Source organism: Poecilia mexicana, unplaced genomic scaffold (assembly GCF_051168715.1).
Source record: "Poecilia mexicana isolate PSO_F unplaced genomic scaffold, ASM5116871v1 scaffold_5, whole genome shotgun sequence".
NCBI classification, from domain to species: Eukaryota; Metazoa; Chordata; class Actinopteri; order Cyprinodontiformes; family Poeciliidae; genus Poecilia; species Poecilia mexicana.
In genome coordinates this window covers 1,641,811-1,785,989 of record NW_028263374.1, presented here as the reverse complement: position 1 = coordinate 1,785,989, position 144,179 = coordinate 1,641,811, and the positions used below count along the sequence as shown (strand labels likewise).

Genomic DNA, 144,179 nt, shown 5'->3' with positions numbered 1-144,179 from the left:
GTTAGGGATATGAGTATTCTTGCAAGAAAGCATTAGACCAGTGGTGCCCAAAGTCGGTCCTGGAGGGCCGGCATCCTGCATGTTTTAGTTCTCTCCCTGGTTTAACACACCTGGATCAATTGATGGCTCATTAGAGGCCTAAGAAGAACATTGACCTGCTGAACAGGTTGTTACTACCACCAGGGAGGGAACTAAAACATGCAGGATGCCGGCCCTCCAGGACCAACTTTGGGCACCCCTGCATTAAATTATAAAGTCTCTTGCTCATTGAATTTAATCCAGCAGCGTTTTCAAGATTCACCTACAAAATGAATTTTATTTTCCTTGTTATTGTTGGCTTTGTGAGCTTATAGACTGTGTTGCTGCTGTCAACAGATAATAAAAGAAATGAAGATAACTTTGTGAAGGTAATATTCACATTACCTTAGGGGATTAATATCAGATCTCTCACTCTGACATAAGACAGACCTCTGCTGACAGCTATAGCTAAAATATTCAAAGCAAGACCATAATGGGTATGAATTATAGTCCTCAGGCTCACCCTAAAGAAATGGGTATCAGACACCAGCATATGTGCAGCACATATGTAGATGGAAGGGGTGGGGGGAGGATGTGAAAGCACTGACTGGTTTTCAGTAGCTCAGCGTTAATTTGACAGAAGCTTCCTTGACAATGTATTTGTGGTCAGACGTGAGTGTGTGTGGGTTTGTGAATGTGTGTTAATGAAACTGTAATTCCAAGTCCTATATTTTATCCATAAAAAAAACAAACGCACACACACACACACACACACACACACACACACACACACACACACACACACACACACACCTCTCTGGAAATCTACTTACATGCAATTAAATCATAATTTTGGTCTGAGAGTAATGCAGAAATCACAGACATGGTCACACAGACACACAATCCCCTGTCGTACTCAATTTCATTTTATTATGCAATTGCCCTCAAAATCTGGCTTTACTGTTAAACACTGTGGTGTTTGTCTGTGTGCGTGTTTGTCAAAACCCAGAGATGGTTAAATGTAATTTCTTGTCGGTTTTAATCCAGAAGGTGTCAATCTTCATTCCTGGATAATTTTGACTGGAAACACATAAAGTCAGCACATTGCTTTTTCAGTAATCACCTTGGATTAGTGTATGTGTGTGTGAGAGAGAGAGCGAGAGAGAGAGAGAGAGAGATTGTAAATACCACAGTTTCTTAAAACAATCTAACATTTCAGTGATTTGGTGTCTGAAATAGATTTGGGGTTGACCAGCAGCATGACTTTCTGCCATGTGCAGTAAGATGTGACCATATTATATTTTCTAAACGTATTATTTTGCAACTTATTAAACTACTAAAGTGTGGTCTAATGTAATAAATAATGTATATATTAACCCAGTCAAGAACTAATAAAAAAATGGGCGCCAGCTAAGACTACCTGACGAATGAAATAATGATTTAGAAAGTAGATGTTAATATGACTATGCAATAAATAACATTTATAAAACACATTTTTTTTATATCTCTATATATGAAGATGCCCTGATCAAGTTTGTTTTGCTGTCGATCTCCAATGCCGATCACATGGATTGACTGTTAATTTATTTTGTTTAGGCATAAATGCTACTGGTTGCATGATCTGGCAAAACCATATCATCACCTTAAAAAGGCAAAAACATTTAGGAAACGTGCTGGCACAATGCAGCAAGTTTTCAGTCCGAAGGACAACTGAAAAACCTCCCATCAGAAGTCCAATATTTAACTGTAAGACTCTCAACAGCCTGCGTAAAACCTATCCTTTTACAAGTTTTTTTTTTTTTTTCGGGAACTGACAGTCTGATGGGACACCCCCATTGCTTTTGCGTTATTTGACCGTGACAGCAGCTTTACTAGAGCGTTGTGCTAAGACTGGGTAAGGTTAATTAGGTGTTCAATGGGAGTTCACTGTCTGGTGGACCTCATATGTTGCTATGTCTGAAATATTTATGTCTCAGTAACATGTAGCATCGTTCCAACAGCAAGAGTAGAACCCAGAGAAACGCGGCTTGTCTAGGTCAATGAATGACATTATCTTCCAGGTTATTTGCTTAGCCTTGAGTGTTGGAAATTGTGGCCTGCTTTACCTGCTGTCCGGCTGCTACATATGGCTTTTTTATCTACAGTGAGCCTCAAAACTCACCATAACCCGTCAAGTGCTTTTTCATTAACTGTCATAAATTCTTTGTGTTGATGCATATTGATGTGCTTCACCCTTGAGGTATTTTTCCGTCACAAGGTGCAAACTTCAAGCTTCTCTGAGCGCAAAAAGTTTCACGTGACATTGCTTGTTATTTTATGGTTGTTGATGCAAATGCCATTTTGCAAGCTTTTGTTTATTGGTTTACTGCAGCTAGGATTTGTATAACTTCTCTTCAAAACCCATCAAAACACGATTCTAACCCTCCATTTAAAGCAGTTTTATTTTCCACATCCAGTAAAATAGGCACAATATTTTCTCTAGAGGTCCTTAATGTAGGCATCATGAAGGAACTGAGTTTTATGCTAAATTTTTGAAGGTGCATCATCTTTGAATCCATGGATGAGTGTTTAGATTGCTAAGGCTTCATATTCAAAACACTAAAAGTCAGTCAACAGTTTTTGTTTTCCTTTCAAAATCTCTTTCTCCTTCTGACTGTTTATTCAATGTCACATGCTGTAAAGCACTTTGAAATGCTTTTCTGCTGAAATGTGCTATACAAATAAAATTTGATTTTGATTTTTTTTTTTTTTTTTGAACAGTTCCCATTAGGAAAATAAAGCTGGAGGCACAATATGGAAAAAGACAACATATATTTGTGCGTTCACTCTAGGGAACACAGGAACTTTGATTTATACCCTCACTTTATCATCTCAAACCTCATTACATTATGCATGGAGTGTTTTGTGTTTGTTACTTAGAGCACTTCTTGTCTCCAACTTATATATAGAGAAGCTCTTAATAGAACAAAGTAAGCCTGTGAGGTGATTTATTGATGTGTGTGTTCAGTCTGGCTCTCTTTTTTCCTGTGCCTCACTAAGACAAACAACATGATGTCACTCTGAAACTCCTGGAAGATCTGCTTTCCGATGAATGGAAACACTGATAGATATTTGTTTTTATGGGCTTTTCCGAATAATCCCTGTTTTGCAGCACACATTGTCCTGTATGTTAGTGAAACGCGAGTTTGTCCAACAATAAGACCCAAAACATCCATGCAGAATTACAAGGGAATGTTTCCAGACAGGTGAGAGACATCCAGGGCGGTGCATGTTTTTGATGATTTTCTGCTTTGATGAATGACATGAAGTGGTCATTACCAGTCTCCTGTAGCATTGATGACACCAAGGTGTGTTGGAGCTAGCTGTCGATGACCAGGAGTCCAGACCTAAAGCAAATCATATTTTATGTAAATTTTTACTAAGAAAAATTGCTAAAAACCTCAGTTTCTTGATCTGTAAAACTGATGGACGTTTACCATAAAAGAAAATTACAAACTTTTTATGCAAACAATATCGAATCATTTTCATCTATTTTTTTTTACAAACAAGTAAACATGAAGTCTTAAAAACTGAGTAGCATTGACACTCTAAAGTGACTTAATAGTGAATCAAACATGAACCGATTAGCAAGCTAAATATTTAGCTAGTAATCTAATTATTTAGTCAGCAAACTAAATATTTATGTCCAAGCTTAATATGCAGTTTGGAAAGTAAATATTAATGCAGCTAAATATTTAATATGCTTATTTAATTTGGAGCTAAATATTTGTAAACTATACATTTAGTTTGCCAACTAAATATGTAGCTCAGATTTCACTAAACACTTAACTGAGGATTTAGTTGGAAGCTAAATTTTTAGTTTGGAAATTCAACTATATATATTCTAATTCTGAATTAAATATTTAGCTTGTAACTCTGAAAAATATGTGAATAACATGGTGAAAACATAACTTTGAGAAATGACAACCATTTTTCCCTATGACAGGATAAGTAATAAAATATTGCTGTTTATTTCCTACCGTGTAACTCTACAAACTGCATTATATTCATGAGTGCAGCATTTTTGCTTAATCCTGTGGTTGTGGAGTGGAAGTCAATGGGGACAAGGCAGGCTGCAGTCTGAACAGGTCACCAGTCACAGGTCCAACTCAAGAGACATATGAGACAATAAAATCATTGATGGATGACCTTAGACAAATTAGAAGCTTCTAACATTGAGTCCTTTGGGAGGAAACACTCAGAGTGAAAGAGAGAAAGGTCCAGGCTCATTGCAGGGCTTTCTTGCAATGATGCAACACTGTTAAAGACTTTTCCTCACTCTTAAGATAAAGTTGCCATCTTAAAAAAAAAAATATATATATATATATATATATATATATATATATATATATATATATATCAAGTCAAAGGTCTAAAATGGCCTTGTACTTGAACATGTTACACAGAGTTCACCCAAGAGAAGAACATGAATTTCTCCGTCATGGAGCTGAAGGGATGGAGTCTGAAGGTCTAGGTGGAATGTTTTGCTAAACACGAGGGGCGGTGTGATGGAATCCCATTCCCACCGATTAGCGTAAATACCTCAGCATACCACGGTTGACCAAGGCTGTTTGTTTGCCAGTGTGCACATGTCTTTGTGTGTGTGTGTGCGTTGTGTTTGTTGAAATTCTTGAAGCTTTATGGAAATTTTGCGGTTATCACATGTCAAGCTTCATATCAGGTATACCAGATACAGATCATTTTGATATGAAGGCAACATTTCTGGTTGTGCACAGGAAATGAATTCAGTGGAAAATTCTCTCAAAGATGACACACACATACTCACAGCCACACACACACTGACTTAAGATGAGTGCTTCATTCATGAGGAAGACCTTATAAAGGGGCATCTATAGAGGGGGCCTTCAGTCTGTCCAACACTGATTTGCACAACATGTCATATATATATATATATATATATATATATATATATATATATATATATATATATATATGCAATCTTGTGTAAGCGCTGCTCAATTTCCTAATGGCGGAAGACCAACTAACCATTACAGGAAAACCATTTGTTCAACATGAATCTGTTATGAATGCTAACTAGCTAGTTAGCTGTCAGGAGGAAGCTGACTAGCGTAGCAAAAAGCAGGTGTGAGCAGTGTGTACACAAGTTTGATTAACAGCGCTAAGACCTTCCTCCAGGCTGTGATTGGTTGTTTCTGACTGAGTTCCTGTCGTTAGCTTGTTTATTTTTTTGTTTGTTTTTTTCACAGATTGTCTGTCTCAGGTTTTACTGTCAGCAGATAGCGACAGTTTGATCAAATGTGTGGAGATGCAATATCTTTTTTTAACTTAAAAACAAAACAGAAGTTATTATCTTTGGACCAAAAGAGAAACGATGTAACATTAGCACACATTTATCCGATGTTATCTTTTAGTGACGTCGGATAAATATTTGACTTTATTTTCCGAAAAAAACGAAGCAAAAACATTTTTTTAGAAGTCACACCCAAGCTTTAAGTAATGCAGATAAAAAATGAAGGACACTTTCTGAGTCGGGACCCACACTTCGTGTTCCACGAGCAGACAAATGAGTGACATCATGGGCCTTATGCTTTTATATGCAGTGGTCTGTTTATAAACTATTATGAGTATCAGCACAATTCATATCTGTGCAGAGTGGACTCATAAATCCTGACTTTTGAGTGTGAGTGGGAATGAAAGAGAGCTCCATTTGCCAGGGACGTTAACTAAAGCAGTGCTAAAAGTTTTTAAACTGTTTTCGGTAAAGTGCATCAGGCTGAGTACTTTGCACTCATACAATGAGGTCCTGTCTAGCCAGTGAGCAATGCCGACCATGACTGGAAGTTTTGCAGAGCGGAGGCCAATTCCTTGTTTGTTTGATTGCATTGCCAACAACTTGGCAGCAAAATGTTGCACAACAACTTTCTGAAGTGTAATGGAGAGTAGGCTGCTGCACTTCTATCAAAATTCCTCATTTGGACCAATTCCTTGACAACATTTTATACATTTTAAATATAGGCCATCAACTAATTGAAATTGACAAATTAACATCCCAGCCCTAGTAATTACATAATTTTTGCAAGGGAATGTGTGAAAAGAAATCCTCTGTATTCCCATTGGGACTTTGTGTTTTCCTGATATGCATTACCTTTTAAAATGCAGTGTATGAAAGTAGATGGGATTCATACGGATTAGGATTAGGGGCACGGAAAAAAATTTAATCTGAAAAATTCAGATTAAATTATATGAAATAAATGAAATTAAATTCAGAATTCTGAACTTTGATCTTAGAAGACTAAAGTTAGACTACAAGTTAGAATTAGGTTTAAGGCCACTGAAAAGAAAAGATGACTTTTGATCTCAGAAGATTGAAGTTAGAATTATGAGAAAAAAGTAAATTCTCAGATAAAAGTCAGAATTCTGACCTTAAACCTTAATTCTGAGTCACAGGGGGGAAAAAAAGGACTTTAATCTCTGAATTCAGACTTTAATCTTATGAGATCAACAGTCAGAATTCTGACATCAAAAGTCAAAAGATTTTTTTAGTGGCCCTAAACCTAATTGTAGCTTTTGTCTGACTTTATTCTCAGAATTCAGACTTTAATATTCTGAGATTCAAATCAGAATTCTATTTTTTTTTCCAGTGGCCCAGTCCTTGTCCATAGATTCAGTTTATCCATTCTTCCTGAATGTGTGTATACTGACTGCAGGAAAACACTGAACTCTAAATGTTGTGGTTTTTTTGGGTGTGTGGCTCTACACCAAGAAATGAGCCTATTCTCCACCAGCGGGTCGCTGCAGCCTGTCGTCATTGGCAGCAGACTTATCAAAGTCACTCTGACTCATTCCAGCAAGCGGAGACATGATGACTGATCTGCACCTATTTGTGTCTGCATCAGTGTGTTTGGTGGTCAGGTGAAAGAGGCTGCTGTGACTGAGACGGTCTCATTATGGAGCCACCTGAAGCTCCGTCTGTATGGGTGCATGAGATACAGGGTCACAGGGTCATGTCTGAGTTCTGTCCTTACAACACAGCATCTGTGTCCCCCACCCTCAATAAATAGAGACAGTCATTCATTCACACCACCCATCCATCAGGGCTCTCAGCGTATCGCCACAGGGAAAAAAAAACCTGCAGAGAGAGCCTCATTGAATGAGACTGAAACACCTTAAGATTAAGTTTCTGGGAATAGAAATGACTTTAAATCGTAAAATGATCAAAATGTGCTGATTTGCTTTAAAAAGCCCACTTTATGGTACTCTTCATTAATTTTTATTAACTTTTCCCCTCTGTTCAAATATAGCATATTAAAATATATAGTTCAATAGCTTCTGGGATTCCAATCTAAAATACTGTAATGCTTATTTTGCGTTAGAACAGTCGATGCTAACAACAGAACTTAAAGTTCTGCATGAGGACTGTGAGTGTCAGGTCAGGGAGGAGCTGCTGTTTGAGAAGAATTAGAACTGTCTGTGCTTTCTTGTTAGTCTCTAAATTTAACACCAAATTAAACTGACTCATGTCTAGTTAGCTAATTTGGTAAAAACGTTGTTAAAGGGTTAATGGATATGTTGTGATGACTTCCTGAAGGCAGAGTTTCAGAAAGAAAAGGAGTTTTTAAAGAGATAGAGGCCTAATTTCAAGGCATTAAATGTTATATTTGATACATTTGGCATGTTTATAACAACTGAAGTTAACATAGTTTCTTGATTGTGCTATCAAAAGGTACTAAGTGGCTGGAACACACATAATCCTGCCCCTTTGAATAATGTGACTCCATCAGGATAGTTTTTTTTTAAACTTAAAAATCTGGAAGGCAAAATAACATACAACCTTTTATGTTGTGGCACAACAGTCTGATCAAAACATTTACTTCAGAATGGAAACTTTCAGTTTTTAGAAAGCATTCCTGCTGCTAGGTACAAATCAGCATCAGGTGGTTTAATATTAACTGATAGGTTATGAAAATGGGTCTCATTACCAAAGTCTTAAAGCACATAAAGTAATGACTGGCAAGAGCAAAGGAGCTATTACAAAAACGTATTTCAATGAGTGCCATTGGAGCTGTAATCTTGAAGTGGAAAAGAGCCATTAACCAACTAAGGCCAGATGCACCTCATAAAACTCCTGACAGAGGAGTCAAAAGAATATTTAAGAGTCGTCCAGGAGCCAAGGAGAACTAGCAGAGCGCTTCAGAAAGACTTACCAATAGGCAAGTACAGTTCTTCTCATGATAGAAAGTCCATGGGCTGTCTTACAGTTCTGACAGTTTCTATAACTGAAGGAGGCATGAATGGAGGAATGCACTGCTGAATTTCTTGTTAAAAATCTGAGGACGAAAGAAGTGTGAATTTCCTAGCAAAATCATGTTGCATGCAACTAATTTCTCCACACAGGAGGGAATGATGATGTTAGTCCACAGAGGTCAAATTTGGCAAATCCTCCAACTTTCCCACCTGAATGTTTAATTTTAGAATGCAGGACACAATGACATCAAGCAACAGTGTGTAATTCCTTTTGTTAGCCTCTGTCTGATTTGCCCTAAAGAGGGCGTCCCCTAGTGTGTCAATTCCTTTAGCTTCAGTTTTGCACCTAGCTAAAAAAGATACAGCAAAACAGAATTATTTATTCTCAACACTGTACAGTGTGACATTAAAAATACAACGATGTGTGTATCTTGTACATGACGCATATTGAGCACCACTTTCATAATATTACCAACAAAGGGGGGTTATTTATGGAAAGTGAAGATTATAACTCTACATTTAAATCTGTTCCTTTAAGTATGTCAACAGGTTATTTTCTTCACAGTAAAAGTCCTATCTCTGACTACCAAAGAATAAAGCAGTCATCTGTTTACCGCCATCCATTTTCCTGCAGTGAAGTCATGTCTGTATGTGGTGTAATTTATGCTTCTGCTGAATAGACCTACGTCTGTTAGAACCTCCCCGCTGTCTCAAGAATGTACATACTTCATTTACCTCACTTTGAGGTTTTTCATGCTGGTATGTACAGGGGTGATTATGTATCCGAGTCAAGTCAAATGAAGATGTCATCAAATGGGACGGTGCTTCTTTCTTTCTTTCACTCTCAAGTCTATATTAACTTAATTTTCTGTAGCAGGAAGCATTTCATTTAACCTGAAGCATTTTATTTGCATCACTGGCCTCGTGGAGATAAAAGTGTGGACATAAAACAGTTTTCTCTCAGATTTTGCCCTCTTCTACCCTCAGTACATTAATAACTTTTCTCAAAACTTTCATTTCTTCTGGAAAGACTTAAAATTTTCCCCATTGTCAGATTACATACGATTTTACTCCCTTACAGCTGAAAAGACTTTTTAAGGCTGTTATCAGTTACCGTTGGCTTATGCCTGAAGGAGAAAACTGGAATTCTGGAATACAATACAATACATAAATTTAATTTCTAGCAACTGGAAGTAAAACATTACTCACTGTTTCAACTGTGTTTCTTACATGTTTTAGCATTTTGCCTTAAGTGGAATTTAATTGTTGAAAAATGTGAATCACCAGAAGAACTGGAAAACCAGAATTCCAGCAAACTATTGTGAAGAAGCTTGTGGAGGGAATCCCAAAAAAGTTTGACCCAAGTCATACAGTTCAAAGGCATCACTACCAAATACTGGGGGAATTATTGAAAATGTATGATTTTGAAAATATTAATGGCAAAAATATCACGGGCCTGGTAAAAACCAGTCCCGTGTTCTACACTTCATTCAGAGGGTCTCACAGGTATTGAGAAGCTCCGCTTCTTGGAGGTGTGGACTCTGTTGAAGTTTGAAATTGTGCCAAGCTGAACAAGGTGGGTGTTAATGTTAATTACTTATTTGGAAGTGTGGTCAACATGGACTGAATTATTTCTGTGGTTGAGATAAACTTTTTGTCAAAAAACAGACAGCTAGCATGTGGAGGCCTAGCTCTGCCTCAGGTTTGAACTTGGCCCGAATGAAAGTTTAACAAGTGATAATGAGGTTAGTTTTCAGCAGGATTGAATGTTTTAGAAGCTGCATAGCAAGACATTAAACCAATGCTTTGAAAGGTATTTGTATGTTATTGTCATATAAAAAAAATATTTTTTTTCTGCTCACTGCTAAAGTACCGAATGAGGGCTAAGCACATCTGCAGCAGGACAGGTGTTTAACTGTTTTACTTAGTCTGGATGTTTTTGTCATTTGAATATCGGGTTTTATAGAAAAGGCACAAGAATTGTCAGATAATAATAAATCAAAAGTTTTTTGTTTTTTTTTACTGATTTGGTGGCTTATGAAGGCAAATGGCAGCACATGGGAGGCTAAAGTCAAATACAAACCACATTTTCCAGTAATTTTTAAAATCTTTTGACAACAATGTATTATTTTACTTCCATATTACTGTTTTTAACTGCTTTATGCTGCTCTGTCTCATAAAATCAAAATAAAAAATATATATATTTGGCAGTAATCATTTCAATTGGTATGAATACTTTTGCAAGCACTCATTGATACTTATATGTGAGAACAGAGAAGACTTTAAAATTCTGCATCAGGTGAATATTGTAAAGACTGAAATCATATTTCACTGGCCTAATGTTTGTAGTGGCTGCCTTAGCTAAGACATGGAGACCTGATCTCCTGGCCAGTAGTATGAACTGGAACCTGCTCACTACTTAGCAGAGATGGCAAAAGGTCGGCGTGCAACTCGAGACAAATAATTTCAAATGGTCCTCGTAAATAGTTTCCCCCTTTCAACACACACACACGCACACACACCTTGACAATGTGAACTGCCATGAAAGAGATGGAGAGCAAGAAAGAGAGAAGTCCAATTAGAAGTGAATTAGTAGGTATGTGAATGCAGCTTCTCCAGAGATTCCACCACTTGTCAGGTCTTGTTAAAATCACTTTATTTCATTCATGTTGAACCAATGGCAAAACCCACAGGTGATCTCTGGAGATTTTGGTTCTGATTTAGTTCTGGACTTTGGGTAGGGCATTCCAAAAATGTCCTTTTTTGTTTCTTGAAGAAGCCATTCTTTTGATTTTGACATATGCTTGGACTCTGAAATATAATATCCCTCTTCATCCTCAGCGTTGTAGCAGGTACCTGAAGGTTTGGGGTGAAAACTGGTATCTGGAACTGGTGAAAATATCTTTAATCCGAAGAAAGATAGCTGTTGTGTTTTTTTTTTATTTATTAAAATTTTTTTTGTGTGTGTGATGTAAGATGAGCTGTCCCAAACTAGCAGCATTCACCCAGGAGATGAATGTAAGTCAAATCGGATTTGTTTTTGCCCACCATTTTGTTCATTTTGTTTAAGCTGTCTTTAGCCAAAGAATGCACACGAGCAAGTCAGGAATTATTGCTGCGTTTTGATTTCCTTCCCTCAGCCTGCAGTTCTTCTCCCTTTCCCAGCTGTTTCTCATTTCCTCATTTACCTCTGCCTGTTCCCGTCCCCAGCTGCCTCTACTCACCTGTGATTAGCTCCTCTGGTGTCTTTGTCATTTTCACCTCTTTCCCAGTTTTTAAACTTTGCCAGTGATAGAAAAGTTTCTGCCACTGACAGTTTAGATCAGGGGTGGGCAATCCTGGTCCTCGAGGACCAGTGTTCTGCAACTCTTAGATGTCTCCCTGGTCCAACCCACTTGAATCCAACAGCTGAATCACCTCCTAAGTGCAGTCAGGTTCTCCAGAGTCCTGCTGAACCTCATTATTTGACTCAGGTGTGTTGAAGTAGAGACACATCTAAAAGTTGCAGGAGACCGGCCCTCGAGGCCTGGAGTTGCCCACCCCTGGTTTAGATCTTTATACATTAAGAACTACTAAAACAGAGCTAGTCTAGTTGCCACTAAGTTCAATAGGGGCACTTGCCCCTGTTGGCCCTTGTGTAGAAACGCCCATGCTAATGTGTGACAAGAATGTTGCGTAATCTCACAGTTTAGCAGAGTCTCTTTGCAATTGGTTTGATAAAAAAAAATTGGTAGAGAACGTCTCCATGTGTTAATGTGACTGAATGGATTTCAAACTTATGTCGGGTAAAATTACTCTGCAAATCTGACACAAAAAAACAAGTAGAGACTGCTGGAAGGTGTTACTGTTTAGACCTGAAGATCCTTTACCATGTTTACTATAAAAGGGTAAAGTAAAGTTGCTGGCGGGTTCTTGCAGTTCGGACCGGACTGCATTTTGCTGGAATATATCGTCACATTCCCCCCGTCTCCAGCCAAGAGAATCTGTGGTCTGCCACACATACGGTTTTATGGTGGGAGAGAGCATGTCAAACGGCACGACTGCCAAAGAAGTGATTGATTTAATCTATCCTGAGGACTGGGCTGTGTGTGTGTGTGTGTGTGTGTGTGTGTGTGCGTGTCTGCGTGTGCGTGGGTGTGTGTTTGGTGTCATGTTCTTTGCTGTGCTTTGTGTTGAAGACACATGTTTGATACATTACTTGATTTGGACCCTTCACTCTTGCGTGTGGCAGACACTGATCAGAACTCTGTCAAATAACATCACCATGGTGTTAGCCAGCAGGACATTTCTAGCTGTGTGTGTGTGTGTGTGTGGGGGTGTGTGTGTGTGTGTGTGCGTGTGTGTGTGTGTGTGTGTGTGTGTGTGTGTGTGTGTGTGTGTGGAGTGGATGTAATAGGACAAAAAAGGCCAATGGAGGACAGATAAATAGAAAGCTATGAGACATTTGTTATCATGAACTTTTCTGTGTTTGTGTGTGTGTGTGTGTGAGCATTCTTTGAGAATTTCATCACTCAGCAGAAAGACAACGTCGCTGTAACAAATCTGTCCTTCTCGTGATGCGTTCAGATCTGATTAGCTTGAAAATACTGGAGAGCAGCTCCAGTATTTTCAACACTGGAGCTGAAAATAGATCTGAGAGTTTTCACTGACACAAATGTAAAAATGTGAATATTCAACAAGCAAACATAAGGACAGCTGCAGAATCCTAATCACATTCCAGCTTTTCGAAAGTTAAGAAAACCGAGGCCATAAAGTATTTCCAAACTTTTTGTGTTTCTAACGGGAGATTGGGTCATGTTGTGTGGAGAATGGAGCATCCAAAGCACAGAGATGCAGCAGAGAAAGACTTATGGAGCTTTAGCAGAAGTTCAAGCTGGAAGACTCCGCCCCCTCCGTTCACCCATCGACGTCATGCTCATCCCCGTTCTCAGCCTGGACCTCACCCTGCACGTTCAATGAGCAATCAGGCTCTGCATAAAAGGATCCACACCTAAACCGTCAGACGCTTCCCAGCTGCGTTCAACCCACCACCTCCCCATCTCCACCCTCATCCTTTGGTTCTCCAGGATGGAACCCTTCCTGACCACCACCACCAGTGTCGGGCCCCGGGGGAGAGCATCCCTAATCAGTTATCGGGATGTTCATCGAGTTCACATCAAATCTCAGCTCAAATCAGCTGCCGGGGCCCGAGCGCCAAAGAACTGTTATTCATTGCTGTCATTAAATCTTTTAATTGTTCCTTGTTCTCCGTCTGAGTCTTTCCAGATTGAACTGTAATTAGTGACAAAAAACGAAAACAAAGAGCAGTAAACACACATGGTAAAACCCAGGAAGGCTCCAAGTTTGAGGTCAGGGAGTTAGGATAGTCCATTGGTTTGTGTCACACCTATAATGTTCCCTACTGAACAATACAATATCATTTATCTTATCAAAAACTCCAAAGGTCATACTGACACAAATCTAATCACACTGACAATTGAATGTACAACACTTTATATTTTAGACAGGTGTACAGAATAGGAAAAGCGCGCTACATTTTCAGTATGCCTAGCCCATTTTAGATCATATACAGTCATATTCAATAAATTAAACGCCCTGATGACCCTCATTGGCCAGATTCAAAGTACTTTTTGAAAAATAATCTTCAAGAGCTAAGAAAACATAGTTTTTATTGAGACCACCTTTCTGTTTTTAAATATATATGTTTTTGTATTGGTCTGATGCAATATTTTAAATGTGCTTTTATTGCTGTAAGTGGGAAATCATAAATAACAAAAGTAAAGGCTTTCAGGTCCTGGATTGCTTGGGGGTTTGATTCTAGTTCCACTGTTCTGTGTTCCTTAGTCTCTTTGATTTAGTTCTGTTCCTTCTTAGTAATTGTAGTTTATTGTGTTTATTTCTTATTTCCTGTGTCTAGTTATTCTTTGTAGCTCTAATTTAATTATGTTCCATATGTCTACTCATCCTTTAGTATTAGATTTATTTCCTGGTCCCCTGTGCCACTTTCTCTCTCTCTCCTCACACCTGCAGCCAGTCAGCCAGGTCCATTGCTCCACATTAAACTCTTCTGTTCCCCTCTTTTTGCTGGTTCCTTCCGTTGTTTTCCCATCAGTGCCTTGCTGCCCTTTTTCTTTGGATTCATGGTTTGTGTTCTGCTCTGTCTCTCTTGGTTCCCTGTGATTTTTGTAAGTATTTTGATCATCTTTTTTTATTATTTTTTTTTTTTTATTGCAATGCAACTCGATATCCCAGGCTGCAGCATTTGGGTCCACCAACAAACACATATCATAACAACCTGTGTGTAGTTAGTCTATTTTTTTTTTACTTAAAATAAATAGAGTTCCTAAAATAAATAGGCTTTTCAATAATATTTAGATTTATTGAATGGGTGTGAAGAAGTATAGTTTAAGCCACAAGTGTACCCACATGAATCTACTGGTATACACAGAGCATATCATGCATGACTAATTACATACATAACTATTCACCTAGACGGTAATGTATATCATTCATAATTCACACATACTTGAGCAGAGGAAAAGTTGAAGCTTTTTTTGGTGATTTGACAGAAAGGCTGCAGGTCAAGGTGAGGATGGGAGGTCAGTTTGTCTGGAGGATGCTGAGCTAATTCCTGGATTCAGCAGTTCCTCTGGGTCTGGTAGCCCAGGGTTTGTTATGGATGGAGGTTTAGGTTATGAAGCAATATTGCAAGCTTTGCTGAGATCTGGTGTGTTCTCCACATAAACTGTTGGGCTGAGTGAGACACACCTTAACCAAAGAATCAGCTAAGAGGCCTGTAAAAGAGTTTAAAACTGTGCTTAATTAAAGAGGCAGTATTACTTGCACATAGTATCATTTTGTAGCACAAGTAACTAGCAAGTAAGTTTGAAGTAACTATGTCAACTCCAGTTGTTAAAAAAAAATATATATATATATATATATATATATGTATATATATATATATATATATATATATATATATATATATATATATATATATATATATATATATATATATATATATATATATATATAGGACTTAAAAAATGTACTTTGTAGTCTAATGCCTTGAAGTTGGGCCTCTGTCTCTTTAAAACTCCTGCTCTTTGTGAAAGTCTGACTTCAGGAAGTCATCATAACATGGGTCCTCTATTAACCCTTTAACATTTTTACCAGCATTGCTCGGAGAAGTAGCTCCTATTATGAGCTCAGCAGCTGTGCATTTCCACCAGGTGTTTGCAAATTGCTGCTGGCTAGTTTGAAGGAGCTGAGTGCACACTTTTCCTTCCAGTTGAATAGTCTATAATCATGCACCATGCTGTGATTTTCTATCACATAAAGTCCCAACTTTCAGAAAAACATTGTGCAGTATAAAACATTTAGCCAGAACCGTATTATATATTATGGCTCACTCTCCAGATTGTTTAGTCTTTAGATGGAAGCATGTTTCAGCTGACATTTACCAATATAAGTCACTCCTCACCTTTCAAGAAAGTCTAATGCCAGTTTTTGTTTTTTCCACCTTAAACTCATGTTACTGGCATGTTTGTAAATTACTTACAAGAAAGTAATTTGAGGGAATTTGAACTTTTCTTGGAGATGAAACAAGAAAATCTTGATTTGTTGCGAAATAAGACACACTGATTTCCAGAGCAATCACACGACAAAACAGTTTTGTTTTCCTTGGGAGTCCGTGCATGATCGCGCCGTGCATGTGTGTGGTATCAGTGATCATCAGTGACTCAGTACTGGCCCGAACTCGCTGGCTGTAGATGGAAAATGGTGCCTTGCAATAATGAGAAAAATATGTCATGTGAACGTGAGAAAGATCTTGTAAAAAAAAAAATGGGAATTTTCTCTTGGCAGCTATTTGAGGACGTTTTGTTGTTGTCATAGCTGTAGAAAAATTCTACACGATATTATCTGTAAATTTGATCCTTGTAAATATCTAGAATCAGTGAGCCAGCACGTTTAGGAGGATGTGTTTCCTATGACCAGCCTCATCCCTTCCCAACCAAACACATATACATCCATATGTTTGCCCCAGCAAGTTCAGGCAGCTGGGCTATCTGCAGAGGTTCTTCTGGCCGCTGGCCTGTCCTGGTTTCCCACAGTTTGGTGATTTTATGAGCGACTGGAAGCCATTATAGAGAGGAGGGTTGCTGCGGAGGGCTGAGCGGTCCTCTCTTAGCGATGACAGGCCTCTCAGACTGGGTCCCCTTCCCACACAGCGCAAATTGAACACAAATGGCTCCAGTACTGTCACACTCATATTTGATATGTACACAGTTTTAGTCATCCAACACCACAGTACATGTACGTTCTATCCATGTGTACTAAAGGTAAATATGCACATCATCCAACATTGTTCAGTCCCATTTTGAACCCTCTATCCATTTTTCTTTCCTTGTCTGAGATCAGGTTGCCAAGGTTACAAGTTTGAGAGGGGAATCCTCTTCCAGAGCCCTCAACGTACTAGAGGTGGAATCTAAGCGGACGTCTGCTGAACATGTCAGTGCAAAAATCAGTTTTTTAGCATCATATATGCATACTCTGTGTCGCACAGTAAACTGCTTGAAAGAAAACTGTTCACACTAAACTGTTACCCATGTGATGCCGAGCTAATAGGGTTAAGAGTAAGCATACCCGTTTAAACTATACATCACACACAGACTGCCTTCCAAGGTGGGTCAGGTTCAAAGTATTGGGATTTCAATGAGATTTTAGTCCAACTTTGACTAGATCCCTCCAGATTTTTTAGCCATTCAGAGCTTGGTTTCAATGTGTGGTTCTGATCATTCTAACTCAAGTGAGCTTGAACTTAAGGCAGGCTGTTCTCCTTCAGGATCATCTTCTAGACAGCAGAATCCTGGTTCCACCAATTCTGAGCAGTGAGACATCTCAACTCTAAAACGATAAAATGGAAGCAGAGGAAAGAAAGAATGCTAAGTTTGAACCTTGAGGAGTTAACTGGAAAGAAAAGAAAGGATCCACAGATCATTAACAAAGCAAAGGAACTTGGTAAAAAAATATATATACAGGGGGCACCATACCAGAGCACATAGGACAGGAAAAACAAAAGTGCAAAATAAGGAGGAAGTATGGATGTAGAAAAGAAGACAAGTTATGTTAGAAGAGAAATTGATGAAGAGAGGAGATAAGAAAAAAGAAGGTAGATAAGAGAATGGAAGGAGGATCTAAGAAGTAAGAAAATGAGCGTTGATAAGAGACTTGGAATGGGCAGGACAGCAAAGAAAAAACCAATCAGAGAAAAAATGAAAAGAAAAAAGAGAAGGAAAGAAAATTATCAGCCCAGAGCTCTTGATTTAAAATAAACCCTGTCTCATCTGTTGTCCTTGCTTGTCTTACTATGTTAACACACAGTGAGGTGTTCCAGACCTCTCTGATATCCCGTCCTGAGAGGTACTGCGCACACACACACAGTTCTCACTGCTGACACACAGGGTTCAGCATGGTTTTATTAGCGTCTTGTCAAGAAGATAAGGAGGCTGAAGAAGTGAGCCAGCGGGCGGAAGGTGAAATCAAAACGAGGCTGACAGAGATGAGAATGAGTGGTAATTTTTTATGTTTTAATTAAATGAGCAAGAACAATGGACTATGGTTCTATACTGGTCATGCAAATTATTATGACCACCTGTTTACAGTTATTGGTTCTTTTGTCATTAAAACTTACCAATCCATGAAGGTCATATTTCACCACAGTATCAGTAGCAGATCATGTAAGTCATTAGTGTCAAACTCAATTTCATATTGGGCCATTTCAAGATTATGAATGTTCTGAAGGGCCGGTTCTGCTCCAATGTGTTGATAAAATCCATTAACAGACTGTTAAAATATAAAGAAATAGCTGACTCTGCATTCAGTAAGTTCTTACAATTTTAATTAATTTTAAAATCTTGATGTGTGAACCAGGCATAACAAATGTGATTAGAAAAGAACCATGAATTCGAGAATTTTGGCAATAAATTCACCCACTAAGCCTTGTGTGTGCAACTTTAGAGTGAGTGTGTGATCCGGCCACAAAGTGACCTAAACAGAGACTACACTCAGACTTCAGAGACTAAGCTTCTGCTTATTTGGCTCCATGTGAGTGTTTCTCTCCACAGTTTGACCTGTGGTCATCTTCGAAGGAACCAAAACCAGGTGGTTCTTTAAAAAGTCATTAGCTCTGTGAAGTTGATAAAACCGTTTTAAATACTTTGGGGTGAGATGAGTGAAACCTCACTGGAAAGTTTCTTCACATTCTCACGAGTATTTCCACTTAGTCTTCATGATGTGTTATTCATCTGGTGTCTTTGCTGCTGTAGCTGATGACAGGAGAAGCCACAGTAAGCATAAATAGTCCAAGCAGGCAAGAAACATATACGAACCAGCACATGGAGAGCCACAGTATATATATACACAGACATGAGCAAAGGCTTCACATAAATCATTCATCACTCTTTTGCATCAATATCTTATACAACAGCAACATAGAGTGAATTTATTGCTTTGTTTTTGAAAGAAGGTATTCTTGTGTTTCTGAAATCAAGTGACTGATAAATTAGTTTCATAGTTGTACCGTTAACAGAATATAAAAGGTTTATAATTCAGAGTAACAATGTGAATGGAACACACTTTACCTTGCACTTAAAGGTGAAAAATAGTAGAGAAGGACGTTTTTTTCCCCCCAAGAAATACATTTTAGTCACTAAAGACAAAATTAAAGCTAATTGGGGTGTTGCAGTGATTAGCGCGTACAGAGGCGTATTAGGGCCATCATAGATAGAAAGAAGTAAATTTCCACTGAAAACCACAGAAATTTTCTAAAAAATAAAAATAAAAAATCAAGTACATTTCTGAACTCCAAAAGTTAAAAATGTACTCAAAGCAACTCCAAAATTTTCAGATTAATCTCAGAAATTTTTTAGAAAAAAAAAAAAATAATAATATTTCGACTTTTGAAAAAGAAAAACTGAGATAAATCACATTACTTACACCTAAAATGGAGCTAATATGCCGTCGTGTGCAACCGACCTGGTCCGGGTTTCACTCCCGTCCTCGGTTCCTTTGCTGCATCATTCCCCCTCCCTCCCCTCTTCCCGACACATTACAGTTGAATGAAGGCCTCTAACGGCGAAAAAGAAATCTTAAAAAGAAATCAAACTAAAGCCATTGGTAACGGTATTACACAGACCTGGAAAGAGCAGACAGAGCAGAGGCCGGAACAGCAGACCCATCACAGTACCCACAGAGCTCCTGCCTGCTGGCTGCCGAGGACTCTTCATGATGGTGGTCCAGCTGTGCAGGTGAGATGTTTTATAAACTAATAATCCTCTTATCTGGTTCATCTGCTGTGCTGCTCTGCTCTCTTCACGCTACACTACATGTGAGATACACACTCTCCTCACCTGTGCATAACCACACACGGTCCAGCACCTTCGTTATCTGATGCTGCCGCCAGTTTTCTCTGCCTGCAGCGTGAACGTCAGCTGGAGACACACAGGTGCTCACACGAAGAGATCTGACAAAAAACAAAACTACCATTTTTTTTAAACAAACCTGCAAAACGAAAAGCAATCAACTCAGACTGGTAGAGGAAAAATGCTTTGATCGTATTTATTTATTTGTTTGTTTTCAAGCTCTTTAACTCTTTATTTATGCCCCCGATAGACCAAAATAAAAGTTCATATTTTAAAGCAGCACAACACTTGTTGTAATTTACAATATCAAAATTGTCAGATTAATAAGTACCACCTTACATACTGCCACCTTCCTAAACTAATAACCTAAGTATTTTTTTGGCTAAAAGTGATTTTTTTTTCACTTAAATTAGGTCATTATTTTTGGAAGCTGAAAATATGACCTTCATCCATTATTGCTATGAAATACTTTAAGAGAGAATCTATCCTTTTAGTGTTTATAAATGTCATAATAATACCACTACATTTCTGCTAGTGATCATCTTTGCAGTATGAAAATAATAATGTAGAATTTCAAGTATACAGTATATCTACATAAGTTTTACCTACATGTAGATTATCAGTGGCCATAAAAAGTTACAATAAAACTAAATGAATAATCATGAGATCTTTTGTTTGTTATGCAAAGTTAAAGGTTCTATATTTGTATATCTGTAGCCATTTTTTCCATGCCCATTCATCTCTTCAATTTTCATGTTTCTTAATACAAATGTCAAGAAGCACAAGAGTGGTAAAGTTTTGATTAATGAATTACAGTTTTGATTCTCTTAACCTTTTTTGTGCTGCATGTTGTATGTTCTGCTCAGAGTTGCTTCTTGCAAAGAGGTGTTTGGTTTTTCTCCAGAGTTTTGAGCACAACAACATCAAACATGTTTGTGGTCCCATTTATCCTCAAACCGCAAATGATCACAAGATTTCCAGTAACACAAACACCTGCAGACAACACAATCAGAATGAAAATTATGTCACAAATTAACCTAAAACATGCATGTCTAGACAGTGGGAAGAAACCCGAGAAAGAAAAGAGAAAGAAAATCCAAACGAAAACAAACATGGGAATCATCCAGACTTCCTGACATTTTTTAGCCCAAGAGCTTCGCTAAAATAATCCATCCATCCATTTTCTATACACCCTTGTCCCTTAATGGGGTCAGCAGGGTTGCTGGTGCCATTATAGTAGTATCATTATAATTATAGATTTTATTTATAATATCCGTTGAGATCTCTAAGGGCTAAAAAAATTCACAAAACTAAATCTTCATTCATACTTGTGGAATGACCTTATGATGACAGAGAAACACTGCATCTTGGATACGTATTCATAAATGTAACCTTTGAATGACGTCTATGTGCTATATTTGCTTAGCATATGTAGTTTACATTACTATCAGTTACATCTCTGTCCCTCACCGTCGCCTTGGAAACAGCCAGGGCTGCCGTAGATTAAAAGAAAGGACTGCACTAGATGTTTGGTGGTTTGTGTGCTCACTGGTGTGTGAATGTAGTATAGGGGTAACAACTGCATGTATAAACAAAAAAAAACCCACTGTACATGTGGAAAGGTGCTATATACTAAAGCACCTTAAGTGGTTCACCAGATAAGAAAACTATCAAATATAAAAGGTTTCTTGTCTTACAGAGGCATGTGTTTTATGTGTTTTCCAGCCACGTAGTGCCATTTTATGGCACAATCAAGTAAGTATGTTACTGTCATTTGTCATAAAAATGCAAAATACATCAAATATGAGTTTAAAAACTTATTTTGTAATTTATTGACTTTTTTTTTAGATTAGTATATTATGTTATTCCCTCATCAAAAACATACCTGCAGTTTTCAAGTTTCTGAGCTTCCGCCTCACAGAGCAGCCCTCCCCTGCTACTCCTCTACTCTGCTCCTTCAGACTAGCCAGCTTGCTAATTGCTGCTCAACAGCTGAGCTCCTTATAGGAGCTACTTCTCAGTTCAACACTGGTAAAAACGTTGTTAAAGGGTTAATAGAATAACTATGTTGTGATGACTTCCTGAAGGCAGAGTTTCAGAAAAAGCAGTATAGTTTCTTAAAGAGACAGAGGCCCAATTTCAAAGTGTTAAATTACAAATTCAAATTTCTTTTAAGTCATATTTGATATGTACTGTATGCATTTAGCATTTTAATGACAACTCTGTCATGTCGGGTGTAATTCGAGTAACCCACATGCAAGAACACAGACAGGAGAACCAATAAAGTTTAACAGGTTTATTATGAGCAGGAGGGAAACTGGTTCAAGCGGCAGGCAGCAACACCAACAGCACACTAAAAAAAAAAGGGAGATGAGTTTGAGGTTGTAGGAAATTAGCGTTGTATCAGAGAGGAAAAGAGGAACTTACGGGTGTAGTAGCATATTTGACCTTTGGAGGGAGCCAGAGGTTCTGGGTTTCCGTTTCTTTGGTTACGGAGGCGTTTGCCAGGAAACGTCGAGTCCTTGGGTGCGTTCACACTGCAGCCTGAAGTGACTCAATCCGATTTTTTTGGCAATTCCGATTTTTTTGACGGGGCCGTTCACACTGCCAGTAAATGCGACCTGTATGCGTTCTGCAGTGTAAACGGGCAAACGACCTGAAAGTGTCCCGCAGTAGAGGGCGCAATAGCGTCAGCGTTCTAAGTGTTCTGCCAACAGACCCTTTTCACATGACGGGGCTAACGGGGAATGGAGGTCCAGATACGGATACTCGGGTAGGTTCATCACTAGTCAACAATCTGGTGTCGAAGTGTTGGCAAACCGCTTCTCTTAAGCCGCAGGTAAGGACGTGATTGCCGACCGGTGTGTAGGTGACGTCAAAGGTCCGTCCTCCGTGCAGCGGCCTCCAGGACTCCATCTAGTGGAGAAAAACCAATCCCAACCTCCATCCAGAACCTAACAAACTCAAGATAACACAGTTACTTGATTGTGCTATAGAATTACATTATGTGCTTGGAAAGTACATAATACTGTCCCTTTAAATATCAAGTCAGAACATTTTCAATTCAGGAGCACTGAAAATGTCCTAGACCTTATATAATAGATAACATTTCCAGATTTTGCCATATCTTACCTTGTTGGAGACCAAATGCCTATTGATATTGCTATTTATCTAAACATGTTCCAGCATAAGAAATGTATCACCTATCAGACAGTGACTGTGTTCAGTGCCCTCTACTGGTTGCTGTTAAAATCAAACATTTTGGAACAAATAATTTGTATTTTTGCAATAAAATATTCAGCACCTTTCAAAAGTTTTCACACCCCTTAAATTATTACTGTGTTCCATCATAACCACAGTAGTAACTGTGTTTTATTGCTATTTAAACCAACACAAAGTTGTGAAAAATTGTCAAGTGGAATGAAAACGATAATGTGGTTTTAAACTTTTTAGTTTTTTACAATTAAACATCTGGTCCACAGATTCACAGGGCGTTTGGCGTTTGTCTCTATTTGTCTTTACATCTACAGACTGATGTTTTTGCCTGTTCTTTTTAATTGAATTGTGACCATTTTTGTGTAGCCTGTTACAATGACCACTGGTTTAATCAATACATTTATATTCACTTCAGTGTATTGTAAAGCAGTAATTCACAGCAAATATCATCCCCAGGCAGTTTGCTAAACAAATTTAATCTCAGCCTGGAAATGCAGACGGAGGTCGTTGCATACATTCTAGATTTGATTAGAATGTTGTCAAATACAGTTTATTATTTCAGTTAAGTTTTATATCTATGGAAACGCATCTGATTGCATGTCAGTATTTAATGCAATTTTGCATTTTTATCTACGAATCCAGACTGTACAGAACTTTGACAGAATTTCTGTGAGGATTTGTTTTTTGCTGTGTTAATTTAGGTTCCTGTTTTCAGTTGAGTCTCTGTGATGTCCTGTCTACCCCTTGATTGTTCCCAGCTCTGTCTTGTGTCCCCTGATTACCTGCTTCTGTTTCACGTCTAACCAGTCCTCAACGTTTTTGTCTCTAGTTGTATTCCAGTTGCTACCAGTTCTGAGCTCCTAGCCTTCTGCTGATCTGTGCTGCCTAGATTTTGTGCATTATCTTCATTAAACCATCATTTCATTCTACAAACCTGAGTCCACTGTGTCTGCCTCACCACCTTCACCACCCAAAAACATGATCATTTCTGTGAATTGCAGATTCAAACTTGGGTATAATAATAAAATAATAATATCATAAACTAATTCAGGGCAATTGATTTTATTTACATAACTCCAGTTCACAACAAATGTCGTTTTGAGGCACTTTACAAAAAAAAAAAATCAAAAAACCCTCTCAATTCAATCACACATACTTTACAACTGATCCTAGTTATCAAACTGTACAGTATGATCAATTAATTATTCAGAGTAGTCTGAAAAGTTATCTAAGTAAAGTAATTTTCTTGAATAGGACTGGAGGATTGTGGGTTTACACTGATCACCAAAGAAACACATCAACCCATCAACCGACAGTCTGTGAGGTGAGTGAAGCCGCTCTGTTGCCGTCACCCTCGGCTGTTAGAGATCTGAGAGTTTTTATCTGCTCTGCAGCTGGAGCGTGACGCTGCGGGCTCTGGGCTCAGATTCGTGCCAGCAGCCTCCTCTCCGAGCCTGTATGCCTCGTTCTGTTTGTGTTTATTAATAAGCTGACACTGAATTGAGTGCCATGCTTATTTCACATGAAAGTTTTACACTAAACCCCATTCTATCATCGGTTCACCTTGTCAATTTGCGTAATGGACCTCTCCAACCTTTCATGTTGAGCAATTTATCTCGGTGTTCCCCGGCCAACTCTGTTCTCCCATGGCCTGAAGGAACAATATGTCGTGAGAAGACTTAACAGCCAGAAGAAAAGCGTCTGGAACGCCTCCAAATACAAGGGGTTTTCTTTTCTACTTATTATTTCTTGCCCACTACCTTCTGAAAATCAACTTATGCAATCAACCTTGCATGTTATTGTTTACATCCGGAAATGTCGCACATGGGCACAGAGCTGAAGGGCAAAGAGATTATTAATTTACATGCCGTCGATAGCCGCATCACTGCAGCAGTAGAATAATTCTGTTAACAAAATGAACCCTGGAGATTTTGGCGTTATTAGTTTGGTGCGGTGCAGCACAGCGAAGGGAAAAATAAAGCAGAAAAAATGTTGAAGAACAACTCAATTCCACTGGTATTCTTCTTTTTTCTGGCTCTGTCGACTACGCTACACACAGACCCGGTCTCACAGACACTCACTAACGACAGCTCTACTAATGTATCAGAAAATAACACCAAGAAACACGCAAACATTTCCCACACAAAGAGCAGAACATTCAATTCATTACAGTATCATGTCTTCAGGCTTTTATGTTCATTTTTTATTTATGTAAAAAAGGTCTTTAAAAACCAAGAAACAATCAGTAGGATAGAGATCATGTGCATATATAACCAAGAACAAAATAATTAGTTTATTACTACTTTTCTATTTGAAAAAAAGTCGGAAGAAGCGAACACTTGTTAATTCTACCCCTTACCTCAATTTTGTGATTAAGTGATCATCTGAATACTGTGGTGATTGATTAGCTAATTTAAACACCTGCTCTACTGATGATCTGTCAGACTTGTTGTGCGGGTCGGCTCCTTTATTTTTTTTATTTTTTTTACTGAACCGAAACATCAAATTCCGTGGCACATCTACATGTTAAGATTGTCAGAGTCAAGCTAACATAAATGGCCTACTTCCATCTCCCTTACTATCATTTACAAACGTTCTGGTTCTGACTGCATGTTCTACTTTATATCTGTCTGGCTGCATCTAATCAGGCGGCTGGATCCAGACTGAAGCTGGGCCAAGAGTAACTGTCTCTGGCTGCTGTGAGGAAGGCCGGCCGTGACTAACACGAACCACCGTCATCATCGCTGCCAGCCAGGAAATAAATACAGCTGGACAAGTGTGCTGACCAAACATACCTTCCATTTACGCTTGGTCCCAGGTGAGCTTCCACAGACAAGGAGCGAACAGGCCAACACTCAAACCACACATCATGTCTGTCACTGGCTTCATAAAAATCCATGACTGCAGGCGTAGCAGATGCAATTAAATTTTTAACCGGAGCAGAATTATGATCACTAAAACACCCAGATAAAAATCAGAGGCCATTAGAAATGCCAGTGATTTTACTCATCGTGGACAGCACAACTCCCCATGTGAAAACAATCAGAGGAGATGTTTCACGGCTCCAGCGGAGCCCTGATGTCTGAGAAAATAACCCTGATGGTGTCACAGAGGTGACCTCAGCTTGGAAATGAGGAGTAACGGGCTATTGACAAGGGGTGTGGAGTTCAGAGGCAGCAGCAGTACACTCATCTGGCATGGAGAGCCGAAGCCATGAATGTTAGCTGGTTTCTCAATAGAGTGAATCCATATTTTGACTCAATTTCTTGGTTATAATGAGGGGAAAAAATGTAAAAGCACAATAGCTGGAATTCTATTCAGTGACAATGCTCTGTCTAGTTTCTAGTGGAAATATCTTGGTACACTTGGTACAAAACTAACTTTATTTGTGTTGAAGCAATATCAATATTACATTTCGTCAAACACTATCATCAAAATCATCAATCAACTACAAATAAAACATATTGATATTGTTCCAGTTACTCCTAAACAGGTGAGGTTTTAACCTTGATTTAAAGGAACTCAGTGATTCAGTAGCGTTTTAGTTTTCTGGAAGTTTCCTCCAGATTTGTGGTACATAGAAGCTGAATGCTGCTTCTATTAAGTAATTATTGACTTAAAACAAGCTCCTGTTTCCTGCTGAAAAGCTACTTGTAAGTTAGTTTTATATTAGTTAAACATGTAATTAAAAAAATAATAAAATTCAAATAAAACAATGTTTTCCCTATATTATGCTGTTTCCATGGTTATTTCAGAGATGCACGTGTTATTGAATTATGGTACTTCAGAATCTAAATCCGTCTAGGGTATGAATAATTTTGGGCATACCAGTAAAATACTGTCTGTAAAAGTTAGGGACAGATGTAAATGTTCTGCAGGACATTTATTTCATTCAGTCCATGGCAGCGTCTGTAGTCAGTTTGGAAAGAGCTCTGATCCACAGACCATTTGAGCTCCCCGCTGGAACCGCGCTGCCCAGGCCTGTACCGTTGTAGTGTTGGTGTGACCCGTGTCCCGTTCTCTGTGGAAAGAGGTATTCCAGCAGCTGTCATGCTCAAATCCTAAAGTAAACCCTGCTGGCGCAATCCTACCAGTGCTGCGTCCAGAGGAGCAGCTAAAACACTGGAATCACGCACTCGCTTTACAGCACCCGCATTGGAAGGAGCTGGAGAAGTGAGGCGGTCCGGTGCAGATATGCAACACCTGCAGCACCTGTCCCGTTTTACCCACTGTTCACGTCATGTGGGAGGAGCAGAACGTCTGAGGAGGTTCGCGACAGAATTCAGCCAAGAAATCTAACGCTTTGTAAACAGTTTTGTTTTGCTAACTGTAGCAAATTGGCTTTGGCAAAAGGCCCAGACCACTATGATTCTTCAAACACGGACAAGTCTCAATAAATACCTGAGAGAACATTGGACCAGAGTCAAATTTTTTTGTGTGTCATTTATTTATTTATCTTTGTCTATTTTGAATTTAGATTTGGTGTACCCTAGGAGATACCGTTCAACTTTTATGATCTTACTTTGAAGGGTTCAAAAAAAGTCAGACTTTACAAACTTATTGCAGTAGAAAATAATGCAGGACGAGCTAACTGGTGTTATAATGAAGTGCTACGTAAACACTGTTACACTGGTAATCAGATCATCTCTTGGGAATATAAAATCAAGAAAATACTTTTCTGCTTTAACTATGAGAAAATATGTGATTTGTGCTCTGCATTCCATTCTCCCTCGGCTGTGAAACACCTGCTTCACATCAAATACACAGAGCAACACTGAGTCTCACTCTGGTGTTTCCACTAAAGATGGCAGTAATGGCTCTGTGAAGAGTCACATTCTTCAGGAGCCGTTCATTTTAAAGAGCCATTCAAATGATCTAGTTTTTGAAAATTTACATTTTATCCATAATCTAAATTTAGTTTCCTGGTTTTTGTGGGTTAAGTTCACAAAAAAGTTAAATAATCTGTATCGAGTCAATACCCACATTATGTTATTGCAGAAGAAACTATGTATATATGTTCATAAAATATAAAATTTTAAAATATAAAATTCAAATACACAAAAAATAAGTGTTAATGACATTTGAGGGCTATTTGTAATATAGAAACAAAATAAAAGGAAAATGTAACAAACAGTAGAGCAAAGAAGTGGACTTGAGTTGCTTTGGCAGAAACAAAAATCCTCTTCTACTCAATTAGATACAACAATTAACAAAGGCAACAAATTAATGGTAACACTTAACTACTAACTTGAAGCAAAGAGCAACAATGTAGCATCAGTGTACCGAGACTCGAGTCCTATCGTCCAGGGTAAAGAGCCGTTCAAAAGAATTGGATCGCTTGTGAACTTGGTATCATACCCGACAGTCCGGTAGACTAGGTTCAATTCAAGATAAACAAAAAGGATAGTTAGCCCTCAATAATTCTGATCGTGTTCTGGCAGAAAACCTTATTCGATTTTATGCTAGGTTTAATTCAGGTGACTTCACAGATAACTTGGCAGAATACAGGTTTGCTTCAACAAGTAGCCAGATGTGCGTTTAGCAATCAGTAGCTTGGAAGACATTTGAAAGGAAAAGTCAAGGCCTTGATCAGAATACTGGACACTTACTTAAACACTGTGCTCTCTACTTGTGTGGTATTTTTACATTCATCTCTGACTGTTCTGTGGAAAACATCCCTACAATGTGGATCAGCCAGTGCATTAGCATCCTTAGTGATGAAATTTGAATTGAAGAAGGAATTATTGCAGATGTTGTTTCTGTGCTACTGGTGCATTGTATAAGTTTGATTGACCAATGAGAAGAATGAAAACCTTGATATTCTCCTGCTTCAGTTCAGATGAAGACCTGCATGGATGAAACAGAATTGGACAAAGTCTGGTTTTTAAATGGGCACAGTAAGTTAGTATAAGCTTCCAAAAGGGTCACCGATCTGTGCACCATGTTTAAAACAAATCGATTTAAACAGTTGCATGGATTTCACAGAAAAAAGGAGATTGCTTTTCTGTGAAATCCATGCAACTGTTTATCCAGTAAGATTTATTTACACAGTGTATAAATTGTCTACTAAAAGTTTGGCGTTAAGCTACAGCTTGTTGAGGGACTTTATATAGGCTCATATTAGTGAAAATAGCACCATTTCAAACAAAATCATCATCTAAAAATCAATCAAAAAAAGTTCTGAGAACCAGCCCTTCATTTTTTTTGACCAGCATAGTGTCAAAAAGTTAGCTTTAGACGCCACAGACACAGCTACCCTGGCTTGTTCACCGAAGCAATTCTGCTGTTCTAAAGTCAGTCCGTAGCTTTTTGTCCAACTCACACATTCTCATTTTCTGTCCAACACACGCACACAGAGGAGGGCCTGTGGGCGTCCTCCTCAATTAGATGTGTTTAGCTTTGACATTGTGCCGCCGTTGGCTAAGCCACGACTCCCTCGGGACCGAGCCGCCAATCTCCCTGAGTCAACACATTCATACATACAGTGGCCCTGACCGCCCCACAAAACAAGTCTCTCTTACACACATCATTTTACACACAATTTGCTGACAACTTCAATAGGTGCACCAAGTTATTTGGTACTTCAGCACAGACAGCCGGTCCCTTGAGGGCCCGCCAGTGTACACAATACACCACTGATCCGCAGAACCAATGCAAAACAAATTAATGTGCAGAAGTGATACACTACTCTCATTCATACAGAGACACCTGGTTGTTTTGGCACGTGTTTGTGTGTGTTTTAATGTGTATTTGTGTGTGTTGGTGTGTACATATTTTGACAGCTGTCTTCAACCAAGCAGCACAATGTCCTCAGCTGTCCCAAAGAAATGTCTTAATCTTTTGACCTGCCACCTCAGAGTATTGTTGGTTCTTTGCACACATGGAACAGATACAGTGGATATAAAAAGTCTACCAACCCAAGCAGCCCCAAGCACATTTTACCTGACATAAAATATTGAAACCATAAAAAATTATCTAAGGAATGTTTGCACCTTTAGTACCACAAACATGGACTCCTCCAGCTCTCCCCTTTGTCACCAACCTGGTGTGTGGTTTATGCGGACAGGATGTTAAAGTGTAGTCTGGTTTGTGGACATCAGGATCTTCTCTTTGCGTTTTGCAGATGATGTAGTTCTGTTGGCTTCTTCAGGCCACATCCTCCAGCGAAAAGTAAGACGAATCCCTATAAGTTGTGGGTCAGTTTCTGCCTCAAGTGAAGGAATTTAAGGATACATTCACAGCCCTGTTTAGTCTGCTTTAATTGAACACAGTCAACAACATTACAATTTGCCATCATAATGCATCAGATTATTGTTTGAAGTTTCATGATTATGTATCAATAGCATACATAATCCTATTGATACACAATCAATAGGATTATGTATCAATAATCGGTTTTTAGTCTAGATTGAATGGAACTCGGTGTTTCAACTGTTCTGCAGTTTTCTGGACGTTTGTTCCAGATTTGTGGTGCATAGAAGCTGAATGCTGCTTCTCCATGTTTGGTTCTAGTTCTGGGGATGCAGAGCAGAACCAGAAGATCTGAGAAATTTGGAAAGTTGATACAACAACAGCAGATCTTTAATTTATTGTGGTGATAAACTGTTCAGTGATTTATAAACTAGCAACAGTAATTTATAGTCTGTTCTCTGAGCTACAGGGAGCCAGTATAGGGACTTTAGAACTGAGTAAAGTCTATCTTCCTGGTTTTAGTCAGAACACCAGCAGCAGCATTTTGGATCAGCTGAATTTGGAGGATTGATTTTTTTAGGCAGACCTGTGAGGACACTGTGGCAATAATCGATGCAACTAAAGACAAACACATGGATGAGTTTCTCTAGAGCTTCCTGAGACATTAGTCCTCTAATCCTGGAGATGTTCTCGGGTGATAGAAGGCCGACTTTGTGACTGTCTTAATGTGGCTCTGAAGGTTCAGGTCAGAGTCCATCACTACTCCCAGATTTCAGGCTGATCGGTTTTTAGCTGTAATAACTGAAGCTGTGCATTGATTCTAGATCGTTCATCTTTAGGTCCAAAAATAATAACTTCAGTTTTGTTTCTAAAGTTTTGGATTTTGGATCCACACAATTATCTGTTCTAAGAATCTATTCAGTGCTTGGATAGGTTCAGAGTCTCATAGTGATATCATAATGTAGAGCTGTGTATCATCCGCATAGTTATAGTAACTAATCTTATTTCCTGTTATAACCTGAGCGAATGGGAGCTTACAGATATTGAATAAGAGGGGTTGAGCTTTGGGATACCCCACATGTGACTTCTGTCTGCTTTGATGACAAGTTTTTTTATTGAAACAAAGAAATTCCTGTTCCTTATGTAAGATATGAACCAGTTGAGGACTGGACTCGAGAGTCTAGTACCAGATCCAGTGTGACCTCGATTGTGTGTGTTGAATTAGGCCAAAATTATCAAGAAGCTTTTTTGCCCCTCTGTCTTGGGATAGAGATCAAAATTGAAAGAAAGAAATCGTGTATATATAAATGTTGTATATATCAAATATGACTTCAAGCAAATTTGATTTTGAAATTTAATGCATTGAAATTGGGCCTGTGTCTCTTTAAAAAAAAGTTATCTTTCTGAAACTCTGTGTTCAGGAGGTCATGGCTCCTCTATTAACCCTTTAGCAACATTTTTACCAGCGTTGAACAGAAGGAGCTGAGAGGGGTGTTGTGGGGGAGGGCTGCTCTGCTTTGGGAAGCAGAAGCTTAGAAACTGAGGAGCTTCATCTTTGAAGGCGGGCCTCGGTGTTTTGCACAGCTGAATGATTACCATGGGAGACTAAAGGATTTCTCAAACATGCATGAAAAAAAATCAAAGCAACACTCCAGGTATGTTTTTTTTATGAGGACATAACATTATGACATGATGTAAACGTTGAACAAGTAAATTTTTTCATAATACTGCCACTTTAAAGAGATAATAACTAATCTATACAGAAAAGCTGATATTGTTAGATAATACATCCTAACATAATTCATGGTATTTAGTCACCTGACTTGTATTATTGCCTTGTTACCAACAGTGTATCAAATTCAAGTTGCACAAGGATTCCCCAATGTTCCAAAGAAAAGAGAGGTTGTTGGTTGTAATCCACCGTTGTTGAGCAATATTTCTGACCACAGGGTTGCAGTGTGCCTGGCCCCATGGTGGAAAACACTTCTCACTGAATGGAGTGTGTGTTCACAGTCCAGCTATCTGTATATGTAAGTGAGAGAGACTATTGAACCTGTATACAATAGTCATATAACTACCAGGGGCCCAGTCCACACAGCCACTGTCTGGATGTGGGTGCATATAGATGCATGTGCCAAAAATACGAGTGAGATCCTGAGAATGATGGTATTGTTTACTGTCCTCCTGCTGGGTGAACAGGGAAACCTAAACCTAACCGGGTTTTAAGCTTCTGCAGTCTGTTCCAGACAGAAAATTGGGAGGGTTGGGGTCCAAATTACACTTGGGGAGAGAACGCGCCTTTGTTTCCTGCCACATGTACAGTGCGTTGTAGTAGAGTTTAATGGCTGTATGCTTTTCCCTGGTTTAGCCAGCTGTAGGAGAGCAGTGTGACTGCAATGGACTCTTACTCTATGAAAACAAAAGTGGTGTAAGAGACACAGGCTGAAACAGGATGTTGACTGAAACAGATCAGTCAATATGTTTTTAAGTTCCATAATTTAAATGATGTCTTATGTGCTGTCTGAATTCATTATTATTTTATTAACATTTCCTGAGCTTTTTACACACCTGTCACCTTAAAAACACAACCCATTTGTTTTGTTTTTTACTATTTCATATGATTGACCATTTAATCAATTATTTATTTAGCGCCAATTCACAACAAAGATTGTCTCGAGGCATTTTACACAAAATCATTTCAGTTTAATCACACATACATTCTAATTGAGCCTAGTCAAGCAGCGCATTATGCTCGATCAGTTATTTAAATTAGATTAAAAACTTTCTATGGAAACTCAGCAGGTTGTGTCAAGTCATTGAGTTGGATTTGTTTTGTGTCTTCTCCGACCTGACATCCATAAATAAAAACAAGCACTTTACACTCATTGCACATAATAGTTGGAGTCCCAGTTGAAATCCTCCTATTTAGTAAACATAGGCCAAAGTGTGTGTTTAAATTAATCCTATTAAGTCTGAAGGCCACAGAGGTCAGTCAGAGAACCTCCATAGACAAGTGTCATCAGGAGTACACAGAGAGCAGGTCAGTGGTGAAGGTGAGGAGAAGTTTAAAGACTGAAGTTGTAAAATATTTTTCTGAGCTTTGAACATCACACACAGGGCTGTTCAGTCCATCATGTCAAAGTGAAAAGACTGAACAAAAAGATGAAGTAATGCAGCATTGCTGAGGCATGGTCACCCACATCAGCTGAAAGCCAGGCAAGGAGAACATAAATCAGAAATTAATTGTTGAATAGAAACACAAGAGCGTTTTTAATTATGCTTTGGCCAAAATTAATGTATGTTTTGTGGATCACAGCTTTGCTCTCCTTTATCTCTATCACATAACATCATCCTCAAATAGATTGAAGTAATGTATTTTATTTGGATTAATACTTCACAATTTAAGCTAACATCATGATCTTCTCTATCTACACTCTAGTTCTATAGCCAATCAGCACCAAGGAAAACAAAGTTTGCTCCTAGATTGGCTGCTTTACAAACAGCAGCCAATCCCGTGTCAAGTAGCATTGGTCTTCAGTGTTTCAGTTTCCCATGTCTTGTTTTCCTCAGAAGATTTTAGATATGGGTGCGGTGGTTGTGCAGTGTTGGAGGTGCCACACATTTACAGCAGCTACAGTCATTGATGTGGTCATTCTAATGGCCTTGCCACATGTCAAGGTCATTAGAACAGAAATCCTAAAAAAAGAAGCATTTAAATATGCACTAAAAAAATATGTGAAAAAGGAGATTTTCTGGGAATAATAAAAAGTTCCACTGAAAAATCCTCAAAAAATTCACATAAACAGACCTGCAAGCAGGTCCAACAAACACAGAGGTTCAGAGGTTCCTGGATACTGAAAATGGAGCTCCTGCTGAAAAAATTTAGAAAAGTTTTTACAGGTAAAGGAATTAAATAAATAAAGTTTGTCAAACTTTATTTATGTTTGCTGAACATGACAACTTAATAAACCGAGTATATTTACTTGGAGAGGCTCAAGTTGGTTCACCTGCTTTCTTTTCTCAATGAAGGCAAATGCTTTTATTTAATGCTGAATCCTTGAAAGAGGCCAGAATTGTTTTCTGTTTAGATTTTTATGAAACAGCCATGCATCTTTTTTTCGTCCATCTTCACAAGTTGTTGTTATAAGACATAATGTGAAAAAGTTTAAATTTTGGAGTTGAAACATATGGTTATGTTCTAATTATGCCGACGTGTTTTTTCAAAGAACATCAGTTGATTACTCATGCAAAAAAAAAAAAAAAAATCTCACATTATAGCTTGAGGGTTACCATTAAACTCCTGTGATTTAGAAAGACATTTTGCATTCATTTTTAAGCTGGTCCTCCATGTTTACAGCCCTGTCTCTGCATGTTTATGTGTGTGTGTATGAATGAGTCCAAGCTTGGCGAAAGTAAACACCGTGGTGTGTTTGGCGGATCGTTGGCGTTTAGAGGTCTGCTAAGTGGCACCTTGTCGCGGCCAAAACAAACAAAAACTGCGTGTACGTGTGTGCGTGGGACGCGAGGCGCGTCGGAGCGCGCTCGTGACAGCAAGCGTGTTGCTGCTAAGTGCCAGCGTGAGTCGGCCAAAGCAAATAGGCTTAATGAGAAGCAGCTCCTGGGACAGAGAGGGAGAAGTGAGAGTGAGAGGCAGAGACGGGTGAAAGCCGGCCAGGCCAAACACACTGACCCCGCTGTCTCCTAGGGCGGACTTAAAGGACCCTCTGTTCCCCTTCTGTCCTCCTCCTGTGCAGCACCACCATCACCCTCATCAGCCTCACCCCACGCTCCTCCTCGCTCCTTTTCCTGTGCCCGACTCTCGCTGATGCCGAGGCGTAAGACGGAGTTGTGTAGGAGGTGAGTGATGGCAATTAGAGGAACATTTCTGGCTGTGTGTGGGGAAACACAGGTCGGTTATGCCGAACAAGTATGTCCACACAGATGCGCAAGCAGCTGCGTATTTCAGCTGAAACGCAGCCTTGACCCCTTGTGGCACAAAAGCATCGACTTATCCTGACGCAAGACAGATTTTACCAGCAACAACTGATTTGAGGAAGTAAAAAACGTGTTAGCAAGTTAGAATTTTCTGAAAAGGCAAATTTTCTGTCCTGAGTTTCCTGAATATAAATATGTTCAGGAGGCATTCAATTAGAGAGATATGAAATAGACTTTAGAGTTCCTGAGAGTTGTGGGATCTATGACGTGTTTTATGTATAAATTTAAGGATCTCTGCTTTCAACAGTTCACACCAGAAACATCACAATAAAATCATGCTTTTACAAAGATTACAAAAAAGACATAATTTAAATACCTTAAGACACAAACAAAATCAAAACACAAAATTCAAATCAACTGCCCCAATAATTTTAACATTTTACAAACATTACAAAAGGACATCACAAAATAACATCAAACACACAAGCAAAATTAAAACAGGACATTTCAGCAATTTCAAAGACAGAAATATTTAGAGACGTTACTGAATACAAAACTTATGTTTGGTAGAATGTGTGGATTCTACCAAACACTGCTGATTAGTCAGCAGGTGGTTGACTGGGAACTGGGTGCAGCTGGGAGGGGAGACCAGTGAGGCAGGCTGAGGGAAGGAGAACAGTGAGCCTGACAGGAGTTGAGGAAATCCTGGTTTTGCCATTACCAAACCCTTTAAAATCGGTTTTAGGTGCTGTGAACACATCTGGAGCTCTTGAGATTTTGCCATTTGACATTGACTAGACTACAAGGAAAATTTACCAGGTCTACAGATTTACACCTTAACTTCATTGTTTGGACTTTGTTCATACTTACGGTTTTGACATTATTGGAACATTTATGGATAATATTTATGGATTATCAACTTGCATTGATGATAAAATGTGACTAGAATTTGGTTTTAGGAAATTTTCATGAATTTCTCAAGGCTTTGAGGACTATTGGATCTTGATATTTACTAACAGACTTTAAAATAATTCCTGCCATAAAATTTGGATTTGACCTTATTTCCTGGACTTTTATTTGGTGAACATGAGACTTGAGCTACATTTTTTCTGACCTCCTTCCTTTATGTCTCTGAAGACACAGGTGAGATGCTTTGCAGCAACTTGTTGCCCCTGCAACAAGTTGCTGCAACAACTTGTTGCAGCAACAACAAGCAGCAACTTGTTGCTGCAACAACAAGTTGCACTGAACTGTTGTTGCAGTTCAGTGCAACAACAGTTCACTGAACTGCTCAGTGAACTGTTCAGTTCACTGAACTGTTGAACTGTTCTTCAACAGTTCAACAGTTGAAGAACAGTTGAACTGTTCTTCAACTGTTGCAACTGTTGAAGAACAGTTGCAACAGTTTAGAGGGAGGTTGATTAGGGTTAAGAAGGCATAAGATCAGAAAACTGAAACCTCTAAAAACTAACATGCGATCAGTGTGTATGTGTGTGTGCTGTGGGGTCTAGTGTAGTATATGCATGTATATGCGAACTGACCTCTTCTTGTTAGGTCACATCCTGTTCGTATCGTTCTTTTTTTTTCTTTTTCTTTTTTTTCTGGTTGCTGTGTGATGTTTGCTTTGGCGGCTCCGGGTCTTTTGGGGTTTATGTTTGAAAAAAAAAAAAGTCAGACCGTGTGCATGTCTTGGCTTTACATACTGTATGTGTGTACAGTAAGTGTGTGTTTGTATGTGCCACCAGTTATTTTAGGCACATTTGCCATGATCATTTATTTTTATTCCTGAAAGACTTGGTGTGTATGGATATGTACTGGTCTACAGGGATTTGTACAAAGTGTGCTTTGGTCTGTGTGTGTGTGTGTGTGTGTGTGTGTGTGTGTGTGTGTGTGGGTGTGTGTGTGTGTGTGTGTGTGGGTGTGTGTGTGTGTGTGTGTGTGTGTGTGTGTGTGTGTGCGTGCGTGCATGCGTGTGTGTGCGTGCGCATGCGTGTGTGTGTGTGTGTGTGTGTGTGTGTGTGTGTGTGTTTTGGCAGGGGGCTGCTGAATGGGGGTAGGAGGTTGTAGTCAGTTTGTATGTTCAGGTCTGCTGGTGTGAAGGAGCAGTCAGAACTGGACTCACCCTGTAGAGAGAGCTTAATTTAAAGAACAAGGCTCCTAACACACACACACACACGGGCACACACACACCCACACACACACACACACATTGTATGTCAGTGGCGTTTAGCTGTTGATCATCACATTGAGCTTTCACTCTCTAGTCCTCTCTGTCAGTTTATAGACCTTTAACCCTGAATATTACCTTTGCTTCCCTTCCAACCATCACTTCAGCCCCTCTATTAGCCCCTCACTATAATTTGGCGTCAAACAATAACAGGTCAGTACAGAAAAGTAAAATCTATTTTAGTAATCTTAATCATTTTGAACATTTCTCAAATCTTTCTTTGTCAATACAGATTGTAGATGTTTATCCTGCATCACATTACTCATTTAGGCATTAATAGACAAGTTTTCTGTTTTGTGCATACAACATCTTTCAACCTTTCACATTTGAAACACATTTTGACACCAGTCATCTGTATGAGGAAGTATTTTCTAAATTGTGAATAGCACTGGAACGCAAGGTAGAAAAGAAGGTAAGTATGCAAGGGAAGAAGAGACGGAGTAGAAGCAGGAGACAAGGAAGGAAAAGAAAGAGATGCACTTCAAATAGGGAACAGGACAAAAACAGAATCTGTATGGCTCAGTCAGGAATTGAGGGAGGAATCAAGAAACAAAGTGAAAAAGAAAGCAAGAAAGAGAACAGGTACTTTATGCAGGCAGGGACAAATCACATAAATAATATAAACCAAGAGTTTCCTTGTTTTGCTGCAGTTATAGATATTTGAACATAAAACCTTCTTAATGCAAGAGTTGAGACTCACATTACCAAGATGCACCAATAGAAGTTGCCAGGCCTGCAGCCCCAACCAATGATCAGTACTGCAGTTGAGGTCACCATGATGATGGGGACACTTCCTGCCAGTGAGGTCTGCTGTGGTATGACTTTCTATGGGCTCTTCATGGGTCTACATGCAGGGGTGACACCCTGTACATAAAGTGCTATAAAATGTTTCTATATGCCCAGGACATAATAAGCAACACTTCATTTTCTCACAAAGTTGTTGCCACAGCGACGATCTGTGTTCAGCCAAGATGCCATCTTGTTTTTTGGAATAATGTTTTCCATCTCACTGGCAGTAAGTTATACCCCTAATTGGACAAATGATACTTTGTCTATAATGATGAAGCAACACAAACAGACCAGAGCTGTTTTCAAAAGAGCCTCTCAACACGACAACACATGGACTTAATGAGTGGAAACACATGAACTACAGCACAAACCCTGTGACATGAAGACAGCACATTTATTGAAGCCTCCAGGTTATCCCTGTAGCTGCTGCTCGGCCAGCTGACGGCGTGCGTGGTCCCTTAGCTTCAGCTGCAGGTCAACAGGAAGCTGGAAGCTTTCTGGCAATTCTGGCTTAGATACTTTACTTCCACATCTCATGAAGACACATTTTAAATCACTGCACAAAAACTCAGACATTTTGTGCTTCTTGAAAATGGATAACCCATTTTCAATTTGATTTTCCCACTAATTATTTGGAAAAAGACCACTGAAAAAGGTATGTAGAAAAAGCTAAAGAAACTAAAACAAAACATTTCTGGGAAGATGTTGCAAATAACTGACAAGTAAAGAGGCTCAGCATAAAATAATACTATGCTTCACCCGTCTTCCAAATGTTATTAAATTAATTGCTTTTACAATGGATGGGGGGCTGCACAGTGGCGTAGTTGGTAGAGCTGTCACCTTGCAGCAAGAAGGCTCTGGGTTCAATTCCCAGCCCCGGTCCCTCTGCATGGAGTTTGCATGTTCTCCCTGTGCATGCATGGGTTTTCTCCAGGTTCTCCAGTTTCCTCCCACAGTCCAAAAACATGACTGTCAGGTTAATTGGCCTTTCCAAATTGCCCCTAGGTGTGAGTGTGTGTGTGCATGGTTGTTTGTCCTGTGTGTCTCTGTGTTGCCCTGCAACAGACTGGCGACCTGTCCAGGGTGTACCCCGCCTCTCGCCCGGAACGTGAGTTAGAGATAGGCACCAGCACCCCTCCCGACCCCACCGAGGGACAAGGGTGAAGGAAAGTGGGTAGGTGGATGTGACTTATTCATAGCTGTGTTTTTCCTGCTAAATAATCATTTTAAGAAATCATTTTCGAAAGTGAAATGTAACATATGAGCTACACAACCTGAACAGGTTGGTTATGTTGCCTCATTGCTGCCAGTTGAATATTCATCCTGTCTTTTGCTGCTCTCATTCAGTCATCACTGTGGCTGTTTGTGCTTTTTTTTAATCCCCAGAAACGGCTTGTCAGTCAAAACGACGTGGTTAGCACCGTGACGTCTTTCAGCTGGGTTTTCTCTGGGTGGCGACGGCCATGATGACTTTTCTGACTTCCCAGTTTGTTCACTCGCTGCCACTCAAGTGAACTGAGAAGTTGATTTTATGTAGAAGCTACACATCATTTCCAGGTTTCTGTGGACTGCTTGTCCAATTTGTTTAAATGGAAGTTAGGGGATTTTATGAAACTGCATGAACTGCAGAATATGAAAAGTAAATAAAAATAGGTTTTGCAATAACAAAATAAAGTGTAAATAAAGCATGTTTGACTCCTTCCATTTATCCTGTAGTGTATTTTGGGGCAGCATGGCCAGCTGTTGTCTACTGAGTTCGGCACCAGTTCTTGGGAAAATATTGTTCCAAAATGGAGCCACTGGGCGAGAAATCCAGGTAAACCATTTGGTGTGCCGTTTGATTATTCTCTGTGGTGTGGAGAGAAGAGAAGCTCATTTCAAACCTCCATCTTCGCAGCAGATGCTGTAAGGTTGTTTGGCACGAGAGGACGATTTGCTCACTTCATATGTGAAGGTGTTTAGTTATTCTGTGTTGTCATTGATGGCTGTTTTGGTTTCAGCAGTGATGAATGTTTCTCGGACCACCATCACACTCACTCACCACCCAGCTGATGTATGCGCTGAGAAGGCTTCATGAGGGAGGTCTGCACATCATGCACCCCGGTCTGATTCACGCTTATCAGCTGACTCTTCTGATTCAAAACTGAATTCAAGAGCTGAATTTCAGTTAATTTCACTAGACACCTTTGTCCGTATTTTCTTTTTATTATGTGTCATGTCACATACAAGTATTAGACTGGGATTCAAAGACGATTTATAATACAAGGGCGACATCTGGTGGCCAGACCTATTGGTAGGTGGTTTTACCTGAGATGTACATCTGGAAATTAAATTTTGGAACTTGGTGGCAAAAAGCCTCCTTGACAAATATTAATAAAATTTGTTGTAACACTTCAGTTTACCAGTTTGCTAATTAAGAGACTGATTTCAGCCGTGACGTGATTTTCAGACGTCTAAATATTTATTTTCTACGTTTTGATGCCAAAGTACTTTATATTTGCTGTATAAAAAATAAATAAGTTAATTTTCATAGCAAAAAAAAATTAGCTTTCCAAAGTTAGAAAAACAAAATATTTAGAAATTAAACCTAAAAAAGAAGAAGGTAAAGAAAATTCCTTACCGGAACTATTGAGCTTTATTCAGCTGAACACGGGTTTGTTTATTTGTGGCACACAGAGAATAGCTGGTCTGTCTGCTAGTATCCTCCTACAACCAGTTTTTATTCTCAAAGCTAATGAAAGCCTCCTTGTATTGTTTCATTTGACTTCCGCTCATTTCACAGGTGAGTTCACCATTATCAGAAGGTTAATGTTGCTACTTTTTGAGACGTCAGCGTGTAAAACCAAACCGATAGCAGGCTAATGTTAGCTGAACTGACTAAGACGCTAACTTTAACGACTAAGACTATTTAGGCGCAGAGGAACCTGTCCCGTTAAATATTCTCACTTAACATTAACATTGGTAGCTGGTTTGAATTCAGAGTAACGTGTTGCTATGGGAACGTGTCGTTTTCACGTACGTCTGTTTATTAGCTTCGAATTAATTAGTTATGCTCCAAAAGCACCTGAACTTTGTCAACGGCGGTTTTCAGTCTATGTAAACGTTGCGTTGATGCTCGGGTGCAATGCCTTCAAAAGTATCCACACCCCTTGAAGTTCTTTGTCCAATTAGATCTGCTACTTTAAGTGTATTTTAAAGTAGTGCATAAATTAACCCCTGTGAGATTTTATTTTGTAGAAGCACCTTTAGCTGGAGCTACATCTTTGTCTTTATCTGCTTTTTTTTTTTTTTTGACTGGGCCATTGAATTTGGAACAAACTTCCAGAAAACTGTAAAAGAGCTGAAACAATGACTTCCTTTAAATCTCGACTAAAAACCCATCTGTTTAGAGTTGTATTTGAAACATAATCAATTATGAATTTAATGATGGCACTTGACTTAATGTAATGTTTTGATTGTTGATTCTATGTTGCATGACTGTGTTTTTTTGCTTGTTATGATGTAAATCACTTTGAAAAGCCTTGCTATACAAATAAAATTTGATTATTGACAAGCCTCAGCCACAGTTTCAAGTTCAATTGGTTGTTCTTAAATTAAAGGAAATGGAGGTGAACATATGTGCACGTCACACTTTTTAGAATTTATTATAAACAAAAGAACATTTGAAATATTAGTGTTTGTAATGCAGTGCAATTTGGAAAAACTTTTGGAGGCACAGTAGAACCTTCTCTGGACTACATTTATCAATCTGTCCCACATCACGATTTTTCAGGATAAAAGTTTCTCTCTTGGACTTTCTCAGGTGGAGTTAAAGCGACGCCATGGAGCCGGCCTGCCGCAAGGACAAACCAAAGCTGAACTCAACCCCAACCAGAGGAGACAGAGCCAAGCAGAAGTCTGCACAGCAGGAGGCCAAACAGCGACAGAGAGCAGAGGTATCCCATCCTCACTGCAAATCTAAACTGTAGATACTCAAATGGTGTTTTGGTTGGTCTTCTGGGCTTTTTGCTTTTTTTTTTACTCCTGCTTATTTCTGCTTCTCTTATTTTCAGATATATGCATTGAACAAAGTGATGACAGAGTTGGAGCAGCAGCAGTTTGAGGCCTTCTGTAAACAGATGCAGTCCCAAGGAGAATAACAGCAACAGCTACGCTTCCGCCTTCCACGTGGATCAGTTTCTGTTATTCTACCCAAAAAGACACAACCTTTGCACTTCCTTGAACTGTTACAGATAAAATCACTGCTGGAGCTTATTCCTGATACACATCTTAAAGGTGCAGAATCTTTATTGCTGATGTTTTATAAACAGTTTTATAAATGGTTCTGGTTTTCTTCATCCTGTTCCTTCATTTTCATTAATGTGCTGCTGTTTCATTCTTAACTTCTTCACATTATGTGGAGAAACAAGTACATTTCCATGTACACAACTATTGCATAGCAGCTTATTTGAATTTTAATTAAATTATAAAAGTAATTGGAAGCATATATTCTATTCACATTAGATTCCAGCCGTTGTCTAAACCTGTATATCTGTTCGAGTCATGGGTGGGCAGGTTGTGTTAACTCTATCAGAAGTTTCAACAGTAATGTAAAAGTAATTTTCTGTTTCATTTTGTTATCAAAGAAGGTAGTTTTTATTTCTGACTGTATTAAAGCCTGTCGATGCAAACGTGCAGCTTAAAGCCACAGAGTATTTTTTGCAGAATTTAGATTTTCTTTTAAATAGTTATCAAATTATTTAAGATCAGGTTAATAATTTGATGTGACATTACTTAAAGCAGAAAGACCTTTACCTCTCTGAGTTTCTACTTTTGATGCTCTATGAAACCAGACTGATGCTTCCAGGTTACATTTCAGTTTTAGTTTGGAATCAGAAAGTGATGTCGTCAGATTCCTGAGAATATGAACTACTGTCTGCAAAGTTCTAACAGCCAAAGGCTGTAAAACCTTAAATGTTTCAAAAACATTTTCACTATTTGATTGACATGTGTTGTTATAAACTTTGTACTATAAAGATTAATATTTGCTGTTGTACCTATGTTGTGTTATAAAAAATTGATTTAATGAAAAACTAAAGTTTGTTCTAATTTGTGATATTTTATTAACTTTGTTTCTTGATAACATTTTAGATGATTTGATAGGAGTATTTTGGAAATGAAAACATGTTTTCAGAATTTTTTTTGCAAAGTATAATTAAAATCCAAATACTAACTATAACATAAAACATGCTCAAAAATGTTCTCTGTATTGTAATGAAAGGTCCAGTTAAAAGCATAATCCCTAGATTATGCCTTTAACTGGGAAAATTTTTCAGCAATTTTTCAATTGCTGAAAAATTGTCAGCAATTTTTTTGTTCTCAAAAAATTGCTGACACCTTTCTTGGTGTAAACTCCAGGTTTTTTCAAAATCTGCGAAGTAGTGTGTTCCCAGCTTCACTAATTACAACCGTATAACTGGTTATATCACATGTTCTCTGAAGTTTATTCAAGTTGAAAATGCACTAAGTAATACAGGGCTACATTAATCTGAATATTTCAAAATGTAAAAAAAAAAAAGAAAGTAAAATTCCTCTCAAATCAACTTGTCTGTGATCATTTTTATAGGGCCTATTTCAAGAAGTTGACATTTTTTAATAAAATATATTGCAATTAAACTCCAGTTATTTACATAAATGCAAATTTTGATGTCTAATATAGAAAAATGAATATATTCAGATTAAAGTAATTTCCAAACCCACTAACAACCGCACACAAAATAAAGAATGTTTGAAAACGCTCAACGTGAGTTACAAAAATTACAGTCAGCACAATCTGAATCTAATCTTCATTTCACAAATTCAGTTTATATTTTAAATTGTATCCTTTTCATTTAATGAGGGAGCAGAACAGAAATATTGTCAATTAGAATTCTGACTATATATCCTATTACATTATTACTATTGGGTAAATTTGGCTCGTTAAACTACCTTTGGGTGTGATGTGTGTGAGCTCAGATTCCCATCTGTTCGGTTGTTTATTTCTCCACTCCACCATGTAAACATAAGAAAATAAAAAGAAAAGTTGCCACAGTTGATGCTCTTTTTCTCATTAGCTGTTAGCAACATGCCGCTACATGCGCTTTCAGTGCTGCGGGAGTCTTCATTTCATGTTAACGTCATTTGTCTTCTTTCTCACAGTTGAGCTCTATTTTGTGTTGGTCCAACACATAAAATCCTACTGAAGTCCATGTGGCTGGAAGTAGTTCAATGCCATGAAAAATAAACCACCAGTACACGTCAACACATTCTGGATTGCACACAATAGTTTATTTTATTACTGTGATTAATATTTGAAGGATTGCTGATTAGTGTAAAGAGTAGCTAGAGGCTAATTTAAAGTTAGTCCAGCAAGCTGTGGGTCGAATATATAAAGGTTAATAAAGTGAAGGTGCCTATTTGTGTGAACGTTCGTTTCTTGAACCAAAAGCAGCACCAGGTTAAACCTCAAGATTTCAAACAGCTGCTTTGGAAATACTGCAATGGCTACGGTATTTAAAATAAACTAAGATGAATAATTTAATATTTTATTCTTGGCTATTCTTGTTTCCATTCTCCTCTTCTTGTTTCTCCTCTGGTTCAGACTTCAACCGTCACAGAGCTCCCAGTGACCCGAACTCCAAACCAACCTTCCCAGTAGCTGGTGTCACGTCCTCCATGTTCGAATGAGATGAAACGCATTCCAGGGCCGTAGTCAGAAAACGTATGAGTGACCTGGAGATGAACAAGGGAAGGGAAAGCGGACTGCTGGTTGGATAATGTCTTCTCTGCAGGATGTGTTAGTGTTATTTTTCTATTAGAGACCAAAGCATCTGAAAACCTGTCTCCATGAGCAGTCTGCCTCGGGGTCCAGAGTCTCCGGATCATGAATATATTCCTGCAGAACCTCTTGATTCTCATCCAGCAGACAGGATGTCATCTGATAGGTGCAGCCGCAGTCGGTCCTGCCACAGAACCTGCAGGATGACATCACAAGCTGTGTTTCCACTGATGATAAAATTATGTGAATTAGAATTACAAAAATATATTTGCTTAATGAGCACTTAACAACTTGGGGGGCGGGGGGGAATCATGCTTTTTAACCATATTGACGTGCATATTTTTCAAAATTGAAATGGAAACACTTTTTTCCAGTTTGTATGCAGCAGCAAAGTGTTTATCTGTGGTCTCTGGCCTCATTGGACAATGTGCAGCTGAATCTAGCAGGGCTCTCAAAGCCATCTCACCAGCCTCTTGAACAACGCGCTGGTGAGATGTTTAGGGAACATCCCACCAGAAGGAGATCCAGAAGAAGTCCAGACTACGACTCTGTTTCTGGGATGAACTGGGAATGCCTTGGGATTCCCCAGGAAGAGCTGACCAAGTGGCTGGGGAGAGGAAAGTCCATGTCTCTCAGTTTAGGCTGCTGCCTCCACGACCCGACTCCAGATAGATGAAGATCCATCGGTATTCAACTGGATTTCTTATTTCGCAGTAAGTTTCACAAGTGCGTTTTGAGTATATTTCTAATGAAAACACAGCTACTGTAACCAGCAGCTCACCTCACCAAGTGTGTTTCCACACCTGACAGTCCGGTAGACTCGTTTTGATTTGGGACTAAAATAGTAATATTTGCTTCATTTTCAGCTGGTATGGCTCACTTTCATATTGGACTCTGTCAATTGATCCAGATTAATTGAAAAACCTCCTCTCCTGTGGTGGCGCTGTACCAAGATCTACTGAGGGAAACAACACAAAAACCTCATAAAAAAACCAGCACAACTTCCTTCTTCACAAAAGTTAATCAAAATTAAGATTTTAACAGTTGTAGGATTTTTCTAGCCTTTGGTATAAAGCTGATGCTGGACAGTTGCATTTATTCCAGACCCAGAATGCCCTGCGCTATAGTTTGCTTCCTGCTTTTGGATCCGTCACTAGTCCACTTGCATCCACATATGCATTCAAAATCCAGACCGAGGTTTTTAGGCGGAGCAGAGTTTGTTTTATTTTTGGTCTGCATCAGAGTTGGATTGAGCATTCACACCTCGCCAAGCAAACCAGACTTTATTGACAAATTAATTAGAATTTGATTAAAGCAGACTAAACAGCTGGTGTGAATGCATCCTGATGCAAAGCGTCAGTCTTACCTGTATGTTCAAGCCTTACCAGTCTTTCACTGTGACAGGAGGCTGAGCATCCAGCTGCTCTGGGCTGTAACCCTCCTCTATCAGGTCGATCACCTGCCGTTTTAGGCAAAGTCTAGGATAATGCATGAGGACGATTGTTAGCAGTTAGCTAAATCAGATTCAGTGGTGTGCACTGCTAACTCAAGCGTTAGTTGCTCTAACCTTAATGAAGTAATCATAAACATGAGTTCTGCTGACACTAAAGCATAACACCAACACAGAAGCCCATGTTAAAGCACTAACTTTCATTCAAATTATAGCTGCCATTGAAAGACTACAACTCTTGAGTACTAATTTAATTTTGACATTATAATTTACATGTTCTATATTACTCATTGGTATTGTATTCATGTTTATGTCTTGGATTCTGCTGCCTGTGTTTTATTTTGTTCCTGTTTGTTTCTTCTTTGAAATAAAGTTATTGGACAAAATAAAACTTGAGGAAAAAAATGGAAGTGCTGCACAAACTGTTGTCACCCACTTCAAAGGAAGAGTATGTGAATTAACTTCTAACTACTTAAAAAATAGTCGACAATCAAAACTTCAACACAGATTTCAAACTTTCAACTGAAAGTTTAGAAAACGGCTAAGTAAATTTTCTTATCCAGAAAAATGAATTCAAGGGAAGCTAAGAACGCTAAACATTTTCAAAGTTAGTAAAAGTGCTAAAACACTTAGCGAAAAAAATAGCTCTGCTATGAGTGCATTTGCAGATTAGTGAAAGTGTGTCCCCCGCTGACGAGAATTATAGAAACAGAGTTCAGGTGGTGCATGAGACATTAGTGGTATGAAAGCTGGTGCTAAAGACAGGCAGGTCTGAATGGTAGCATAACAGGCTTATTTACATGTGATTTAATTGTCTTATACTATGACACAAATGGTAACAACCACTCACTCAAAGGAAGTCACAAAATATTTGGTCACTTCTTCATTGCAGAAGTCATGGCCACAGTCTCCTGGCATGTCCTCCACTTTCCACTGGTTCCCACCGTTTTCTGTCAGCTCCCAGGATTCCAGCTGCTCTAGGAGGGAAATTCAGTCTCAGATGGCTAATTGTAGCACTATGTAGCTTATCTCTAAATACAGAATTAATTTTTCAATCTCAAAACACCAGAGCTCACTCGTTCACTTTCAGTCAAAATACAATTGGCTGTCATGTAAGGAGGTTATTTAAAACATGTATGTTTTGGAGGTTTGACCACACATTAGGCACAACCAGCACGTCACATTCCTCAGAGTAAATTTCACTCACTAATTCAAATTGCTTTGTGGGTTAATTGGTCAGCTGTTGATGACTAAGACAAAAACTTAAAATATATATATTTTTAATTATTAGTTCTTTAGCTCAAAGCTAAAGACATACAATATGTACAATACTAAATCTGTACATCTGTATGCATACTGATCATGCATACTGCTTCCTTTGAGTTTGCAGTGGCAGATGATTCAGCATTTTTTCTGTCCTTGTTTTGAACTGTAAAAAGACAAACAAACTTACTGTATAGTGGACACTGATCTTTAATACAACCTTGATTTTTGACAGGGTATCATTTACTTCTAAATGATAAATCTTGTACAGTGCTCATGATGTTGATGCTATATGATGTTTAACTCTCATTAAACACATTGACTGATGATAATTGATAGTATGCTTCATCTTTAGACTATCCTGATATCTGGGGGAATTTTGTGACATTGTGTCACTCTGGAAGTGAAAATTGAAACTTCTGCTAAAACTGCAAAGTATCAGATTTGTATATTTACTTTTAAAGAAATATACATCACATGTAGTGAAAACTCTTTAAAACTCGACACACCAAAAGGTTCACCCTGTCAACCATGACACTGTGTTGTATAAAGCTTATAAACTGTAGTTCCTAAAGGCTCTGTTCTTGGGTCTTTTCCATGTAGGGACTACAGTACAATATATCTTACTATGCTTATGCTAATGATACATAACTCTAAATGTCTGTGTCACCACAACCCTTTATAGTCTAGTGTTGTCTCCTATATACATTATTGATTCAGTTTGGAACTGCATAAGAGAAGAAACAAAAAGACATCTCACCATTTCCACTGGGATTCTTTAGCAGGTTTCTAGCCATGGTTACTGGATAAATGTGGGTTTTCTGGGCCTGCAAAGAAAAACACATTAGATCACTAGCTAAACATGTCTTCAGATGTCTTCTGGTTTGTTGTTTATGAGGAGTCTGCCGCATAGACAGATTTCAAAAACTAATATCTGATTCAGCGCACAGCAGACAAAAAGCAAAAGGGCAAAAGCCGAGGTATTTGGTTTCTGAATAGGAGGCATCAAATAGGATCACCCAGGGTTTAAACAGATCAATCTCTGCAGGACAAACAACTGGGGGTTGGAATCTCGTATAACCACACCCCCAAAATACCAAATCAGTCCCACACTTTGAAGAACCAGTCATAAAAATTTACTAAATATAATTTATCTACTACCCTGTCAAAAATCAAGGTTGTATTAAAGATCAGTGTCCACTATACAGTAAGTTTGTTTGTCTTTTTACAGTTCAAAACAAGGACAGAAAAAATGCTGAATCATCTGCCACTGCAAACTCAAAGGAAGCAGCATGCATGTTCAGTATGCATAAATATTAAGCTCTACTTTATCTAACTGTATAAACTATGACGTGTGTTACTCACAGCTAGAAAATGACAAACGCTTCTCTGGTTCCTCTGGATCCTTTAGTTTTCCTCTGCAGAGCAGCAACCTCAGCACAGAGGCTTTTATACACTGCAGGTCTGCACACAGGGAGAGAGAGGAGCAGGAGAGCAAAAACAGAAACACTAGAGTTGCAGGAAGTGACAGTCAGCAGCATTCAGCTGACCGCCACATGTATACACTCAGCAGTAATGTAAGAGCCACCATATGAGCTGCAGCAGGATGGTCCAAGACCTGGATTAATATTATAGCAGAAGTTCTGCGAACCTGAAAACATATTAGAGATTTATCGATATTCATTCATGATTGATGTTCTGCATCATGAAGCGATCTCCACCGTCTCTTCTTCAGATCCAGACAGAAGTGAGGTCAGAAACAGGAAGTAGCTCTCATCTTCCTCCCTATTAATCCAGTGTTGTCTGATGCAAAGCTGAAAATAGCAATTTGTCTTTCAACATTACACTGTAAAACATTGCAGGTGTGATTAGAAGTTTATACGCACTCAAACTTACCATGAATGTCACAATAATTATTGGCTTTTAATATATTTTTTGGAACTAATGCTTTGTTGGGTGGACTTATATAACACATAGGGAATTTGCTTAAAAATGTGTTTGAATTTTTTTCTATTTTCTAATTTGTTATTTTGCTTTGTAAAAGTTTGAGTCATCATTGTATCTACTTAAATAAAATGGACCAGTACCATTAGCAACAAAACATTGCACTTCTACCAACATACTTCTGGACGTTTGTCATTGTGGCCAAAAGGCATTTGGCTCATTCATGTTGAACAAGCTTCATATATTAGTAAAGATTAAAAATGGGTCAACTAAAGTTGCTGATTGTTTCCTTTCTCATTAACATTTCAGTCCACAAATATGTAAAACTCATTTTACTATCTCAGTGGTTCTTAAAGTATTTTTAAAAAGTCACATATTTGTACCTCAGTGTATGTCAACTCCTTAGTGTTGATCTATTTAACTTAGGGTAGTGCAAAGCACCAACTATAAACTACAGGAAAACTGACCTAATTAGTACCATGAAGATCAGTACCTTAGATGATTGCTTGGTGCTGACTCTAAAATATTGACTTTTATTCACTGTTAAGTCAATAGTGCTTTTCCCATAGGATGGTTCTTCCTGGATACATTCGATATGAGGCATTTGGGAGGCGACTGCTGACCTGACAGCTTCCTGCAGACAGTTCTCGTAATCCTATGCAAGGAGGTAAAGCTACAAAAGACCACTGCTCTACAAAAACTGCATGTTTAGGCAATGCTGTATGTGCAGCCAGCCAAAATTCAGTTTCTCAGAAAATTTGAATGATAAATGTTTAAGATGAGCAATTAAAGCTGCAGTATGTAACTTTTATAAATATTTTTTTTATTATTTTACATATTTGTTAAAACTGTTTCTTCGTATTATGAGACAGATAATCTGTGAAAAGATTGTCGTCCACCTCCTCCCTGAGCTACGATTGTCATCCGAAGAAAAGCACCACTCCCAACCAAAAACAGCCAATCAGAGCCAGGAGGAGGGGTTTAGCACAATCAATCAATGCTGCTAAATGTAGTAATGGTGGCAAAACAGAAAAGACAGTTTATTTGCAGTCATCATTGGCTATGCTAACTAGCATTAGCATTCACAACAGGGTGTTCTAGCTGTAGTGTAACAGAGATCAAGCGTGGGAAGGAGAGGGAAGATGAGCAGTGCCACAAGATATTGTGATTGACAGCACTAAGACCCGCCTCCTGGCTCTGATTGGTCATTTTTAGTTAGCACTGGAAAAGGTGGAGGAGCTCAATTTTTTGTCTGATTATCTGTTTCAGACTATACTGTCATGATAGTGACAGTTTCAACAAACATAAAATGTTACATACCGCAGCTGTAAGAAAATTATATGTTAAATATCCACCTCTGCTCATTTTTTCCTTAAGACCTTCTGGTCTACAGACCAGCATTCTCACTGTTAGCAAGAGTCTGCTCCAATTCAAAATCCGGATCACTCACTGAAATCATCACATCATCTGCAAAGAAGCGGAGCAGCATCATATTGGACACCCTGCAGTCATCCAGCCTAGAGTTTCTCCACCACCCCTTTGAGCAGCTTGTACTCCTCTGTTTCCTCACAGCTGAAAATCATGAGACCCATTTTAGATGATTATACAAAATTAAGCTTTATTCGGAGCCACAACACCAATAAGGTCAACACAGTGAATGAATACATACATACAGACATAAAACCTCCCAATATGGGAGAGGAAAGATTCAAGTCAGACGTTGCAGTTTGATCAGGTGTTCCCTGCAGACAGTACAGAGTAACATTCAACAAAAATCACTGTGCCATAAATAACAAGTGGTGATCAGATCAATAAAAAGCAGGAATTTCAACAGATATCAAACACGAGGGCCAAGCTTGGCTTAAAAAGTCAACATTTTTGGAAAGAAGCAAAGCTGGAACTTTAGTGCTGTTTGTTGGAGATGCATTTGTTTTATTTGGTTTGCATAAGATTAGCCTTTTCGTCAAGCCTGAGTGTCCGATTAGGACATGACCGTCCAAACTGGTGTCCAAAACAGCAATGCTTCTTTAGCTGCGCGGCCCCAGTCATCTCCTCTTCTTTGGTATTTTAGTGCAGCACCAGGTTAACATTATTCCAGTGATACAGCACCCATAAATGACCCTGCATGAATGGGGTGCTAGCTTACGATCAGTGAGTTCCTTCCCTCGCTTGAGAAGGCAGCGATCTTTTCCAGTTCTTTGGAATAAGAAGGAGAAACCCCTTCTTCAATCTAAGCTTCAGAGGACGCTTGGGGTTTGAGGTGGGCCTTCTCCATGGTTGTTCCGTAGGGATCTGACCTTTTGAAGAAGCCCATCTGGAAGGAAAGGTGAAGAGGTCACATAAGCAATGAACTAACTTCAGAATATCTCTGAATGTTTGGGTTGCCAGAGGTTTGAATAAATATTGTGTCCCAAATTAGAATGACTAAATTACATGTACTATATGAAAATATGGTTTGGTCAACCCTACATACAAGGAATGTTGGTACGTGTTGAAAATGCATCAAGTGACATTAGTGGGATGCAGTCCACTTTGGCACCATTAAGATCGGAAGTGGTTGGAGTTGAGTTTGTAATAATAGCCTTCAAGAAATTAAAGGTATTATTAGGCAATGAACTGAAGTCATAAACACCTTATTTATGTTATTTTTGTTTTTTGCAGTGTCTGAAATTTCCCCAAACCTAGAGAAGGTGCTGTTCTGCATAGTAAACACAGAACAACTCAGTAAATACTCAAAGTTCATTATTTATAGTTTACTAAGAGGTAATAAAGTTTCTGGAAGAAAACTTTTATGGTTCTGTGACACAACCAGCACTCATGCAGTTATTAATATTAGTTAATATACACTGATGACATATTCAAAAAAGTACCATCTAAATCAGCAGTCTCCAACCCTTCTCCTTGAGCTCTACAGTCCTGCAGGTTTAAGATGCATTTCTGTCCCAACCAGAGCTGACCCTGCATTATAGACAAATTGTAAGGGCACTGTGCATTCACCTGTCAGTTCCAGTATGCCTATTGGTCCCCTGTAAAACCCGAGCATTTTCATGGGTCAGTGAAAGCCTCCCAGAAGCCCCAGGCAGAACATGAAAAGAAGACATTTCAGAAGTCGATGCCAAGGCTTGGCCACGCCCACATGATTTGATGTGAAGTTAAAAGCATTGTTCCCCAACCCCTTAAGACTACACTAGCTGATTTTGAAGTCTAAGACCAAATCTGTAGGAGGACTTCGATCAGATACAACAATGGTAAAAGGTACAAAATGGTGGCTTTGGACCAAAATGGCCAACTTCCTGTGGGGTTTGTATCATGCCTCCATGGGATGTTTTAGTGGGTTCTGAGAAGTTACGGATGTGTAAACATCTGTAACAGCAAACAAACAAACAAATATTATCCCCAAACATCGCTTGGGGATAATATTTTTTGTTTCTAAGGAGCACTGTGGCCACACCCACTAAATATTTCCTTACATATCTTTTAGGAGTTGAATTAATATTCATCATTTTCAATTTGGTGCAGCTCAGAAGATATATGTGTGCACATGTACGGCCGTGGTCTGGGAATAGACTACACCAAGATGGCACTGCCCCGCAGCTTTTGAAACCTCTCAGTACTGTACTTGTCTTCTTTCGATGAGCACAGTTAAATGTTTTTAGGTGAAGGGGGTCAACTACGAACCTTTTAAAGTAAAACATTACACTTCCTGTTTTCAGGCGTTGGAACTTAAATGATGTCAGCATTTGACTGTTAAGTCTTGTTTCACATCAACTTTTTGCCTCTGTGTCTTTCCTCTCAGGAGTTATAGTTTGTCCTCCTGTCTGGTTTCTATGCTCACCACAGAGCCAAGGCCGCTCTTGTCAAAGTGTTCAATGACATCCATATAAATACAGACTGTGGAAGAACCACAGTGCTGGTGCTGTTGGACCTCAGTGCAGCATTGGACACTGTTGACATATTACTGAAATGACCTTAAAAGTTGGGTAGGATCTGGTTCAGTATTCAATTGGTTCAAGTCTGTCATAAAGAATATGTCATTACATAACTGTGTCAATACATAACTTCTCTTGAAGTGGACTAAAGTCATATATGTGGTACCCCAAGGTTCAATCTTGGGACCCCTCTTATTCAATATCTAAATGCTCTGTAACACTATTTGAAGGGGTGTGCATAAGACTGACATAACACCTGCCATGAACATGAACGAGTCCTTATGAATGTCTATGTCAGCTGTTTCATTCGGTAAATAATGACACTTTTAATGCAAAGTTGCATTAAAAGTCCATTAAAAGTGCCAACGATGCATGATTTTGTAAATAATGACAATTTAATGCAACATCAATGTATTGATGTACCAACCAGGAACTGTAAACTAAAGCTGGCATGCCTTCCCTGAATGTAAAGCTCTTATTGTATATATATATATATATATATATATATATATATATATATATATATATATATATATATATATATATATATATATATATATATATATATATATATATATATATATGTTCCTCATGTGTGAAGGAAAAAGGGGAAGACGATTTCAGTTTCTTTGCCTTCTTTGATTAGAATCATTGCAATCTGAACAGAAACCGATAGAACTTGCTCCACTGAACGCTTCCCGCTCTATTTTAAGAAATCAACAATGGAAATTCTTTTAACAGTGCTCAATTTTAAATCTTAAGTTTTCACTGCTTTAATTACTTTTGTTATTCTAATGGCTACTACACCTTACTGTCAAATGCACTTAAATATTCTAAATGTTTATTTTTGTTGTCCATTTGTCTTGTCCACTATGTCGTGTGCTGCTGCCTCTCTTGGCCAAGTCAGCCTTATGAAAGAGTTGTTGATCTCAGTGGGTTTTTATGTGGTTAAGTTAAAATGCAAGTAATAAGTGGAGGATGTTGGGTTGTGTCTGGGTTGTGTCTCCATCAGCCCATTCTACCTTGTACAGTAGATATATGAGCACCGCCAGCAGCAGCAGCCCAGCTAAAACAGCCAGGATGATGATCCACACTGGAACTGAGAACTGATTGTCCGGCTTGCTCCACGTCACAGACGCCACCACCTGGCCAACAGCAACACCGTCACACCGTCACACTGACATCCACATGTACAGTAGAATAACACTCAGAATGACACAAACTTCAGGAAGTTACCTTCTTTGACCCAGATGACTTGAATTTGAGAGGAATAGAGTATGGCATCTTGTTCACTTCATACTGGACTGAACACTCCAGGATGTGCTGCTTGTATGGGTGCTGGGGACGAGCAAACAGACGGGATAACATGCAGCACCAAGACAGGGTTCATGGCTCTTACATAAAAAAAATAAAATAAAATATGAATATCTAGTGTGACTTCATAAATATACTTCACAGACTGCTGATATTTGAGCTGCTGTGTGAAATTATTACAAAATTCTTCATATTCTGTAATCACAAACCTCCACAAGGGGGAGATATGAGCAAATGGTTGGCTTCAAGCAGAGTTCTGCACTTTTACTGAACTTTATGTACACGAGCATCAGGGCTCCACCCTCTGAGCACTACTGCTCAGTTACATTTACTTGAGTATCTTTTTTGGAAAAATAAATATACTTTCAGGAGTATTTTTACTATGCTGTACTCTTACTTAAGTAAAAATTCTGGATTCTCTACTCACTGAATGAAAAACAGACATGTTTTAACCAGAAATTCAGTCTGTCAGCCTGTCAGCCTCACCTCCATGAAGGTCTCAGCCCAGAGTCTGGAGCGTACAGTCAGGATGACACTGCTGCCTTTTTCCAGTCGTTTCACATCACAGTGCAGCTTCCAGCATTCCACTGAGCCGCATGTCTGCAGGAGGTCAGAGGTCAACATTACATGTTTTCTTCTTCTACTTAACCTCTAAAACAGACACAATGGACTTGAAAATTCACACCAGCATGTTTAAATATACAAAAACTGTCCTATATATTCTTCATTCACCACTTCACAGAGTTTTACCCAAAAGTGAAGTCTTGCTGTTTTTTTTTTCTTTTACAAAATAAAAAAACAACTCTAAAGAGGTAGTATTATGTATTTTCTTACGTTTTGTTGCAAAATCAAGTGCTACCTTAAGTTTATATAACTTAAGGTAGCACTTATAACTTACTATGTAATTTAACTCCTTGAAATTGGGCATCTGTCTCTTTAAGAAACTCCTGCTCTTTCTGAATCTCAGCCTTCAGGAAGTCTTTACAACATGGCTCCTCTATTAACACTTTCACAACGTTTCACCAGCGTTTCACTGAGAAGTAGCTCCTATAAGGAGCTCATTATAGGAGCTGATGTGCAGTTCCACCAACTGTTTGCTAATTGCTGCTCACTAGTCTGAAGGAGCTGAGTGAAACTCAGAGACTGCAGCTTTGTCCTCAAAGGCAGGGCTAGGTCCATCCAGGCATTTTTGCACAGCTGCCATGGAGATTAAAATATTTCTCAAACATGCATGAAAGAATCAAGGCAACACCCCAGGTATGTTTTTGATGAGGGAATAGCATGATAACATGATGTGAAGCTCAAAATGTCAGTTTTACATAACACTACCACTTAAAGTGTATGGCTGTAATGTAACAAAACACAAAAATATTTTAGGGGTGTGAATAATTTTGGAAGCAGAGCTGTAAACTCCTGGCTGAAAAGTGACTGAAAGTACAGTGTTCAAATAGTGAGAGAGCGTCTTCATGTGGCCGGATTCTCTCTTTTCAAAAGGCCTCTTGTGAATAACAGGGATGAGCTGTCAAACATTCCGGTCACTGACGCAAGTCGCATAAATCACTGAGCTAAATAAGGTCGTTTCATAAACAATTACAGCTGGCAGGGGGAGACGTTAGCCTGGACTCATCATATCTGCTCCCACTTCCTCTCTCAAGAGAGATAACCTCATTAAGGTTTAAACATATGAGTGGAGGGAGGAACCTCCAGCACCATGTTGTTGGGTTATTTGGGTGGACCGACTGCTGTCAGCAGAACCACCATGTAATAAACAACAGCAACATGACAAACTGGGACTGAACACCCAGTGGAGTGACTTTATGAGAGGGCCTTTGTGACGAGTAAAGTTTACTCTAACATCAAAACTCACTATCTCTGATTTGTTTATTTTGTTGAATTTTTTTCTGTTATACCATTAATTGTATTCAATTTTATTGATATCTGCCTTTTTATGAAATTGTGCAGAAAAGTCTTAATGTACTTTGATTAATAAACAGTGATAAACTTTATTTACAAAGGGACCATGTATAGCTTGATCATAAATGACACCATTGGATGTGCTGCACCGGATTATAGCATAAGATGATTCACCTCTGCAGTCCTTTAACATTTTAAAACAGAATATGTAACTCAACATTTTGCTTTACACAATACACAAACACACACATACAAACTTAATTACTGGCACGCACACACACGCACGCACACACACACACCCCCCCACACACACACACACACACACACGCACGCACGCACACATACACAGTCATACAGTTAGTGTATCACACTTATCTAAGCAGTTAGTAATTATATCAAGTCAGATTTGAAAACAACACAATGGAACATCCTGTACTGTTTGATCATTAAATCAATTTTGATGAATGTGTCACTGAACTGAAATTCAATTCGAATATATTTTTGTAAAGCGCCTTGACACAACATTTGCTATGATTGGCGCTAAATAAATAAACTGAATTAAATTATTGTTTTATATTTTATCTTTTGCTGTTCTGTATTTCTTGTTTGTGACCTTGAGTGACTTGAAAGGAACCTTCAAATAAAATGTATGATTATTATTATTGTTATAAATTTAATTTGCAAACCCATCCTTCATTCCTGGATTGTCTCACCAGGTTTCCGTGTTCAGCCAGAGGATCCCTGATCTCCCTCCTCCAGATGTAATGCTCAGTGCTGGACTTTAACAATGCAGAACTTTCTGACGCTGGAGCCTGAAGCTGCATAGATGGGCAGACTTGTTAGCAAATGTGATGTCATGTTCATTAGCCACAACAACTCTTGCCTCTATAGAGACTTTGCAATGTGATCCCACACACACAAAATCCTGAAAAAGGCTCAAAAAACTGACTGCTATTGGTTTTAAGCTGTCATTTTGTCAACATGATGCGCTAAATCGTAAATATACGGCGGGTATATAAATGGAAAAGGGACGCAGTGCTTTGTTACTAATTGTCAACACTACAACAACTAGGTAACAAGGTCAGGGAAAAGTTTTAATTAAACAAAAATAATGAGGGGGGTAAATAGGTCAGTTATGCTAGCTTGACTTTGAAAACTTTAACATGTAGATGTGGCGTGGAATTTGGTGTGTTTTGATTCCATTAAAAAAAACAGGCAATCCACACACCAACTCTCTGACAGATCATCAGTAGAGCAGGTGCTTAAACTAGCTGATCAACCACCGCTGGGTTCAGACGATCACTTATTAATAATCACAGAATAAACATCAAACCTGAAAAAATACTGTAATGGCCTCTTTGTGTGGAAAATATTTGTGTGGCTTTTGGTGTTGAAATCTGTTACACTAGAGGAGCTGTTGTCAGTCAGTTGCTATGGCGACAGGTGTGTGTGTGTGTGTGTGTGTGTGTGTGTGTGTGTGTGTGTGTGTGTGTGTGTGTGTGCGTGTGTGTGTGTGTGTGTGTATAGCCGACACAGACAGTGAGAAAAATAAAAAATATCAGTGGTTTGGAATTGTTGTTAAACAGTTTTTTTTTTTTTTGCATTATTTTGTGGCGCACTGTACTAAATTATTAATACCTACATCTCCCAGTTTCAACAGGTCAGTCATTTTGCCCTCCATGCATGAAACAACAATATAGAAACATTAACATGCAACGTGCCTATAGGCAGATGTGTGTGTCCTAACCTTGAGTTTCAGAGCATTGAAGGTTGTTTTGGAGGAGCAGCTGAGTGGGCCCACAGTGATCACCTCCATGGGGTAGAGCAGAGCGTGGCCCTGGGCCCTCAGGGGACATCTCACCTCTAACGTCGTGCGGCTCACCACACTGGGGCCATTGTTCACCAACTGTGAGAGGACAAGTTTCGACATCCGAATTTCTAAACATCTTCTTCCTTGAAATCACAACACAGCTGGCGGACTCAGAAGAGCTAAGAATAAGAGCCATAAATCACGTCAAACCTCATAAACCTGCTGGAGCTCGGGGCCGACGTCCTGCTCCTCCCCCAGGCTCTGACGGGCGCTCCAGTTGGGAGGAGGGAAGATGACTTTGTCTGGCCGAGAAACACTGCAAGAGCCACAGTCACGTCTCAGCTGCAGGCCCAATCATTACCATTTGAAACATAGTGAAAGGTTATGCTGTAAGGCTGGTGATGAAGCTTTACCCCTGCAGGATCACCTCAGCCTTGGCAGCAACCTGCACCTCCAGCAGAACCTCGTTACTGTCAGAGTTATTGAAGTTTTTACTGCAACAAAGACAGAAAAACTTCATGATTAGCATGTTCTTAATCAACTCCAACTTCGGAGAGAAAATTAAATGAACTTAACTTTGAAAGCATGACTCCCGAGGCTCCTTATATGACTGCTTCCAATATGATACTGGTATTGCAGATTTGAGTATTGGCCGATACGAATATTGACCCGATACGATATCAGCACGAATCATACATATTTTTATTACTTTTTTTGAAGTGTGCAATGTTAGAAAAGGCTTGATCATGTGATATTACTCAAAGAGAACAATAGTTAACAACAAGAGGTATGAGAAGAACTGACCCATTTATTAACAACCAATGGGTCTGTATGGACACACAAAAAATACTGGGACGGACTAAATACTGGAGCGGACTAAACACTGGCACTGACTAAATAAGCCTTAGAAAACACTCTTGCCTTTTGCTATCGGATGGAATGATGAAAATGAACCCCATCAGACAGTATCAACCTACCTTCGTATTTGGAGCTGAAACTGGACAACATCATTAGCGTCTGTCAGTCTCGGCACAGTGAATCGAAGGCCGGCCCATAACTACAGAGAAATAGATGAAGCACTCATTTCTACGGCGCTCGGACTCTTAGTGGTCAGCAGGGTAAACACAGATAGACTGTGCTCACAGCATACAACTTACATTTATGATTGCATCGTTTATCAGGTTATCTAACAACGTTGGACAAACTTGATGAGTTTTCATGTATGTTAGTTATTAAAGGCACGGTATTGCACTATTCTCCAGTCACATATTGTCACTTTATAGCACAATCAAATAACTATGTTACCATCACTTGTTAAAAAGGGTTGTATATACCAAAAATGACTTCAAAGAAATTTTACATTGTAAATTAACACCTTGAAATTGGGCCTCTGTCTCTTTAAGAAACTCCTGGTTTTTCTGAAACTCTGCCTTCAGGAGCTCATCACAACATGGCTCCTCTGTAAACCCTTGAACAATGTTTTTACAACCGTTGCTCTGAGAAGAAGTCAGCATAATGAGCAAAGTTCCATCAGGTGTTTGCTAATTGCTGCTGGCTAGTCTGAAGGAGCTAGTAGGGTAGTTGCAGTGGGGAAGTCATTTGGGAGGGCTGCTCCGTGAAGCTCAGAAGGTTGGAATCTGCAGCTCTGAGGAGGAGCTTTGTCTCGGAGGCGGGACTAGGTCCACCCAGGCATTTTGCACAGCTGAATCGTTTCCATGGAGTTTAAAGGCTTTCTCAAACATGCATAAAAGAATCAAGGCAATATTCCAAGTATGTTTTTTGTGAGGGACTAACATTAAACATGATGTGAAGCTCAAAAAAGTTGATTTTACATAGTACTGCCATTTTAAAGTTGACTAAATGTGTACAGAGAATGAAAACAGAATAAAGCAGGAAGCGGTTCTTACGCTGCTGCCAGACTTCATGGGGTTTCCCAGGTCGCACACAATATGGCGGGTCTGGTTATCAGCCTCGTAGCTGCAGGTCAGCTGAGTCAGACTCTGGGAAAGACATCACATACCAAAACAAGTGATGATCCTTCATATCAGAGAACTTCATAAAGAACTTTGCTGTTGCACTTTCTTGATAATAATAAAATTTCAGAGATGAAATACAGATAAAAAAAAAAACACCCCTTGTTTCATTTGCAGTTTCCAGCAGTAAAACAGCTATGACCATCACGTTTATTTATTGTGATAAGTGTTCGCCTCACCCCGTTGCTGCGTGCGATCCCGCTGTAGTCGGCCTCTGGGGGCAGCACCACGTACAGCTCCGCCTCATAAGCCCCTCCCTCTCCTTCATTCCTGGCATTAAAGATCAAGCTCAAGGTGTTTTCGTCGCCCAGGTAGACCTCTGATTTATCACTGGAAAAAAGAGAAGACCAACATCACCGCCATGCTTCTTCTACACGAAGCAAAACTAATTATAATGTTGTAAAGTAACTGTTTGGGAGTTGAAATAAACCACCAGGAGAAAATTATATCACGTTGCATTATATTTTTTTGCACAAAGTCATTCTCAGGTAATGAGATTTTAGTTCTGCCTAGTTTGAGCTCCTTTCAGAATCCTGTCACTTTAAATGCAAATAAACTGCTGCTGGCCACGCCAACCCAAAACCCTGAGTCAATAAGTTTATTACACCTTCACTTTGTTATATTAAAAGCATCAAAATCAAAGCAGCATAATCTTTCCTGTACATTTTTCTAAAACATATCCTGGAATTCCAGCTAAGTCTGTAGACAAACTCAGAAAGGAAAACATAATCAAACCTCATTTGTTTAGCAAATTGATTTTTAGAGATGTTTTTATTTAAAGAGTGAAAAACACAATTTTAACTCCTCACAAAATGATCCCAGATCTAAACCCCTCCAACTGAAGTACAATTGTTTTTGATATTCATCCTGACAGCAAAGCACAGGAACTCATCTGAAGGCAATGACTTAGATAAGATAACACAAAGATAATTCGTCTTTTCTCTCTTTCTACTTAAAACTGGATGATAAAAGTCTTCAGTCTGGTGTTTTAGTCTCCACTAGAACTTCTTCTCGAAGGACCATTTTGTTTAAGAGACTTTATCATCAATTTTATTTGTTGTTTTGTTTATGTATTTTGGATATTTAAAATGTCTTCCAGGTCCAGTTTTAAATGTTCATTATAATTTAAAGTTTATTGAACTTTGAGAATGTGTTCTTGCATTATTATTATGCCGTTTCCCTCATGTTACTTGAAAATAACTTCAAAACAACAATATGATCGTTTATCACAATATCTCCTGAGACAATGTATCGCCCAGCAACATTTGTCACGGTGACAGACTCGTAAACAGTGCGCCTTTCTTTCAACTGCTGCCGGTCGGGAACCCGAGCCGAACCCGACCGCTGTGATTTGTCTCAGGAAATCGACCCCCCATGCAGTAACAAGCGCCAGCACAATTTAACTGTCGTGATAAATTCTCTCCACACCCTCCCGGCCGTGGCTCCGCCCAGTCTGCCGCCGCGCCGTAAATCTATGTTTCTATTGAGCAGGAGAAGGAGCTATGAGGTCCGTGGAGGATTAGGACTGGGGGTCTTCTTTCATTCCTCCTCCAGCCCCCCGGTCTGGACACAGTGACCCTTCTCTAGGTGGAATAACCAGATGATTTTAATTAGGCCAGGAAGCAACACTGATGGAATAACACCAACTCTCAACAGATGCTGAGAGTGAAAAGGGAAAGGCGGCCCACCGCTGAGATGCAACACAGTCAATTCATTTAAGAAAAAAGCCCAGGGTGAATGGAGGACGCTCAGTCAGAGCATAACAAACACAGTGATAAACCTCGGGGTTCATCCTGGATGTTAAATGGCCCATCATGAAGGAATGTTGGCCCAGGAAAGCAAACTGCTGATGTTTTACAGCGAGGAGGAATTCTTCTCATGCGTGTGCTGAATCACTTGGCCTTGAAGCGGATCCTCAGGCAGAACTTTGGGCCTCCGTGGGAAACTTGTAGCGTTGATTGGATTTCTGCTGCGAAGAGGAATCACATGGCCGCATAATTCAAAACACTCCTCATAACAGAGCCGGCTGTGTGGGAGGAGGAGGAGTGAGAGCCTGTGTGTGTCCGTGTGTGTGTGTGTGTGTGTGTGTGTGTGTGTGTTTGCTCCATGAACGGGAGGGGAGACACACTGACTCATATCTCTCTGGTGTTCATTCATAAACAAAGAACGATTAAGCATCCACCCTACCAGACTGAGCCAAGAGTGGGAAATCATTCTGGGACTTACACAACCTGCTGCAGAAAATCTCAGTTCAGATGTAAACATGGCACTCCTGACCTTGGCAGCATTCAGATCGACTAATGCTCTCCTGAAGACGATCTCTTCTGTTACAGAGCTTAGAATGACATTTCAATACAACAACAACTCTGGGTCAGTCTGTCATCTGTGTGCTGAGCTCAGATGCTACTAGAATTTATGTGGCTCAATTCGGGTAATGTCTCGTTAATTTTTGTGTCTTGGAGCTGCAGCAGTGGTCGGCCCAGTAACACCAGTAAAACCAGTAACACAGAATCAGAATATACTTTATGAATCCCATAGGAGAAGCAGGTTATTTGTTGACCAGTTACTTCATCCAAAGAAAAAGTATGTAAGAATAAGTATGTACACAGAAATGTATGAATCTCTAAATAAATCTAGAAATTAGACTAGAGTATTTTTAAACTTAGAGAAACTAAAAAAAAGCCAGTAGAGCGGCCACTAACCTGCTCTAGTCTGTCATCCATGAGATGATGCAGAAAATCATCTCATCTCAGATAATATTTTGTTCAGAAAGCATTCTGTGGTGTCTGCCTGTACATGTTGAAAGGTTTAATATTTCCACACTGGTTGTGAACTTTCTGGAGTTCCTCCCTGCACCATCTGTGCTGCTGGAGGATTCAGCGACCGGAGCAGTTAGCACCGATGATAAGCACGGCGGGTTGTTATGACTTTGGTTTATATTGGACTCTTACTGAACTTTACATGTTTATTTATGTAAAAACTAACTTTTTACAAAAATACATGCCTCTGGTGTATATTTCTAATTTCACTTATGAGCTCCAGACAGTATCAGAAGTAGATATGGTGATGTCGTATGAACATGGTGGAAGAGGCCTATTGAGCAGCAATAAGACGATGTGTTCAGGGTCTGTTCCAACTATTCTGATCACAAATCAAACTGGGTTTGAAATATTCTGCTTTTAATGTAGAAAATCTAGTTTGGGGAGTCTGCATGTTTGAGTTTTTTAACTAGAGCAGATTAAAGATGCTCAAGTTAGTGAAAAATTTGGAAGATTTTTCAAAAATCTTCCAAATTTTTCACTAACTTGAGCATCTTTAATCTGCTTTAGTTGATGTGTAGGCCATATTGTGTATGGCCTACACAATATTCTCACCCAATAACAGCCAGTTTGAGGTCAGGGACACAAATGTTGTCCTCTCCGCAGTCCAGCTGAATCTGGGCCTGATGGGAAAACACAGAGAGAAACGGCTTCAGGTAAAACAGGAAGTTCATCAGTTCTTTCACTTCATAGTTTTCTAATATTTCTTTTGACATACAATTCACAGCAGATGTTTAAAACAATCAAAGAATTCACAGCAAATTAGTCCAAAAATGGAGTTATGGGAACAAAAATGAAATAATAAATGAAGTACGTATACCTACAGAAATATATAAGATATTATATGGGAAAGCCTTTTCTGGTAATATCGACTTTAAGATGCCTGCTGCATGAAGAGACTGTTAAATCTGAAATACTCTGGGATCCTTCATATCTTCTGTTCTTTAGTTTTTTCCCGTACATTTTCCTTGGTAAACTTTAAACAAGTTTCATATTTTTTTTCTCTTCAGCAGTGGAATCTTGTGCATTGACTGTGCATAGAGGTCATTGAAGTAGAATGGAGTACTTCTTTTTCTTAATGAAAAAAAAACTGTACTTGTTTTTCTCTCTGGTTTTGAGTATTAAAAGTTTTTTGAGAACAAAGGTCATGAAATCCTGCTTCCAGACTGGAAATGTGTCCTCTCAAACTATGACAGAAAAAAGTCCCCACAGCAAAACTTTTTATTGTCCATCAGATATTATTAAGTTAGACGCATAACAGGAATACTTTCTAAATACTAACAAATTTTATCTGGTTTCTTGGTTTTCTATCCACATCATTCAGTACTTATTCCACGAACAACATCACTTCATTACACACAATCTACTGACTCATCGAGTTTCTTTGTGTGCTCGCATTACTTTGGTTGTTACAGACATCTGATGTGAATCTGATGTCAGTAAAAATACTGAAAACATATTTACTGAGGTAAACATTTCCGAAATGCATGGAAGGCAAAAAGAAGAAACCTCTAGAGGAAGCTACAATCTATTCACAGACTCTCTATCTGAACTCAACTAGCAAACATTGCCACAAAGCTCAGAGTGAACGACCATTCATCGCTGCGAGATAAAAGAAAATTTTGCTTCATACGTGGAAAGAAAGCAAAGGAATAAGATGAAGGAGAGTCAGAAGATGAATTCCATCAAAACAATGACATTTCTGCGGAGAGCCTCCATCAAAAAGAGTTGGAACCTCAAAAACACAACTGGGACTAATTTCCCTTTTAGTTTTCTGCAACAGCTGAGTTTGTAGAAACCAAAAGGAAAACATGAATGAGAATTGATTTGGCAAGACTGACGTTCCCATTTGAGCCCTTGATCTTTTCACGTCCTTCGGTCCTCTCTGCTCTTTGGTCTCATCAGTCTGCAGCGCCGCGCTGTCAGCCACGCCGCGGCCTTGTCTGCTCTACATGTGGGAAGCATTAGACTCCAAAATGAATGTCAGATAGAGCGAGGGACAAGGTTGGTGGAGGTTAGCACCAAACTCTCCGTGAAGAATCCTCGTCCAACTTACTGCTTTTACATTTATTTACAGATTATGTGAGTGAATCTTTCACTTCCAGCCATCTTTACTTCAAGCCCACTTTCTTCTCTATATTTAAGCAGACTGTCATGTTTTTCAACCTCAGTGAAGAAAATGAAACATGAGGAGAAAGAAAGATTTGAACCTAAGATGTTTCATGACTTTGTTGTCAACTTAAATGCTTTTTTGAGCCTCACTGCTGCAGCCCTGAAACTGTAAGATGCTGTAAGATGTGACGTAAGATGAACTGGTACTCAGCATACTGCCTTGACGTTTGTTAGGACTTATTGTGTCCTGTTCTTCCACTTAGTGCTTATTTAAGCCTGCTGTGGTAAAAGTTGTCACTGGAGTTTCTCTCGGTTCCCCACTCATGCTGAACAGTGACTAATGTTCCTTTGGTGCTCGGAAAGAATGTCTAATTTAGAAGTGAACTAAAACACCTTGTAAAGTCAGAACTCAGAGTAGAAAAGTCTGAAGTTCTCCACCGACTCCGACCTCTGAGTCCAAAACGAGGAGCGGAGATGAAGTTTAACTTCTGATGATTTGTGTCTCAATAAATCCCTCAGACATGTAGTCCTGATCAGCTTTTGTCTTTTAGCAAACTCTGGTGGCTCCATGCATGTGTTTAAATAAGTTGAGGAGATTTGAAGTGGGGTTCTGTAAGGAGGGTATGAGCAGCCAACATCTTTCCTTGGAGTAGTAGATGATTCTCTTTGCTTTCTATTGTTTGGTTGTTGACCTGCAGTATGTGGTTATTACTCTGATATCCCCTGGTGAAATGTGTGAGTAAGAGCAGATTTCACACTCACTTGAACCAGTGAAATTATTTTACACAACTTAACTTTAATAACAGTTTGTGTTTTAAAAAGTGTTTCTTTTTTCCCCAACCTTACTGCTTGGTTAAGGTCCTAGTTAATATCTGTTGTCACCTCATGCTACGCTGCCAGTGCTGCTCCTTTGATGTCCTCACTTCCCCTTCACTAACCATCTCTCCACGTTTCCACTCACCTGTCTTCAATCACCTAATTGTTCCCCCAGGCATTTCCCACTTCCTGTTCATTCCTGTGTTCAGTCAGCTCAATCCAGCCACATTTTTTTAGCTTCAGTCAGACAAGATAAGACTTTATTGATTCCACCACAGAGAAATTCTGATGTTTAAAACCGCCGATGAAAGCAAAACAAAGAACCAGGAGTTAGGATAGACTATGGAGTATTTTTTTTTATGTAAATAAAAAGAACACAAATTCATTGCTAATATACAAACAAAAATAGAATTATATTATCATTTGTAATCACTATGATTTTGTGTTTGATTATTTGTTTTCCATGACAGAAGCTTCAATCAGCCGTCTGTATCTGAGTGTCTGTTACAAATGTGCACAAAACATTGTCTATATTCCACTAATGTCGACAGAACACAATTTAGCAGTTGCAGTGTTTCCACTAAATAAGAAAATGCTATTAAAATCAGACATGAATACATTTGTTCATGTGATAAGTCCTTAAAAAACATACTGTGCCATCATCCATCAGTACTTCCTGCTGTCTTCTTTGTGGTTTTTGCCAGCAGTAACATCCAGTTGTTGGCCATGTGATTCATGTGATTCAAAAAAAAAAAAAAAAAGTTTCTATTGCAGTTTTGTGACATAAACTAATTGCAATAAGGCCTAAAACCACCTCATCCTGGGACAGAAACTTTATAAAAAAAAAAACATTTTTTTAAATTGCAACATTTAAGTAAATTTACTTTCATAATCCAATTGGCACAATTATATTGTCATTATGGTTTTGATGAGACGTCATGTGAAAAAGTTCAAGGGTCAGTGGTAGCATGCATCTAAGGAAGATCAGACCTTTTCGTTTAGTTGGGAAACATTTCTGCCTGAGTTTACATGCAGTGACTAATGTGTTTTGAAACTTCTCAGTCCTCCAGCTTCTTGATTATTTCCCACATCACATAACAGATTTTCCATGTGGCCTCTGACCACATAACACTGGGATCATCTGATCTTACATTTAAACTGAGAGAAGAGGGTGAAATTTCTCGTACATCACGAGAAAATGACAGATGCGGTGTTTAAAAACCAATCGCGTTCTCGCTTTGCCTTGAATGGCTCTCATAACGTTGCAGGTTTTGAAACTGGGCCTATCACCTCGCGCAGGACAGGAGCATGCGCAACAAACCAGGAGCAGATGTGTGAGCAGCGAGCAGCGCTCCACCCAGACTGGCTGTCAGAGCTTCCTTTGTGTTTGTGCAGAGCCGTGACCCATGTGGCTCCACAGACCTTCCACTTCTGCGTATATGAAACACAAACAGGAGCAACGAGACAGCGCTTCAGGTTTGGGATGCACCAATCCACTATTCTTACTTCAGGTACCAAAATAGGTTTGGTATCGGCCAATAACGAGCCAATACTGAAAAACAGCTGAAACGACTTAAAACGTTTGTTTTTAAAATCACAGACATGAAAGTAGTGAATTACATTTATCTGATAACTCTGCACCAGTAGGACACTTGAATATACCATTAGCTTCACATGGTTAGTCAAACACACAAAAACACCTTTAGTTTGTTCAGTAAGTGTAATTAAGAACAAAACATCCAATGTAAAATAAAAAATGAAGGAACTGAAAATGACAAAAACAACAAATTGACTACGTTGGTCAAATGTAAAAAATAAACTGCATCAAATCTTCTGTCAAATGGTTCAGAAAGTGTGATTAGGAATTCTAAATATAATGTAAAATAATTAATAAAGAATGATGTCGCTCACAGCACAAAGCATAGAATTAGACTGAATAGATCTGCCCTCATGGATGAGGAACAGTGTCACCGATATCCAACCTAGAATTTTGTTCAATATCAGGATTGATACAGATATTAATATTGGATCAGTGCATCGCTACTACAGGTATTAGCATCAATAAAAAAATATATTTTAACTTACTATGCTTTGAAGCATCAATCTCCATTTTCATTTTAATAAATTTTTCTGCATTAACAGGAACACAGGGCGTTCTGCTGGGGTGAGCAGAGGAAGTCACAGTGTGTGCGGGGTGGGCGGCTCTATTTTTGCACATCATGTTTATGACATCATCCACTATGCTCTTGTGGTGACCATCAGTTTGGTTCCTAAAAGTCAAGCTGTGTGGCCTTGTAAGTGGTGTGGTCTCTGGTTTCACTGTGGTCAGTTAACGTTCAGGCGTAACTCCTCACAGAGCTAGACTCTCTAACCTCAGAGGTCTGAGGAAAGGCTGGACCAAACAGATCATTCTAGACAGACCATCTCCTTTTTCACTCCTCCTAAATCAGAAATCACTTTTATTCACCAGGTTTGTGCAATAGTTTGATCTTCATGGAGAAATGAAAAGGATCTGGCAAATCAATGTTTGAGTAACTGATGCCTGTAGCTTAATATTAAGTAAAGGTTTATTAAGAAATAGAGGTAAAACCTCTCTGCAGAGCAAAAGTTTTTTTCAACATGATGTGCTGCTCCTCTCTTTGGTTATGTTCTAATTGCATAATTCTGTTTTTCTGTATTTTCCAGGCACAAAGAACCACAATACCTATTTTAACTTCAGTTGTTCTAAAAATGTTGTAGCTACATAACAAATATGACTTAAAAGAAATTTGACTTTGTAATTTAACACTTTGAAATTAGGTCTCTGTCTCTTTAAAATCTCCTGCTCTTTCTTAAGCTCCGCCTTCGGGAAGTCATCACAACATGGCTCCTCTATTAACCTCTTAGCAACCTCTTAGAAACATTTTTGCCAATGTTTCACTGAGAATGAACTCAGCAGATGTTTGCTAATTCCTGCTGGCTAGTCTGAAGGAGCGGAGTGGGGCAGTGAGGCAGCTTACACACTTAGAAACTGCAGTTCAGAGGAGGAGCTGCATTTCCAAGGCAGAGCTATGTCCACCCTCGCATTTATCACAGCTGAATGGTTGCCATGGAGATTAATGGATTTCTCACACAAGCATGAAAGAATCAAGGCAAAACTTCAGGTGTGTTTATAATGAGAGAACATCATTATGACATGATGTAACACTCAGAAAAGCTGATTTTACATAAGACTGCCCGTTTAAAACAAAAACCTTCTAATCGTGTGAGTCTCTTGCCTGCAGTCTCTGCGTTTATGTGCGTGCGTGCGTGTGTGTGTCTGGGAGCTCGATCAGCTGAGTTCAGCTCCACTAATCTGTTGGCTTTACCTGAACTAGAGTCAGAAGACAAACAGGGTGAATGAATGTGGTTACGGCCAAATGAAGCTGGTTCTGAACGTGTTTCATTGGTCTGCTTCGACTTCACCAATGATAAATGGAGGCTTAGAGACTTGGACGGGTTTTTTTCACTCTGAACTGTAGAATCACAAAGAGCCAAACGTGATGAGCAGCTGAACAGAGAGTGAGCCAGAAAAAACACAGCTATGCTAAATGATTCTAAAGCTCCTGAATTCACAGAGGTTTGATTCATTATCTTTGTTCCACAGAGTGTCAATGTGCAGACACTGTGCAGAAGTGGGCAAACCCAGGATAAATAAATAGCATTGTGCTGTGCAGAGGATGTTCTTGAGCAGGAGCAAAGATCATATCCATGCGTTTTCAATGATCCAGTTAATGTCCAGACCTAGAAGCAATTTCAAATCTGTGGTGAAATAAAGACACTGGCCATCCAATCTGATACAAATTAAGATATTTGACAAAAAAGAATGAGCAATAATTTCATTCTGTAGATAAACAGAGCAGGTAGAGACCTAAAAGACTGCAGCTCTAACTTCAGGAAAAGGTGGCACTGACTCCCGGAGGCTAAATATAAATGATTTCCAGACTTTTCAGATTTTTATTTATCGTGTCATTCTCCCTCTATTTCATAAAGCACAGTATGTTCTCACAATCACTGAAAATTCCACCTAAAATATGAAGGATAAGGGTTGATGTTCTGCTTTAAAGCCCAGCAATAGTATAACACAGAGTGTGTATTCACAACGGTCCTGTTTATTTAGTTTTAATGGAACTCTGGTCCGTTTGCCGGGAAAATCCGGTCCATTTGGGGTGCGTTCACACTGCAGCCTGAAGTGGCCCAATTCCGATTTTTTTGACGTAATGCGACCTGCATCCGATCTTTTCATGGCAGTGTGAACAGAACAAGTCGGATTCTTTTTCGAATGTGACCCATATCCGACACGTACCCAATTCAAATGCGACTGAACGTTCAGGTCGCCTTCATCCGAACTGAAAGTCATTGAGACATTGATTCTCAATGACATTGATGCAGTATTATGAGTCTGGATACCCGCAAGCGGGAAGAAAAACAACAACCATGATGGACTATATGAGGGCTCCGGTTGGACAACAATATGTAAGCTAAGCTCCACCGTTAGTCTCCATATTTACTTCCGCAAACACTGAGCACTTCTTCTTTTTATGGCGGTTGGCAGAAAACTGAGAACGCTGACACTATTGCGCCCTCTACTGCGCATGTGGGACATTTTCAGGTCGTTTGCCCGTTCAAACTGCAGAACGCATACAGGTCGCATTTACTGGCAGTGTAAACGGCCCCGGCAAAAAAATCGGAATTGCCAAAAAATTGGAATTGGGTCACTTAAGGCTGCAGTGTGAACGCACCCTTGGTGAGAAGCAAACCCTGATGAGAACCAAAAAAGTGAACTCTGGTCCACCTACAAACCTCAGTCCATGGCTTTTAAAACATTTACAAATCATGGAATCGATATACGGAACAGAAGATCTGAGAGCAGCGCAGCAGGCTGAGCTCTTCAAGTCCTCTGAATGAGAGACAACTTGCGTTTATTTCTGCTTTAAATCCCATTTCCACACCAGGCGAAAATGTAACAAATGTAGAAATTTTGATCTGCCATGGAACCAAATGTAGCAAATGTAACAACACAAAGCTTTTACAATATTCACAGAATCTCTGCACTGTGAATCTTGTGACTCAGTCACCTGATGGCTATGGAGGAAAATCACTCGCAAACAGCAAATTTTGCAATTTTATCAAACTTAAAACATTTAGAAACGACGGAGTCAATATATGTAACAGAAGACCTGAGAGCAACGCAGCAGACTGAGCACTTCAAGTCCTCTGAATGTCAAAGAAACTGCTTTGACCTGTGCCACCATTCTACCATCAGTGAGAACAGATAATCCATTCATTATGTAGGAACAGTAATGTTTATGGTGGGCCGCCAGCAGGACATAATGATCCTACCTTCTGCTCTACACGTTGCTCTGTCTGGTAGTTGAGGATGGGACTCAGGCCATGTTGATCCGCCGCCACCCGACCATCCAGACTGAAGTTCAGGCTGATGTTGATGGGAGACAGTTTATCCCGAAACTCGTCCTCAGCCTGTGGCAGAGACAGAGACGCAGTGAAAAACCCAGCAGCTACAAGCTGGAGAAAGAGACGGAACACAAACACGCAGAAGAAAAGAGATTGCAAAGTGTAGTTGAAGTCAAAACACTGATAGGTTCACACCTGGGATTTTCCACTTTCAGGGCTCAGAGATGTAAAGACAGATTTCCAAAGTTTATATCAATTGATTTGAGGCTGTGGGCTCAACAAGGGCTGTCACGATTCCTCCAATGATTGAAATACTTCAATAGTTAAAATTCAAAGCAAATTATCTGCCTAATTTAAGCTTTGTTAAATTATATTATGAGCTGTTGACCAACTAGCAGCATAATGTCCAATTTTCAAGTTTGATCCAGGGGGATTTCACTGATTGATGATAATGCTCAGGTTTTTATCGTTTATGGAGGACCAATAGGAATCCTTAAAACGTATAGAATACGGAGCTGCTGTCTAGTGGCGGGTTCAGAACAAACAGCGTGAAACAGTAGACAGCAGAGAGTAATTTTCTAAACTACAGAAATGTAATTGTTAGGGGTGTACAAATATGAAAATTTGGACCAATTTTGGCAGTATTAATATCAGATATATTAATGCTCCTATGGTACATGTACTGACATGTTTACATGCATCACAGGCAAATATTAGTGACTGAGTAACATTTAAAACCTCAACAGAGTCCACACCTCCAGGAAACCATCATTAACAGCAGAGAGCTCTGAGCCTCTGTACGAAGCGAAGCGTGGAACACGATGCTGCTCCTTACCAAGCTACTCATGTTCTTAACTTGGAAGAACTTTATGTCACATTACATGATTTCTCATTTTTTTCATGCTATTCAGACAACTTTAAAGTAATGATATGCAGAAAAGTCAGAAACTGAGGACTGAAGATGTCTGACGCAGACTGAGACAGTCTTCATGGTTAACATTAGCATCTGCAAAACGTTTCATATGTTTGGCAGCTTGCCGTTAGCTTTTGCTAATTTCTTTGTGTTTAGCGGTTTGGCATTAGCATAGCTAAGGTTCTTGTTTAGCCCATTGATACTTAGTGAACTTGACTTTTTGGTTAGCTGTGTCCACCATTGGCAATAACTATTGCCAATTTTAGTGCAGAAATTAATTTTCCATGACAACCATGGACAATTATTAGTAAATATGATTTATATGGGTTCAGTTATGTGTGATTTGATACTAACAGTATTCACCTGTGATAAATATTGGCAACTTTAGTGCAGAAGTGAATTTTGCTTCATGACCATGAAGGCCATGATGAAAAATAGTCGCCATCTTTAATTTTTCAATGATATTTTTTTCTAAAAAAGCAACGTCCTGGGAACATTTGTGCCAAGTTAAGTGCTTGTAACCACGTGTGAAACTTTTTATGTAATATTCAATTATCTGCTGCACTATTTGTATGTCGCCAGCTCGGCTTCTTTCACAATGACCAACGTTCAGATCCGAGCTCTGTGTGCTCAGATCAGCTGTGTCGACCTGTCCTGCTTTGGACTCCAAACACGCTCAGTCACTGTGGTGAGTTTTTAAAAATGAGGGGACTGAACTAGTGACTCGTGACTCCAACCTTTAGCCAGTCAGGGACACACAGTCTTCTGATGTTGCATTTTCAGCCTGACTCCACAAAGTAGGTTCTAAATAAAGCGCTGGTACCAGGTAACCATTATTAGTGTAAAACTATTATACCTGAGTTCAGCTTCACTGAGTAGGTACTAGAGGAAAAGGGTCATTGGCTCACTAAACAAATCCTTTTTTATTGTTATTACTGTTTTTGGAGGGGAACACACAGTTTAAAGACTCACCCGCAGGTAGATTTTGGTTTCATGGCAGAACCTATCACCATTTGTAAGGTCTAGGGTCTTCAGCAGGGTGGGCTGCTGGCTCTCCAGGAACAGTGCCCTCCTCACAGACTCCTTCTGGTTCTGTTTCGCTCTGTCAAGCTGCACTTCCACCAGGAAGCCTTCAAAGTCAACACAGTGGTGGAAACAAGCATAGAAAAAAAAAGTCCATCATCTCATTGCTTTTGGAATGTCAATGTATGCATAGCCAAAGATAAACACTATGACTGAATGCAAACACACATGCACAGAGAAATCCTCTTTTCTCTTCTGTGCTTCTACTGAGAATCGCATAGAACATCATCACACACCACATTAAAAACGCAGCAGACACCAAAGACAATACAGAACGCCATACTTTAAATAAACACACACACACTTCTCTAAACCGTACCCTGTATTTACACAATTGCTCTTTCATCTTGATCCTAACTGCCAAATTGACCGCAGAGAGGTCCAGCATACTTGTGGCTGCACAACAAAAGCAAGGTAATGGGGACCATGTGTGTGTGTGTGTGTGTGTCTGTGTGTGTGGGTGTGTGTGCCACTGTGTATGTGTGAGCATGTCTTACCTAAATGAGAGGGGAGGTGCTTCCCATAGGCCTCCAGACAGAACCTGGTGCTCACGCTGCAGGTAGAACACAGAGCAAGAAGAAATGCTACTGCTGCTCATTCATTATCCATTATTTAGTCGTTGTTCAAGCACAGAGTTACAGTAATCTACAGTAACTGTTCAGGCTGATGTTCCTCCTTGACATGGATTTGTGGGTAATGTAGTTGGACGTGGTTTTGGGGAGATGAAACTGAGCTGAGAAATATATTTACAGGGGTGTGAAAAAGTATTTCTTCCATCCTGATTTATTTTTTTTTATGTCTATCAGATTTCAGTGTTTATGAACATCACTCTAAATATTAGTCAAAGACAACACAAGTAAACAGAAAATACATTTACTGACTCCAGTCTCAGGCCTGAGTACTGCCACACCTGCTTTTAATCAACACATCAACAGGGCCTGCCTGTGACTCGATGGGCAGAGCCGTCTTACAACCAGAAGGTTGCAGGTTTGATTCCAGTTTTCAAAAAAAAAACATTCAACCTCAATCTGTAACCAACAGTGATCCAAAACACACCATCTCTGAATATGTGAAGAAAATCTAAATGCAGACTTTGGAGTGGCCTAGTCAAAGTCCTGACCTGAATCCTATTGATTCTGTGGCATGAACTTAAGAAATGCCATTCCCTTGTGGCTAGATTAGAACAATTCTGCAAAGATGTGAGGCCAAACTTGCAGTTGATGCTGCTGGAGGCCCGGCCTGTTGTCCGCTTCGAGGGGGAATCAGGTTTTTCCTCCCTTAATAATAAATAACTGGATTTAAAAACTGCATTTTGTATTTTTTTGTTTGTCTTTGACTAATATTTAAATTGGTTTGATGTTGTGAAACACTGATGTGTGGCAAACATGCAAAAAACAACAACAAAAAAAAAGGAAATCAGGAACGAGGCAAACATTATGTTCCACCCCAGTTCACAGAAGTTTTTAATTCAACTGTGATCTGGATTTATTTTTATCTAGACGGACCAAAGCTTCAGAAAAACTCTTATCTTAATGTTGTTCATGTGTGTCAGAAGTGGAAAATAGTCCAAACTGATGCTAATTCATGAGATGGTTTCTGTGGTTCTGACTGACAGCAGCAGGTTGGAACAAGAACTAATGGAGCTGCAGAGGAAACAGCCAGCGAGTGTCAGGAAAACAACCCGTCTGTTCTTATCTTCCTTTCTTTCTTTTCATCTTCAAATCTGTGAAAAGGCATTTACCCCCCCTTGCAGATTTCTTCGTATTTTACTTTCCTATCACACTTAAATATTTCAGATAACCAAACAAATGTTTGTATGACACACAAAGACAACCTGACTAAATGATGATTTCATTCGTTTATGGAGGAAAACCTCTGCAGCCCAGCCTGACCCTACAGTGACCCTAACGACTGGTTGTTCCTCTCTTGCCATCAGGTGGAATTTTGGCCGACTCAGCTCTGCAGAATTATTTTCATTAAGCCACATTGGAGAGTTTACCAGCATGAATGGCCCTTCGCATCATCTCAAACATGTTTGTGTTCGTACTTCGACTAGGCCACTTCAAAACCTTCATTTTGTTTTGAATAAAGTTATTCCAAAATCGATTTGCTTTTGTGCTTTAGGTCATTATTCTGGCAGCTCTAGACTGGTGTTAGGTTCACGGCAGACGTAACAGGATGAACACCTTCCAAAAAGTTCCACTTTGACTCATCAGTTCCCAGAACAAGTTTTAAAAAGTCCTAAAACATGAATCTTTGATGTACTCTTGGGTCACTCGTGGTTTTGGTTTTCCCTTATGGAAGCCATTTTTGCCCAGTCTCTTTCTTATTGTAGAGTCATGAACTTTGACCCTAAATGAGGCAAACATATATAGTTTGAGTTTTGGTCATACAGTACCGTTTGAAAGTAGCCTCCTAAGAGCTGGTGGAAAACATATTTTTTTATTAAACCCACGTTTCTGTTTTACAAATGCATTTTTTTTTCATTAGTCTGATGCAATATCCCAATTTAGTATTTTTTTTCATTAGCTGTAAATGGAAAATCAGCATAATTAAAAGACATGAAAACCTTCAAACATCTGTCTGTGTTTAGTTCATCTATGTGATGTGTTTCACTCAGCGTTAAGGTTCCTGGAGTAAACAGACTTGTCCAGAATATTCTGATGTACTGAACGGCTCTGTGAGGAAAGTTTAATAGTCTTCCAAGTTTTGTCCATTTTTGATCTGGGCAATTTGTTTATGTAGATTTCTTTCTGTCAAAACAACGAAATGATGGATGTTGATGCATTTACTCTGCTTACCTTTGGTATGAATGTTTGTTTCATGATCTGAAACAGCTTAGTGAGAAAAAGCAAAAACAGAGCAAATCTGTGAGGGAGTGAATACTTTTTCACAACTCTGAATGGATAAATAAAGTAGAGGAGTAGAAGAGTGAAGTCATATTGTTGACCAGTAAGGGTTTCAAAAGTCAATGTGTTAAGCTCCTAACTGCACAACTATTTTCTGCTCTTTTTCCATCTTTCTTCCAGCTGCTCTGCCTTTTTTTCTTTCTTACATCCTTCTTGTTGCCAAGGCAACAAAAATAACAAGAAGAACTAAAACAGTACTTGCTTGTATTCGCTTAAAGAGATCAAGACGCCTGCCAATTTGGCTGATGCCACACACCAAATCTAAAACTGTTCCATACTTATGTTTTTTAAGTGGAAACTGTGGAAAGAGACTGAAAGCAGAATAACTTCTCCCACTCTGAACCAAAAAAAAACATCATTATGTTGGACAAAAACTAGATAAAATGGAAATAGGTAGAGTCCATACCAGGAAACGGAGATGTTTCTCTCTCCTCTGATGAGCGAACAGGTCTTCTCCTCCTGGTTGAACATGGCCGGCTGCACGGTGAGAGAAGCACTGGCTGTCACTATCGGCCGCGCTCTGATGGGAAACACACAACACAACTAAATGGCAAAGAAAATGTATGTAAACATCTGAGTCTGAATACGAACAAAATATAAAAAATACATTAAAAAGCAAATCCTGTTGGGATGTTCTACATCTCAACATATGAGAATCTCTCTTGTAATCCTATTTTTGTTTTGTAATTTATTAAATATCACAGTACAAAATACATTGTACGCTACATTAGCAAAAAAAAGCATAAAGTACATGTGTGTTTGAAGTTTTTCAGTCAGTAAACATATGGAAGATGAATCACCATCGAGCGTACTTCAGCACTTTGTCACAAAACAATAAAGGGAAAGTTCAGTCTCATTTTGCATCTGCATGTCACAAACAGCCACTGCTTTGTGTTGGGTCATTACATGAAATCCTAAAATTCACTTAAGTCCATTAAAATGTGACGAAATGTGAAACAGTTCACAGGGTGTCAGACACTCACTGTAAATATGCAAAGTGAGGAATCATACCTGTAAAGGACGGCCTTATCAAGGCCAAAAGCACCAACAATCAGATCTGCAAAAAGCAAAATGAAGACATCAAAGAAGAGGCTTCATAGGTAAAAGTTGCATAAATGACGAATCCCGCTCTCTCATACCTGGGTAGCCGTTCTGATCGATGTCCATGTCGCCTTGCAGAGCGAAGCCGAAGCTGGCAGGGAAAGAGCTGGAAGCCCATTGGCCAGAAAGAACCTGAGTGGGCGTGTCCTTCAGTCCTCCAGCATGACCGTTGTGGATGAAGACCATGCCCTGCTGGTGGTCTCCGCCGTACGGACAGCCGACGGCCATGTCTGATTTCAGACAACAACAGAGCAGCATTAAAGCTCTCCATTAATGTGTTTCTACTGGAACGTTGCCAGGCAACATGATGTGGCTGTAAATGTGAACAAGCAGCAAAAACTAGCAGATTCTCAGATGATATCAGGGATACTGACTTTTTCCTAATGGGATCTACTGCTTTTGACCTTTCACCCTTTCTGGGTCACACTCATTCAGGCAAAACATTCTGATTTCTCATCTTTACTAACTTCAAGTTTGATTGAGGAATATAGATTTATATCTCTCTTCTTCTATATCTTGAACTTCCACATATTTTGGGGGATTTTTTGTGAAAGACACAAGGTGAATACTCATCAGCGGTGGTCACACTAATAGCATAGCTAAAAATGGCCCAAGTCTTTTCTAAGGAAGTAGGTTTATGTCAAAGTGGCAAGATAAACAACTTATGACCAAAAACCCACAAATTTGCATACAGTTGGGGCGAGAAGCCGCAGGCATATATTTAGATATCGTATTGTATCTAGGGAGTCAGAACTTCATTAGGTAAAAGGTGCAGGTGTACCGTTGAAGCCGTCCTGGTTGAGGTCACCCAGAGGAGCCAGAGAGGTGCCAAACCGACCGAAGACCTGTGAGCCCAGCAGATGGGTCTGAGCCGGCTCCAGACGCAGCGGGCCCCTCTGGAGGTAAACGTACACCTTCCCCAGCTCCTCCAGACGCCCATTGAACCCTGGGTGCATGAATGTCGGAGCGCCAACAACCAGATCATCCAATCTGTCAACCGAGTGGAAAAGACAGGATTCTTAATAATGAAGACAGAGAGATGGAGGCATTAGAAAAGAGAGAGTATAAAAGCACTTTGAACCGTGTATCAAGGAAACAAAGGAGCACAAGGATTCCTGAAGAACAAAACTGAAACATTGACTCTTTTCATGTGACGTCTCACTTCAGAAAGGGGCCCGATGTGCCATGGCGGACATCAGAAAAACATATGAGTGTTTATTCCTGTAAAGCTGGATTACAGTATAAAAGTATTCATAGGGGGCCACAGGGTTGGCTATTTGATGAAGACAGAGGATGGTGACGGATACCAGCCAACAGTTGTAAGAACTGACAGCGCTCTGTGTATTTGTGTATTTGCAGTGAACGCTACTTACTTCGTAATAAGTAAAATTACTAAGATGCTATTAAGTATTGCATTTTCCCAAGGTATGTGTTTAATCATTAGTAGCCATGGGAAAAATGCCCGATCATCATGTAGCCTAACATGTACACAAAAAAAACAGTTAGTATCTAGACTTTTGTACACTTTTGAGCCTGCTCTGATGTAAGGAGAAACACTGTTTGAGGCGTCAGTTCAAACAAAGTTGGCAATTTTAGCTAATCAAAAAACACTCAGGAGGGAGAAGGTCTGCGTTCATGAACTAGCTATTTCCAACTTTTGTAAATACTGTTAGCTTATGAGCCCCAAGGAGGTGAGCTACTTCCAGACAAATTTAACTTCACTGCAAAAACACAAAATTTTACTAAGTATATTTTTTCTAGTTTTTAAAGTAAATATCTTAATACCTCTGAAATAAGAGAAAACTAACTGAAAAGTAATATTTTAGAACGATATAGAAGCTTTTTTAAAGTCAATACTTCCTTAATATTGATGAAAAAGTTCTAGTTATTGGCAGATTATTTCACTAAAAACATGGGTAAAATATATTGTTACAAGAATCATTTCGTCCAAGTACTTTTTCATCAATATTAAGGAATTATTGACTTAAAACTAGCTCATATACTTCTTAACTAGAAGTATATGCTTTAAAGTTGTTTGTATGTTAATTTTGTCTTATTTCAAGTTTACTAAGATATTTGCACTAGAAACTAGAAAAACTACTTGGTATGATTTTGTATTTTTTTCAGTGTTGTCTTGAACAAGTGGAAGCCATGGCTTCTTCCATCCTGGCGCCTCAACAGGGTGAACTGACACGGTTACAAAAGGTCAACAGAAGGAAGGAAAGTTTCTTGGCCTCTTAGATAATATAAGTCTACTCTTCATCTGCCTGGGAAGTGTTCAAAACTCCCTTGGTCGACAGCCGCTCCAGTGAAATCCCCACACACACATTTATCTTCTGTTTTAGCGTATTCTCCCTCTGCTCTTATTTCAACCATTTTACATCCCACTATATGGTGCCACCGTGTGCGTCACCGCGCCTCCATTCACTTACCCGTCGTTGTTGATGTCAGTAGCCGCTACTGCGTAGCCGAAGTAAGACCCCATCTGGAATACATTTCAAACAGGGTCGAGTTAGCCTGTAATCACACCACGGTGCACAGATCCCTCTCTTTTCTTTCATTTTCTCCTGCCTGTCCCTTTCATCTCCTGTCCCCTCCACCACTCCACAAGATTTGCTCCAAATCTCTCAATACCACAATCCCCTGGAGTCTTTTTTCTCCCTTTTCATGGAAGCTCAGCATTTGAGCTCCTGCAAGACTGAAGTAACACAAGGAGCTGGAGAACTGGGAGATTAAAACTGTTTCTGCACGACAGAACTGGTCCCTGGTTTACTTTTTGGGGATTAAATTCAAACAAGTAAATCATGTAAATTGTGTTATCCTGAATATCGTCACCTTCCTAAAATAATTGCACAAGTCATTTAGTTGCTGGTTTTTTTTCCCAAAATCACTTTTGCTTAAAAATGGTTTATGCCATTATTTTAGGAAGGTGATCCTGTTGTAAGAGAATCAAAATATAATATTTAATCATATTCACATAGAAAACAGCCAATCTGAAGCCCAATCAGAGCTCCTACATTTAAAGAGTTCAAATGTTTTCAGAGGCTTTGGAGAGATTTCTTTTAATGTTAGGGACATTTACCTTGACAACACTTCCATACTTTTCAAATGATATCTGTCTCACAAATCAAAACACAACATAACCTGAAGTGGGCGTCCAAATTAGCGCTGAGGTGAAGTGCTTTCTACTACGTTTTTAGCATCCAGACTAACTTACTTCGGCTTTATCTCAGAACATAAACCACTGAGACTGATCATATCAGGATAAAATACAGGTTCTGAAAAGCCATTGTTTGCACCGCATTTTATTTAGGGGTAAAGACGTAAATGGGGTAAAAACAAGTGCACGCTGCAGTTTTATGGTTTCATTTTTAGAACATTTCTAAATTTCACAATAATGCTCTACTTTGTGGTGAACATCACATAAAATGAAAATGTAATTGCATTACCGTTTGAGATGATATATGTGAAAAAGTTCAGGGAGTATAAATATATTTTCAAGGCACCACTATGTTGTACAAAGTCATCCTATAAATAACGGTGATGCTAAGCCTGTCACAATAAGCCATAGATCAATCAATCACATGACAAATTAAAATAGGCTCAATAATCTCCATTTGCTGGTTTTCCTTGTTTCTTTCTTTCCACTATTTGTTTACAAGTCAAGTAAAACGTGTTAGCGACAGGCCTATAGGTGAAAGAGAATTTAAAGTGGTCTATTAAAAATTGGTAAAGCACATATGACTTCAACATGAAACCCAAAAACCACCTAAAGCAGAAGGTCAGTGGTAGGAAGTTTCCCTTACTAAAGCAAAATGAATCTGAGTATGAATGGGGAACTTTGTGCTGCTGCTAAATTAAGCCAGTGACATTTCAGTCACTGAAATGATTCATCATCCCTGAGTGTATTTTCAGAATGTGGTTTAACATCCAAACCCGCCTCCATCGTGAAAGCAGCACCGTATTCTGTTTCTGGCTTTAGTTTAAGGCTTTTTAGGAACTTCCAGCAGCGCTCACTGTAACCTTTGACCCCTCTAAGGAGTCAAGCTCTGGAAACACATACCTGTTCACCCGTCAGGTTCAGCACAGACTTCAGGTCATTCCCACTTAAAATGGACACCTACAATCAAAACACGGATTGCTATTTTTATAGAGAAAGAAAAACAGCAATTTGACATCTTTAGACTTTTTTAAAGCTTCCATTTTAAAATGTATGGAACAGTAATAAGAAACTCCTTACTAAACCATACAGCATGAGTCCTTTTGGAACTCCTGCGATGAAATCTACAAACAGAAACAGGCAATCAGTCCTCGAGTTTGAAAAATGCTCCCGTTTCCTGAAAAGACTTAATAATCCCCTTCCGTTTCAACACAAACATGTGTGTTGTTACTTCGGCTCTCTGTACTGTAAATATGACCCTCACCTTCCTCAGCATCCCCACTGAACTCGCCGCTGGTCACAGAGTAACCTGCAGGAGAGGCGGAGTGGGAGGAGGACAGAGCAAGACATTGGAGATTCATTACAGCCACTACACGATTGCACAGTTTTGATTTCAAGAATAGAATTGCTTAATGGAAACACACCAGTATATATATATATATATATATATATATATATATATATATATATATATATATATATATATATATATATATATATATATATATATATATATATATATATATATATATATATATACATATATATATAAACCTTGTTACAGTGGTTTTTCAGCCGATTTGAAATTAGTTTATTTTGCAGAACTGCAATGGAAACACTATTTTCACATGACATGAGTCACATGATCAACAACCAGATGTTGCTGCTGGCACAAACCATGAAGAAGAAGAAGAAGACAACAGGAAGTAGCTGGAGGACAATGGTGCGGCGTGTTTTTGAATGACGTTGTGTGAACAAACATATTCATGTGATTTTAACTGTGTTTCACATGCGAAATCATGTCATTTTGACATTAGTGGGACATCGACAAAGTTTTACATACATCTGTGATGGAAACACAGCTGATGTCATCGACGACAACACTCTGGATGAGTTGAAGTTTTTGGTAAAACACTTCTAGTCATGACCAACAGTTCAGTTTTAGATGTCCTACAGAAACATTTCTTCCTCTAGAAGCAAAAAGTTTCCAGTTAGGGCTGAAACAGTTAATCGGAGTAATAGTGATAAATCGATTATTGAAATAATTGTCAACTAATTGAGTAATTAACTTATTGTTAAGCGGATCTGCTGCCACCTCTTTCCTACAGCAGATCCTGTTATGAATGGAAAAGCTAGTTGGCATAGCCAACGATGACAGTGGATAAACGGGTTGTTTCCAATTGTGAGTTGCTTCTCCACCATTAGCACATTTAGCAGTGAGTACATGAGTTTGGTTGACAGCACCAAGACCCTAAAGTCATTTTTCATTTTATAACATGAAAAATGACTCAAAAAGAGGTCATTTGCTTAAAGGAAAACATAGTCAGAGCAGGGAGTGAGGCAAAACTCTACAGAAAACAAACATTTTATATTTTAGAAATTTTAGATTAAAAAAAAGACTTTGTCTGTAAATATGTTCTATCCTGAAGTCCTCAGATGGCAGTTTTAGCTTCAGATTCTGTCACAAAAATGATCTTAATTATCACCTGCTGCACTTCGATTAACTGATCAATTATTAATCAGTTAGTCCAAAAGTCACCAGATCATCCCTGCACTGTACTGATAATAAGAAAAAAGGAATTGTTATTGTATTTTAGGCAATAAAATGTTCATTTTCTTATTCAGAAAATAACTGAGTTGTTTATTTAATTTTTAAATGTATTTCTAATATTGTATAAAATAAGCTTACGTGGTAAAGTGAAAAATCAGCAAAATGTGTCAAAGCAAAATTCCAATTAATTGTCAATGTCAGAATAATCAATAGTTGCACCAGAGCAGACCGTGGGTCTCGGCCCGGTTGTGTTCACAGTTCGGTGTGAACGCAGCTGCAGCCACAGCTTTCCTGCTGACAGACCCCTGACTTTCTGAGTAGGTGGTTACATTTATAAATGAAGGAAAAACATGCATCATCTTCACATTATGTTCTACTTTGGGGTAAGCCAATAAAATCAAGAAAAGTGCTTCTAGCAGAGTAAAATGTGAAAAGGTTAAGCGATGTATTAAATATTATATTTCGCTACGAGGATGCTGTCCCCATCAAATAAAAAAAACATTTTCTGACTCTAATATTAGTTTTCATATCTTAATAACATAAAACTGCACGTGGATTTTATAACATGAAAAAACTAAAATAAAAGATATTTCATTCTCTTATCGTCAGTTGCGATAAAGTCTGTATTTCTACCATGGAATAATCCAGGCCGTTGCTCCCGGCCAGAGGAGAGGATCTCTGATTGAGTGCTTACTGAAAGCTGACCACCAGATTGTGACATGAAGTATCTCGAGGGACGTCATGAGTCACACACATGCTGCTGATAGAACCATCAGAAAGGTCAAGCAGGAGATTTTTAAAGAGCATTTTTTGGGAGAATTTTCTAGTTGTGGAGTTGGCAGTTTTTGGGCGATAAAACAAAAATTATATCCATTGTGATAGATCAGTATTATTAGAAAATATGTCTGATAAAAATTTGAGAATTCCACTGAACTCTGATCCAGAATAGCAGCTCAACCAGACGTACTCGGACATACTTCTCTCTTCAGAGGTCGGAACGTCGTCATGGATGGCGAACTCAAAGAAGACAGTTGTGTGGCAGTTCTTAAGAAACAGGGATAGGCCCCAACTAGCTTATCAAACTTGCTAGCGTCCATTAGGATTGTGGGAAATGAAAAAATTTGTCACAAATTCCTTCACGGTTGACTATGAAATTTCAACCAACAACACAGCAGGGCTGGACGCCCGAGTATGTGGGGCCTTTACTCAACAGGCTGTTTCTAGGTAACCAAAGTGTGAGTGAGATAACTATTTCCACCAACCTTCGTTACACTTAGAAAAGTTTGACCATATTCTACTTAAAAACAAACTATGGGAATAAAAGTCTTTTCTCTGCCTACATCCCCCAGAATGCCATGCGGTTTTTTTATTGGAGTTGAGTGAAATTATTGAATATTCTAATGGACATATTATCAATTGATATTGTCTGAAGCTTAACTTGGTGTTGGAGCCTGATTTGATTCAAATGTGCTTTCTCACCCAGGTAGCTGTCGTCGTAGCTCCCCTGGACCTGCTGGGTCTGAATCTGTCCAGCGACTGACAGCAGGAAGTAGGAGGGGTAGTAGGCCTTAACGATCTCCTCTGTAGAGGCTGAAATCAGCTGACCTAAAAAAGGTTCAACGACATTTGACTTTTTAGGTCAAAATCCATTTTCTGAAGGGTTTTCATGTTGTTTCACGCTCATCTCAGCTCACCTTGCCAGTAAAAGCTGCCAGGTCCTCCAAGAACAACCCTTCCATCCTGTAACACACACACACACACACACACACACACACACACCCACACACACACACACACACACGCACACACACATACACACACACACACATGTTTGTTATGCTATCTTTGTGGGGACTTTCCATTGACTTCCATTCATTTCTACAGCCTAAACCTTACCTTTACCCTTTTCCTAACCCTAACCATCACATACCTAACCCTAACCCTAACCAAAACTCAATTCATACCTTAGCCCTAACTCTGACCCCTGACCCAAAAACAGGGTTTCCCCACAACGATTGGTCCCCACAACGTAGTATATGTCAGGAAAATCGTCCCCACAAGGTATTACAAACAAATGCACACACACGCACACACACGCACACACACGCACACACACACACACACACACACACACACACACACAACAGTAGCTCCTGAAGTCCAAACAAAGTCTGCAAGAGTATACTGTGCCTCGTAAAAACTTAATACACCTTCAAGTTTTCCACATTATTTTTATTAATAAAGTAAGAAGCTTCAGTGTATTTTATTGGCTTCATAAGCAACCAGTCGTTCACTGGAGCATACAGACTAAAAATAACATCTCAAAGCTAAACATGTAGCAGCTAACGCTAATGTCAGCAGCATTTCTAAAGAAGTCCCATGAATGATCAGAAATTCCTGAAACTCTGGAAAGATGAATGGATAGAATAACACTTTACTCCAACCTGATGAAAATCTCTTATGTTTCTTCCACTTTAGTATTATACACTGCTTTCTGCTTGTCTACCACAATAAATCCCAATAAAATGATTTAAACCCTTTGAATATGTATATCACATATCATTTTCAAACAGAGCAGAAACACGATTAAAACAATAAGTGAACAGCAGAGCACATAATTGCTGTACCTTGGTAAAGTCAGCACTGAATCCTCCCTGACAGTAACCCTGTCCAGCAGGGCCGTGTCTTTCTGCAGCGAGAAACACCAAAACATGGCCACAGCTGTTACTTAGTGTTGCAATGAAACAGCTAAGAGTGGGTGAGGTTGTATAGAAACCTGCCTGTTCTGCAAGGGGCGAACTCCACAAAGGTTTTGAGAGCGTCAACAGAGAGGTAGCAGGTTCCTGTGATGTCAGAGAACGGCGTGTCATGTTCCGTCCTCCAGTAATACCTGGGAGCACAGGCCTGGACACAAGAGCAGCACCGGGTTAATTATGAGAATAAAACAGAAACGTGAAAAAATAACAAATCTGGCATCGTTAACAAGGAGAGAATGTCCAGAAATCCCAAATTATCCAAATAAAAATTTTGAAATAAGCCTACAAGAGATAAAAAGCTGCTGAATTTGTTACCTTTATTTCACCAAAAAACCCAAACTGGAACTAAACTAAGGAGGAAAACAAATTTTGTGGTTTATGAGTAATAATTTATTGGATTAAAATTTGTTTGATCCAATGAAATAATTTCCACTTCAACCCTCTGTCAGTATTGGAGTATAGATTAAATATTATACAAGTGTTACTTCTCTAGTCTTACCAAGATGCTGTTACCATGGGAACGCACAATAGCTCCAAACCACTGATGAGACTTGAACTCAACTTGAGTGTTCACACCATTTATATAAAAATGGCGGTCACCTGCAGAAACACAAAGGAGAGAAGAAGTACATTCAGAAATTCAGAGTTTCATTCAGGCAGCAGCCAGAGCCTCCTTTATCTGGACCCCTGGTAAAGACGACCACTGAAACTTTACACCTGTCTTTCACTGCAGCAGCACAAAACAGCTGAGTCTGTTTGGAAACAGAATGGCGGTCTGGACGAGCCGATCACATCAGACCTTGAAAACTAATTAAAACAACTTTGTTCTGGTATTTTTTGTCTATATATATATATATATATATATATATATATATATATATATATATATATATATATATATATATATATAGATAGATAGATAGATAGATAGATAGATAGATAGATAGATAGATAGATAGATAGATAGATAGATAGATAGATAGATAGATAGATAGATAGATAGATAGATAGATAGATAGATAGATAGATAGATAGATAGAACACACCTCTTAGTTCAGCCCTAATACTCACCAGGGTTGTTAGTAAGTCAGTCCACATCTGTAGATGGAGGCTGCTCTCTAATTTAGTAACCATGTCATCGCTGTGTTGTGCATCTGTTACTGTTTTCTTTTTTCTTTTTTACATGGATGTATTATGGCTTTGTTCCAGGGCTCTGCAGCTTTAATCTGCTTTCTATGACATCAAACCTCTCGCAGAGATCATGCTGTTCCTGCAGTCCGAATGGCTGTTCTTCATAGTCAGGTTCTGTTTTTAGATGAGCCCTGGCACTAAGTCAGGAATAATAACTTCAGGGAGAGTTGAAGTAAGAAAGTCTGTGTTGATCTCTGGCAACCATTTGGAATTAAGCAACTTGATTAAATATCCCATCTCCACAAAATGTTGCTTTAAAAAAAATAACATTCTGCTGTAGGGTTGGGCAATATGGACATCTATCACCATATTTCATGGTACTATTGTGATAATGATGATAAGAACAACTTATTACTTCTATTTTTAGGGAACTGTATGACTGTGACTGCATCACAGCAATCATAAGTAGTGCTCTCGAAAAACATTCCTTTTGTGAAACGCTTCTTTTAGAACACCGGTCATAAAAAAGAAGTCTGCTTTGAATCACTAAGCTGCACACAGTAACTGCATTTAATCATGTTTTTATGTTTATTGGTATTTTTTATATACTTTCAATGAAAAAACTGTGGAGAAAATAGCAAAACTAAAAAAAAACAGACAACGCAGACAGTTGGAGGGTTTAAGTAGTAATGGTGAGTTCACAGCAAATGCGTTACGCACGTCAAACACGCGTCAGACACTCCAAGTTCGGCGCTTATACACTTTGAATGCAGATGCTTGACATTTTGCTCTACACCTAGCATTTCACGAGTCTGGTTTCCATTCAAAGTCTATGTGGAGGTGCTTGGAGGGCATGTCAGACACGTCAAGATCACACTAGCTGTTGTTTTCTGTTGCCGATCTATTTGTTGTGTCAAACGCTTTAAATCACGTGTTGTTAGATGCGTCTCAACAGGGCCTCGATGCGTCTCCACATGGACTTTGAATGGAAACCAGATGCACCTGATGCACAAAATGCATTTGGTGTAATCAAAAATCTTACCATGATAAGGTAGGTACATCAGCACCTTACTAATCCATGTGGGATTTTCCCTCAGGGAAATTGTAAAATTTATCACGATAAATGATAAAAGATAAACGATAAACGATACAATAAACGTCCACCCCTGTTCTGTTGAAACGAGTTGCATCAGAAAGTTTTCATGTGTTAAACTTAGTGAGCGTTGGAAAAGATTATGAAGCTGTAAGATTAACGGCAGAAAGAACGCTGACCATCCAGATGTAAAAAAAAACCAGAAATCTCCTCAGCGTTGTATTTCCCTCAGACTGCCTGTGTTTGTAAACATTTTTTTGGGTGTGTATTTATGCACGCTGGGTTTGCACTTGCACTGCGTAAACTCCATGCTTACAATAAGCTCCACCCTGTGATCCTCAAACAGCGGTCCATATTGCTTCCTGCATTGCTGATGGAGCCAATTATTTTCCCAGCAGGGTCGGACGTGGCCCACGTCCTCTGGGGTCCTTGGCCCATTATGAGTTTGAGCTCATTTAACATGTGGCCCAGCAGAATAAAACAAAACTAAAAAAAAACTGCATTCATAACCCTTTCACCCTGGCTGGGGTTGGGTAAGAGATTTAAGAATCATTAAAACACACACAAAAAAAACATAAAGAGCTGGTTTGAACCTGCAGGTGAAGGGGGCAGCAGCTGGACTTTCTGACTGCTGGGTCAAGCACAGGGTGGTTAACTCAGGACGGTTCTGCCACTTTCATAGCTGAACAGAAAGAGATGATCATCCACTAGTGCAGCTGACTTCACTAGAGGGGAAAGTGACATCGTAACATCCTGGATGGCAGTATGTGTTCTGAAGAAACAAACTGCTAGAGTTTAATCTTACATGTAATCGTACATTTTACTTGTATTACTTTTAATGAATATTTCAAGACATAAATTATGACTAACAGCTAAAGCACAGTTTTCCAAAAGCGTATTGCTGTCTCAGAGGAACAGGCTGTGAACATTTCCCCAACAACCTCAGCAAACATGTTCTGTTTACTGGTTAGCTCACATAGCTAGTTAGTATGACTGTCACTTTAGCCTTAGTGCTGTCGCTAAGCTGTAGTTGGGAATAAACTTAAATTCCTGCTCAACCAATTGCCTTATTAATGTTTACTGACTTAATATATTCATAATACTACAAATGTTAATTAGTAATTCTAATCTAAATGTTGGATTTTTTTAAACAAAGAATAGCTCTGAAAACATATATTTACAAACTTTTCTGCTTTAGAAAATGTGTATAAATTTACTATGGAATAAATATAGTCTAATTAGAATCTGACTTTTTTTTTTTTACACTGAATTTATAACCCTGAAATTTTACCTTGTCTATTATGTGTATGAAGTTTTTATTTTACCTTAAAGATTTGTGTCTCCTAATAGTTAACTGTGACCCAATGCAACGATGTCACGTGATCAAAGGAGTGTAATCTGATTGGGTAAAAAGCTGTTTGGCTCCATCTATTGCTGACCGTTCTGGCAGGGTCACCAGAAGGTCATTACTTTTGCAGCAAATTTAAAAGAAAATCATATTCATAAAAGTTGAAAGTCAGATGAAGGGCTGACTTTCAACTTTAATTCAGTGGGTTGAGTAAAAATATGAGGAACTAAGGCACATTTCAAAGCAATTTCTTCAATTTAGCAGCTCAAAAGTAATTAGACAAATTAAATAACTAAAAATAAAGTGTTCATTTCTAACACCTGGTTGAAAATAACTGGTTGGCAATAAAGTCTTGAACCCATGGACATCACCAGATGCTGCACTTCTTCCTTTTGAATGTTGCGTTCTCCGTTCTTTCTGTCGCACCACAACGCATGCAGTCTGATGCCAACTCAAGATGTTTAACATTTGCTTTCCTACAAACATTTATCTGCAGAGAAGAAGTAATTGACCCATAGAGTCTGAATAAAACCGTGGTACCTTGCTGGTCAAAGTTGATAACACTGCAGTTGTTCTGGCTCCAGGAACAGCGGTACACAGCTCCTCCCTCGGTGACGTTCGGCTGGCTGGTGTTGGCTTTTGGAGCTCCAATAAGGACACTGATACTGGACAGCAGAAAAACAAAGAAAGTTTAACAAGCTGCTGGAAAAAACACAAAAGTGCATGAACATTAAGGCTGCACGATAGATACATCATGAATATATTGTTATTGAAGATCACTGAATTCAATATGCATATCACTAGGAACTGCCTGGACTGCAATAAAAGTTAGCTTGAATTACTGTGTGGCTGTAATATATTTGGTGACCCTTGTTGTTAGAAGCAGCATTAAGAAGATTTAGTCAAGATTTGGTCAAATCAATAAGCAAAGTTGTTTTATTGCCCAAACAGCAGATGTGATCCAAAACTTCATTATGATTAAAGTTTTTGTATTTTTATTTTACAGTGCCTAGAGGAATGTCTCTTATGTAAACAGTTACATGAATTCATAATTCAGCCAAGCTAGTGCTCATCATCAACCAGCCAATCAGAGACATCAGAGTTTTATTCAACTGTTGGAGCAACAAGCCCCGCCTACTGTGGAGCGGCATTTCAGGAAAATTATATTTTGTAATTTTATAGAAGAGCTATGGATTCAACACATTGGAAAAACTAAAAACAAGCCATCATCCTTCTTGTACTTCCTGTCATCTCCTATGTGGTTTTCATCAGTAGTAACATTCAGTTGTTGATCATGTGACTCATGTAATGCAAAAAAAACACCTCATCCTCAAGTACAAAAAGTTTTTATTGAAAATCATTCCACTAGACAAATGTGTTTTTGTAATTTTACTTTCACTTTATAGTTAATGGAAACGCAGCAACATAAAGTTAGCACTTGATAGACGTCAAGTTTGGGGTTTGTGTAAGTCAATGCTGTTGCAGGATGTGATTGGCTGGATCGTCTGACAATCCAGTGGATTGTTGGAACCAGTGGGGCCATACCCATCAGTCCCAACATTAGAGCACTGTGACATCTGTATAAGCTGTATTTTGGGTAATTGGGCAAAAAATTACCTAGCAGTCAACAATGATTCCATGGATTTACTTGTGATCCCATCATTTATGTCCATTTTGGCCACAGTAGGCATGTCCAGAACCATAACTGGCCTGGGTGAGTACAAAGGTTCATCCAAATCTGGCCTATGTTGGGGTGCTTAACCATTACCTTTAAGTCATTTACATTTACACTTACAGTACTGAGAAGTACAAAAAGGTGGCTTCAAATACAAACTACAACTAATGACATCAAGGTTTTGATTTTAGGTGCTTGTTAGTTTTTTTACAACTACTTTATGAGGTTTTAAGAGAGCAGTTTCCAGCTGTCACATCTGTGTTGGGGTAAATCTCTGCTGCTATTGCTGGGTTGTTACAGCTGGAATTTTAGCATATAGTTAAAAATTACTGTGCCTTAAACTGACTGTAAGAAAGAACTGAGACAAACAACTCCTTTCAAAAGAACATAAAAACTAGAAGCTGATTGGATGGAACATCTATCAAACTCAGATGAGGCGTCTCACATCTACAGATCTGATATGCAACATATGTCATGTTATGGCTGCCTGTAAAAGTCAAGTCAGGGTTATTTGTATTTCAGCAACAAGGCAGTTTAAAGTGCTTTACACAGTAAAAACATAATACAGTAACCAATTATGAAACAAGCAATAAACTTTGCATTTGGTCAAATGTCATCATCAAAATCATCAAGCAAATATACGTCAGATATGTTGATCAATGTTGCAGTTATTTGTTATGAATCAAAGCAACTCTGGACAGGTGGGTTTTTAGCCCTGATTTAAAGGAACTCAGTGTTTCAGCTGATTTTGTCATGAATTGTGTTAATTGAGGTAGTTCTGGTTCTGGCTCTGGATGCAGAGCAGAACCAGAACCAGAACCAGAAGACCTGAGAGGTCTGAGGGTTGATACAACAGCAGATCTTTAATGTATTAGGTTCTAATCCATTCAGTGATTTATAACCTAAAGTTTAAAGAGCTGTTATGACATTCATCTGTCATAACCTGGTATCTTAAAACTAGCATAAGATTTAGCTGCCTAAAAGAAAAAATCCCAAAACAGATCCTATAATTACCCTGCAATCCCACTGTTAGTATTATAAATGGTTTGAAGACAACAAGGAGGAGGTTCTGGAGTCTGGTCTAGTCAAAGCACAGACCTCAAAGTAATAGAGAACTTGTGGTAGGACTGACAAGTGATGTTCAGAGAGGATCTCATCGCAACCTGACAGACTGAACAGCTTAGCAGAAAGAATGGAGGAAAATGGCAGGTTCTATGTTACATATTTTATTTAATGTAAATCAGTTTTAACATTGACAGTAAAGGGGATTTTTTTATTACTTAGTCAAAAACGGCAAATTTTGTTGACAAAAATTGATGATTTGTGAAAGCAATAAAAAGAGTAAAATATCCAGAGCTGTTCATAATATGGACGCATTTAAGATGCTTTTACAGACCCAGATCTAGTCTTTGGCTTTTGAATTAAAAAGAGCTAGATATAATTTTTTTAACTAATGAATTATTTCAATAATATCTTCCATGATTTTTTTTTCTTTTTAAATACCCTACCAATTATTTTGTTCTTGCTGTGCACCAAGTTGGTGCAATTAGTTTCCTGTGAAGCTCTAGAAAATACAGCTGAGATTGACACTGACCAAAAACAGGACCAGAGTTAGTCTATTCAACGCCAGAGAGAAAGGAAAAAATTCACTTTCCTTTTTATATCATGTGTGTAAACATGTATTCAGTGGTGAATAACGGATACTGAATTGTCAGCATTTAAACAAGCAACAATAGAAGTGTTTCTTATGGTCATAATGGATCGTGTACTTGTCAGGCCAATGTACACATAAGATTTGCAGATGACAAACTTATTTCATGATGCAGTCATTACAGCTGAAACAGAGTCAAATTTCACCAGACGTAGCAGTCTGTCAGCTCTGTGGTGTTTCTGGACGATCCACAGGGAACAGCTCTGATGCACAGAGGTTAATGTGGACCAAACTATTTTAGTGGCGGGAAACATCACCAAATCCACTTCCTGAAAGACGGTTAAAAAAAATTGTTGGAATTATTGCTGGTTTACAGTTTTAAACACTGTAACACATATGTGGTCATGACAACATACAACATATTGTAAGAGTTGTTGAAGCTTTTTATTGGTTTTTCTTTTGCAACAATTTTTCAGTTAAAATTTTTCTTACTTTGAACTTTACCTCAACGTAGTAAGAGGAAACTTTGCTGTGTAATTAGCTTTGTTTCCATTGACCATATAATTGTGCAAAAAGGAATTACAAAATAAATTTGTTTAATGGAAAAACTGCAATTTCAAGAAAAGTCATGTTGTTCTATGAAAAGCTTTTCCACTAGAATCAGGTGGTTTTTCAGTCGTATAGAAATGTGTGTTTTTCACAAAAATGCAACGGAAACACTTTTATCACATCATAAGAATCATACGGTAGGCACTAGCATCCTTAGACATTAAGGATCATCTGGCTCCAAAAGAAGTCTAATTGCATTGTGAAGTTTACTTAGTCCAAAAGTGTTGAATCCATAACTCTTCTATAAAAAAAGCAAATACAATTTCCCCAAAGCACTGCTCCCAAGTAGGCGGGGTTTGTCACTCCATCACCTGAATAAAACACCGACGTCTCCTATGATTGGCTGGTAGATAATGAGCACTAGCACCATGACTGAACTGTTAGTATATTTCATGCAACAGTTGACATCCGTCGCTGCCATGATTTTAAAAAGAATGTTAATGTTTCTACACTAGAAGAACAACATACTGCACACATTTGTAGTGGAAATGCAGCTACTCTTATGCTAACTGTATGCTGGTATTTAACTGCCTTTTGACAGACAGTTAAAATGATGCATGAGATTGCAGATAAATGCTAGCTTTATGACCATCAGTGACAGTAGTAGAAATCCACCAGACTGTTTTCTCTGCCCATCCCCAGCATGTCTGGAGATCATAAGTGGAATATTTACATGGCAGGATAAGCTCATCTTGTAAAGTGCTCACTCTGTGGACACTGAGGCAGCCATGGCACAGGCCTCTGTTTCAAAACCCACTTGACTAAATCACCCTCACCTCCTGTGATCTCTGCACGTGTGGAGTCGTAACTTGCACCGCTGAGTCAATGAAAAGCGCTAGCAGTGAAAATTTAACAGCCAACGATAGGCTCCTTGACAATAAGCTGTGTATTAGAGGAATGATGGATGCCTCTGTTGGGACCTGAGAGCAGGATTCCTTTCCTTTAGCTCGTGTTCACCAGGAACATCTGCTCATGGGGAAGTGAGTCACAGGCAGGGTGAAGTCAAACATGTACCGTGCAATTTTCCCCTGAGTGGATTTCAAGACAACATATTGGCATACAATGTCAAAAAATATATATTATTAAAGGTTTTTAAGTCTCATATTCATCAGGAAACTATTTGTGATGCTCATTTCGATGAGGATGTCAGCCACTGAATACTGTGCAACATGACTTCTTTCAGGGTGTTTTCATGCCTGATAGTCTGGTAGACTCCATTACGGAACTTGGAACATTTGTTACATTTTCAGCTACTGCTGCTCTCTGACACAGAGCTGAGTCAAACCAAACCAAACCCTTTGGAAAACCTGCTTACCCCTTCTAGCCTGTGGGGGCACTGCACCAAAAATTGCTGAAGAAAACAACATAGGATCCTCTGAAAAAGACATGCAACTTCCTTCTTCATGAAACGCAAACAAAACGTGTGTGGTGTCAGATTTTAGCAGTCATGGGATTTCTTTTTTATCTTTGGAAAAAAAGAGCTGTTTTTCCCTCTCACTTTAGACTTACCTACACATTTGTTTTGATTGTATTTACCCAGAATGCCCAGGGCAATAGTACGCATCTTGTTTTGGTTGCGATCTCCGCTCCACTTTGCATTCACATAAGTATTCAGACCACACCAATGTTCACTTCAACCAAATTCAGAGTGAGGTTTGTGGATGGACCAGAGTTCACTTTTTTGGTCAGCATCAGAGTTTGATTGAGCGTTTGATTGAGATCAGAGTTGATGGGAAGATGAGTGGAGCTAAAGACAGAGTATTACTGGATGAAAACCAGCATGGCAGCAAAAGACTAAAGGCAGCAGGATAACAACCCTGTTGCTATCCTGGATTGTTTTTCCATCCAATCTGAACGAGGTGATATTTTTTGGCAACATTGCAGTATGTCACTCTCTGGATGGTGCAAAGCCAGTTGATAAACACTCTAAAACATCTGCCGCAATAACAGCAGGTGGTTATATAAAGTATTTTCAAATGGGGATTAAATATAAATGCATGTCATGCTTTTCAGTTTTTACGGATAAATAATGTTGAAAACCATGTATCGTTTTTATTTCCACTTCACAATCATGCAGAAAACAACTAAAATAAAGGGAAGGTTATCATATAGCAAAAAATGAAGTGATTACTTTAGCATCACTCCATTATTTTTACTGTATGGTTTTAATGCAGCCAAACAGCCAGAACTGTAGGAAAACCAAGGAGCAGAACAGTCCTTCACCGTTAGCAGAGGACATGCAGAAAGAGGACTAAAACAGATGTGTAATTATTTCCCACATGGCTTTGTATGGACACACTACCTTCCCACACATGTGCTGCATCTAACCTTACACTGAACAGTGAAAACAGAGCTAACCTGGAACCAACAAAGGCCGCTCTTTATAATGCTAAGTATGGATAAACAATCTAATAACTGTCAGAATGCATGGCAGCCAGGAAAAACAATGCTATCAGCAGAGACGTGCTCAGGAGAGCTTCACTTTCCCACAGACCAGCAGTCTGGATTCATGTTCCGCAACAATTGAAAGCTGTTAAAACATATGAAGCTGATTGAGGACAAAGCGTAGCATTGTTCAAAATAATAAGTGCTGCGAGGAAAAAAAACAGCTCCCTCAAAACAAATAGGTCTAAATCAAAATCTTAGTAATTAGCCCACATCATGCCTGCTAACAACCACGGGTTTAACAAAGCAAGCCAGAGAATCTTAACCAATTTCCAATAAGGAAAACATTAGCCCAACATGTTAGCCTGCTAGCCCCAGAGGATGATGGTGAGTAGAAACCTGATGGAGAGCAGGCAGGATTGACTGTAGGCTCACCTGCTAGATGGTGAAAGCTAAATTTCCTACTTCAGCAGCGTAGTATCTATTATATGTCACCTGTACAGTTACAGTCAAAAATTAACAAACTTTTGATTTTGATTACATGGCCCATCGTAACATAAAAAACTGGGGAGTTCATTTTTCAAAGTCATATTTTCACAATTTTTAAATGTCACAGCTTCAATCTAAATATTTAATTTGAGCAGACCAGCTATTTAGCTTCATACTAAATGTTTAGTTAGAAGGCTAAATATTTCTAGCCTCAAACTGAATATTTAGTTTGCCTAGCATTGGAGGGTTCCCGGTTCAATCCCCACTCTGTCTGCCTCTGTCATTGTGTCTTTGGACAAGACACCCACCAGCCTTGCCTGCTGGCAGCCTGTGGCTACTATCCAGTAGCTCATCATCATCAGTGTGTGAATGGCTGAATGACTGACTGTAGTGTGAAGTACTTTGGAGTCCTTTGGACTTGATAAAGCACTATAAAAGTACAGGCCATTTATCATTTACCACAGTTCAGGGTCAAATATTTAGCTAATATGTAAACTCACTTGCCAACAACCAGAAATGTTAAATAACTGTTAAACATATTTTTTGTCGTCTCACGTATATACAGCCAGTATTACAAACTTGACGATGGCTACAAGAAGTAACAGTTATCCAAATGCTAGTGGTGGTGTTTATGCAATATTGACCTTGGATAAAAGAAAATCCACAATAAATTCAACACCGGGAACCAGGTCTTTTTTTGTCTCATTAAATCCATCATGAAAATGAACGTCTTATAGCATCAAAAAAAAAGAGAGTATTAAATCCATGGCCAGAACGAGTGAATGGAATCTTATTGACCGCAACTGTGCAAAAAGATTTCAGGTGATGAACTGAGTCCTCTGGAGATTTACAGCAGCTGTGGAAAGTGAGCAACAAGAGTGGACAAGCCAATCAGCTTTTGGCTGTGGCCTCAAATCTAAAACCTTTGATAGCAGTCAGGTTGTTCTGATGGTTCTGTTAGTCTGGTTCTAGCTCGCGGTAGGCTTGTCTGGTTATTACAGCCTTGAATCTTAAGTTGTTCAGCTTTAGGTTAGCCAGTGAATACTGAAGTAAAGCCAACCAAACTGGTTCAGTGCCAAAGTAGTTTGAGTGTCTGTTTGGCATTAGATTTTTGTCTCCACCAGCTCTGGTACCGTAAGATTGGCACAACCTCAGCTCAGACTGAGGTTGTGCCTCAGTCTGAGGAAAGAACAGCCTGAGGAAAGAACAGGATCCATAATGATCTGAGGTCTGGATCATTAGCTGTGTTTCCGTAACAAATGTGCGCAGAACTTTGTCTATACTCCGCTCATATAAAAAAAATACAATTTCGCAATTGTGGTGTTTCCAATAAATAAGAAACACAATTAAAATCCCAATATCTCACTAAAATATACAACACGCCATGATCCTCCAGTTACTTCAATGTCATCTTCTTGTTGGTTTGTGCTAACAGAAACATCTGGTTGTTGATTATGCAGCTGGTGCAGTGTTTCCACTGGAGTTTTGCAAAATAAACTCATTTCAGTACAGTAAAAAAAAAAACATTCAGCCTAGTGCCAAAACTTTTTATTGAAAAACGAGATTTTTTTTTTTTAAATTGGCGTGTTTCCATAAAGCAAATGTATTTTTTAAATGTCAAACTGAGCAATTATGTTGTCAATGAAAAAGCAGCTATAGAGACCAACAGCCAATCAAAATGTTACAGGAGCTAGTAAAGACCCAAGTTTAGGACCAGACTTGTTTTAACACTGGAAACACTGGAGAAACTTTGGTCTGAAAAAGTGTCACAATCTGTTTAGATTACCCTACTTTATTAGTAGCATTTTTGTGTGTGTCTCAGTGATGGACTGACAAAGCTGTGTGCTGACTCCAAATCGGACCTCTGTAGGCCTGAAGATAATAACTTCAGGTTGGTTTCTGTTCAGCTGGAGAAAGTTATGGGACATCCACAAATTGATTTGTTCTAAGCATCTGTTCAGTGCTTGGATTGGTTCGGAGTCAGTGAATCCTGTCTATTCTGAAAATACACCGATTTTTCTGTGGAATGTAATTCCAAATTATCTGAATATTTTTTTTATTTTTTTTAGTGGAGCATATCTCAAGCATAAATGAAAGAAAATGCATCTTGTGAAACCAAAATGTCAATGCTACCAATTGGCTGGTGTTTGCAAAGCAGCCAATCCAGGACCACCTGGATTGGCTGCAATAAAGTGAATGTTAGCACCAACCTGAAGCTGTTCTCACTGAGCTTATTAATGCACATTAAGGTATAATTTGTGTTTTAACTGGTAGTTATTAGTGTTTTTTGAGGGGGTCTCTTAATTTACTTGTTATGGTCCCTTACCCCTGCAAACAGGGCAAGCACAGAAAAACCACTGCATATGGTCTAGTCAAATTTCAGCTGGGGTATTCCTACACTCATGACACTGTTTTAAAAAAACAGTTTACAAAACTGTTATTTAAGAAAACAAAACAGGAAGTTCTTTTTTTCAATTTTCCAAAGAAAATGTATAAAGCTCGTCTCATCTCGTGAACTAAATATTGTGCAACATTTTGTTACTTCAGCTGCAGTTATTCATCGATCAATCAATCAGATTTTATTTGTATAGCACATTTCAGCAGCAAGGCATTTCAAAGTGCTTTACATCATAACAAAGACAAAAACACAGTCATAGTGAGCTACAAACCAATCCTCATCTTGTAAATGGATTATTATTGTTTTATTTCTTATTTTTTGTTATGTGAAAGCAATCTGAAGCTATTGCTTCAGATTGGGTTAATAGATTTTCAGATTGGGTTAATAGATTTCACACCTCATTCATCCCCTTTAGGGAACTTGAGCCAAACCAGGTGATGGACCTTTCTGTGTGTAGAACAAGAAGAAGACTTTTGATCTCTGACTGCATCTCTCTCTCTCTCTCAGCAGTTCCTGAGCTGTCAAAAAAAGCCAAATGAAAAAGCCCCACTGTCCTCTTGGAGCCCTGTTCGGGGTAAGAGTCGTGTTTTTCTTTGCTGTGGGTTAACCCCCTCCTCTCTGAATCACACACAGACTCGTGCGTCTGGTTCCAATCAGACTCGCGCAGGAATTCCATCTGAGTGTGCACGTGTGTGGAAAAGATCAAAGTGCAAATGAAGTATGTGTGTTTTAGTAGAAATAGTTAAAAAAAAAAAAAAAAAAAACGAACCAACTCAAAATTAAATTTGAAATGTATTTTTACAATAATAACTTCCAGTATTCAGACGGGTTGGGGTCTTTGTGTCTGTGCTAGAACAGAAGACCGGATGTAAACGTAAACAAAAGATTCGAATTAGGAAGAAATTATGATTTCTAATTATCCTTCGTTGTTTGTTTGTTTTTTTATTCAGGTTGTACTAAAATACAGCCAGTTTTGGCGGAGTTGTGCTGTGACCTTACCTGGATGAGTTCCCGAAAAATTCCACGGAATATCCGAAATAACTCCCCCTCTTTCCCGTGAAAACGGAGCGTCCCTCCGCGTCCAGGTTAAAAGCGGCACAAAGCTGAAGCGCAGCCGCCACTACAGGTAGCAGCAGCGCGACGCGGCAGCGGCGGTCTCCCCGCGGCCGGTACGAAGGTGAGAGTCCAGGAAGGGCGCCCATCTCAGCTGCTGAGAGACTCTTCTTTCATGGAAGAGGCGCGGCGCAACACGCATCATCCGTCCTGGTTCCTTATCCCAGCCAACTTTGTGCTCTTAACCCGAAATCAGAACCCTGAACAACCCAACTTCTCAGCTCCAACAGGTCCGGTGTGGTGCTGCTCCAGATTGGATGGGGACATGTAAACACGCAGAGAGAGAGAGAGAGAGAGAGAGAAGAAAGGAGGGAGAGGTTGTATCTTCGGGGGTGGAGCTGTAAGTGTTCCCAGAGGCTGCCTGGTCCCTAGTTTACACATTACAGTAGAAAGGAGAGTTTGTTTCAACTTGTGTAAAAGAAATCATACAGCACATCCCATTATATTGCTTTTCAAAAGCATTCATAACTATTGCATACTATTAGTCAGGAAGCCTAGATTAATGCTTGGTAGATCCACCTTCAGCTGTGATTCCAGCTCTGAGTCTTCTGGGTTATTATGCCTGGACCTTAACACATCTGCAGACTGAATTTGTTAACAAGTGATAGCAAAACAACTCTGGCTCACTGAGACTGGATGAGTGTTTATGTAATGTCGGTAACCACTAATTTTAAAAACTTTGACACAGATTCCAACTTGATTATCCTTTAATGTGCATCATTTTCTGTCCCTGCAGATGAAAATCACCAACACAGCATGACATTATCACCACCATGTTTCACCATAGGGATAGTGTGTTCAGAGCCACACAGCGTCTAGCATGTTGGCCAAAAATTCTGGCATTCACGAACATTTTGGACTAATACATTCTCAAAATTAGGCTCTTCTGATATGTTAACAGAAATAGTGGAGACAGGAGACAAATTCAGCCATCTTGAGACAACAAGGTTCAGATATGTGGAGCCGTTCATCCATATGCAAGATATGGACAGAATAATGATTGACTGATTAAATGTCTCAAAACTTCACCTTACAGTTTTAGGGGCATTCCTACTATTGTACCATCATATTCACTGTAACACTTAACATTTAAATATGATCATGCAATGTGCCACCTTTTCTGTCTTTACATTAGAGTGTCAGCTGCCAGTGACACTATCTTATGAATTCACTATAGAGAAACATTCCATGGCAATGCAAACATCTTATATAGGTTTTTGGTTGTAGGGTGAGTGATCCAGTGAGGCAGGGTGAGGGGAGCGGCCCGAATCCGACGGCCAGCTGCTGGCTGGTTTGTGAATGCTCCCACACATTTGTTTATTTTGCCATGATTCCCCAGTACCTCTATGTCCAGCCTTGGGCTGAATAAAACCTCTTTGTTATATGTAACTTGGTCTGGTCTCCTTATGTTGTGTGTCCTGTATGGACCGTAACACCAAGGACACAACGACAGAGACAAACGGAGTGGTGGGTTCACTGAGAGTGAGAGCCGAGCAGCAATAGGATAAAAAGTGGGTTGTCTGCTCTTTTGATTCACTATAAAGAATCAGTTTTTTGAACCAATTCTTTTGAGCATGATCCATCACTAAAACAACTTATTAGTGTTCAAGATGCTGTTTGATTGATTCCAAAATAAATCAACAGTTTTGTGGAACTAGCTTAGTATTTTGAATATGATTGCACTGAAATGGATTATAATTGTACTGATGGAGCATCTCAGCAGATGCACTATGATACACTGACTGTTCTCTATTCTCTCTCATAAGGACAAACGATCACTCTAAAAGTTCTGATTGTAAGTGCTTCGAGTGTTCTCTGACATTAGTGTCACAATAAGGAGGGAACGCAGAGAGAACTGACCTCTGTCCAAGTCTTCGTTTGTCTCCACCCGGAGTTCACTGAACTGTGAGCAAACCCTCAGCAGACAAGTAACTGTGAAAGCTTGAAGTGTTCTGTGAGTTCACCTTCAGTCAGAAAATTATGTTTTTCCCCAACAAAGCTAGCATGTCAAGACAATTCAACGATTAAAGTGAGAAATCCCACGAACTGATCACATCTATTCTCGACTTCGTCTCTCAGCACTTTGCCAGAGCTAAGCTTCTCTCTGTAGCAGCAGACAGGCAGTTATGCAGTGTGTGATTATTTATAGGTGTATTCGTGCGTGTGTGTGTGTGTGTGTGTGTGTCTATGCTTGCGTGCGTGTGTGCGTGTGTGTGCGTGTGTATGTGTGTGCATGCATGCGTGTGTGTGTGTGTATGTGTGCGTGTGTGTGTGTGTGTGTGTGTGTGTGTGTGTGTGTGTGTGTGTGTGTGTGTGTGTGTGTGTGTGTGTGTGTATGAGCCTCTGATTTGAATAACATTAAGCCATGCTGTTTAGCAGGCCAAAGGCAACACCACTTGGAGACGGAGAGTGTTCACTCTGTAAAAACACGACTCTTAACGGCACATTAAACTGCTCCCTGTAGCTCTAGCTGATAGAAAGAAGAATGATATAAATTATGGCTTATGTGTTTGGTAGCTATTCCAACTGGCAGTTCATATCATCATGAGCTTGAGTTGCGTATGTAACCAGGACAGACTGTGTTGTACGCCACACTGTACAACCAAGTATTATGTTTTGTTAGTACGACTTGTCCCCATCAGTCAAAACCCTAACTTTCATCTCCATAATCTATTCCCAATTAAAGTAATGCAGCACTGTGCAGCACAGTGGCACCTTTTTACCTCACAACAGAGCAAGTAATGAGTCCCATTGGAGCTCTACTGGCATAAAGTATGAACTACCTGTTGACACAACATGATCATCTGTTCTACAAGTCCTTGGAAATGAGTTCACATACTGTGAACTTTGTATTCTACAATGCTACAACCACTGGCCTGGTAAAAACCACCTGCTGTTGCTTTGTACAGAGAGTCTGAACCTTGAGAAGTGATTCCTTGTTGGAGTTGTAGACTCTCTTGAAGTTACGTTCTAAAACAGCATGCCAAGGCTTGGACTTCTCACAGAGCACATAAATTCTTATAAAAATGTAAAGACTATATAGAAAATTCATAATCACTATGATGCTTGACCTTCCACCTAACAGGCAGGCAGGGTAAGTAGAGCACTGATCACAGAAGCAGCCACAAGTCACTATAAATACAACAAAATGTGTTTATAGAATCATTGATTCATATGCAACCCTAGCTTTTTTCTTTCCACTTCTCAAATATATTTAATCTTTTGTTAGTCTATCACCAAACACCCAAATAAAACAGATTCACACTTTAACCTATCAACATCTTTAAAAAAAAAAAAAAAAAAAGTGCTAGTGGGGAGGTCAGCATTTTTCATGCCGGGCCTTGGCCCCCTAATCCCCCCTTTGGGGAGTGCCACCTGCAATTAAACACTTTAATTATGTAAACTAGATGAATTGTAAACTAGATGAATGGTGTCTGAATAGTTTTATTTGGAGATTTTTAAAAACATGAAGGAACTTGGGGAGAGGTCCTCTTTACCCTACGAAATATTTGTTTTTCTGTGGTATCTACTATTTGGTTAACTTCTGAACCGTCCCTTCCTGTGGTGTGGCTCTGCATCCTGAAATATGTCAAATTACGGTGGCCAATTGTCAGCGGAGTGCTGTAAAATCCCAGCTGTGCTTTTAAAATAACTTATCAGATGCAAACACATGCCCTGCTCTAAATCGACTGTTGCTTTTCCGAACCAGGAAATGTGCATCAAGCTCAAATGAGACATTTGTTTTTACCATTTTTTGATAACAGAAAACAAACTGGAACAAACTCAGCAGCAGAGGTTATAAAGATGGATGCTATCCTGCATTTCAGAAAGATGACTTTGTAATGATTAATCCCAGTCAGCCGGAGTAAGCTAATAAACAAGTGTACCAACTTGAAACATGGAGACAGGAAGTTATATTCCCATCTGATGTATGGACCCTGTGGACTGCACTGGATCTTTTCAGCTAATTTTCAAAGACGAAACGAGGAGAGGAAATGAGCATCGGGTGATCTTAACAGATTTGGCACCAGCCTGTGGAAAACCAGTACGTTTCTGGCTGAGGACGGCTGTGAAACTGCAGAAAAGCTTAATGGCTGCTTTTCCAGTTACATTAGCTAGCTAATTGGAAAGGTCTGAGTAACAGAAGCTCCCCGAAACACCTCTTCAGCTTGGCTGCAGTTACTTTTCCACACGGGCGCTTGTAAAGTTTAAAGGTTTCATTCTCCAATAGCCATGGAGCCAGCCATGTTGAGAAAATTAGAACATTTCACAGCCAAAACCACCACAGACTGCCAAAAGTTACCCTCCAACACACACACACACACACACACTCACACACACACACACACACACACACACACACACACACACACACACACACACACACACACACACACACACACACACACACACACATACACACACACACACAGAGGACATGTCTGTGTTATGTCAGAAAAAGGGGCAATAAGAGATACACACTTCGTATGAGTCAGGCTGCTGTTGGTTCTGCATAATGGAGGACTCTTCCCTGCACACTTACAAACATACACAGGGCCACCCAAACACGCAGGAAGCCACATGATTATCACAATTAAAATAGCGACGTGGTTGCTAATGTGGGAGTTTTGGGGGGGAGGGGTGATTCTGCTGAGTACTTTCTAAAGTCATCGTGTGGGTATTTAAAAAAAACCTGAAATTGCTCATGTGTGGATACATGACAACAGGCTAGGGGTCTTTAAACTGCATCTCTGGGGCCCAATGTGGCTCTTAATTACTTAATTAGCCAAAAACGTGGGAAGAAGGAGAGAGCGCATGTTTAAACTAAAGCGAACAGGGAAGCCTGTACTCATTCTTCTATCTCTAATGATCTAATCTACACAAGGAAGGTTTTTTTTCCAATAATCACAGCATGAGAAACAGTATTACTTTTCTAGGAATAAAAATAATTATAGTTTTCTAAGCTCACAACAAAACAAAAGCCATGTACAATACAATCCAGCAAAAGAGTATTTACTCCTTTATTAAACGAAAAACTGAAAATCGGTAACACTTTATTTGAAGGGGGGTGAATAAGACTGACATAACACCTGTCATGAACATGAATAAGCCTTCATGAATATTTATGACTCTTGTCATAAAGCGTCATTCGGTAAATTATGACACTTTTAATACAAAGCTGACATTATTCAAAATGTCTTTGTTATGACAACTTGACATTAACCAAGAAATCATTACTGATATAAATTTGTTATAAAAGTATTACTGATTGCACTTTAAAAATTAGGTAACTTTATGTTATTAAAGGTAAAGTTTAAACAGTAATGATTTCTTGGTTAATGTCAAGTTGTCATAACAAAGACATTTTGAATAATGTCAACTTTGTATTAAAAGTGTCATAATTTACCGAATGACACTTTATGACAACAGTCATAAATATTCATGAAGGCTTATTCATGTTCATGACATGTGTTATGTCATGTTTATGAAAGTGTCATGTCAGTCTTATTCACCCCCCTTGAAATAAACTGTTACCCTGAAAATCTAATTACTTTTCAGATTATTGAATTAGTTTGCTAATTTATCTTTCTTTCAACAGGTCGCATTGGTTTTGGGATTCTACACAATTTGAACTTAAGAGGAAATACTGCAGAAATATTCCTTTAGATTGAAAATATTCTTAAAACTCTACATTAATCTGTTGCTTTCTTTAGAAAAGGAAATAATGTGTGACTATTTCAGATCAGCTGTATTTAGTTCTAGTTTCTGATTTTCAAATTTCCTTTGCACGTTTTTGACATTTTAGTGTTTCGGAGCATCAAACCAATTTAAATATTAGTCTAAGACAACACAAAATGTAGTTTCTAGATTGTTTTTAGATGAAGGTGAAAAAGGGTGAACCAGCTTGTTAGCCTTCCTCCACTTTGAAAATGTATTTAATATTCCAACAACATGCCAACATCTGTCTACTGCTAAGCGGATTATTGCTGACAACTCCACCGAAACTCACCTCTAAAAGATCTGAACTAACCCTTCATAATATGTATAAGAAACTACCAGTAATGTACTAAATGTGTTAGAACCAGTCACATAGTGCTATTTTGTAGCACAATCAAATAACTATGTTAACATCAGTTGTTATAAAAATGCTTCATATATCAAATATGACTTCAATGAAATTTAACTTCATAATTTAATGTCTTGAAATTAGGCATCTCTCTTTAAGAAATGCCTGCTCTTATTGAAACTCTGCCTTCAGGAAGTCATCACAGCATAGCTCCTCTATTAACCCTTTAACAACATTTCTATTAACCCTTTAACAACATTTTTACCTGCATTGGACTGAGAAATAGCTGATTTAATGAGCTCAGATGATGCACAGCTCTAACAGGTGTTTGCTAATTGCTGCTGGCTAGTCTGAAGGAGCTGAGTAGAGAGGACTCTTCTGTAATGTGGAAACTTGGAAGCTTGGGAATTGCAGCTCCCAGGAGGAGCTAGGGTCAACCAGGTATTTTGCACAGTTGCATGGTTGCCACGGGAGATTAAAGGATTTCTCAAACATGCATAAAAACAATCAAGGCAACACTCCAGGTATGTTTTAATACCTTTAATAATAAAATAATATGATGTAATGCTCAAAAAAGTCAGTTTTATATAATACTGCCCCTTTAAATCAGTAAACACTAGCAGAACCAGTCAACAGTCATGTTAGCTTTAGCGTCAGTTCTTCAGGTAGAAGATGAACTGTGTTAGCTCCCTGAAGCACTGAGCTGCACACACGTCCATTCCTGCTAATGTTGTTTTTCTAACTGCGACATGACCTCGCCCTGACCGGTCGTGTCTCTGCCCACGGTGTGGAGGAATATCATTACAGAAAGAAACACATATTAAACATTTCCTCTGTTCATTTCCACAGAGAGCAACTTGTTCTCCTGCGGTCTTCCATGTGAGGCACTTTGTAACACTGCTGCCAGAGGCTTGTTTAAGAGATGTGAAATGGAAGATTAAATCACTTTTTATATCACCTCAGGGTGTTTACACAGAGTGAACTCTAAAAATGCGACCGTGCAGGGGTTGAGACGATAGCTGATAGGGGAGCTTTTTCTGTTTATCCACCATGTGCCTCTTCACGTTAACGCTGCGTACTGATGGAGCTGCGTCATGGCAGCATGGAGCCCCAAGTGACCTCAGAGGAGCCCGAAGGAAAACTCACACTGCAAACAAGCAGAGCAGCGCAGCGCAAGGTCAGCAGGGAGGAAACAAGCCTCTGACATGTCCTCACCCAGTTAGGGCCCCGCTCTGAAAAAAATACAGGACAAGTAGCAATAAATTAGATTCATACTGGAGCAAAGCCCAGAGTGCTCCACTGAGAATATCTCTTTTTAGTATTAATCTCTTCATGGCTGTGCATGTCGATGAAGTATGCATAAGCCCCCTGATAAAACAAACAAACAAAACAAACGGATCACCAGCTGTTAGGATCAGAAGTGTCCAAACTTTTTGCCACATGCTCCAAAATTGTGACGTTGAAAGAACTTGAGGGGGAAGGAGCATACTCTTTTTTTTTTCACAAGAGAATTTTAAAAATAAACATGAATCTGCTCAATAATAGACTAACCACGCAGGATCTTATTCAAACAAAGAATTTTTGCAGAAATAGGATCTGTAAACCACCATAGATCTAAAACATAAAAAGGTTTTTCACCATTGGGTTGTTCTACAGCAGGGTTTATGCAGGTTTCACCAACTCAAATCTAAGACTTTTTAAGGTCAATACTCATGGAATTTAAGATCTACATGTCCAAAGAAACGTAATAACTTCATCCAGATAACTGCCAACAAACTTTAACTCACACAAGGTAGACAACACAACAGCTAGTTAGCTAGAACCAGTGAGTCACAGAACGCAAAAAAGACGAGAAAACAAAAATACATAGAATATATTACAAATAAAATAATCCTGCCAAAAGAAAATTTAAGACCTATGATCAATATATTCAGGCCAAGTTGCTTTTTGAAAGGAATTTAAGTCATTTTAAGGCCTTAATTTGATGCATAAATGTAAGACTTATTAGGGATCAGCAGACATGCTGTCAAGATAAATATAACTTGGACCTCTCACCTGTCCCTGAATATCCATCTTTCATCATCCTTCATTGATAGTTATGGGTTTATAATTATGTTTTGGTTTTTTTTCATGTGAATTCCCAATACAAACGCAGTCCTACAGTGTCTGTCTCTGAAAATAAATGGTAAAAATAAAGTGTCCATCTGAATCAACTTCGCTCCATCCAGGATGGTGGTCAGGGGCCGAACAAAATACTTCAGGGGACCATAGACGACCCTGGGCCGCACTCTGAGCACCCCAGGTTTAGCTCAACTGAACAAGTTGGCTTTGTTTCAAAATTCTATGGCTTGTAAATGTTCAGTTCACTTTTTAAAACTTGGTCTTTTTTCTTCTAGCCAGAGTAAAACCATCTTATTTACAAATGTGTCCTGGGCTGAATGATTTTTTTTCTCTTCAGGCAACCACCTAAATCTTTAATGTTCTTTATTGAAGATTTGTGTAATAAAACAATCAGAAAACCAAAACTGTCATAAGGAAAATGAAACATGGTTTTCTTTACAAAGACAAATATGACATGCATGCAAAGCACTCACCCAGGTGGATGTTTTACTTTCTTTTTTAATTGCTTTCAACAAAATTTGGCTTTTTTTTGTCCAACAAATTTTTAGCTCAATCCTTCTTTGTTCAGCTTTCATAGTTCAGCTGTCTTTTCCCCCCGTGTGTTTCCAGAGTTTTGGAATATTTTCACATCCTTGGCAAATGCTGATGAGCTGCAGGTGTCTTTGTGTTTACAGTGCACATAATTTCAGTTAGTTTGTAAAAATCCACTATTTATATAACAGCACATAAATCCATTGGTGTATTAACCCAGGTCTTACTTAAAAAAAAAAAAAAAAAAACCTTCCCCCATCATTTAGAACTTTATTGATTTTTTTTGTAAAATATTAAAAACACAGCTTTCAAAGATTGTTTCACAGTGGCTTGTAGAAATCTTGTAAAAACATAAAGAGGTGAAAATACTGGAACTTTTTCAAACAACACTTATGTAATGTTCATCAGCTTGGTCCCGTTTGTTCCACAGGTTGCATCATCATCATGTGACCCAGTATCAGCTCAGAGGAAGGAGGAACGTCAGAGGGCCGGCGGCCTCAGTCCGCCTGCAGCGGCCCGACCAGGCTTCCTGAGAAGATCCCAGAGTGGTGGTCCAGATCCTGATGCTGCTTCCAGCTCTCCTCCCTGATCCCCATCAGCAGGCCGTCCAGCTGCCAGACACAGACGGATGGAAAACACAGCTTAGATCACACACCCACTTTGCATACAATACACACTCACAACCACTTCTTCGACCATCATGATAAATTATGCTGGACGATAAACTGTCCCAGAAGTTATTGTGATAATCGATAAACTTTGAGATCATTTTCAAGTAAAATAATGGGAATGGTATTATAATGCAAGAGCATGTTCTCAAAGATCAATAAACTTTAAATTCTAAATGAACATTTGACTTTGGAACTGAAAGACATTTTTTGAAAAGCCAAAAGAAAAAACAACACAAAAATAGCAAAATGAGTTATACAATCTCTAAACAAAATTATCTTTCAATAAAAGGGCTAGCCTAGTTCAGACCAAAGAACCAGACTGAAGACTTTTGTCATCCAGTTTTTGTTAGAAAGAGAGAAAAGAAAAAACAAAATATAACGAGAGAAAGAGCAACATAGAAGAAGTGGGACAATGTGAGGCCTGAAGAGTCACCAGGAGTACAGGGACATCAGCATAAAGTGAAGGTAGAGGAAGGTCAGGCCAAACAAACACCGACTCTGATAACAGGGTGGACAGTAAGGAGGGAGAGGATGATTTATATAGGTTGGCAAGGCAAGAGATGGAGACAGGAAGGATGACCAACAGGTGAACAGGTTAAGAATCAAGATGAAATTGTTGACGCATTCAAAAAGTGTTAAAGTAAGATGGATGGAGTACTTTAAAAAGTTGATAGAATGAAGAAAATGAAAGAACAAAAAGGAGACGAAGCAGCTACTGTGGATCAGGAAGTAAAGTTTAGTAAGGATGAAGCAGGAAAGACATGGAAAAGGATGAAGAGTAGAAAGGCAGATATACCTGTGGAGGAGTGGAAGAGTCCAGGAGAGACAACAGTGAGTTTTTAACTAGTGTTCAATGAGAGACAGATGTCTGAAGAACGGAGGAGAAGTGTGCTGGTGCCAATTTTCAAGAACAAGGGGGAAGTCTACAGAGGTAGAAAGTTGATGAGTCAATCAATGAAGTTATGAGAAAGAGTTGTTAAAGGAAGCCTGAGGTTAGAAGTGGGCATCTGTGAGTAGCAGTATAGTTTGATGACAAGAGGTTCTCTTTGGAGGTGACAAAAATGGAGCTGTCAGTCAGCATCTGACTGACAGCTCGTGTCAGATGTTAGCGGTAAAGTCTGAAAAGCCAGACTGAGATTGTTTGGACATGTACAGAAGGATGCTGAGGATGGAACCAACAAAGAGGAAGACCAGAGAGCAGATTTATGGATGGAGTGAAAGGGAACATGAAGATAGTTGGTGTGAGAGAAGAAGATGCACAAGACAGGGTTACATGTAGACAGATGACTCACTGTGGCGACCCCTAGAGGGAGAAGTTGAAAGGAAAAGAAGATTTTCATTCCACTTTACAATTACACACTACTTTGTACTGCTCCATCACACAACATTCCAAAAAATACATAAAGGTTTGTGGCTGTAACATGACAAAATGTGTAGAAGAGGCAAAGGAACCAGGAACTGATCCAGTTTCTGTTGAACTTACGATGGTAAACAGAGGAGCTGGATTGTCTAAAAAATTAATTAGGATCTAAACACATTTTTTCCTTGTTTATTTAATTTGCAGTAAAAATTATTCTGAGAAAATGGCAAAAACTCCTCATGAGCATATGATGAAAAGCGGGGGGAAAAAAAGGCTGAATGCTTACAACTGAAGGCTAAAAAGTTTCCATAATGTATTTGGTCTGAAATTACTTGTTAGGTCAAAAGTTTACAGGAAGGGTGTCATCCTCAATGTGAGCAGCAGCATGATGTAAGGCGAGATATGCTCTGTGAGAACACGCACACACACCCACGCACGCACACACACACGCACAAAGAAAGAGAGAGGGAGAAAGACTAACTTCTTGGGTGTCAGCTAGCACCAGGATGACGTCTCCTTGTTCAAACTGCAGCTGGCCTTCTTCAGAGGATTCATTGCTCTCTGTCGCCACCGCCTGGAGGAAAATAAGATACTTTCATTTTTTGTTCAAAAGTGGCTGAGAGATTTTCAATTCCAACTCAATAAAAAAGAAAATTTTCCTGTTCACAGGAATTATTTTGTTCCCTTGCAATAATGTATTTGGTATTTTATCTTATTCTAAAGTCCTTCTGCTACAGAATAAAGTTTTTGTAAGGGTTTCCATTTCTCTTAATATCTCAGAGTTATATAGAGTTTTATCTAATTTTTGGGGGCCATAAATGCACCACAAACATAACAGTTCAAACGTGGGCTTTCCATTCCTGCTCTAATACAAACATGACAGAAACTTTCTGTAAGACATTATTTGAACTATTTTTGAGTTATTTTCATGGGGTAATATCGTTTTCTGTTTTGGTTGTCCGTTAGTCTGAATTATTAATAAGTGGCCATATTAATGTGCAGTCCCGTCTCCAGTGACACCAACAAACATCACCATACAGTTAAGAGATCAACTTTCAACCCGTTTTCTGCTCCAAACGGTTAAGAACCTATAAACATGTTTTCATTGGGGATCTTTAAGGTGTATGTACAATTTTAAATTAACATTTATCATCAATGTGATTTTATACAAAATAGACCATGGTGCATTTGAGAGTTGCTTGTGAAGGAATGCCTCCTGTCCTCTATGGGGCGTTTTACTATCCAATAGAGAGTATATGCAACTTCTTAATTAAAAAAAAACTAAAAAAAACTGAATTCTCTCCTCTTTTACAATGGGTCTGATTTTGGACTGGGATATTTTTTGGGAGAACATGGAGAAAATTAACAAGTTTAATTTTGTGTTGCCACTGGACAGCAGTGATGTAGACCTTGTAGAGAAAGCCAGGTGGATTCTGAGAACTCAAGTCATCTCTCTCCTCTGCGGTCTCTGGATTGTCTGACGTTTCCATCTGATGCTCCCCTTCGGCAGGTAGCAGAGGCTGTTGGTCTGTGGAGTGGAAGGAGTGGCGGGGAGCCGGAACAGGCGGAGGTTCGGGTTTGGCCTCCTCTGATGACTGATCGTCCACAGGGCTCTGGTCGAGACTTTGCACATCATCGCCATCTGCCATATCAGAGGGGCTGGACAGTTCCTGATTCGCCGCCTCAGACTTTGGCACCCCGAGTCCAGAGTCATCCGACTGATTGGTGGCGAGCTCTGCCTCCAGGTCCTCCGGACTCTCATTGCGTGTGCTCTTGCTGCTGTTCTCATTGTCGCACACAGATTGCCTCTTGGGTGTATTCACACCGCTGGAGCTGAGATCCGAGTCTGATGAAGTGACACTTTCAGATGGGGCGGCACTCTCCTCTGGGGCAGTGTCTTCTTCAGAAACACTTTGAGTCTGTTGGACGGGGGATGTTGGAGCAGCCTCTTTGCCGTTTTGGGTGGAGGAATGGATGGAGACATGGTCAGCTGGGAAAGCCGTGTTGCAGGGGATGGGGTTGGAGATGGCCAGGGACCTTCTTTTCTTTGACTTGCTAGTTGAGCTGTTTGAGAAGAGAGTATTGGCTCAGAAAATAAAGGACAAATGTGAGCACATCAAATAAAAATCAGACTGATTAACACACAACATGGTGAGATTACAATGACATTTATTGTATAAAAGTAATATTTTTCTTGATTTGTGTATAATTATTAATCCAACTTGCTGTCAGTGAGCATTACTCAGCGAGTTGTTTTTTTACTCCGTGCATGGGTTGGATATGTCCAGTGAGAAACAGCTGGACAATCCTTGAACTGGACAATTAAAGGCCACCTAACACCTATAATCTTCAAATCTGCTATAAATGGCCATACCATGAAGTTATCAATGCCAATATGAAGATCAGTAATTACTGAAAATATATTTTGAGTTTCTCTATACATTGAGTAACCCAAATGTTCATAAAACTCTTACATTTGACATGGGGCGTTTATGTTTTTGCTCGGTGTATATAAAACATGATTTATTCTCAACTCTAAGAAAACCGATTTACCATACTATGTACTTATACAGACTAATTTAACATAAACTTATTGCACTACGCCTCTGTTAAGGTGTCCATGATTTACTTTAAATAATTACTAACAGAAAACTTTAACTACACAACCCCAACATTCTTGCAATAATTTCTTATGCTGAGCATTTCTACATTTTGGCACCAGTTTCCACAGATACTATAGTGAAGATGTGTCTCTTGTCATTTTTAAATATTTTTAAATGGTATTAATAGCTGTTTCCTAACCGTTTTATTTACCCTCCTAACTTTTAAGGTTTTCCTTTTAAATTCACAATTCTTATTACAGACATCCAAAAAAAAGTCTTCATTATTAATTCTATGTTTATCATCATCCTTCTTTTGTTAGTCCAGTGTTTTTCTGACTGCCTGAGAGCTTCGTGTTGGCTTCCTCCAGCCAGACTCACTCTCACACACACCTGTGTGAGCACTGAGGAATTTCATTGGATAAGCCCAATGTCCATCCATAAAAAATCAACCAATGGACCACTGTGGTTGATAAAAATGATTTTTTTTATATACTTTGTTAAATTGTGGCGGCCTGAGGCACCATACAGCCACCGGTATGAGTTTGGACAGGAGTTCAAAATGCCAATGGTGGGTTGGCATTTCCTGTTCAAAATGCCAACCCACCACGGTGGCGGGAGCACTGCTCAAATTCATACACTGCGTCATACCGACACCCGCATTTGGCCACTGGGGGGTGCTAATTTACACCCCTGTGTGTTAGGCATTTGTTTATGGAAGGGAACTCTGCTGCGGCCTCGTACTTCACACACTCCCAACATGATTCCCGGAGTAACTCAGTGCACAAGGGAGTCCAGCCCCTCTGCAAAAGCAGAGCTTCAGATGTTAAATATTTGAGCAGACAGGCTGAGCTGTTGCCTGGTTGGTGTCAGTTGACCTTACGCCTGCAGACCGCTGCCTCCAACCTTTGAGGTGAAATTCATTGTTGCAAGCATCTGCTCCTACAAGGGCACCAACATTTCTACATGTTGGTTTTGTTGATCAAATATGTATACATCTAAAGCTGATTTGACCTTTTTGTGAGCACTATAATAATGATGAAGTCCTGGTCATTTTATAACATTTCTGAGGAATAGCCTTGGTATGAAGCACAACCTTGATTTGTGAGAACTCAGCACTCAATGACATTTTCTGTGAATCAGCATATTGTGCTAAAAAAATATTGAACTGTTATGCAAAGACCTTCTTCCTTAAAGTGTTGCTCAAAGCGTCTGCTTCGTTCTGTGACAGCCATATGTTTAGCAAAATTGAACATAAGCCTAACAGCTTTTTTACAGCTTTTTACTGTCAGTAAAGGGCTGCTATGAAATATTTTGGGTTATTATCTTTAGGAATAACAACCAGAACTATGAGTCAAACACTACAACATGCTCCAGAAATCCCCTTGTAATCTTCATAAGTCGCTGTATCCTGCAGAGTCAGGCCAACCTGTGACGTACCCAGCCATCACGCCGAGCCCCTCCCATGTTTCACAGCAAGAATCTCTTCCATAAACAAAGAGCCTATCTGATTACCAAAGCATTTTGGGTTCAGGGACAGCCTCTCTTCAGAGAGGAGTCTCTGCTTTGTAGAAGCAAAGCAATGTAATTATTTAAATGTGAGACACTTAAAAAGAAGAGTCAACAGCTTTACTCGGTTTTGTGTCCAAAGTTCGGCCAATGGAATGATGCTTTGTGGTACAGAGGTCTGCATTTGGCTTTGTGTCTCTATTGGCAGTGTGTTCCTCAGTATGTGGGCATGAATAAGGGTGGGGCCGTGGGACCGTGGGACGGCCGTGAGCGCCCAGTTGTCGATGCTCTGATGATGTCATTTTGCGTGTGTACTCTTCAGTGGCCAGTTTCTCTGACATCTGTCTGAATATTTTTTTTATTGCTCCACCCAGTAGATGCTGTTTATGCTTCCCCACAATAACTGATAAAAAAAGCTTGGATCTCAAGCTTTGACCATGGAATTATCAATTTGTATCTCGCCGCCTACTACAGTCTCAATGATGATTGAACTGATGGTTGAGATGTTCAAGGAGTCTGACCATCTGGTTTAAACCAAAGTCTGGTACATTTTGGGCTTCACAGCAGCCATAAATAAAGCAAATGTAAAAGCATTGCCCTACCTACTCAAACCCTTGATGATGAAATTTTTGCCCGAGTGCTGAGTCTCCAGCTTCTTCATCACATTGTAAAGTTCCCGGTTTAGCTGTAAAAAGAAGAAACTCAAGGTGATTACAGGAGGACCTTCTGGAGTCTGTTTGCATGTTCGCACAGCAGGAGTGGGATTTCTTACCACGCTCATTTCCTTATAGAAGACATCTCTCAGGTTCGAGATGTTCTGGAACACGGTGACGTAGCAGCCGATTCGACTGCAGACACAGAGAAACCACATCAAATTTGAACTTCGTCCATAAGACAAAGTTTTCGTTTTTCCACACAGATTCCAGCTAATCTGAGTCTGTGTTGAGTTAATGCTGCTGATACCTCTGGTAGAGAACAGGCAGCTCCTCCCGCAGCTCGTTATTTATCTCCTCAAAGACATTCTGCGCTTTGTTGAACTCCTCCTCTGCCTGATAAGCAGGATCAGAAAGAACGTTGGGAAAATAAAAAAGCGAAATCCCAGCTTTAAGCCGCCACGTTCATTTATGTTACCTTGGTGATTTTGGCTTCGTCCTTTTTCTTGGCGCTCTGCAGAGCTTCCAGGTGGTGACGAGCTGAATCGTAGTCCACCAGTTTACGTCCCCGCTTCGCAACCCGGTCCTGAAAAAGCAAATTAAAAAAACACTCATTACAATGACCACAAAAAGAAGATGAGCTAACAAAAAATAATGAAAAAAAAACTGTGATAAAACAGAGGTCTGCATTACGTAGAATAGAAAGAGCCATTTTGTCCTCTGTCTAGCTAAATAAAACTTGTTTAGAGCCACAAATGTTATATGAAAAACAGCTGCTTTTTTGATGAATACTTTTATGGAAGAAAACTTGTTCTCATGCTTAAAAAAACACAACACCTTTTTATTTTTGTTTTCACATTTTAAAATAAAGTGGATGGATGTATTTTCTTCTATGGGATGTCAGCATTTGTGTAAACTTTTAAAAAAAATTATCCAATTTATTTTCTATAAAGTTTATTTACATACTTAGTGTCTGCACATTGTGAGCTCTCAAAATCAAAGGAATTTTTTTGGGTGGGGACTCAATTTTGTCCTATAAGTTTATTTCTGATTCTTAAAACAAACTAAACCCTAAACTTTAAAAATATTTTAAAAGTAGGTTAAAGAACACAGCTATGTTTAAAAACATTAGTTGGCTCTTTGTGACTTTTTGTCAAAGTTATTAAGAGCCACTGGAAGCAAAGAACCGCAGGTTGCTCACCTCTCTAGTAGAATATCAATTTTCATACAGAAATACAGCAACAACACAATTAACCAATATCTATTGGTCAACTACAAATAGTCATAACCAGGTAGAAATCTAATTTTTCCTTTTCAAGTTCATTAAATGTATCAATACAGAGAATTCCCACCATTTCTGGTCCTCAAATGCACCAAACAGCAGATGCTATGTTGAACATTTGTTTTTTTTTTCCATAACAATTAGATTTTTGATTCATTAATATCTGTCAGATTTATAACCGTAGAGAAAACAAACAGTGTCTAGAAAATCTGAAACAGATGAGTCAGGCACATCTGTATCGGAAACACAGCTGCTGAACGCCGTTCCTCCCCACAGAATCACCGTCCACAACGACTCCGAAGAAACTTAAGACAACATTTCATTTCCTTTTGGGATAAATAAAGTTGGTTTTTTTCCCTTACCTTGACCTCAGGAAACTGGCTGGTGTAGTTCTCCATGGTGCGGACGAGCTGGTCACTTATTTTCTCCTCAAAGTCGTTCCATAGCAAGTCCTCACTCTGAAGCACAGGAGAAGAGTCAGTCAGTCCAAAAACTACATTAAAAGAATCATTGTATAGAAACAACAATCTTGAATTTAAAAAAGTCAATTTAAAGCCTGAAAACTTGCAATATAGCAAACATAGATAAATTCATAAAATGTAAAAATGGTGAAAAATTCATGTTGTATTTCAGCTTCTAACTGGACTTGATTCATGAGGGGGCAGCATGACAGAATCCAAGATGGCGTCTCATCTTCCACATTCAGCCAAGAAGATAAACTTTAGTTTCATCTGCTCAGAACACAGATGATGTTTTCCGTTTCTCCTTCAGAGCTTGAGACAAACTGAAAACGCGACTCACTGCTTTCTTTAGAAAATGTTTTTTTTCCTTACCATGTTTTTATAAAGGCCAAATATTGTGGATTTTGTGTCCTGCTGTATATTCTGTCTCTGCTTTAAAACTTCTCCACAGGTTTAAACTGACCTGGGAGCTGCATTTGTGGACTTACATGATGCAAGTTCTGTTTTGTTAATGTTGCCCGTTTTATTTTTAAAGTCGTATCTGTATGGATGGTCAATTGATGTTTAGTTGATTGTGGTGTAGCAAGCTGAATTTTGAGAGAAGGGGTAGATTAGACCATATTTTTTCTTCCTTCTCATTCAAAACCTTTGTTTATGTCAACACGTGACATGTTCAGTTTAAACTGTAAACAAATTTATCAAATTTCAGAATTGCATCACCAGGTTTCCCCCAGAAAACTTGCTAAGCCCAGTGGTTGGGCTTTAGGGTAGTCATTCATCTAGCAGCCCGTTGTGTTTTTCAGCTAAAAATGGGTAACACTTATTTGACGAGGTGTTCACAAGACCGACATGACGCCGTCATAAACATGACAGCACCTGTTATGAACATAAAGAAGTCTTTATGAATGTCTCCGACAGTTGTCATGAAGTGTCGTTCGGTAAATAATGACACTTTAATGCAAAGTTGCTTTAAAAGTTGCATTGAAAGTCTATTAAAAGTGCTGACTTTGCATTAAAGTGTCATTATTTACAAAATAATACAAAGTCGGCACTTTTAATGGACTTTCAATGCAACTTTTAAAGCAACTTTGCATTAAAAGTGTCATTATTTACCGAACGACACTTCATGACAACAGTCAGAGACATTCATAAAGACTCCGTCATGTTCATGACAGATGTGTCATGTTTATGACGGCATCATGTCGGTCTTATGCACACCTCATCAAACAAAATGTCACCAAAAAATGCTTAAAGTTGACAGGAAATTTGAAAGTATCACTTGATAACTATGTGTTATTGAAAGATTGGACGATTAATACCTGAACACCAACTATAACATCTTAAAAAATGCAAACATTTTATAAGACTTAAATAAATAAGCAATGCTTAGCCTGGTGGGGGCACAAGTAAAGCCTGGTGGCCCGCCAGGCTTATAATACACCGAGGGAAAACCCTGCCTCATTTTATATAGGAGTAGCAGAATAAGGAGGTCTATGAGCAAATGCTATTCTTCTTCTTCTTTTTTTAAATAAATACATTTAAACAATTCCACTTCACTTTGCACAATTTCACATTAGATATCATAATGAACAAAATCCTCACCTCTGTAATGACAGCAAGGTCGTCCACACCGTCCCAGTCTGACTCATACACTTCTCTCAGGGTCAGGGACAGTCGCTTGGATGTTTCATGCACAGCTGTGAAAAAGCGTTGCAGGTCTTAGAAAAGGCATTGTGTCAAACAGCTTGTTGTTTCCTGACTGGATGAGTCATACATGCAGCGCTGCGTCTGCTGATTTTTTTTTTTTAAACAGTGAGCTTTTGCTTTTCTGTCCTGCAGCCCAGCAACGCAGACAGAATTGCGAAAGCCGTCAGAATTTAGGAATAGATCAAATTCACTTCTCTTTTCGCCTCACTAGCATCGGCCAACGTCCAGCCTGAATGCAGCACAAGCAATGTGTGTAAACTCACTTTTCACCGCCGCATAGTACGCCTTCACGTCTTTAAACAACCTGGTTCCGTCGATCTGTGGCCAGAGGAAAACAAGACAAAACCAAGAAATTAACCAAAGTCACACTTTTGCTTCATAGTTTCCTTCGCAACCTCACATTATTGCTACTATGTTTCAGGTGTGCTGCATTGCTTTTTGGAGCTTATTCCCCATCAGCAAACAGAAAGTATCCTTTATGGCCCACACTTGGGAAATTATGACAACATATGGTAGATAGAAAAAAAGAGAGTAAATTTCTGCAAAAAAAACCCCAAAACATTTAGATTAAACTCGAGACATTTTCTAGAAGAAAACTTGGAATTCTCTGGTCTTGTAAGAAAAAGCTTTGAAACTTTCAGGTTAGTCTCAGAAATGTTGTAGAAAAAAAACAACTTAGAAGTTTCAAAAGTCAAACATTTTCAACTTTGAGCTCAGAAAATTTCCAATTTTTCCCTAGAACATTTCTGAAATTAATCTGAAAGTTTTTTTCTTGCAGATGTTCAACTTTTTGAGCTCTGAGAATGTCCAAGTTTGTTCTATAAAATTTCTGAGGTTTTATTGCCCATGTTTACTACCATTCCCCCCCTTATCTACATTGGCCATAGCAAGCCGTCGTAGAAAATTCTTATGCAGTGGTCTATATTAGTGGATAGGACAGCGCCTACTAGCCGCTGTAGCTAGTGACGTGCTAGCAGCAGCTAGCTCTCCTGCAGGCACCATTACTATGCATCCAGTCATGTCCACAAAACAACTTGTACCATTTTAATGTGGGATGAGCTGGAATCTGTGGGACCCTCTTTTTTAAATCTGACATCTATAAAAATATGGCATAAATTACAACTGAATAAATTACAAATGTTTTGATACATAAAATATGTATTCATCTATATCTCTAAGCAGCTTGATTTCTGTCGGTTCTGTCAACGTGCAAGAGAGGACCAAACAAATTCCTCTTTTATACTGAATAATTTACTTACTTTTAGGTAATTGCTACTGTAGGAGACATAGTTTCTTAAAGACTTCAGCGATATCAATAATTGTCGATAGATAATTTTTCCCCCCAAATACCTAAAATATTGCCAAACTGGTGGTGTAACATTTCCTGTTTTATCCACAGTATTCACTCCAAACCGTTGTTTTTTATTTTTAAGCAGAAATGAGGCACAGTGGCAGTGACAATTACAAGCATGCATATTAACACAAAGCTGAAAAAATAGAAAAATAAGCTTAAGAGACTGTGTAATTTGGGAAAATTTCCAATGTAGGAAAAATATAAGAACAGTACAGTTTTCAAATAAATCATTATCAGATTTAAAGAAATGAGCAACTGATCAGGATAATTTAAAAATGTACACATAGGTTTCTGCATAGAAATGAGAAAAGGAAAAAACCCATGAAAAAACAGTAGCAGGGATGTAAACACTGGGTTGAGGGTGAATCATAGCAGTTACTCTTTAAATAGTTGTAACAGTTGAGATAATGAAGTGAAAGCAGCAAGCAAGTCACTCTGTGAACTTCCTTCCTGTTGCTCTTCGACACTTTTCTTTTACAACAGACTTTTACTTGTTATCTCTCAGAAATATAAAAATTAAACAGGCACTAACAAAACAGAGCCTAGCTAAAAGGGGCAACTGGAGAATACACCAAACGCAACAGTTGGCAGCAAGAGAAAGGTGAAAAAAGTTAAGCTTGTCAGCAGGTGTAAGCAGAGACCACTTTGCTAGCATTAGCCAACAAGCTAATGGTTAAAGTAGCTCAAATAGAGTAACAGACACAGATGAACAGATGTCAGAGCTTCACGTTCACATAAAAATAACAAATAAGAGCCTCCTGCATATTATGAGTGGTAACCTACCCATGAAAATCAATACAAGTAGCCTTGAACAGAGTTATTTTTTGTTTCAATTTTTGAAAATAAAGGACTGCAGAGGTTTATATTCAAATAAATTTGGTAAATTGTTTTATTACAGATGAAAAATGCTCATTAGAGGATTGTATTGGCGGCCATACAGACAAGAAAATCAATAACAAAGGACAGAATAACTTATATAAAACCTCAGGAACTTAAAATACACTTTATCTTGCTTTATTTACCTCAGAAAATTATACTAAGACACTTTATTTGATTCAATTTGAATAAAAAGAAATTGAACTGCATTTAGGTTACCTACGCTGCTTTTAAATATTAGTTGTTATAATTAATAATAGTCAAATTAAAATCATCCATCCATGCAATTTGTACATCTGCTAAATTAGTGTCAGGTCGATTTATATAATAATATATAACTTATTACTCAATTAGTTCAGCTTGTTTTATAGGAGGCAGGAGCAGGGGTGCACCGATTTATTGGTGCAGATTTCCTTCATTTTGGGAGATCGGTGATCGGCTGATTTTTACATGTGAAGCCGATTTTTAGACCTCTGCAAAGGTCTAAAAATCAACCACTGTGCTTTTCTTTTTTCCTGTGAGAGGTTTGACTGACAAACCGGCCGACCAGGTCATGTCTGCACATTCTGCATTTTTTGGTTGTTATTTGACCCACTGCAGACTTTATATTATCTCAAACCACTTTGTGTATTCTATGACATCAGCAAGGGATTTACTCCTCCTCACTAAGTATTTATGTTTGTCCATGAGATTCCCAGCAGACCAGCAGTTTCTGAGCTACTTAGACCAGTTCATCTGACAACAGCTATTCATCATCACTTAAAGCTGCAGTATGTAACTTTAAAAAAAGTTTTTCTTTTTATACATTTGTTAAAACTGTCACTATGTGGTGACAGTTTGGTATGACACAGATGAAATGTGAAATTGTTTCTTTACCTTCTTCCAGTGCTAACTAGAAACAACCAGTCAGAGCTAGGAGGCGGGTCTTAGTGCTGCCAATCAAGCCTTGCATGCCTGTTCATCCCATCCTGCCCCTCCCCTAATTTGTATGCTACAGCTTCTTCCTGATAGCAGAGCCTGTCATGAATGCTGAAGCCAGTTGGCCACTGATGACACTGATAAACGGCTATCCTGTAGCAGTAAGTTGTTTCTCTGCCATTAACACATTGAACAGCAAGTACACAAGGATGATTGACAGCACTAAGCCCCTCCTTCTGGCTTTGATTGGTTGTCCTTCGTCAGAGCTGTGCATTTCTTCAAACGGCAATAGTAGCTCAAGAGAGGAGGTGGAGGAGACTGATCTTTTCACAGACTGTCTCATGTCTTACTGTCATGACATGGTGACAGTTTTAACAAATATGTAAAAGAAATTAAATAAATAAATAAATAAATAAAACAAAAAAAACATGTTTTACAAAAGCTACATACTGCAGCTTTAAGTTCTCTTTCTTGCTCTGTTTGAATCTGTTGTCATTACCCCTTCTCGATACCTGAACGCACCGAGTTGTTATCATGTCATTTGATGAATTCAACAAACTGCCTGGTAAGACTACATAAATTGTTGTAGTACTTGGTTATAGATACTTTGTGCTGCTAATCCCTGACAGTAACTCTATAGAGTACATTCAGTTGCACAGCTTAACCTAAAAGCCTTGGAATAAAACTGGATCATAGCTTTTTGCATTTGTTTAAACAAAAAATGCCACTCAACATGATCTCACATCACATCAAGGTTTCCCCCAGAAAACTTGTTAAGCCTGGTGGTTGGGCGCTAGTGCCAACGGTTAAAAATGTTTAAAGTTGACAAAAAAATTTAAAATATCACTTGATAGTTATTATTGAAGGATTGGAAGATTAATATCTGAACACCAACTGTGAAGTCTTAAAAAATGCAAACATAAAAAAAAGTAAAAAAAAAAAAAAGCAATGCTTAGCCTAGTGTGGGCACAAGTAAAGCCTGGTGGCCCACCAGGCTTATAATGCACTGAGGGAAACCCTGCACATCCTTGTCTATCTGCGTTACCAATGTTATACAAGAAAGGTGCCAAGTTGTGTTTAATGGAGAAGCAGCATTCAGCTTCTATCCACCACAAATCTGGAACAAACTTCCAGAAAACTGCACAACAGCCGAAACACTGAGTTCCTTTAAATCAAGACTAAATATAGTACCTTGAACTGCCACATTGCTGAAATGTGCTATACAAATACACTTCGATTTGTTTTTTTTCCTTAATATTGTAATAAAGTGAGTAAACTTGGTCAGTAATTCGACAGGATCATTTGGCTAACATGAACTAAAAAGCTAAAGCTAGACCACCTAAACAAGGCTGCAGTAATAAGTGTTGTGTTCAATTATTTTTGTCTAGCATACCAAAAGATTCCTCTTCAAGAATTGATCTGAATCTGCAGAAAACTAAAAATCTGTTGCTTTCTAAATGATAGTAACCTCTTCACACTTATGCTACAGAGAACTGAAACTAAGCAAAATGAGATGAGAAGAAAAAAGTTCTTGAATATCTTCCAGATCCTCAAATCAAGGCCAAGCTGATTGTCTGAACTTGTGTGTTGGCTCCATTGCAACATCAGAAACAAAATACTGATTGTTTAGTCCCCATGGATCGCTAATCGCAAGAAGACTGTTTGTGAGGAGGATGTAAGACGTGCCGCTGAACTATTGAAGAACAGACTGGATTCTGATTGGCCAGAGGTGTGGCAGTACCTGCTGTTTGTTGAGGTTCTGGAAGCAGACCTCAAACTGTTCATCTTTGGTCTCCATGGTTTTGCCCAGTTTCTGAAGAACCTGGGAAACAATTGGACATTTAAATGATTAATATGTGATACAGAGTTATAAAGCTGCAAAATTAACATTTTGTCTAGAATGTGAAGAAAAGTAGGACAAAGTGCAGAACTGTATCTATTCTTAAACCTTTAAAGTTGACCAGTGACAGGAGGGCATTTAAGGCAAAGACTTTTTATAGCCTCTGATTTTTTAATAAATTCATTAATAATGTTAAGCTTTGGTACATTAGGCATTTAGCATCAGAAATCCTAAAACAGGCTTCTTACTTTTTAGCCAAATACACTTCAAATAGGAAAGTCAGGTTACTGTTATTTAGATCAATGCAATGTCATTAAATCAGGATTTTCTTAACCTTGCACATTCAAATTTTACATCTCAGTGTAAAACTTTGATAAAGTGTTTGTGCTATCTGTGGTTCAGAAAAGAACAACAACAAAAAAAAACGCTTTTCCATCAGGTGAGATTCTTCTGAGAGGTTCAAGGAAGCAGCTTTCTCTTAGGAATGCAACGTCTGATCTCCAGGTATTTGTAGTAGAGGTGGGACTCTAGTTCATTTTAGGGGCTGTACTTCATTAATTGCAATTAATCACACTAACTATCTATATAATAGATCAATTCAAGTTTCAATTATCAGACAGATCATATATTCTTTTTATTGTTGGTCTTTGCCAACTTGTGAAGTTTAACGTAACATTTTTGAAGATAAGTTCTGGCTCATCTACTGGTTTCCAGTTTTTAAGGATTAAGAAACAGAAGCAAATTCACTTCAGGTTTTTCTAATGCCTCAAAGCACATGCCTCTACATGTTATCAAATTTTATTAATTTCTGTTTTCAATAGATTGCTCTATGCTCCTGATGGAAATGCTTAGACTGGAAATTGTTGTTGCTCTTAGTCTGGATACGTATGAAACTAAATAAATGTGATGTTTCAGTGGATCCTGGGCAGCGTCTCCACTGCTGCCCAGACTCATTGTTCCAAAAGCAACACAAAGAGCGGAACCCCACTTACTGACCTTTAGCGGCCACTCACATATTGTCTGGTTTATTTTATGGCAAATATTGACCTAATTTATCAGCAGATATAAAATTCCAGCCCAGCTATTAATAAGGTAGTAGATAAGTTGGTCCAGCCCTGCTTATCCTGACACACTGATACTCAAACATGCAGCAAATTCTTAGCCAAACAAGATAAATGTGGCCTTTACCTTCCACTGAATGCAGCTGGTTTTCAGCTTAACATGTAAAACAAAACTTCTGAATTCCCCTCCGCCCCCATTTCATTTGTCTGTCTGGATATATATACCACATAATCCCTCACCGAAGCCTCTCATTTATAGTACGCAACATTGTTGTTTTTCTATAGAGGTGGAGCACCAAAAATCAAACCAGTCAACCACAAACTGAGTGAGAAAGACAGCAACAAGAGGAAGTGAACAGTCAGGAAGTGGCAACTTTTGTATGTCCGCACAGTGGAATAGCTTCTAACTTCACAACACAGAACAGAGCAAACTAGTTTTCTTTTTGAACAGCTGAAAGTGAGCAAGTTAGGATTTTCATAAGCTGAACTCTGAGAAGATTAAGTTTGGTCTTTTCTCTGGAGGAACAGATAACATCCATGATGAGATTCTGCATGCTTTAATCCGAGTCATCTAGAGTGAAATAACGGCAGCTGCAGCATGCCCTGCCTGGGAGGGCGCGTCCAGAGCTACAGTTCTAGAGAAGTTCTGCATCCCAACAAGATTCAACAGGGCTGGTAGAGATATTCTCCAGTAGACTGCTTCATGACGGAGTTTAACGCCTATTTATGAGAATAAATGGAGACACACAAAAGAAAAAAAAAAGCAACCGGTCTCAGTTTACCTTCTCCTGTGCTCTACTAAAGGACTTCTGGACCCGCTTGGCGAGGAATCCAGCTCCAGCCTGGAGGTTCGGACCCACTTTATTCTCGGCCATCTCTCAGCTCAGTTCTCGGCTCAGTTCTCCTCACGTCTGCCGCTTCCTCAGTGCGACTCGACTGCGGGCTCCGCTCAAGGCGCTTGGAGGTGGAGCAACAAGACACACTTACGAAATAAACACAGCAGAGATCAGGACCTGCTCAGCCGTAGAGGAGTCATTCTGACATCATCTTCATCATCATCAACAACACCAGCGGCTGTCTCCACGTCTTGTTCGAACTTGTAGGCCCGTTCTGCGAGTCCTGATTTGTCCTAGAAACATTACTGTCGTTGTTGAGAAACTTTTCCCACCCGTGGGGCCTTTTCTTCTGGTAACAGCAGCACTCACCTGGAGGCGACGGCAGTAATTGACGTTCCTCTACTGACGCGGTTCTGATTTAGCAGCGTGACGCAGGTTTAGCTTTAGAATGGGTGGAGATAATGATTCTTGAGAATAGGGACAAAACAGGTCCTATGGATAAAGCACAAAATTTGAATAAAATATACACAAAATATATATTTTTTCAAATATCTGACTAAACTAACCTGGGTCATGTGTACGGAGCCCTCCGGGGGACATGGGGATTTTTTTTTTCTTTTGAGGGAACACAAAAGAAAAAAAAAATCCCCATGTCCCCTGGAGGGCTCCGTAGATGTGAGCACAACAATGTATATTTTCCTGGTGTTTGCTGAATAGTTTTTTATTTTAAACATAGTAGTAGGTGGATGGTGCCTGTAAAATCCCTTGTCCTGGAGCAGAACTCAATACATTATAATAGTTTAAAACAATTAAAGGAATACTAAGATAATATATTATGACAATTAAGCATAAGTATTCATATAAATAATTATAAAAGTATCAGTAAATTGAATTAAAAATCATTTTTATATATTTTCCAACTCTATTGAAATTTGTCCATAGTTTTTGTCAACACAGTCAGACATAAAAAGAATGTAAAAAAAAAAAAATCAGGCATTATTGGGGGCAACAGAACTTCTGAGGACCCCATGATCTCTTCCTTTCGTAAGAGGGATAGGCAGCTCTGGTTAGCTTATGTTATTCTTTAGTTCTTTTCTTCTGTTTTATTCCTAAATTGCTCGTTACAACCACGATGTGTCAACACCATGACTGACAATTTACAAAACTTTGATGAAATTTTGTGAAATAAATGCTTAATTTTAGTATACTGTAAAGATTTAATGGAGCTGATGAGCTACAATATGGCCTCCTTCAGAATAACATATAAATTGAGGTAGTTTGGCATTTCGTCAACTCCGTCAGATCCCAGATAGCACACGACGTTAAATCAACGTTGAAATATAGTTAGAATCGTTGATTTTTGGTTGAAGTCGACAAATGATGGTGGATCAACCATCAAACAACCATCCAATCAAACCGTTGAAACTGTCATTGAATCAATGTTGTTTTGTCGTTGAAAACAACATTGTTGATAAGACTGAAATGTCTTATCAACATCAGATCAATGTTGAATCAATGTCAGCTGTTTTGCCATACCCCTTCCCCTCCTCTCCTCCTCATCAGAGCTCTGGGTGAGAGCATTTTATTAGTGATAACTCTTATGGCTCATTTTTGTAATAAGTTCAGTGTAATGAACTACCACTAATGTTTCTTCAAACCTCCACACAAACCTCCATCTAAATACATCAATACCAACAACACAGAATAAAATGAAGCCTTTACCCAGTTTCACATTATTGAAAGAAAGCTTGAAAGTCAATATTTTTTGGCTCTTGGCCAGAAATGAAGTAATTGTTACAGTATACAATTTTTGTTTTAGCGTGTTTTAACCAGCAGGTGGCGAAAGACTCCACTATTTCGAGGAGATCGTCGATTGAGACGAGTAGTACTAAAGTGCCATTAGCGTTGGTCATCTCTGGTGATGATGTCTTTCTTACCCTAAACAATATTAGTTAATAACAAAATAAAGTTTACAGCTTCGCTTTTTGCTTTTTTACGGTACTTTTATAAAGTTGGAATATTTTATCTTTATCTTCATATGGCTCTCCTAACTAGTAAGATTTTATATTTCTTTACGTAATTAAGTATATTTCCATGGTATTCTCACTTTAACGTATCAGTTGAGTAATTTGTTCCTACATGGGCGTGTGTTAATGGGCGACGCTGTGACGTATCTCATAGTACCTTCGTTTTGTATCACACAATTTGGTCCGTGGGCGGGGTTGTTCCAGTTCCCTACAGTTCACTATGAACCGCACGGTGAACATTGTAACACATAACAAGCGCTCCCATAGGACTTAGACAAGAAAATACTGGAGACTGTTGGCGCGGATGATAGACTACTACCTGCTTTCAGAGCAGTGACCAGAATTGAGGTCAGATTCACTGTCCTCCTGTGTCTGGTGTTTTATCGCCCCTTATAGACTTTAGGGGCGTTATTAGAACGGAGAAGTAACTGATGCAGATAGTTAGCATTTAGTTTATTGTTTTTGGAATCCGTCTACCGGAGCTTGCTTTGCGCAAGCAGACGGAAATAGCTGGAAAATGCCTCCCATCGAAAAAGACACCGGCAAAAATGAACTCAAAACTAAGATACAGAAGCTTATTGACTCTAACCAAGTGGTGGTCTTCAGCAAAAGCTACTGTCCGTACTGTATCCAGGTAAGTATTTTTAGCTTAACCTAATTGAGTAGACCTTGCTTATTAGCCCGGATCTGAAACTTCGATATTTCACCCGCGAACCGCACGGGATGGGCTCGGCCTAATTGCTGGAGCTTTGCGTCGATGCTGCCACTCTGCCTCTGTCTCTTTAAGACGCATTCCAAACTTAATATAGTTTATTTGCCTGTTCACATCTCTAAACGCAGTGGTTAATCTGAAACCGAGCAAATCTCGTATTCGCTTTGAGGAGTCTGTAAATGTGGCAAAACATTTGCTTGCATAATATCTCGCTCTTGGCGCCTGACTATTTCTTTCTTTCTTTGTTTTCTTTTTTTCTTTTTTTAATCTGAGGCTTAAGACAACCTGTTTTCAGTCAGTTTGTCTAGTATTGGAAGTCAACTGTCACGTATTTTTGTTGACATACCATAACGCACGTCACGCCTTTAGTTGCGTATTCTATACTCATATATATATATATATATATATATATATATATATATATATATAACACTTATTTTAGCATTTTGTCATTAATTAACAGTAATCTAAGTAAAGAAGAAATTCCTCCAGAAGAAGATTTTCCTGTAATTCTAGTTTTCTTTCGGATGTAGTAAGTTGTTTTTTATTTTCCTACAGTTCATGAACCATGATCAGTATTTTTATTTTATAAAGTTTCAGGGCTGACATTATTATCCTGATAGATTATATAAATAATATTTTGGCTACATTTTCAAACATAACAAAAAATTTGCTTTTGCACTGTAGCTAAAAACTTCAATGTATGTAATATAATGATACAACACACATAAGTCCATAAGTGTGAAGCAAAAAGAAACGAACATGATCATCAACAATTTTTACAAACAAGTCTTTAAAAGTGTGGCATTACTGCTGTTAAGACTTGAAGTGTTTTTGGCAACTCTACAGGACTAACAAATGTAAATTAAATGTAAAAAAATAAAAATCCTTTTATTTATCCCAAAGGGAAATGAAATGCAGTTGTAGCTTTAGATCATCAAAGTATATTCATCTTATTTAAATATTTTTGAATTGAATTTGAGTAGTTGTGGATGGCAACGCAGGGGTCAGGAAGGATCTTCAGTAGCAGTCATTGTTACAATGCATCTGTAGAAGCCTCTGACTAAAGACTGCTGTGACCGTGTGCCTGTGCAGACAGGATTTCCGGACTGGCGTGGTCTGGGTGACGTCATTGGTGCTGATCCGCCTCACTTGCTTATGCCGTTTCCTTTAGATAGCTGTCTGGCTGTATTGCGAGACTCTAAATCAGATTTAGGTCTTGGTCATTCTAACCCTTAAATATGCTGAGGCAATTAGTCAGATGAATCGCAATGAACAGATTTTTTTTTTTTTAAATGCTGGTCAGCTGATTTAGTAATTGATAAATTGTTAACCGGAGTACACAGACTGAAAAAAGGCAATTTACTGAAAGAACACACTCAGAGCTGTAACTAAGCCAAAACTGTACAAACATATCTACATTTTGCATTTAAAAATAATAATAAAACACTTGATAAAAAAAATGTTTTATCCTCAGTTGGCAAAGTTTTAGCTTCGCTTTTCATGTTGATGTTAGAAGTATCTTTTTTTTAGCTGCAGATTCATTCTTTATTTGAAGCAAAAATGGTTTTTTTCTTATATAAGAATAGATTTAATTTGCTTATTTGAAGTTTTTTAAATGCATTTTCTAATATTGTATGAAAACGGCTTGGATGAAAAATCAGCAGACTGACTTTTTAAAATCAGGTTGTCAGAATAATGTTTAGTTTCAGTGACGTTCCTGACCCGTTTGACAGATTCTCTGACAGCTTACCTGTCTCATTCTCTGATTAATTTACACACATGTGGGCTTCTTTTCCAAACTTCTTAGGTTTGTATTTGATTAAAAAAAATATCAATTTCCTTTCACTCCACTGTAAATGTAGTCAAATCATTGCGAAGCTCTGCTTACAGCTTTATGGGTGGAGTGTGTTGCTGTGTGTCAGATGTTGTGGTAAAACTCTGCTGACAAAAATGCTATTTTAGCCCACAAAATGCTGTGTTTGAATAAGACCAGTTGTCTGTAACGTTTCTGATCCAAAGAGCTGCTTTTGCCCTCAGTGCTGAAAACCTGATGGGGGGGGGAGGAGGAGGAACAACTTATTTTATTGTTTCTGTTTTTGTTCGGTGACCTCAAGTGCTTTGAAAGGTTCCATCAGGTAAAATTGATTATTATTAACTTATTTTTGAGGACATATCTAGAAGAAAAGAACAGATTTATTTCTGTTTACTTTTTAAAATAACGTAAAACGTAGGAGTTTTGTGGAAGCACTTTTCCATTTCACTGTAACTGGGAATATGAATCATGAAAAAATCTTAATCTGACCATATTGTCCAGTCATTTCAATAAAACGATTTCTATAGCTTCCATCTTTAGTACTGTTTAGTTTTTTGGACTTTTGGAGTTTCTGGAAATTTGAAAAAAAAAAAAAGTTTAATTTTTGCACAGCGCTACAGGTTGATAGGCCTGTCATAACAGATTTTAGTGTATAAATTGTCCCAGTTATTGCTATAAACAATAATGTTGTTTTGAGACCATTTTCAAAAATACTAATGCTAATGCAAGTTCACTCAATTTTGAAAAGTTCACTGCAACTGGAAGATATTTAAAATATCCGAAATAACCAAACAATAACAACCTAAAACAAAAATAAAAACTACATCCAACAGAAGCCATAAATAAAATGGATTATGAAGTAAGTCTCTGTAAACAGAATTGCCCTTCAGAAAATATAAATCAACAGAGTGGAAATCATCAAGCCAATTTTAATTCATCATTTGATTAATTGGTACTGTGAAAGGCTTACATGTCGGTACTGTTTGGTTCTGGTGCTATTTTGTCTGTTTCCATTGAAACCACTCCAATGGAAACAGATCCCTTTTGAATATTTTCGTCACTCATAAAATGTTTTTATTTCAAAGTGTAAATCTGTTTGTGTGCAGGTGAAGGACTTGTTCAAGGAACTGAAAATCGAGTTCAACGCGATGGAGCTGGACCTCATAGGTAAGACTCAATGTAGTTTTCCTCACTTTAAAACCTGATGCTGACCTTTGAACTGGAGAAGGGCCAATATTAATATCTGTATCAGTCCTGATATTGAAAAAAAGTACTGTTTGTTCTTTTTAAACAAAGACAGGGAGCAGTAAATACCTACCAGATCTACCAGAATCAATTCATTCTTAAAGCTGCAGCCTGTAGATTAGTAGATGGATGGCAGTTTTGTTCCACCACTCGCTGAGCTGTGATTGGCTCACACTCTCACTCAAATTAAAAACAACCAATCAGCAGCAGGAGGTGCTACAACATGGCCGCTGTGTTACATGGACAGTGAGCTGTCGCATGTCAAACAAGTTAATCATGATCTATACTGACTCCATGCACAGTGAGGCGTCTCTGGCTCAACATTGTTTCAACCTTTCCTGATTATGCTGAGTAGAGAGTTGGTTAATGGAGCTGCTTCCACTAACTAGATTACTCTGCTGGAAACAACCATTCAGCCATAACAACATGACTGATGTTCACATCCTTTACCAGAACTGTGTCAGCCCTGAACTCCAGCTGGCTTCCAGATGAAGAAACAGTTTTTTTGTATGAATGTTAGCGTTAGCTGTCAGATTGAGAGCACTGATGTGAGACGTTCAAGCTGGCAGATGAGCATTTCTGTTCCAATACTTTGTTCATCCAAGGCTGAACAACTGATGAACTTCCTCCAGCCGGGCCGGTTGTTTTCTTTAGGCATTGCTGCACCCAGAACTATTTCTTAACTCCCACATCTGTGTTGACATTTTGGTTATCAACTCTGAATAGTTGGACGTCTATGTATGCCTGTCCCAATAAGACAGCAATTGATTAATGGCACGATAAATTAAAACAAGCTCAACAATTTCCATTTGCATGATTTATTGTTTTTCTCTTTTTCTTCCAAAAACTGTCTGATAAAAGTCTTCAGTCTGGTGTTTTGGTCTCAACTAGACCTTGTTTTGAAGGACAGTTGTGTTTACAGAGACTTTATGATTCATATTATTGGTTGTTTTTATTTTTTTTAGAAATGTAAAACTTCTTCCAGTTTCAATGTTAGATGTTGATTAGAATTTAAAGTTAGTTGATCTTTGAGGATGTGTTCTTGAATTGCTATGCATTACAGTTATATTACTAGGAAATGGTCTCAGAACAATACTATCATTTGTCACTGCAACTTCTGAGACAATTTGTTATCCAGCAAAACTTATCTAGACCTCCATCTATATCCCTGCTCTTATTTTGAAGGAAGTAAAGACTGTTTAGCAGTTCTGTTTCCTCTTCTTTATTTTCTTTGTTTTTCAGTAACTTTATATCAAACAAGAAACGCACTGGAACAAAATAAAGAGTATCACTAGGTAGAGAAGAGCTTGTTGTTCTGCTGCTCTGTTTTGCATTTCATTGGCACATAATCCCAACAAACCTGCTGTCTGTCTCGCACTGACACCATGACCTTTTTGTCCAGAGAATGGATCCAACTACCAGGAGATGTTGCTGGAGATGACTGGGCAGAGGACAGTTCCTCAGGTCTTCGTCAACAAGACGCATGTCGGTGGTTGTGACAAAACCATGCAGGTGAGGGTCAAATGACTTCAGTACAGAGGATCTTATGGGGCGTTTGAACACATAACTTAAAGACAAGCCTGACATCCCTGCGGCTGTAGCAGGTGGTTTATTGCGAAGCTGCCTGAGAAAAAAAGACATCAGATCAGTTAGAGTCCAACTTCAGTCAACTGTCTGAATTCATGGTTTACACAGACTTTATAAAATAACTGATTGGATGACCAGGAACCAAATAGTTGGAACATTTCCAAATGAATCAGAGGATTTACCTGAAACTAGGACTGGACAATATGACTGAAAAACTTATCATGATGAAAGCATTTCATACCAGTCGATATTGATGATTGTCAATAATTATCGATTATACCAAATACCAAATTATTTCAGTATTTCAGATTTAAATATCTGAAATACTGCCAAACCGGTGATTTGATTTGTCCCATTACATCCAGCTTTCACTCCACATTGTTTTTCCCCCCCGCCCCCATTTTTAAGCAGTTATGAGATACAATTGCGAAATCTGTGGCTGTTGCGCAAGTTACTCAACAGATTGTTGCTAGGTAACCAAAGAGTGAGTTAGTTGATGCCACAAGCCTTGTTTAGTTTGCTGTGAGATGTTGACTGGGTAAAATATTTCCTCTACCAACATCTCCCAGAATGCTGTGCAGTTCTGGATTGGAGTTTAGTGAATATTCTATCAGATGTATGATCTATTGACATTGATTGCATGTCTAACGTATGTACATTGCTGTTGATTGGTTAATAAGCAAACTTTTGAAATGTTGCAAAGAAGATGTTGGTTTGGTGCAATTCCACCAGGTTACACAGTGTGATTCATCAGATGTTAGCATTACACATACTTCTACTTCCTGTATTAGACAGAAAGTAGATACTCTGAAGTTGTGTACAGTCCTCGACCTTCCTCCTAATTGATTTGTTTTGCTTTTATCTACTGCAGCAAAACAAATTGTACCTAAAATTGGAAATTGAAGAGGACAGGCAAAACCTATAAATGATCTTTGTTTCTCACTTCCATTGTGTGAAATCTGACTTTTTTCATTTTTGTAACAAAGTGGAATATAAACAAATGGTTGACTGTTGTAGTTGTTCCATCCCAGTGTAGTGTGATCCTCTGGTTTTCATTTGACCAGTGCATTGTGGGAACTTTGTGTTCATGTTTGCATCAGGCTCACAAAGATGGCAGCCTACAGCAGCTCCTCAGCGGGGTAAAGGAAGCATACGATTATGACCTGATAGTCATCGGAGGCGGATCCGGAGGCCTGGCCTGCTCCAAGGTGATCTAGTAGATTCTGCCATTCTGCTCTGGTTGCTAGGCTACTGTTGTAGCAATAAAATGCCAGCAATCTCTTGAGCCATGTGACTTCTAGTGCACTGTAAAGTCTGATTTAGAAGAGGATTGAAATATGCAACTCAATGACAATAACATTGTGGTCTACTGCTAACAGGAAGCGGCCATGTTGGGGAAGAAGGTGATGGTGTTGGACTACGTTGTTCCCACACCAACAGGAATCACATGGGGTGAGACGCTTTGACATAAACCCAACTAGTGAATTTTCTTGTGGGCAGCCATTGTTAATCTGAACACCTGTTGTTTTCGTCAGGTCTCGGTGGAACCTGTGTGAACGTCGGCTGCATCCCCAAGAAGCTGATGCACCAGACAGCCCTGCTGGCTACGGCCATCCAGGACGCACGAAAGTTCGGTTGGGAGTTTGACGAGTCGGGTGAGGCTGCCGACCGCTGACATCCCAACAACCCAAATGGTCTCTGAAGGAGGAACCTGGCTTTAACGGCGTCTGTTTGTCTGTCTGCAGTGAAACACAATTGGGACACCATGAAGACTGCAGTCAACAACTACATCGGCTCTCTGAACTGGGGCTACAGGGTGGCGCTGAGGGACAAGAACGTCGACTACGTCAACGCCTATGCAGAGTTTATCGAACCACACAAAATCAAGGTGAACAGTGGATCATTGCTGAGCATCATGACCTCTTTTAATTTTAGGCCACAGCAGTCACAAAAAACATAATGTCTTGGAGGGGATATTTGATAAACTAAGTAGTCAGTAATTGAGGACATGAAGTAATGGAACCAAGGAACCTCCTGCACAGATATTCAGCCCAGCTTACTCCGGCACCCCTAAATAGAGTCCACTACTTTGAACTTGAGTTAACCAAAGTCATCATTAAGACCAAGGAACACAACAGACATGACAAACACACATACAGAAAACAATGTTTTACATCTTGTATGTGATCAGAGCTCTGTGGTGTAAACATTTTAAATTATCATCTTTGTTCTGTCAGGCAACAAACAAACGAGGGAAGGAGACATTTTACACAGCAGCCAGGTTTGTGTTGGCTACAGGGGAAAGGCCACGTTACCTGGGAGTCCCTGGAGACAAAGAGTACTGCATCACCAGGTGAGCACACACACACACACACACACACTCTGTTAAGAGCCTTGGAGGTTTGGGGGGCGACGGGTGTGCTCTGCCCACCTGTCAGTCCCCTGTAAATACAAACCCTTTATTATTATTAAAGGTGGACTCTGTCTGTGTCTGGTTGGTTCACTCATAGCTCTGGAGGCTGTTGTCTCTGGATGCTGCCTGCCTGTTTTTCTTTTCCCAGTTTGAAATAGTTTATACAACTCCAGTCATTCTGGGTTTTTTTTGTGTTTTTTTTTGTTTTGTTTTGTTTTTTTTATAGTAGGATCCTGTGCCGCTAATTTCAGTTTAAAATCATTGGCTCAGCTCCAGTTTTTTGCTCTGTTTTAATAATGCGGGTCAGTGGACCGACATCCTGCTGCTTTATGAACTCAACATATAAATCCCATTTTTGCAGTGAAGTTTTTAAGCATTGTTTGGCCTTCTAATATCTCTAGTTGTTCATGAATCTTATATAAAATGGTTTGCATATCTCTAGTCATGGTTTGCTTTATTAATGCAGGTGGATTAATAAAATAAAAAAAAACTAACATCAGTTAGCTGGTATTAGTTATGTATTACCAACAAAAAAGGAGATTCAGCATTTATTGGATAAAATGTTTTAAATTACTTAGTAAATGGTGATTGCCTATTTTTTTAAGTGTTGATGTTAAGATGGCTGCTGGTGTTAACTTGGAGTTTGAATTCAGCTTTTAGAATATTCCCAGAGCTGGAAACTGCTACGTCATTTTCATTGGCACTTATAAAGCAAGTTACTTGACATTAATTATGAAAGCCAGATTTGTGGATCATAAAACTTATCGCTCTGCAGAGTTCATTGAACATCCTAAAAATGCGGGGGGGAGTTATATACAGTGTAAAATTACTGTAAAACTACTTCGAGCTCAAAATGAGAAAGCTAGTGATGCGCCGATCCACTTTATTTCAATTTCAGTTTTGATACCAATACCAATATCTGAGGTTTAAAATGTGAGGTTTAACATCGGCCGTTGCAGGAAAACGCAGCTTAAAGCACAAATTGTCCTTGATTTGTTTCAATATCTGGACCGATACAGATATTGTCAAATATTACAGATACAATACAGAATTAACAGACTGCTAAATGGGATTTAATGGTTACCCGAGTTGTGGTTTGTCTCGTTTTTGCTCCGTTCACCAGTGACGACCTGTTCTCGCTGTCCTACTGCCCGGGGAAGACGCTGGTGATCGGAGCGTCCTACGTGGCTCTGGAGTGCGGCGGCTTCCTAGCCGGCTTGGGCCTCGACGTCACTGTCATGGTGCGTTCCATCCTGCTGAGGGGCTTCGACCAGGACATGGCCAACCGCGCCGGAGCACACATGGAGACACACGGAGTCAAATTCATCCGCAAATTTGTGCCGACAAAGGTGTGTGTATGGGCGTGTGTGTGTTGTTCTTGCCATCTCCCATAAAACGTGTCACTCTTGTATTTTACGTAATGGAAGTTGCAAATTATCTCCACTGTTGCAGCCTTTGCACTGTGCATAACTTCTAATTGAGCCCTGTTTGATCTTTTTTTTTTAAGCCATAGATAAACATTTGTCTGTGTGTATCAGATCGAGCAGCTGGAGGAAGGCAGCCCCGGCAGGCTGAAGGTAACGGCCAAGTCCACAGAGACGGACGAGACAATGGAGGATGAGTACAACACGGTGTGTAGATCTCTGATCAGCTGATCAAACATTCTTCACCTTATCAGTCTGTGTTTGGAATCTGAACCACTTCCTCCTATATCTCTTTTTTTTGTTTTGCTCCCCCCAACCCTTGATGAAATCCAAACTATTTTTTTCCATTTTGTTTAAGTTGTCCTTACATTTATTTTGTGACCAAATAGGTTAAAGTTTGACAAAAAGTCATTGTAGTGGGTCTAGTTTTAGCAGTCTTGCAGCTTCTAAGGGGAAGGAAGTGATTTATTATCAATTTTTTTATTTTTTTGGTCTCCATTTAAATTCTATGCAAATAATTGAGCAACCCCAGAGGACTTCCTGTAACTAACCAGGCCCTCTGTCTGTCCCTCAGGTGTTGATTGCAGTGGGTCGGAACGCATGCACAGATAAGATCGGCCTGGACAAGGCAGGGGTCAAAGTGAACCCAAAGTAAGACTCCTTTGCTGCGCCGCCTCTCTCTGCGCTGTCCCTTTAAGACTGGACGTACAGTCACAGTGATTCAGCACTTCTGGCTCTGCTGGGGGAACTGAAGGGTGCTGGGGGGAGGGGGCCAGGTTGAGGGGGTTGTTATGGAGATATGAAAGGTGACTGGTTGGTAAAATGATAACATCAGCATGTGGTTACCAACAGGAAGTGAACTGCTGAAGTTTCATGATCAAAACTGTCCTTTTCTTGGTTTTTGCTCAGCTTTTCTCTCATGACTTAATGCTGAAACAGATGTGAACGGTCTTTGACTGGACCCCAGGATCTGTTTAGTGAATAACTTGGCAGCTGAGCCTGAAGCTGTTCTCAGTCATATGAACGGTCTTATGATCATAGTAATATACAGTCTGAGCTGCTCTGTGTTTCAATGAGCATGTGAAATATTAACACTCTCTTCATGAAATCTACTACAGTGTGTGTTCAGGCTGACCTTGGACCCAGTTTTTTATCTTTGCTGTGTCATGGTATGCCGTCCTTCAGTGTATAGTGAACCATGAGGGTAGAAAGCTAAAGCTGATTTGCTTCTGCATTACTGGCTCATAATCAGAATGAAAGCATGTCTGATGCAAATGAGACATTTTACTGAAAATGTTTTGAGATGGAAGGTTTTAGATTCAACACAAAGTATTGAACCTAAAACCATTCAATACTTTTGCTTTCTTTTGCAAAAGAAAGCAAAAGCTTTACTTTTGCTTTCTTTGTTTCTTTTTTATTTGAGTAAATATAAATACCACAAATGTCAACTTTACTTAAAATCAGACCTTGGAATGTCCAGAGCTGCATTTTATTGACTTATAAAACTAATCAAAACTAAATGCAGCAAAAGGTTTTTAAAGAAATAGTGACCAAATTCTGTTCTTGTTGCTAAGAATAGACAAGAAAAGTAAAAAAAAAAAAACAAAAAGACAAAATGTGGCCCTTGATCAGTTTGAACTTGATGGATTTTGGCCCATGCACCAAAACGTTTAGACATCTCTGCATCCAGTGTACCTCTGTGGGTTTACTGTCACTGACCTTCCAGCAGGTCAGTGACAGTGATGAGATACAAAATATTGCGACAAAGTTGCTAAGTTGGCAACTATAGGGTGACTATTGTTGACCTTGCACGTGTAGTCAGGACCTGGTGGTGTTTCATTGATCAATGTGACTAAAGTTAAACTCTGAGTTTCTCTACATCTTGCTAGGACAATAGTCCTTAAATCCTAGAAATGTTCTTCAGGTGATAGAAGGCTGATTTTATGTGTCTGAAGGTTCAGTGAAGAAGCTTTATTGTTTGTATTATTCTTGTTTTAATGTGTCTAATTTGAAGTACCTGCTAAATGTTAACACTCATTGATGATGAATGGTGACTTGAACTTGACTTCTGCTTTTGTTGTATTTAGATTAGTTTTAATCTTGCCGTTTCTTCCTTCCCTCCTTGTTAACCCGCTGAACTATTTTCCCAGAAATGGAAAGATTCCAGTGAACGACGAGGAACAGACCAACGTGCCCCACGTCTACGCCATCGGAGACATTCTGGAGGGAAAGTGGGAGCTGACACCCGTCGCCATCCAAGCTGGAAAGTTACTGGCACGCCGTCTCTATGGCGGATCCAATGTCAAGGTACAGCCTGATCTCCAGTCCCTTTAATGCCAACTGCACAGTCTCTAAGGCGGTGCAGGGCCCCCTGATAAGTGTGTGTGTGTGTGTGTGTGTGTGTGTGTGTGTGTGTGTGTGTGTGTGTGTCCGTCCGTCTGTGCGTCTGTGCGCAGTGTGACTACATCAACGTTCCCACCACGGTTTTCACCCCGCTGGAGTACGGCGCCTGTGGCCTGTCAGAGGAGAGAGCCACCGAGCTGTACGGCCCGGACAACATCGAGGTGAATAATTCATCAGAGGTTCAGCTGACTGGGATCCTGTCCACTTTGTCTCTTTGTCAAATAAAGAGTTCAAATAAAATATTTCTGGTGATAATCAGGCTTGTTTCTTTTAAGTAAGTCTGATCTAACCAGTTTGTCTCAAGACCTTTAGTCTCGCACTCATTCATTGTTGTAAGCAGGAAATTTAGCAGCTTTAGATGGATTTTTAAAGTATTTTTGGAATGTATTAAAGGTGCTCTATGCAACTTTTATTTATTAATTTTTTAAAAGCATATATACATATTTGTTACAACTGTCACCATGTCGTGACAGTTTAAGATGGGTAATCTGTGAAAAGATGGATCTTCTCCACCTCCTGCCTGAGCTGCTGTTGGTGTCTGAATAAACGCACCAAAAGCAACCAATCACAGGGAGGAAGAGCGTCTTAGCGCTGTCAATCATTCTCATGTACTTGCAGGAAGACCATTTATTTGCTGTCATTGGTGGCCATGCTAACTAGGCTATGCTAGCTGTAGCGTAACAGAGCAGGCGGTGGATGAGCAGCACCACAAGTAGGGGTGACTGACAGCATTAAGACCTGCCTCCTGGCTTTGATTGTTTACAGATGGCAGTGGGGAGAAGGCAGAGAAGATTTTTTTTTTTTGATCATCTGTCTCAACATACTGTCACTACATAGTGACTGTTTCATCAAACGTAAAATATATATATATATATATATATATATATATATAATACACATACATGCATACTGCAGCTTTAAGGGCATTTTAATAAAAATGTTTTATTTAATGTCTTCACATACGTGTCTGACCTTGTTTTTTGTGTAATAGGTGTACCACAGTCTGTTCTGGCCTCTGGAGTTCACTGTGCCGGGCCGCGACAACAACCAATGCTATGCCAAGATCATCTGCAACAAACTGGACAGCGTACGGTTTCAGCAGATTTATCTGCCTCTCTCCACTGTTCTGTCCTATCAGTTTATTGTTTTCATTGTCGCCTTTCAGGACCGAGTCGTCGGGTTCCACTACCTGGGGCCAAACGCCGGGGAGGTGACGCAGGGCTTCGGTGCCGCCATGAAATGTGGCGCGACCAAGGAGCAGTTTGACGCCACCATCGGCATCCACCCGACCTGCGCTGAGGTAGGAGCAGCACACCAACCTTTTTTATTCTGATTAAAATGTCGCTACAAATTGAGTCCTGAAGCGTAAAAAAAGGGATATTTTACTTCCTGTGTGAAGGCACCATCCTCATGCTTCTGTTATCGTCTCCTAGACGATCTCTAGGAGATCAAGAAGATGTTGAGTTTAATTATGGATCAGTTTTATTGTTGTGATGGATAGGGTGAATTAGCTTAATAATGGAGTAGCATTACACATTCATTATGTTAATGTGTAACAGGGCTAATTGCTGCACATTAGGTTATTCTGTTTCCTTGCTGAGGTTTTTTGAAGGGCAATTTTGCTTAGAGACTTCATAATCCATTTTATTTATGATTTAAGTTATAAATGGTTTTTCAGTTGTATTTATTTATTTTGTTTTATTTATTTAAAATATTTTCTGGCTCCAGTGCTTATGTTTTTTTGCTTTTCTTTTTTTTTTTTTTTTTTTTTACAAATTTTACATTTATTGGTGTTTGAGAGGGCAAACTTGGATTATGCCATTATCAATATATCACTTGAAAATTGTCTCAAAAAATCTTATAGACTATTACAATAATTACTGGAGCAATAGATCATTTAGGACAGCCATCCAGTTGCCCTCAGTGTTTGAGTCAAATGTTTAAAGTTGACAGAAATTTTTAAAAATATGACTTGGTAATCATGTGTTTGAAGTAGGGATGTGCCGATCAGGTTTTTTCCTGCCGATACCGATACCGATCACCCATGAGGGCCGATACACCGATACCGATCACATAATTATTATTTATTTATTTTTTATCATAAACACTACTGGTTACATTATGTGGAAAAAGGAACCATGAATTCACCTTAATTTAGACAAAAACTTGTTTTTAATAACTTTTTCCAAGAAGAAAACTAAACAAAACAGGCTTTGTGCAAATTGTACTGGTATTGATAATACTATCTTTAACAGACTGAAAACATATGAAAGCTCTGAGGAGGCTAAATAATGCAAAGAGCCAAAATAAAACCTCTCAACATTGCCAGAAAGTTCAAGTATAAAACCTAACATTCAAAGGCAAAAACATGATCCATTACAATAAACAATCCTGAGTTACTGAATGAAAACTTCCTGATAGCATGGCGGCTAGCTGATTACTGCTAGCTCTGAGTGTCTGTTTCTGACTGAGCGGAGTAATTATGCAGATCAGGGAGGAGATCGATTAATTTTTTAGAGATTATCTGTCTCATGTTAGGACAGCGAACGTTTTAATATGTAGGTAAAATGTATTTTTTTAAGTTAGATGCTGCAGCTTTAAGCAGAGGTTCGGTGTGAGAGTCACTACCAGGTGGAGCAGAAGCGAAGCTCCGTCTGTCAAATATTACTACCTGTAGCGTAGCAGCGGTTCAACAGCGAGAGCAGAACCAGCGTCTTACATCGCAGCTCGAAGACTTAAATAATTTTGCGGGTTATTTGTTTAGCTTTCTGACCGTCATGCTAATCCGGGTGAGTGTTTGTAGCTGTGCGCTGCTTTACCTGCTATCTGATCCTCCGTATGTCTTTTTTACTGCAGTGAGCCTCGATGTAGCCAAACTCCGTCAAATATGGCATTGCTTTTATGTCGCATTAGCTTCGTTGTGTTGATGCATTTTTGACGTGCTTCAATTTTCCCCACAACACGCAAACTTCCCCATTCACTCAGTGCGTTATAGTTCCACATCGCTTAGGATTTGTTGCTCCGCATTTGCGCAGAGTGAAGGAAAGAGACCAGCTGCACAGGCAGGCTGCGAAATGAGAAGCAGGTGATCGGTATCGGTAAAAGAGACAATGATCGCCGATAACCGATCATGCACTTTTTCACGAAAATCGGCCCGATTATGATCGGTGACCGATCGATCGGCACACCTCTAGTTTGAAGACTTTAACAATACCTAAACACCAACTATGAAGTTGAAGACTACATTTAATTAATTAATGCAATTAAAATAAGTCTTAAGTCACAGATAAAGGATCAAAAGATGTTGCAAAAATTGTCACTTCATTTGCTGACAAGTCACAAATAAAGTCTGAAGTTGTTGGTGTAGAGACAGGAAGTGGTCAGAGGTCTGGTGAATTTAAAACAAACAGAAAGAAAAACCAAAAAAAGGACACCTGACCTCATTCTCTCTATGTTTTGACATCCTGACCATACTGATGCTGTACTTCAAACCGTTTCACCAGAGAAATTATAATAAGCAACACTTAGCCTGGGGCCATGGGGTCCCCCAAGTACACTGAGTGGAAACCCTAGTCCTGTTGACTGCTACATTAAAGATTAATTTATTTTGAGTCTTTTTACAAATCTCTACCTGGAGTGCCAATAATTCTGCCTGCTTCTCCAGGCCTTTTACCAAGCAACATTTCCATAACGATTGCCTCTTCCCCCTGCAGGTCTTTACCACCTTGGAGGTGTCAAAGAGGTCGGGTGGAGACATCACCCAGTCTGGTTGCTGAGGTTAAACCCCGCCTGTTTAGCAGGCTGTGCTCATATTGGACTCTATCCTGTCCTGCTGGTTCCCAGCCAGAGGTCACAGGGTCGAAGATGCTTGTTTAGACATCATACACAGCACTAAGGGTCTGATATGAAGGTAGCCTGCTGAACGGCGGGGTCACTCGTCTGGCCTCCATCGGTCTGTCCACTTCTCAGAGGAGCTCCAGCATACATGCCTACGGAAACATATGTGTGTTTGGAGTTTTTATGACGTTCTGGCCCGTAACCTAGCATACTCAGGTGGGCGAGGATCGATGTCCTTCTGCAGAGGATCCCGACGGTGGCGCCAGTCCTTCGTCCAAACCCTCCCAACTGTTCTCCACTTGCAAGCAGAGGGTGCACAGACTGAAAACTGCTTACCGCGTGGCTTTAGTGCGTGTGAACATCGTCATGATTCCACATGCTTTCTCTTCAATTCAACATCAGTCTGAAGTGTATGCTTGTTCAACATGACCGTTTTAAGTTTAGGAAACTTCTAAGAGAACATAATCTCCTTCTGAGCCTGCAAGCTTCGAGATCTGCTTTTACTATTTTCAGTCTGAACAGTTGTGTTGGCGTGAGTTGTATCCACAATTAATTTATCTTGTGTGTTCTGCCTCTTCATCGTGTATATAAAGGTACATTTAGTCTTCAGTCACTGTGGGACATTAATCATCTGTATACATGACAAGTTTGTTGGTGTCAAACTCCTCTAGACCACTGTTTTTCTTCCACACTTAATAAAAGATTCATTCACATTTAACATGTGGTAACATGTTTTTCCGAGTCGTCTTTGAACACACCTTGAGGGAGTTTACTACTACTAATGCAAGAGTGACCCCACTGTTATG

General features: G+C 39.1%; 5 protein-coding genes across 8 annotated transcripts; 2 read left to right on the top strand and 3 right to left on the bottom strand.

Annotated features, from left to right (window-relative positions):
• Nucleotides 1-40,702: 40,702 nt before the first annotated feature.
• Nucleotides 40,703-43,646, top strand: svbp (small vasohibin binding protein). The gene is made up of 3 exons (XM_014999073.2): nucleotides 40,703-40,846; nucleotides 41,867-41,999; nucleotides 42,117-43,646. The coding sequence occupies exons 2-3, from the start codon at nucleotides 41,886-41,888 to the stop codon at nucleotides 42,201-42,203; spliced, it is 201 nt and encodes a 66-aa protein (XP_014854559.1). The 5' UTR covers nucleotides 40,703-40,846; nucleotides 41,867-41,885; the 3' UTR covers nucleotides 42,204-43,646.
• A 702-nt stretch (nucleotides 43,647-44,348) lies between these two features.
• On the bottom strand, nucleotides 44,349-49,299 carry fbxo2 (F-box protein 2). Of its 4 annotated transcripts, none has more exons than XM_088005317.1 (7): nucleotides 49,225-49,299; nucleotides 48,939-49,037; nucleotides 48,334-48,400; nucleotides 47,161-47,287; nucleotides 46,246-46,338; nucleotides 44,921-45,056; nucleotides 44,349-44,814 (listed from the first exon to the last, which is right to left on the bottom strand). In XM_088005317.1, the coding sequence occupies exons 3-7, from the start codon at nucleotides 48,368-48,370 to the stop codon at nucleotides 44,680-44,682; spliced, it is 528 nt and encodes a 175-aa protein (XP_087861443.1). In that variant the 5' UTR covers nucleotides 48,371-48,400; nucleotides 48,939-49,037; nucleotides 49,225-49,299; the 3' UTR covers nucleotides 44,349-44,679. The 4 variants fall into 4 exon arrangements, with proteins under 4 accessions (XP_087861443.1, XP_087861444.1, XP_014854558.1 ...); XM_088005318.1 differs by having other exon boundaries at nucleotides 47,161-47,282; XM_014999072.2 differs by lacking the exon at nucleotides 49,225-49,299 and having other exon boundaries at nucleotides 48,939-49,156.
• Nucleotides 49,300-51,108: 1,809 nt separating this feature from the next.
• Nucleotides 51,109-100,325, bottom strand: LOC106925041 (integrin alpha-5-like). The gene is made up of 30 exons (XM_088005316.1): nucleotides 99,949-100,325; nucleotides 90,283-90,407; nucleotides 86,670-86,770; nucleotides 86,191-86,318; nucleotides 86,042-86,099; nucleotides 85,109-85,154; nucleotides 84,894-85,019; nucleotides 82,128-82,172; nucleotides 81,944-81,987; nucleotides 81,767-81,823; nucleotides 80,136-80,188; nucleotides 78,485-78,693; nucleotides 77,742-77,933; nucleotides 77,614-77,659; nucleotides 77,009-77,122; nucleotides 74,191-74,246; nucleotides 73,583-73,740; nucleotides 71,626-71,763; nucleotides 63,892-63,959; nucleotides 60,697-60,847; nucleotides 60,392-60,484; nucleotides 59,462-59,541; nucleotides 58,898-58,978; nucleotides 58,695-58,800; nucleotides 58,422-58,580; nucleotides 57,388-57,492; nucleotides 55,247-55,360; nucleotides 54,683-54,784; nucleotides 54,469-54,591; nucleotides 51,109-51,831 (listed from the first exon to the last, which is right to left on the bottom strand). The coding sequence occupies exons 1-30, from the start codon at nucleotides 100,149-100,151 to the stop codon at nucleotides 51,748-51,750; spliced, it is 3,165 nt and encodes a 1,054-aa protein (XP_087861442.1). The 5' UTR covers nucleotides 100,152-100,325; the 3' UTR covers nucleotides 51,109-51,747.
• An 8,405-nt stretch (nucleotides 100,326-108,730) lies between these two features.
• bin2b (bridging integrator 2b) lies at nucleotides 108,731-126,242 on the bottom strand. Its single transcript, XM_014999067.2, has 12 exons — nucleotides 125,856-126,242; nucleotides 123,914-123,994; nucleotides 119,288-119,342; nucleotides 118,920-119,014; nucleotides 117,219-117,314; nucleotides 116,053-116,160; nucleotides 115,885-115,970; nucleotides 115,694-115,769; nucleotides 115,524-115,606; nucleotides 112,222-112,876; nucleotides 111,294-111,386; nucleotides 108,731-109,392 (listed from the first exon to the last, which is right to left on the bottom strand). Exons 1-12 carry the CDS (start codon nucleotides 125,946-125,948, stop codon nucleotides 109,279-109,281), a joined length of 1,635 nt encoding a protein of 544 aa, XP_014854553.2. The 5' UTR covers nucleotides 125,949-126,242; the 3' UTR covers nucleotides 108,731-109,278.
• Nucleotides 126,243-128,202: 1,960 nt separating this feature from the next.
• Nucleotides 128,203-144,091, top strand: txnrd3 (thioredoxin reductase 3). The gene is made up of 16 exons (XM_014999066.2): nucleotides 128,203-128,570; nucleotides 131,571-131,631; nucleotides 133,112-133,221; nucleotides 134,397-134,504; nucleotides 134,676-134,748; nucleotides 134,832-134,951; nucleotides 135,042-135,184; nucleotides 135,534-135,649; nucleotides 136,833-137,058; nucleotides 137,248-137,340; nucleotides 137,708-137,784; nucleotides 139,284-139,440; nucleotides 139,590-139,697; nucleotides 140,528-140,623; nucleotides 140,702-140,836; nucleotides 143,250-144,091. Exons 1-16 carry the CDS (start codon nucleotides 128,454-128,456, stop codon nucleotides 143,316-143,318), a joined length of 1,809 nt encoding a protein of 602 aa, XP_014854552.2. The 5' UTR covers nucleotides 128,203-128,453; the 3' UTR covers nucleotides 143,319-144,091.
• The last annotated feature ends 88 nt before the right edge of the window (nucleotides 144,092-144,179 follow it).

Bases quoted from the DNA above. Each gene is read 5' to 3' on its own strand.
- svbp (XM_014999073.2), top strand. From the start codon at position 41,886: ATGGAGCCGGCCTGCCGCAAGGACAAACCAAAGCTGAACTCAACCCCA. The intron at 42,000-42,116 runs GTATCCCATCCT...TCTTATTTTCAG, and splicing joins AACAGCGACAGAGAGCAGAG to ATATATGCATTGAACAAAGT.
- fbxo2 (XM_088005317.1), bottom strand. From the start codon at position 48,370: ATGGCTAGAAACCTGCTAAAGAATCCCAGTGGAAATG. The intron at 47,288-48,333 runs GTGAGATGTCTT...TTTCCCTCCTAG, and splicing joins AAAGAATCCCAGTGGAAATG to AGCAGCTGGAATCCTGGGAG. The intron at 45,057-46,245 runs GTAAGGCTTGAA...GTCATCCTGCAG, and splicing joins CCTGTCACAGTGAAAGACTG to GTTCTGTGGCAGGACCGACT.
- LOC106925041 (XM_088005316.1), bottom strand. From the start codon at position 100,151: ATGGGCGCCCTTCCTGGACTCTCACCTTCGTACCGGCCGCGGGGAGAC. The intron at 85,020-85,108 runs GTGAGCTGAGAT...AACCTTTTTTAG, and splicing joins TGGCAGCTTTTACTGGCAAG to GTCAGCTGATTTCAGCCTCT. The intron at 57,493-58,421 runs GTTAGGACACAC...CCATCTATGCAG, and splicing joins TCAATGCTCTGAAACTCAAG to CTTCAGGCTCCAGCGTCAGA.
- bin2b (XM_014999067.2), bottom strand. From the start codon at position 125,948: ATGGCCGAGAATAAAGTGGGTCCGAACCTCCAGGCTGGAGCTGGATTC. The intron at 119,015-119,287 runs GTGAGTTTACAC...GCTTTTTCACAG, and splicing joins GTACTATGCGGCGGTGAAAA to CTGTGCATGAAACATCCAAG. The intron at 117,315-118,919 runs GTGAGGATTTTG...CCTGTGCTTCAG, and splicing joins ACCTTGCTGTCATTACAGAG to AGTGAGGACTTGCTATGGAA.